Source organism: Abramis brama, assembly GCF_963993115.1.
Source record: "Abramis brama genome assembly, chromosome: 23".
Lineage (NCBI taxonomy): Eukaryota > Metazoa > Chordata > Actinopteri > Cypriniformes > Leuciscidae > Abramis > Abramis brama.
In genome coordinates this window covers 30,257,427-30,400,790 of record NC_139985.1, presented here as the reverse complement: position 1 = coordinate 30,400,790, position 143,364 = coordinate 30,257,427, and the positions used below count along the sequence as shown (strand labels likewise).

Here is a 143,364-nt window from a genome sequence, read left to right as displayed (position 1 = left end):
ATCAGCCTTTTTGGCCATGATGGGTTTAAATTTTTATGGTGGGGGCTTTCCATAGCCATAATGATTTTTGTACTGTAACTGCATATGCTATCCCGTACACCTAAACACGACCATCACAGAAAACATCTCAGGTTACGACTGTAACCCTAGTTCCCTGAGAAGGGACCGAGATGATGCGTCGATGACGCTTTGGGAAAGCTCCTGCGTGATTGCGTCTGAAGCACTTGTGTCAACTAGTCCAATGGCGAGAGTGGGCGTCACAGATGAAGCACATCCGGAATAGAACCGCGCTAGCTTCGAAAATGGCCGAAGCAAGCCGATCACAAGGATGTAGGAAGTATGGCAAAGTGACACATCGTCTCGTTCCCTTCTCAGGGAACTAGGGTTACAGTCGTAACCTAAGATGTTCCCTTTCGAGGGAACTCGCGATGCGTCGATGACGCTTTGGGAACGAGAATACCAAAACGCCATATGAACCAGAGCCTGTCTGTGTGAATACTGCACAACTAAGACAAGAGCACCGGAGAACCTGGGGAGCGCCCAGGTCGAAGTTGTAAAACCTTACGAATGTGAGCAGAGAGGACCAGCCTGCCGCATACCACATCCTACAGGGATATCTACATAATAAGTCTTCTAAGCCGCCATATTCCTGTCCTGGTCTAAAAGCACCAAGAGGAAACGACCAAAGGTTCCCCCTCCCCCCAGGGAAATACCACCAAAAGGGACAAACGAACCCGCAGTAACTCCAGCACTGTACAAATCAGGCAGTAAACTGGGCCCCACTGTCCGAGATCCGCAATATGAAGTGAAAACCCATCACTTAATACATACAGTTTCCTCATGGAGGGAGCTCTGGAGTGAAGTATGGTCTCCACAACCTCAGTTGAGAGACCAAAGTCAATGAGTTGGGCCCTCTCAGAGGCCAAACACACAGGTTTCAAATCTCTGGGCTGGGGTGAAGGGTCACCCCTTCCACTTGAGACCGAAGGTCCCTCCTGACTGGAATCTCCAAGGGAGAGCCATCGAGGAGAGACACCAGGTCCGAGAACCAGTCAACTCCATCGGGGAAAGACGTACAGACGTAGCCTCGGCCATGTCAATACCACAACGTCCAGCCCCAAGAAAGCTGGGTGTGTGAGGGAGAACCAAAGTGGACCGTGCGTCTTATCCTGAGACGTGAAGAAATCCACTTGTGCCTGGCCATAAACCCCCCAGATGTGCTCCACCACCTCGGTGTGGAGCCTCCAATCCCCGGGCCTCAGCCCCTGCCTCAACAGGATGTCTGTCCTTCCATTACTGCTCCCCAGCCGGTGAGGGAAGCATCTGTCGAGATAGCAACTCGATGGCAAAGAGCTCCCAACACCGGACCCTGGGATAGGAACCAGTATTTCCTCCATATAACCAAAGCGTGGAGACACCGCCGCGTGATCTTGATCGTACGAAGTGGGTTTCCCCTCGGGGAGAACCCTCTGGTTCTGAGCCACCACTGCAAGGGTCTCATGTACAGTAGGCCAAAGGGTATCACATTGGACGCTGCTGCCATGAGGCCCAACAGTTTCTCGAACTGTTTCACAGTGTGTGACTGGCCTAGCTTCAACTCTTTTGTGGCTGTGAGGATAGCAGCTACACGAACGGGCGATAGTGTGGTTTACATCGTGACTGAATCCCATACCACACCAAGGAAACTGGTTCTCTGTAGTGGAGAAAGCACACTCTTCTTGGCATTGAGTCCCAACTCCAATTTATTATGTGAGCGAGGACGACATCTCGATGCCGGGCCGCTAACTGTCCGCTGGAATCAGCCAGTCATCGATGTAGTTCAGAATGCGTATGCACTGCAGCCTGAGCTAGGCCAGATCTGCATCTACGCACTTCGTGAACGTGCGGGGTGATAGAGCTAGACCAAATGGAAGCACCCGATAATGGTATTCTTTACCCCAAAAGGAAACCTCAGGAACTTCCTGTGTTGAGGGAGGATGGAGACATGGAAGTAAGCGTCTTTTAAATCTATCGTGACAAACCAGTCCTCAGATCTGATTTGGGTCACGATCTGTTTGAGTGTGAGCATCTAGAACTTGAGTTTCATGACTGCACAATTCAACGGACGAAGATCTAAAATGGGACGCAACCCCCCCATCCTTTTTTCGGAACAATAAAGTAGCGGCTGTAAAACCCTGATACTCTATAGCTCCCTTCGCTAATAGAGACTCTACTTCTTGCTCCATCACCAGAGCCTGCTCGGGATGTACTAACGCGAGTAGCACCCCGTTGTAACGAGGTGGAGGAGAATGAAACTGGATTCTGTAGCCTCTCTCTATTATCTGCAGGACCCATGGAGATATATTCGGCAGATTCTTCACTCTGTCAGAAATCTACTAAGGGTACCAGTCTCTCGAGACTGGCCTCTGGTGTTATTGTAACAGCCACTTCGGTGACCTGAAGCATACTGGCAGGAAACAACCGAACTGACTGTTTTTGAACCCCCCTCAGAGGGTGCGAGTTTGACACTGAGCCATGTGCTCGCTGGAGACCGCTGTGCCCCGAGGCACCAAGGGTGGCGGGGTTGGCAGAATGGCCTCCTGAGGGCACCGAGGTGGGGCGGGCACCGTATACTGAGGTGTACACCCCTCCACCCCGGTCGGGGTTGCCCTCAGAGGTCTGACACCAGTGGCGTCAGGACCTTGGCCGAAGCCTTTTTCGCAGAAACAACGGTCCTCAGATCCATCTTCTGCTTCAAAGGCTTCTGTGGAGAATGCCATTCCGGTCCCCAATCTTTCTGAGGGGGAGCACAGAAAACGACACTCTGTCCTGAGTGCCATTTACGCCTTACCCACCAGCGCCAATAGTTTCTAACTGGCCTGGAGAGTAATGCTGAGCCTTAAGGGGAGCCTAAGCCGTGACAGGACTGATAGCTCGCAAGCGTCTGTTCTGCCCTTGGCATCGGCCATGCCCAAGCTCTTTCAACCCAATTTATTAAACATACATTTTTAGAATTGAAAATCCAGGATGAAAGGGTTGATCCGGGATCTCATTTTTTATTAGTGGAGATCGGGAAAAACTGGAAGGCCCTGACAAGGAAGTTATAAACTCATTGTACACAGGGGATTGAGATGGAGAATCTTCAATTCCCTTAACTCGATGCTCAGCACATCCATCTCCTCGGAGGTGGACAGCTGCAGCACCGAATATTACCATTTATTCCTCAAAATTAAATATAGTAAAAGAGCAACCAGACAAGTTAACACGGTCTGGATGAAAGGCTGAATATATATTTATACATATAGGCTTATATATAAAAAATAGTTTCAACATACAATAAAAGAATCACAAATTCATAGCTTGCAATACACTATGCATCTCTTTAATCTATGCATTGCATTTGCATAACCACTCGATTCTTACTGCAGTCTTTTTTATAAACAGTAGCATGGGGAAACTCCCGATAGTGCACACACGTCGGTAATGTTTATGAATGAACATAGCCTGTCCACTATTTTCATTTTTATTTAGAGCTACATGATTCTTCGAACATGCTCTTAATAGATGAGGGTGGTGAGTTTTTATTCCCCTGCATCGATGCTCAGCACCTCTACCTCCTCAGAGATAGACTGCTGAAACACCGGGCTCTCTAACCAGGGCGGAAGAAGCCGCGGCGTGGGCTTCCGATCCCAGAGAGAGAGCGCTGGATCCCCCGGGTAAAGGCAGAGAAAAGGCGGAGCCCGTCTCTAACCCCTCCGCGAGATCCATTTGCGAACCCCACAATGCCATCTTCCATGCTGCCTCGGCAACAACGGGGCCGGTACTGCGAGGAACGTGAGCCTGAACACCCTCCTCAAAGAGTGACAAGCGGGAACGGAGCGAGTAAAGCGATAGTAACCCAGGTGAAAAAGACGTACTATTAAATATATAAAAAATGTACTTGAGTATGTTTTTAGTACAATACAAATATACTTTAATGCATTTTTAATACATTTAACAGTACGTCTTTTTCACCTGGGAACTCACGATGCTCGTAGTCTGTGCCCTCGAGCGCTGGCAGATCATGCTCCGTTCCAAACAAACAACACATACATCGTGAGTATCCCCACCCGTGAAGAAAGAGGGCAGGGAGGAACACACGAGTTACAGGCCAGATGAGCCTCTGGGACACAATGTCACAGCATGTAAAGTTAGTCTGCGTTTCCAGAGTTTTATTCATACTAAATTCATTTAAAAGCATAATCTTAAAAGTTTAAATTAGATCTTTTAAAATTAAAAGACTGTTTAAATCAAATCTTTAAAGTTTTATTAAAATCGTATCGTCTGTTTATCTTCTTAGAAGACTTCTCTATGATATAAATGATTTTGCTTAAATTTAACCTAAAGTATTATTTTTTTCTAAACAGCGTCTGTTCAAAAAAAAAATTTAAAAATAAATTTTACAGCAAAAACTGTGTTTAGGCGTCTTAGATCTTATTTATACAAACATATTTCAAACAGTATTTTTGTCCATGCAACATGAAACGTTGTCAAAATTTGTCACAATGTTTCGTTGTTGTGGTTGTTTTGTTTTTAAGAAATCCGAGGGCTCAACATTGCTCTTATTTAGATTAAGTTTATCATTTAGAAAATCAGCACACATTTTCAGAGACGCGATGTGCCTCTGTGGTCCAGCATGAGTAAAGTTTGTCTTGAGCGAATATTTCATTTTACTCGTCTTAATTCAAAGCATGATCTTACTTTTTCTACGGTAGCTATGATCTATTGCACGTATACGGTGTGTATCATTTTTACATTTCTTGTATCTCCCGAACTATCCTTAATTAGTGTGGAAACACACAGGGTGAAACCCTTTACTGAGGATATACTATCGGTTATCTACTCAAAATATATGTCGAAGTTTAAAATGTTAGCATTTGTTGATGGACAGGCTGTGTGTCTGTTGAACAGCCTGCATGAACAGACTTTGGGGAGAGCTGATGATACTATAGCAGGAGGCATGACCTCTGACCTCCTCGATTTTGAAGGCTTTTTTGGTTAACCCTTGTGTGGTTAACCCCATGATCTGTCAGTTACTGTCCACCTCTGAATATTACAAGCACACAAACACACTTTTTATTTTATTACACATATACAAACCACACTTAGACATCCATACCAACAAACCCACACAATTATCGTGGCATAATTTATCCAATTGGCTCTATAATATGCTGAAGCAGAAAACAGGAATAAAGTGAGTACTTGCTTTATAGGCCTAACCTGAAAAAATGGCACCATCTGATAAAAAATTGTAAAAATGTCAATTTTGAAGCCTTGCCAACAGAATGAAAGCCTATTAAAAAAGATTGCATCATTTTATAGTTAAACGGCACAGGGATTAAAAAATGCAGTTTTAATGGGTTTCAATGGGGCCATTTTTGTCCAAAAGGTCCTGAGAGGAAGTTTTTTGTGTAACTAGTGCAAAATAGATTTTTTAAAGGAAATGGTGATGAAATAGTAAAATTCCAATAAAAATACACACCCGTGCCAAATTTTATGCAGTTAGCATTAACACAGGCAAAGTGATCAAAAAAACAAAACTGAAAATGACAAAAATGTCCTTAAGGATGCACAAGGGTTAAAGACTCTACAAGTTAGTTCTTAATTTCAGTTGTGTAAATTACAAAACAGCATTTTTCAACCGAGTGATTCTACACATGAGAGGTCTTCAGAAGCGCCTCTTCCGGGGTCAATGGATCTCCTGAGAATATTTAATTTCCCTTAAAAACCAAAAGATGAAGCTAAATGACACTATTCCAGCATTCCCCACCGAAATCAAATACTGTATTATATACGCTTTGTATTACACTTTTTCAAAGGATAATCTTGCTTTAAAGTTTGAACACAAATTTAAAAGCATTTCTTCATATTGGCTGTGTTCTGACACAGTCATTAATTGGTACTTTTACTTTTATAAAATGTACTTTTATTATTTCTACAAAGGTTCAATACCAATTAATTTCCTAGAAAGTATAAAGTAAAAAGATATGATGTCTGATAGTGTTTTTAAGAAATAGGTGTTGCAAAACTCCAAACAGTTCCTCACACAATGACAGCATTAACGATGGTCAACGGTTCATATCAACATGTTTAGCCATTTATTGTCATTACAAAAAGTACTTTTCAATGAGCCGTTGACCATCTTTAATGCTGTCATTGTGTGAGGAACTGTTTGGAGTTTTGCAACACCTATTTCTTAAAACATTGCATCAGACATATCATATATCATATCTTTGTACTTTATACTTTCTAGGAAATAAAAGTACATTTTATAATTAATGACATTGTGTCAGAACACAGCCAATATGAAGAAATGCTTTTAAATTTGTGTTCAAACTTTACTCATGCTGGACCACAGAGGCACATCGCGTCTCTGAAAATGTGTGCTGATTTTCTAAATGATAAACTTAATCTAAATAAGAGCAATGTCGAGCCCTCGGATTTCTTAAAAACAAAACAACCACAACAACAAAACATTGTGACAAACTTTGACAACGTTTCATGTTGCATGAACAAAAATACTGTTTGAAATATGTTTGTATAAATAAGATCTAAGACGCCTAAACACAGTTTTTGCTTTAAAATTTATTTTTCACATTTTTTTTTTTGAACAGACGCTGTTTAGAAAAAAATAATACTTTAGGTTAAATTTAAGCAAAATCATTTATATCATAGAGAAGTCTTTTAAGAAGATAAACAGACGATACGATTTTAATAAAACTTTAAAGATTTGATTTAAACAGTCTTTTAATTTTAAAAGATCTAATTTAAACTTTTAAGATTATGCTTTTAAATGAATTTAGTATGAATAAAACTCTGGAAACGCAGACTAACTTTACATGCTGTGACATTGTGTCCCAGAGGCTCATCTGGCCTGTAACTCCTCTCGTCTCTGTGAGCGTCTGAAGCGTCATTTCACACTGTAGTTTATCCCTGAAGGATCTGGGGGTGTTTTGTTTATGACAACTTAAACTGTTTGCTTTTTTGATTGTTTTTTATCTTTGCATAAACAACTACTACGTCGATGGTATGTGGAAAAACTTGACTTGAACTTAAAGTATATTTAAGTAAGTAAGATATATGCCGTATATAAATAAGTAAGATATATATATAATAAAATATGTTTTAAATTAAATTCAATTAATTATTAAAAGTCTTAATAAAAACAAATATTCTACATCAATGGTCTGTGGAAAAACATGACTCGAACTTAAAGTATATTTTTTATTTATCGGGGGTATGTAAAATAATTCGAAATTTGAAGTGTCACAAGTCATCTCACACATGTGAAATGTTCAATAATCTCAAAATATCTGTGAGAAAATGACCACATAGGCCTATCTTCAGAGAGAGAGAGAGAGAGAGAGCAACAATGAAAACATTTAGAAACTGTGAAGCCTCAGGCTGTCCCCATTGATAGGCTGCTTATAAGGTCCATCCGATCAGCGCAGCGTCTTCAGAGAAATAAGTTCCTTGACAATCATTAATGCTAGCTTCAGGATATAGGGTGACAGACCAGATGAGCCTCTGTGCATCATGTCACAGTGTATGTAATGTTAGTCTGCTAACACCTTTCCAGAGCCAAAGTTTTGTTCGTACTAAATGTATTTAAAAGCATAATCATAACAGTTTAAATATGATATTTTAAAATGAAAGATTGTATAAATTAAATCTTTAAAGTTTGAATACATTCGTATCTTCTATTTATCTTTTAGAAGTTTACTGTAATGATTTTGTTTAACGGTGACCTAAAGTATAATTGCTATTTAACAATGTCTGTTCACTTTAGATTGTTGAAAGTTTTTAAGAAAACCTGTACTTAGTCATCTTAAATCTCATTTATATGAAAAGATTCAATCAGCCTTTTTGGCCATGATGGGTTTAAATTTTTATGGTGGGGGCTTTCCATAGCCATAATGATTTTTGTACTGTAACTGCATATGCTATCCCGTACACCTAAACACGACCATCACAGAAAACATCTCAGGTTACGACTGTAACCCTAGTTCCCTGAGAAGGGACCGAGATGATGCGTCGATGACGCTTTGGGAAAGCTCCTGCGTGATTGCGTCTGAAGCACTTGTGTCAACTAGTCCAATGGCGAGAGTGGGCGTCACAGATGAAGCACATCCGGAATAGAACCGCGCTAGCTTCGAAAATGGCCGAAGCAAGCCGATCACAAGGATGTAGGAAGTATGGCAAAGTGACACATCGTCTCGTTCCCTTCTCAGGGAACTAGGGTTACAGTCGTAACCTAAGATGTTCCCTTTCGAGGGAACTCGCGATGCGTCGATGACGCTTTGGGAACGAGAATACCAAAACGCCATATGAACCAGAGCCTGTCTGTGTGAATACTGCACAACTAAGACAAGAGCACCGGAGAACCTGGGGAGCGCCCAGGTCGAAGTTGTAAAACCTTACGAATGTGAGCAGAGAGGACCAGCCTGCCGCATACCACATCCTACAGGGATATCTACATAATAAGTCTTCTAAGCCGCCATATTCCTGTCCTGGTCTAAAAGCACCAAGAGGAAACGACCAAAGGTTCCCCCTCCCCCCAGGGAAATACCACCAAAAGGGACAAACGAACCCGCAGTAACTCCAGCACTGTACAAATCAGGCAGTAAACTGGGCCCCACTGTCCGAGATCCGCAATATGAAGTGAAAACCCATCACTTAATACATACAGTTTCCTCATGGAGGGAGCTCTGGAGTGAAGTATGGTCTCCACAACCTCAGTTGAGAGACCAAAGTCAATGAGTTGGGCCCTCTCAGAGGCCAAACACACAGGTTTCAAATCTCTGGGCTGGGGTGAAGGGTCACCCCTTCCACTTGAGACCGAAGGTCCCTCCTGACTGGAATCTCCAAGGGAGAGCCATCGAGGAGAGACACCAGGTCCGAGAACCAGTCAACTCCATCGGGGAAAGACGTACAGACGTAGCCTCGGCCATGTCAATACCACAACGTCCAGCCCCAAGAAAGCTGGGTGTGTGAGGGAGAACCAAAGTGGACCGTGCGTCTTATCCTGAGACGTGAAGAAATCCACTTGTGCCTGGCCATAAACCCCCCAGATGTGCTCCACCACCTCGGTGTGGAGCCTCCAATCCCCGGGCCTCAGCCCCTGCCTCAACAGGATGTCTGTCCTTCCATTACTGCTCCCCAGCCGGTGAGGGAAGCATCTGTCGAGATAGCAACTCGATGGCAAAGAGCTCCCAACACCGGACCCTGGGATAGGAACCAGTATTTCCTCCATATAACCAAAGCGTGGAGACACCGCCGCGTGATCTTGATCGTACGAAGTGGGTTTCCCCTCGGGGAGAACCCTCTGGTTCTGAGCCACCACTGCAAGGGTCTCATGTACAGTAGGCCAAAGGGTATCACATTGGACGCTGCTGCCATGAGGCCCAACAGTTTCTCGAACTGTTTCACAGTGTGTGACTGGCCTAGCTTCAACTCTTTTGTGGCTGTGAGGATAGCAGCTACACGAACGGGCGATAGTGTGGTTTACATCGTGACTGAATCCCATACCACACCAAGGAAACTGGTTCTCTGTAGTGGAGAAAGCACACTCTTCTTGGCATTGAGTCCCAACTCCAATTTATTATGTGAGCGAGGACGACATCTCGATGCCGGGCCGCTAACTGTCCGCTGGAATCAGCCAGTCATCGATGTAGTTCAGAATGCGTATGCACTGCAGCCTGAGCTAGGCCAGATCTGCATCTACGCACTTCGTGAACGTGCGGGGTGATAGAGCTAGACCAAATGGAAGCACCCGATAATGGTATTCTTTACCCCAAAAGGAAACCTCAGGAACTTCCTGTGTTGAGGGAGGATGGAGACATGGAAGTAAGCGTCTTTTAAATCTATCGTGACAAACCAGTCCTCAGATCTGATTTGGGTCACGATCTGTTTGAGTGTGAGCATCTAGAACTTGAGTTTCATGACTGCACAATTCAACGGACGAAGATCTAAAATGGGACGCAACCCCCCCATCCTTTTTTCGGAACAATAAAGTAGCGGCTGTAAAACCCTGATACTCTATAGCTCCCTTCGCTAATAGAGACTCTACTTCTTGCTCCATCACCAGAGCCTGCTCGGGATGTACTAACGCGAGTAGCACCCCGTTGTAACGAGGTGGAGGAGAATGAAACTGGATTCTGTAGCCTCTCTCTATTATCTGCAGGACCCATGGAGATATATTCGGCAGATTCTTCACTCTGTCAGAAATCTACTAAGGGTACCAGTCTCTCGAGACTGGCCTCTGGTGTTATTGTAACAGCCACTTCGGTGACCTGAAGCATACTGGCAGGAAACAACCGAACTGACTGTTTTTGAACCCCCCTCAGAGGGTGCGAGTTTGACACTGAGCCATGTGCTCGCTGGAGACCGCTGTGCCCCGAGGCACCAAGGGTGGCGGGGTTGGCAGAATGGCCTCCTGAGGGCACCGAGGTGGGGCGGGCACCGTATACTGAGGTGTACACCCCTCCACCCCGGTCGGGGTTGCCCTCAGAGGTCTGACACCAGTGGCGTCAGGACCTTGGCCGAAGCCTTTTTCGCAGAAACAACGGTCCTCAGATCCATCTTCTGCTTCAAAGGCTTCTGTGGAGAATGCCATTCCGGTCCCCAATCTTTCTGAGGGGGAGCACAGAAAACGACACTCTGTCCTGAGTGCCATTTACGCCTTACCCACCAGCGCCAATAGTTTCTAACTGGCCTGGAGAGTAATGCTGAGCCTTAAGGGGAGCCTAAGCCGTGACAGGACTGATAGCTCGCAAGCGTCTGTTCTGCCCTTGGCATCGGCCATGCCCAAGCTCTTTCAACCCAATTTATTAAACATACATTTTTAGAATTGAAAATCCAGGATGAAAGGGTTGATCCGGGATCTCATTTTTTATTAGTGGAGATCGGGAAAAACTGGAAGGCCCTGACAAGGAAGTTATAAACTCATTGTACACAGGGGATTGAGATGGAGAATCTTCAATTCCCTTAACTCGATGCTCAGCACATCCATCTCCTCGGAGGTGGACAGCTGCAGCACCGAATATTACCATTTATTCCTCAAAATTAAATATAGTAAAAGAGCAACCAGACAAGTTAACACGGTCTGGATGAAAGGCTGAATATATATTTATACATATAGGCTTATATATAAAAAATAGTTTCAACATACAATAAAAGAATCACAAATTCATAGCTTGCAATACACTATGCATCTCTTTAATCTATGCATTGCATTTGCATAACCACTCGATTCTTACTGCAGTCTTTTTTATAAACAGTAGCATGGGGAAACTCCCGATAGTGCACACACGTCGGTAATGTTTATGAATGAACATAGCCTGTCCACTATTTTCATTTTTATTTAGAGCTACATGATTCTTCGAACATGCTCTTAATAGATGAGGGTGGTGAGTTTTTATTCCCCTGCATCGATGCTCAGCACCTCTACCTCCTCAGAGATAGACTGCTGAAACACCGGGCTCTCTAACCAGGGCGGAAGAAGCCGCGGCGTGGGCTTCCGATCCCAGAGAGAGAGCGCTGGATCCCCCGGGTAAAGGCAGAGAAAAGGCGGAGCCCGTCTCTAACCCCTCCGCGAGATCCATTTGCGAACCCCACAATGCCATCTTCCATGCTGCCTCGGCAACAACGGGGCCGGTACTGCGAGGAACGTGAGCCTGAACACCCTCCTCAAAGAGTGACAAGCGGGAACGGAGCGAGTAAAGCGATAGTAACCCAGGTGAAAAAGACGTACTATTAAATATATAAAAAATGTACTTGAGTATGTTTTTAGTACAATACAAATATACTTTAATGCATTTTTAATACATTTAACAGTACGTCTTTTTCACCTGGGAACTCACGATGCTCGTAGTCTGTGCCCTCGAGCGCTGGCAGATCATGCTCCGTTCCAAACAAACAACACATACATCGTGAGTATCCCCACCCGTGAAGAAAGAGGGCAGGGAGGAACACACGAGTTACAGGCCAGATGAGCCTCTGGGACACAATGTCACAGCATGTAAAGTTAGTCTGCGTTTCCAGAGTTTTATTCATACTAAATTCATTTAAAAGCATAATCTTAAAAGTTTAAATTAGATCTTTTAAAATTAAAAGACTGTTTAAATCAAATCTTTAAAGTTTTATTAAAATCGTATCGTCTGTTTATCTTCTTAGAAGACTTCTCTATGATATAAATGATTTTGCTTAAATTTAACCTAAAGTATTATTTTTTTCTAAACAGCGTCTGTTCAAAAAAAAAATTTAAAAATAAATTTTACAGCAAAAACTGTGTTTAGGCGTCTTAGATCTTATTTATACAAACATATTTCAAACAGTATTTTTGTCCATGCAACATGAAACGTTGTCAAAATTTGTCACAATGTTTCGTTGTTGTGGTTGTTTTGTTTTTAAGAAATCCGAGGGCTCGACATTGCTCTTATTTAGATTAAGTTTATCATTTAGAAAATCAGCACACATTTTCAGAGACGCGATGTGCCTCTGTGGTCCAGCATGAGTAAAGTTTGTCTTGAGCGAATATTTCATTTTACTCGTCTTAATTCAAAGCATGATCTTACTTTTTCTACGGTAGCTATGATCTATTGCACGTATACGGTGTGTATCATTTTTACATTTCTTGTATCTCCCGAACTATCCTTAATTAGTGTGGAAACACACAGGGTGAAACCCTTTACTGAGGATATACTATCGGTTATCTACTCAAAATATATGTCGAAGTTTAAAATGTTAGCATTTGTTGATGGACAGGCTGTGTGTCTGTTGAACAGCCTGCATGAACAGACTTTGGGGAGAGCTGATGATACTATAGCAGGAGGCATGACCTCTGACCTCCTCGATTTTGAAGGCTTTTTTGGTTAACCCTTGTGTGGTTAACCCCATGATCTGTCAGTTACTGTCCACCTCTGAATATTACAAGCACACAAACACACTTTTTATTTTATTACACATATACAAACCACACTTAGACATCCATACCAACAAACCCACACAATTATCGTGGCATAATTTATCCAATTGGCTCTATAATATGCTGAAGCAGAAAACAGGAATAAAGTGAGTACTTGCTTTATAGGCCTAACCTGAAAAAATGGCACCATCTGATAAAAAATTGTAAAAATGTCAATTTTGAAGCCTTGCCAACAGAATGAAAGCCTATTAAAAAAGATTGCATCATTTTATAGTTAAACGGCACAGGGATTAAAAAATGCAGTTTTAATGGGTTTCAATGGGGCCATTTTTGTCCAAAAGGTCCTGAGAGGAAGTTTTTTGTGTAACTAGTGCAAAATAGATTTTTTAAAGGAAATGGTGATGAAATAGTAAAATTCCAATAAAAATACACACCCGTGCCAAATTTTATGCAGTTAGCATTAACACAGGCAAAGTGATCAAAAAAACAAAACTGAAAATGACAAAAATGTCCTTAAGGATGCACAAGGGTTAAAGACTCTACAAGTTAGTTCTTAATTTCAGTTGTGTAAATTACAAAACAGCATTTTTCAACCGAGTGATTCTACACATGAGAGGTCTTCAGAAGCGCCTCTTCCGGGGTCAATGGATCTCCTGAGAATATTTAATTTCCCTTAAAAACCAAAAGATGAAGCTAAATGACACTATTCCAGCATTCCCCACCGAAATCAAATACTGTATTATATACGCTTTGTATTACACTTTTTCAAAGGATAATCTTGCTTTAAAGTTTGAACACAAATTTAAAAGCATTTCTTCATATTGGCTGTGTTCTGACACAGTCATTAATTGGTACTTTTACTTTTATAAAATGTACTTTTATTATTTCTACAAAGGTTCAATACCAATTAATTTCCTAGAAAGTATAAAGTAAAAAGATATGATGTCTGATAGTGTTTTTAAGAAATAGGTGTTGCAAAACTCCAAACAGTTCCTCACACAATGACAGCATTAACGATGGTCAACGGTTCATATCAACATGTTTAGCCATTTATTGTCATTACAAAAAGTACTTTTCAATGAGCCGTTGACCATCTTTAATGCTGTCATTGTGTGAGGAACTGTTTGGAGTTTTGCAACACCTATTTCTTAAAACATTGCATCAGACATATCATATATCATATCTTTGTACTTTATACTTTCTAGGAAATAAAAGTACATTTTATAATTAATGACATTGTGTCAGAACACAGCCAATATGAAGAAATGCTTTTAAATTTGTGTTCAAACTTTACTCATGCTGGACCACAGAGGCACATCGCGTCTCTGAAAATGTGTGCTGATTTTCTAAATGATAAACTTAATCTAAATAAGAGCAATGTCGAGCCCTCGGATTTCTTAAAAACAAAACAACCACAACAACAAAACATTGTGACAAACTTTGACAACGTTTCATGTTGCATGAACAAAAATACTGTTTGAAATATGTTTGTATAAATAAGATCTAAGACGCCTAAACACAGTTTTTGCTTTAAAATTTATTTTTCACATTTTTTTTTTTGAACAGACGCTGTTTAGAAAAAAATAATACTTTAGGTTAAATTTAAGCAAAATCATTTATATCATAGAGAAGTCTTTTAAGAAGATAAACAGACGATACGATTTTAATAAAACTTTAAAGATTTGATTTAAACAGTCTTTTAATTTTAAAAGATCTAATTTAAACTTTTAAGATTATGCTTTTAAATGAATTTAGTATGAATAAAACTCTGGAAACGCAGACTAACTTTACATGCTGTGACATTGTGTCCCAGAGGCTCATCTGGCCTGTAACTCCTCTCGTCTCTGTGAGCGTCTGAAGCGTCATTTCACACTGTAGTTTATCCCTGAAGGATCTGGGGGTGTTTTGTTTATGACAACTTAAACTGTTTGCTTTTTTGATTGTTTTTTATCTTTGCATAAACAACTACTACGTCGATGGTATGTGGAAAAACTTGACTTGAACTTAAAGTATATTTAAGTAAGTAAGATATATGCCGTATATAAATAAGTAAGATATATATATAATAAAATATGTTTTAAATTAAATTCAATTAATTATTAAAAGTCTTAATAAAAACAAATATTCTACATCAATGGTCTGTGGAAAAACATGACTCGAACTTAAAGTATATTTTTTATTTATCGGGGGTATGTAAAATAATTCGAAATTTGAAGTGTCACAAGTCATCTCACACATGTGAAATGTTCAATAATCTCAAAATATCTGTGAGAAAATGACCACATAGGCCTATCTTCAGAGAGAGAGAGAGAGAGAGAGCAACAATGAAAACATTTAGAAACTGTGAAGCCTCAGGCTGTCCCCATTGATAGGCTGCTTATAAGGTCCATCCGATCAGCGCAGCGTCTTCAGAGAAATAAGTTCCTTGACAATCATTAATGCTAGCTTCAGGATATAGGGTGACAGACCAGATGAGCCTCTGTGCATCATGTCACAGTGTATGTAATGTTAGTCTGCTAACACCTTTCCAGAGCCAAAGTTTTGTTCGTACTAAATGTATTTAAAAGCATAATCATAACAGTTTAAATATGATATTTTAAAATGAAAGATTGTATAAATTAAATCTTTAAAGTTTGAATACATTCGTATCTTCTATTTATCTTTTAGAAGTTTACTGTAATGATTTTGTTTAACGGTGACCTAAAGTATAATTGCTATTTAACAATGTCTGTTCACTTTAGATTGTTGAAAGTTTTTAAGAAAACCTGTACTTAGTCATCTTAAATCTCATTTATATGAAAAGATTCAATCAGCCTTTTTGGCCATGATGGGTTTAAATTTTTATGGTGGGGGCTTTCCATAGCCATAATGATTTTTGTACTGTAACTGCATATGCTATCCCGTACACCTAAACACGACCATCACAGAAAACATCTCAGGTTACGACTGTAACCCTAGTTCCCTGAGAAGGGACCGAGATGATGCGTCGATGACGCTTTGGGAAAGCTCCTGCGTGATTGCGTCTGAAGCACTTGTGTCAACTAGTCCAATGGCGAGAGTGGGCGTCACAGATGAAGCACATCCGGAATAGAACCGCGCTAGCTTCGAAAATGGCCGAAGCAAGCCGATCACAAGGATGTAGGAAGTATGGCAAAGTGACACATCGTCTCGTTCCCTTCTCAGGGAACTAGGGTTACAGTCGTAACCTAAGATGTTCCCTTTCGAGGGAACTCGCGATGCGTCGATGACGCTTTGGGAACGAGAATACCAAAACGCCATAATGAACCAGAGCCTGTCTGTGTGAATACTGCACAACTAAGACAAGAGCACCGGAGAACCTGGGGAGCGCCCAGGTCGAAGTTGTAAAACCTTACGAATGTGAGCAGAGAGGACCAGCCTGCCGCATACCACATCCTACAGGGATATCTACATAATAAGTCTTCTAAGCCGCCATATTCCTGTCCTGGTCTAAAAGCACCAAGAGGAAACGACCAAAGGTTCCCCCTCCCCCCAGGGAAATACCACCAAAAGGGACAAACGAACCCGCAGTAACTCCAGCACTGTACAAATCAGGCAGTAAACTGGGCCCCACTGTCCGAGATCCGCAATATGAAGTGAAAACCCATCACTTAATACATACAGTTTCCTCATGGAGGGAGCTCTGGAGTGAAGTATGGTCTCCACAACCTCAGTTGAGAGACCAAAGTCAATGAGTTGGGCCCTCTCAGAGGCCAAACACACAGGTTTCAAATCTCTGGGCTGGGGTGAAGGGTCACCCCTTCCACTTGAGACCGAAGGTCCCTCCTGACTGGAATCTCCAAGGGAGAGCCATCGAGGAGAGACACCAGGTCCGAGAACCAGTCAACTCCATCGGGGAAAGACGTACAGACGTAGCCTCGGCCATGTCAATACCACAACGTCCAGCCCCAAGAAAGCTGGGTGTGTGAGGGAGAACCAAAGTGGACCGTGCGTCTTATCCTGAGACGTGAAGAAATCCACTTGTGCCTGGCCATAAACCCCCCAGATGTGCTCCTACACCTCGGTGTGGAGCCTCCAATCCCCGGGCCTCAGCCCCTGCCTCAACAGGATGTCTGTCCTTCCATTACTGCTCCCCAGCCGGTGAGGGAAGCATCTGTCGAGATAGCAACTCGATGGCAAAGAGCTCCCAACACCGGACCCTGGGATAGGAACCAGTATTTCCTCCATATAACCAAAGCGTGGAGACACCGCCGCATGATCTTGATCGTACGAAGTGGGTTTCCCCTCGGGGAGAACCCTCTGGTTCTGAGCCACCACTGCAAGGGTCTCATGTACAGTAGGCCAAAGGGTATCACATTGGACGCTGCTGCCATGAGGCCCAACAGTTTCTCGAACTGTTTCACAGTGTGTGACTGGCCTAGCTTCAACTCTTTTGTGGCTGTGAGGATAGCAGCTACACGAACGGGCGATAGTGTGGTTTACATCGTGACTGAATCCCATACCACACCAAGGAAACTGGTTCTCTGTAGTGGAGAAAGCACACTCTTCTTGGCATTGAGTCCCAACTCCAATTTATTATGTGAGCGAGGACGACATCTCGATGCCGGGCCGCTAACTGTCCGCTGGAATCAGCCAGTCATCGATGTAGTTCAGAATGCGTATGCACTGCAGCCTGAGCGAGGCCAGAGCTGCATCTACGCACTTCGTGAACGTGCGGGGTGATAGAGCTAGACCAAATGGAAGCACCCGATAATGGTATTCTTTACCCCAAAAGGAAACCTCAGGAACTTCCTGTGTTGAGGGAGGATGGAGACATGGAAGTAAGCGACTTTTAAATCTATCGTGACAAACCAGTCCTCAGATCTGATTTGGGTCACGATCTGTTTGAGTGTGAGCATCTAGAACTTGAGTTTCATGACTGCACAATTCAACAGACGAAGATCTAAAATGGGACGCAACCCCCCCATCCTTTTTTCGGAACAATAAAGTAGCGGCTGTAAAACCCTGATACTCTATAGCTCCCTTCGCTAATAGAGACTCTACTTCTTGCTCCATCACCAGAGCCTGCTCGGGATGTACTAACGTGAGTAGCACCCCGTTGTAACGAGGTGGAGGAGAATGAAACTGGATTCTGTAGCCTCTCTCTATTATCTGCAGGACCCATGGAGATATATTCGGCAGATTCTTCACTCTGTCAGAAATCTACTAAGGGTACCAGTCTCTCGAGACTGGCCTCTGGTGTTATTGTAACAGCCACTTCGGTGACCTGAAGCATACTGGCAGGAAACAACCGAACTGACTGTTTTTGAACCCCCCTCAGAGGGTGCGAGTTTGACACTGAGCCATGTGCTCGCTGGAGACCGCTGTGCCCCGAGGCACCAAGGGTGGCGGGGTTGGCAGAATGGCCTCCTGAGGGCACCGAGGTGGGGCGGGCACCGTATACTGAGGTGTACACCCCTCCACCCCGGTCGGGGTTGCCCTCAGAGGTCTGACAACAGTGGCGTCAGGACCTTGGCCGAAGCCTTTTTCGCAGAAACAACGGTCCTCAGATCCATCTTCTGCTTCAAAGGCTTCTGTGGAGAATGCCATTCCGGTCCCCAATCTTTCTGAGGGGGAGCACAGAAAACGACACTCTGTCCTGAGTGCCATTTACGCCTTACCCACCAGCGCCAAGAGTTTCTAACTGGCCTGGAGAGTAATGCTGAGCCTTAAGGGGAGCCTAAGCCGTGACAGGACTGATAGCTCGCAAGCGTCTGTTCTGCCTTTGGCATCGGCCATGCCCAAGCTCTTTCAACCCAATTTATTAAACATACATTTTTAGAATTGAAAATCCAGGATGAAAGGGTTGATCCGGGATCTCATTTTTTATTAGTGGAGATCGGGAAAAACTGGAAGGCCCTGACAAGGAAGTTATAAACTCATTGTACACAGGGGATTGAGATGGAGAATCTTCAATTCCCTTAACTCGATGCTCAGCACATCCATCTCCTCGGAGGTGGACAGCTGCAGCACCGAATATTACCATTTATTCCTCAAAATTAAATATAGTAAAAGAGCAACCAGACAAGTTAACACGGTCTGGATGAAAGGCTGAATATATATTTATACATATAGGCTTATATATAAAAAATAGTTTCAACATACAATAAAAGAATCACAAATTCATAGCTTGCAATACACTATGCATCTCTTTAATCTATGCATTGCATTTGCATAACCACTCGATTCTTACTGCAGTCTTTTTTATAAACAGTAGCATGGGGAAACTCCCGATAGTGCACACACGTCGGTAATGTTTATGAATGAACATAGCCTGTCCACTATTTTAATTTTTATTTAGAGCTACATGATTCTTCGAACATGCTCTTAATAGATGAGGGTGGTGAGTTTTTATTCCCCTGCATCGATGCTCAGCACCTCTACCTCCTCAGAGATAGACTGCTGAAACACCGGGCTCTCTAACCAGGGCGGAAGAAGCCGCGGCGTGGGCTTCCGATCCCAGAGAGAGAGCGCTGGATCCCCCGGGTAAAGGCAGAGAAAAGGCGGAGCCCGTCTCTAACCCCTCCGCGAGATCCATTTGCGAACCCCACAATGCCATCTTCCATGCTGCCTCGGCAACAACGGGGCCGGTACTGCGAGGAACGTGAGCCTGAACACCCTCCTCAAAGAGTGACAAGCGGGAACGGAGCGAGTAAAGCGATAGTAACCCAGGTGAAAAAGACGTACTATTAAATATATAAAAAATGTACTTGAGTATGTTTTTAGTACAATACAAATATACTTTAATGCATTTTTAATACATTTAACAGTACGTCTTTTTCACCTGGGAACTCACGATGCTCGTAGTCTGTGCCCTCGAGCGCTGGCAGATCATGCTCCGTTCCAAACAAACAACACATACATCGTGAGTATCCCCACCCGTGAAGAAAGAGGGCAGGGAGGAACACACGAGTTACAGGCCAGATGAGCCTCTGGGACACAATGTCACAGCATGTAAAGTTAGTCTGCGTTTCCAGAGTTTTATTCATACTAAATTCATTTAAAAGCATAATCTTAAAAGTTTAAATTAGATCTTTTAAAATTAAAAGACTGTTTAAATCAAATCTTTAAAGTTTTATTAAAATCGTATCGTCTGTTTATCTTCTTAGAAGACTTCTCTATGATATAAATGATTTTGCTTAAATTTAACCTAAAGTATTATTTTTTTCTAAACAGCGTCTGTTCAAAAAAAAAATTTAAAAATAAATTTTACAGCAAAAACTGTGTTTAGGCGTCTTAGATCTTATTTATACAAACATATTTCAAACAGTATTTTTGTCCATGCAACATGAAACGTTGTCAAAATTTGTCACAATGTTTCGTTGTTGTGGTTGTTTTGTTTTTAAGAAATCCGAGGGCTCGACATTGCTCTTATTTAGATTAAGTTTATCATTTAGAAAATCAGCACACATTTTCAGAGACGCGATGTGCCTCTGTGGTCCAGCATGAGTAAAGTTTGTCTTGAGCGAATATTTCATTTTACTCGTCTTAATTCAAAGCATGATCTTACTTTTTCTACGGTAGCTATGATCTATTGCACGTATACGGTGTGTATCATTTTTACATTTCTTGTATCTCCCGAACTATCCTTAATTAGTGTGGAAACACACAGGGTGAAACCCTTTACTGAGGATATACTATCGGTTATCTACTCAAAATATATGTCGAAGTTTAAAATGTTAGCATTTGTTGATGGACAGGCTGTGTGTCTGTTGAACAGCCTGCATGAACAGACTTTGGGGAGAGCTGATGATACTATAGCAGGAGGCATGACCTCTGACCTCCTCGATTTTGAAGGCTTTTTTGGTTAACCCCATGATCTGTCAGTTACTGTCCACCTCTGAATATTACAAGCACACAAACACACTTTTTATTTTATTACACATATACAAACCACACTTAGACATCCATACCAACAAACCCACACAATTATCGTGGCATAATTTATCCAATTGGCTCTATAATATGCTGAAGCAGAAAACAGGAATAAAGTGAGTACTTGCTTTATAGGCCTAACCTGAAAAAATGGCACCATCTGATAAAAAATTGTAAAAATGTCAATTTTGAAGCCTTGCCAACAGAATGAAAGCCTATTAAAAAAGATTGCATCATTTTATAGTTAAACGGCACAGGGATTAAAAAATGCAGTTTTAATGGGTTTCAATGGGGCCATTTTTGTCCAAAAGGTCCTGAGAGGAAGTTTTTTGTGTAACTAGTGCAAAATAGATTTTTTAAAGGAAATGGTGATGAAATAGTAAAATTCCAATAAAAATACACACCCGTGCCAAATTTTATGCAGTTAGCATTAACACAGGCAAAGTGATCAAAAAAACAAAACTGAAAATGACAAAAATGTCCTTAAGGATGCACAAGGGTTAAAGACTCTACAAGTTAGTTCTTAATTTCAGTTGTGTAAATTACAAAACAGCATTTTTCAACCGAGTGATTCTACACATGAGAGGTCTTCAGAAGCGCCTCTTCCGGGGTCAATGGATCTCCTGAGAATATTTAATTTCCCTTAAAAACCAAAAGATGAAGCTAAATGACACTATTCCAGCATTCCCCACCGAAATCAAATACTGTATTATATACGCTTTGTATTACACTTTTTCAAAGGATAATCTTGCTTTAAAGTTTGAACACAAATTTAAAAGCATTTCTTCATATTGGCTGTGTTCTGACACAGTCATTAATTGGTACTTTTACTTTTATAAAATGTACTTTTATTATTTCTACAAAGGTTCAATACCAATTAATTTCCTAGAAAGTATAAAGTAAAAAGATATGATGTCTGATAGTGTTTTTAAGAAATAGGTGTTGCAAAACTCCAAACAGTTCCTCACACAATGACAGCATTAACGATGGTCAACGGTTCATATCAACATGTTTAGCCATTTATTGTCATTACAAAAAGTACTTTTCAATGAGCCGTTGACCATCTTTAATGCTGTCATTGTGTGAGGAACTGTTTGGAGTTTTGCAACACCTATTTCTTAAAACATTGCATCAGACATATCATATATCATATCTTTTTACTTTATACTTTCTAGGAAATAAAAGTACATTTTATAAAAGTAAAAGTACCAATTAATGACATTGTGTCAGAACACAGCCAATATGAAGAAATGCTTTTAAATTTGTGTTCAAACTTTACTCATGCTGGACCACAGAGGCACATCGCGTCTCTGAAAATGTGTGCTGATTTTCTAAATGATAAACTTAATCTAAATAAGAGCAATGTCGAGCCCTCGGATTTCTTAAAAACAAAACAACCACAACAACGAAACGTGACAAATTTTGACAACGTTTCATGTTGCATGGACAAAAATACTGTTTGAAATATGTTTGTATAAATAAGATCTAAGACGCCTAAACACAGTTTTTGCTGTAAAATTTATTTTTAAATTTATTTTTTGAACAGACGCTGTTTAGAAAAAAATAATACTTTAGGTTAAATTTAAGCAAAATCATTTATATCATAGAGAAGTCTTCTAAGAAGATAAACAGACGATACGATTTTAATAAAACTTTAAAGATTTGATTTAAACAGTCTTTTAATTTTAAAAGATCTAATTTAAACTTTTAAGATTATGCTTTTAAATGAATTTAGTATGAATAAAACTCTGGAAACGCAGACTAACTTTACATGCTGTGACATTGTGTCCCAGAGGCTCATCTGGCCTGTAACTCGTGTGTTCCTCCCTGCCCTCTTTCTTCACGGGTGGGGATACACACGATGTATGTGTTGTTTGTTTGGAACGGAGCATGATCTGTCAGCGCTCGAGGGCACAGACTACGAGCATCGTGAGTTCCCAGGTGAAAAAGACGTACTGTTAAATGTATTAAAAATGCATTATTATGTATTGTACTAAAAACATACTCAAGTACATTTTTTATATATTTAATAGTACGTTTTTTTCACCTGGGTTACTATCGCTTTACTCGCTCCGTTCCCGCTTGTCACTCTTTGAGGAGGGTGTTCAGGCTCACGTTCCTCGCAGTACCGGCCCCGTTGTTGCCGAGGCAGCATGGAAGATGGCATTGTGGGGTTCGCAAATGGATCTCGCGGAGGGGTTAGAGACGGGCTCCGCCTTTTCTCTGCCTTTACCCGGGGGATCCAGCGCTCTCTCTCTGGGATCGGAAGCCCACGCCGCGGCTTCTTCCGCCCTGGTTAGAGAGCCCGGTGTTTCAGCAGTCTATCTCTGAGGAGGTAGAGGTGCTGAGCATCGATGCAGGGGAATAAAAACTCACCACCCTCTTGCCCCCATGCGTCATGTCTTTAAACAAGATGTGGCAGAAGTGCTGCGATAAAGATTGAACACAATAAACCCAGTCTGACTTCAAGCAAGCGCTCAGCGGTGATCTACAGCTGTCCTGAGATCAGTGTAATCCACGATAAGACCAACACACAGCGACAGTAACGCTGATTCTATGAGCTCACAGCTGTGTGTTTATACAGTGTTTTACAACAGCTTCAAATGCAGCTCAGCCAATCACAATCTACAACCACATATGAATCAACATATTTAGTTTCAGAGATCATGATTCTCCCACGCTTCTGAACACACAACTAAACAAAAGACCAGGGCTGAACGATACGCCCATCTCCCGATCCGATACCATCACGATACTTGGGTGCCGATACGATATGTATTGCGATTGGATATTGCACTAGAGTGAGACCATGGGGAAAGTTAAAGCGTACACTTATACAGACTGTACATGATGTATAAGATGAGTCATATTTACAAAAACAATTCATCACATCTTTCTGAGTTTTACTTCAGAAGCGTCACACAACAGTACATTCTCTTTAATAAATTATTCAATATCAAATACATTTTTAACAGTCACTTGTCGCCATCTAGTGGCGAAACAATGTAATTGATAAATGCATTATTTTAAGCATCAAGTTTCTATCAAAAGCTGCTATCGTAGACATCAGTGTTCATTTTTGAACTACTTATTCAAGTACTTTTATGATAATTTGAACTATTGCTTCACAGTAATAATGACACTATGAGGGTGAAAAGACTGTTAGTGAAGCGGTTTCATGACGACTCTCTCCGGGTCAGCGCCAACACAGATCTGAATGTTGTGATATGATTTTGTCCAAGTTTAAAAGACAGACGGACTGAAAGATCGCAAGTGTGTTTGAATGGAGATCACAGTATTTTAAAGCTGAATCGTGCAGCTCTACTGTCTTCTCTCTCAGCGTATGAGCAGCGCGAGGGCTTTCAGTGCTTCAGTCTCACGTCTCCTCCACACGAACACTCGGGATATTACCTCACTCAACACTCATAGATACCGACACACTTCATCCTCTGTTGGAACGAAAGTGGCTAACTTCTGTCAACCTCGTCTACAAGCAAGGACAAAAATAAAGCAATTTAATTTGAATTAATATTCTGGAATAAAAAAATCTATTTTAGAATTGTAAAAAAATTAAATAATAAATCGCGATAGTTAGGTGAATCGATTTCTTCTCCCAGCCCTATTAATAACATGTACTAGAGGTTCTGACAAATGATAATTGTTGCAGTCTATTGAAAAATGTTTAATAAATCTGAATGACTTTTTTTTTTAAATCAGTTTGAGTGAATGATTCAATGACTCACTCATGAACACTTCACTTGTTTCATTACCGGATGAATCCGCGTTTTTGAACGAATCTCTTGAGTGAATGATTCAATGACAAACACATTTTTATCAGACACTTGTCGCCACCTACTGGTGTAACGATGTAACTTACTCTATTTTGATCTCTACCGTAGACATCAGTGTTTACATCCGAACAATAAACTTTTATCTCAGTACTTCTGTGATAATCTGAATGATTGTAAGACAGAATTAATGATACTGTGTGTTAAAGACTGTTTGTGAAGCTGTTTCACATCTTTACATGACAACGGCTCTCTCTGGATCAGAACTCTGATCTGAATGTTCACTGTGATCCGACTTATCAAAGCTTTAATAGACATAGAGCCGAATCATTTAAGAATAAGATCGTGTGGGTGATTGAATCCAGATCACGATCTTTTAATGATTAATCGAGCAGCTCTGTGCACATGTAAACTAATATTTGATATTAACTGAAAGTTTACATTTATGCATTTGGCAGGCGCGTTTATCCAAAGCGACTTGCATTGCATTTCAAGGTACACATTTACATTCTTAACATTCTTGCTTTCCCTGGAAATCGAACCCATGACCTTGGCGTTGCAAGCGCCAGCGCCAGTCTAACCCTGACTGTTTACTTGTCTTCAATATTGCTTGAAAGGTCAATTTGCTTGTTGAGGTCAGTTAGTAGAGAAAGACACATATATATTCAAACGCGCATCCCTATAGGGATCTCCCAGTCACGTGACCCCTAGCCGCGTGTCAGCCATTTTGACGGAATACTTCAGCGCACCTACATACATGAGAATGCGGATTATCACATGTTTTATGGCTGCAAATTGATTAAAATAATGAATAATGGTCACTGTATTAATTATCTTGAGCCTGCTGAAATGTTCCTATAAATATATTTTCTTTCGAACTGTGCAATCTGAATAAAAATAGGCTAAATATATTTATCCACTAAGCTGCAGCTCGTCTTCCCATTAACAGTCCACTACTTTGAATAGTATAGCATTTTGGGCATAAACATGTAAATGGTGAAAAGATTGACATTGAAAAATGACACAGAATGATTAAAATTTAATATTTAAATATTTAATCCAAATAAATAAATGTTTGTGGTTAGCACTGATGTTATTCATTTGTTCTCACACACTTCAGCGTCGCGGTCATTGGTTTAGACGAACACTGCCACTATCTATTATTAGCGCACCGTCAGCTAACTCTTCACGTCATGTCATCACAAAAAGAAATATACAAGAGGAAGATAAATGATTTAGGAATCATAGATCCATATGAAGCACCACAAGTTCTTTTTACAGGCATTTAATGTGTAGAAAAACTTCCTGACATTGAGTTCGGTGACATTTACAGCTACCTTATTCACTTCTCATCACGTTACACCGGAGCTTCATTAAAAGCATACAAAAGCTTAGCAGGCTATCGGTATCACAGCATCGCTCGGGCATGATAGAGATGAATATTTCGCGACGAGCTGTATTATCACCAGCGGTTTAGCATTTTCTATTCCGTCAAGATGGCTGCTCCAAATGGCGTGACGTCACGCGGGACGTCCCTATAGGCTAAACACGTAATACGCACGTGCACGCCATCAGCGCTCTCACAGATATGCGTTTTTGAAGTTTGCGTGGAGATGATCACGTTTTATTATTTTTATTATTCAACGCTTGCACCTAGGAACCTGTTTCAAGGTTTGCGTTCTCGAGCACCAAACACTGTTTTCGTGCTCTTTAAAAAACACTTTATCACTGTAAAGCTGCTTTGAAACCATCTATATTGTAAAAAGCACTTTATAAAAGAAGGAGACTTGACTTGACTTAGGGATGAGCGAGTGAATCTGCCTGATATCAGAGGAATAATGATGCGTTCAAGTCATGTCGTAAATATCATATTTACGAGTTAAGCTCACATGAACACCGCCACAATATCGTAAATATGAGTGGGAAGCTCAGGCTTTTCTCTAAGCCCCGATCTTTATAAGTTGGGGCGTGTCAGTGAGAAACATGGAGGAATACCGCAATACTGAAAGGTATTTAGCTGTGATATTGTCAGGCTTTTCTTTTTACAGTACAGCGCAGTAAGCTAATCACCTGCACAGAATATGATAGCATTATAATATAACAGTATAATATGTAATGATAAAGTTTACAGTGGCTTCATAAATTAATTAAAAACATAAAACAGCAAAACACACCGTGATGCACATCTTTGTTCTTCCTTTTCTTTTCAAGTTTAAGAACCTTGCTGTATTTGTGTAATTAATAAAGAGAAAGTACACCGCCATCTTACTCTGACAAACGTGACTTGAACGCTGCCGTCGTAATCACGACTTCCCACCTCGTACGTAAGCAGAGGAGTGTGTCTCACCTCGAGCCGGCCCTGCTGAGGCTTGTACACCACCTGAGGACACTCCTGCAGGATCCTGCTGTTTAACCTGCGGAAGTCATGCATGTTGTCCTTCACGATGTTGGAGACCTTGGCTTTATCCTCGCCGATCACCATCCTCCAATCCCCTACAGCCACACAATCAAACACACACTTACAGACATCAACATGCTTCCACATTTGATTACATTAAGAATCGCAAAAGATTTGTTGTATTACAAGTTTTCTGAAAAGCTATGTTAAAAAATATTCAAATTAGGTATTGTTTAATTAAATATGCTTTGATCTGCATCCATTTTCAAAACAGAAATCGCCTCGGTTACGACTGTAACCTCGGTTCCCTGAAGAGGGAACGAGCGTTGCGTCGAGAATGACGCTATGGGGAACGCTTTGCGTGATGACGTCTTGAAGCACATGTAAAATCAGTCCAATGGTGTGGCGGAACGTCAGAGGCGGGTGACGTCACGTACCAGGAAGCTATAAAAGCCGGCCCGAAACAGAAAACGAAAGCTTCGTAAAAGTCTGAAGTCGAGCTGACAGGCATGAAGGAGATATGGCAAGGCGACGCAACGCTCGTTCCCTCTTCAGGGAACCGAGGTTACAGTCGTAACCGAGGCGTTCCCTTTCAAGGGAACTCCCGTTGCGTCGAGAATGACGCTATGGGGAACGTCTATACCAACGCCTCCATAGCTACGAATGTCTGACCTGTGTGTAATCTAGAGAGCAGCACTAGGAAGATAAAACATGAGACCCTGGAGCAGAGTCTAGATCCAGAGAGTAAAACCTGACGAAAGTGTGCGGTGAGGACCAGCCTGCCGCATCACAGACGTCCTGTAAAGAAACTCCTGAAATAAGGGCCTTAGAGGCCGCCATACTCCTCGTCGAGTGCGACCGGACAGCCAAAGGAGAAGGCTGCCCAGCCGCCTCATAGGCAAGTGAGATAGCCTCGACCACCCACTTACTCATCCTTTGCTTAGACACCGGGCCTCCTTTGTTAGGGGACCCAAAGCACACAAATAATTGATCACTTTTTCGCCACAGGGCAGCTCTGTGGACATATGCGTCTAACGCCCGCACAGGGCAAAGCAAATTATTAGCCTCCTGGTCCGCATTCTGAAAGGGAGGAGGACAGAAGGCCTGCAGAACAATAGGTCTGGCCACATTAGTGGGGACCTTGGGGATATAGCCCGGTCTCGGATGAAGAAATGCTTTGATCATACCCGGAGCAAACTCCAAGCATGACGGAGCAACCGACAACGCTTGGAGATCCCCTATTCTCTTGAGAGAGGAAATGGCAAGAAGGAAAAGAGCTTTCAGCGTTAAAAACTTCTCAGGAACCTCCTCAATAGGCTCAAAGGGGGCCAGGGACAAGCCTTGTAGCGCAATGGACAAGTCCCAAGGTGGCACCCTAGAGCGAACTGCAGGCCTCAGCCTCCAAGTGCCACGAAGGAAACGAGATACCAAAGGGTCTTTCCCCACAGACATTCCACCCAAAGGAATGTGGTAAGCACCTATGGCCGCCACATAAACCTTTAAAGTGGACGGGGTTAGACCTGCTGTGAACCGGTCCTGCAGGAACTCCAGCACTGTACCAATTGGGCAGTTAACTGGGTCCAACCGACGGTCACTACACCAAGAAGTGAAGACTCTCCACTTCAGGGCATAAAGTTTCCTCGTGGAGGGAGCTCTGGATTGTAGAATGGTCTCAACAACCTCAGTTGAGAGACCTGACTCTATGAGCTGGGCCCCCTCAGAGGCCAAGCCCACAGGTTCCACAGTTCTGGGCGGGGGTGAAATATTGAGCCCCCTGCCTGGGACAGAAGGTCTCTCCTGACGGGTAACTCCAGAGGATGCCCGTCGAGGAGGGAGACCAGATCGGGAAACCATACTCGGCCCGGCCAACGCGGGGCTATAAGAAGCAGGCAAACCCGGTCCCTGCGAACTCTCTCCAGAACTCCCGGGAGCAGAGCAACTGGGGGAAAGGCGTACAGACGTAGCCTCGGCCACGTCTGAACCATAGCATCCAGTCCCAGAGGAGCTGGATGCGTGAGGGAGAACCAAAGTGGACAGTGAGACGTCTCTCGAGACGCAAACAGATCCACTTGTGCTTGGCCGAACTCCCTCCATATCAGCTCCACCACCTCGGGGTGGAGCCTCCATTCCCCGGGCCTCGGCCCCTGCCTCGACAGAGTGTCTGCTCCTATATTCTGGACCCCGGGGATGTAAGCTGCCCTGAGTGACAGTAACTTCCCCTGGGACCACAAGAGGATATGGCGTGCCAAGTTGGATAACGGGCGCGAGCGCAAACCCCCTTGGTGGTTGATATAGGCGACTACCGACGTGTTGTCCGTGTGTACTAACACATGGTGTCCCCTGAGATCTGTGATAAAGCTCCTCAGAGCCCGGAAGACAGCTAACATCTCTAGGCGATTGATATGCCAGGAACGATGATGGTCTTCCCACAGACCTTGAGATGAGCGACCCTCCAGGATCGCTCCCCAACCCGTGAGGGAAGCATCCGTCGTTAGCAGTTTGCGACGACAAGGAGCTCCCAACACTGGGCCCTGGGACAGGAACCAAGGTTTCTTCCACATAACCAGGGCACGTAAGCATCGCCGCGTGACCCTGATTGTGCGAAATGGGTTGCCCCTCGGGGAAAACCCCCTGGTCCTGAGCCACCACTGCAGGGGCCTCATGTGCAGCAGTCCAAAAGGTATCACGTTGGAAGCTGCTGCCATGAGACCCAACAGTCTCTGGAACTGTTTGACAGTGAGTAGCTGGCCTAGCTTTACACTTTTCACAGCTGCAAGGATGGACTCTATACGTGGCGGTGACAGGCGCGCCTGCATCGACACTGAGTCCCAAACCACGCCTAAAAAAGTGGTCCTCTGGAGAGGAGAAAGCACACTCTTCTTGGCGTTCAGCCGTAACCCCAGCTCTTTCATGTGGGCGAGAACAACATCTCGATGTTGAACCGCCAACTGATGCGACTGAGCTAAAATCAACCAATCGTCGATGTAGTTCATGATGCGAATACCCTGGAGGCGCAGCGGCGCCAGAGCTGCATCCATGCATTTGGTGAAAGTGCGGGGTGATAAAGCTAGGCCGAATGGAAGAACACGATATTGGTATGCTTTGCCCCCGAAAGCAAACCTCAGGAACTTCCAATGACACGGACGGCTGCCATAGACCGCCCGATTGATTTAGCGGTCTCCTTGGTGGCCCTGAGAGACAGATCCGTGGCTCTGCGTAGTTCAGCCACTGTGTCTGGACCAATACCCCCGCCCTCCTCTAAATCCCCCAATAATTCAGCCTGATAGGCCTGCATGATAGACATCGTATGCAGACACGCTGCAGCTTGACCAGCGGCTGCATATGATTTATGAACCAGCGATGAAGTAAATTTTACTGGTTTAGAGGGAAGAGAGGGAGCCTTCAAGGAAGATGCCGTCGCTGGAGAGAGATAGCTCGCGAGCGTCTCTTCCACCTTCGGCATCTCCCCATAACCATGCTCTTTATAATTGTGAATGGAAGAGTAGTGAGAGGTTTGTGTTGTGTAAACTCTGTAAGACATAGGTTTCCCCCACGATCTCGACACCTCGGTGTGGAGATCGGGGAAAAACGGAAGGCTTTTTCTCTGAGGCTGTGCACGAGATGGCAGGAAGCGTTCGTCGAGTTTACTTTTCGAGCGAACGTCCTGCCTATCCTCTGGCCACTCAATAGATAATCTGTGAACTGCTCTCGTGACAACATCGAGCAATTCCTCAAAAGCATGAGACTGAGGTGGCGAATCCTCAGACTCAGCTTCAACACTAACAACGTCCAACTCCTCAGAGCTGGACAATTGCAGTATTGGTGCCTCCATCGGGGGGGAAGAAACCGCAGCGCGTGCTTCCACACCCTGATGAGAGGCACTGGATCTATCAGAAGGTTGCTGAGATAAGGCAGAGCCCGTCTCAACATCCACTGATAGATCCATTTGCGAACCCCAGGTCTGAGATCGACGCTGTGCCTCGGCAGCAGCGGGACCAGAGCCCTGGGGAACGTGATCGGGATTGAACCGTGCCAACCGGGATCGGAGCGTACGCAATGGAAGCGCACAGCAATGCACACAGTCACCACCCTCGAGTGCTGACTGGGCATGCTCCTCTCCCAAACAAACAACACAAAGAGTGTGTGTGTCACCTCCCGTTAAATAACGCGGGCAGGGATGGACACACACTCTAAACTGCTGCTTGCTCGCCATACTGAATATATATATATATAGACAGACAACACCAAATAACAAGGACAGATTCAACACAGAGCGCGACTGAAGACTCAGAAAGCTTTCGTTTTCTGTTTCGGGCCGGCTTTTATAGCTTCCTGGTACGTGACGTCACCCGCCTCTGACGTTCCGCCACACCATTGGACTGATTTTACATGTGCTTCAAGACGTCATCACGCAAAGCGTTCCCCATAGCGTCATTCTCGACGCAACGGGAGTTCCCTTGAAAGGGAACTGAGCATTGGATAAAGCCAGGATCAAAATTCTTGTTTTATTTTAATGACGTATTAATCCTCTGGAGCTGCTCGTGTTTCTTTGCTGTTGTTGTTTATCAATTAAATGAATGTATTATATTTTAGTTTGACAATGTTTCTTTGTTTACTTAATATTTTGTATTTTAGGGGATTTTATGGTAGTAAATTATATTTATTCAGTACTTATAATGCATTTATTCAATTTTTGAGCATAGACTTAAAGGTAGTGTAGGTAGGATTGTTATAAAAAACTTTTTTCCAAATTTGTTTAAACTTTTTATATATATCAATGCATAATTAAAATGTAAGTACTCTGATAAAAAGAGTATAAAAATCGAGTGACTCTAGACCGTTTAATCTGTATTAAACACAGCTCATTATTTCCATTCGGGACGAAACAAAGGATTGGCTTAGGCGACTGTCACTCTCTCGCAACCATGGCAACCACCCTTTTGCCACACAGGATCTGCCCATATGCGCGCGCACCCGTTTGATTTGAGGAATTCAAGAGGCACGGAACCTAGGAATAGCAAAACAATGGCAGAGAAAAGCAATCAAAAATTTACATTACCGGCATATGCAGTTAGCGAAGGCAAACAAGGCAAAAAAGGAAGACAGTACTAGAAAAGGTAATGAACAAAAAGTCTTTGAATAAAACGCGTGTCATATCCTCGGACCCTAGTTGCACGGCCTCTTGCACGACCTCCTCTGCTTCGCCCTCGACCCCGGACCTGTCCTCGAGCTGACGATGCGGTACTTGTCTCTGGAGTGTAGTCCTCATCAGAGTCAACAATGCTTTCATCATGGAAACTCTTACATGCAGAACACCATATATGTTATGAATCTTACACGAAATTCATCTTCATCACAGTGTAACTGATGGTAATGGAAAAACGTGTATCATGCAACCTGTTTTTAGCTTTGCCTTATAGATATAACTAGCTCGTTAGCGAATCAAAAAATATATATTTTAAACTTTACCAATATCAATATGCTAGCTTGATAGTGAGTACTAAAATACATCTTATTTGTTTATTTTCATAATGATAAAGTTAGATTTTTTTTTATTACATGTGTTTCTGACATGATGTCACTACATGCACTGCGCTCCTTCCTCTCCGCTCGTCTCAGGTAAATAATGCGTCTTCAGCTCAGCGGTCGAAGTCGCGCGTTCATGTGTTTTGGGGGCGTGGCTTTGGAAGGAGCCCAGAAGGGAGGGGGTGGAGTGAATGGAAATAATGAGCTGTCTTTAAAACAGTCGTGAGAGGTCTACAGACACTCGATTTTTATACTTTCTTTTTCAGAGTACTTACATTTTAATTATGTTTTGATATATAAATAAAGTTGAAACAAATTTGGAAAAGAAGTTTTTTATAAAAATCCTACCTACAATACCTTTAAACGGTCATAAATCTTGAATGCTTTGTAGTTTCAAAGTTCTTCTTTTTAAAGATGACACTTGGCAGATTATTGCTGAAGTGAAGAAACGTTTAACCTTCTGGTGCAGTTCAGTAATTTTTTACCAAAATATTTTACACTTTGGCACTTGCTGTGTGAACACACACACAAAAAAATAAAATCATGGACATGTAGCCGAACACACGCTTACTGAAAGATAATTTTTTAAGATATCAAACTTAAATTTGGAACACATCTTGTTTATTATTTATTTATTTATTTTCTCACAGTTTGAGAGTAAAACTTGGTATGAAACTTTTTGATTAGGAGACTTTAGCATCTGCCATGTGAGGGCGCATAAGTCGGGAGCTCCGCAAACCATCTTTTAAATTTCGTTTTATAGTTTGATACAGCGTTATATTATACTTTTTTTTTTTTTTTTACATCTCGTGTATTTGACGTTTACTTTACTTCTAACAATACTGTTGTAATCTTAGTCGTATGAGTTCCAACGATGTCTTCTAAAACGCAACGACAAAAGAAGGCCGATTCGGCTGGTGCCGGCGGCTCGCCTTTGGAAACGGCTGAACTTTCCACCCCTGAGGGTGTTGCGATTATGGGTGCCATTAACAGGCTTGAAAGTGGAATTCACGCCAAATTTGACGCGCACGCCGCTGAAATTCGAGGCGAAATTTCCCTGATACGAGAAGAAATGCATAACACATTTTCATCTTTCAAAGAAGACCTCAAAACCCAGAGTGAGCGCTTAACAAGCCTGGAGACCGAAACCTACGAAGTTCGTGGCAGATGCCTTGGTGGAGATATTTGATCTTTCTGAACCTCCACTCCTTGCTCGCGCGCATCGTACACTTGCACCAAAACCTGCGGAGGGTAGCCGTCCGCGAGCCTTCGTTATTTGCTTCCATCGATACGACATCAAGGAAGATATTTGGCGAAAAGCGAGCCGTGGTGGGCAGCTTAAGTTCAGAGACAAAACTGTGTTCATCTTCCCGGACTTTCCGCCTGAGATTGCCAAGAAGCGGGCCGCATACTATGAGGTTAAACGTCTACTGAGGTCCATGCCAGATGTTAAGTACGGTCTAAAGCAGGGGTCGGCAACCTAAGGCACGCGTGCCAACACTGGCACGCTGAGGGTTAATCGCTGGCACGCAAGCAAATGCGAGAGAAGTGTATTTCATTCAAAATAGTCTGCACACAGATCTACATTTTGATGTAATAATTCCTCATAGTAAAAAAAGCTTATTTTATTAAGTTAGGTGCACCGATTGATTCGCTGGTGACCGGAATTGGCCGATTTTCACGTGATCGGCCATGACCGGCGACCGGCCGGTCAGTCTGACATATGCCGATTTTATGCCAGTCAAATGCACTCGGGCTCCCCATGATTAACATCGCGCAATATCAGCATCACACGTGCACACGGAACGCACATGTAGGAAACCTCGTGAATTATGGCCGTTTCACGCATATTTTCTTCGGCGTGCATGTTAATCAATGAGTGCATTCACATACAGGAGCGTCGCGTGAGCAGCAGTGAAGCGCGGGTTTTGCCGCCGAGTCTATTTTGTCTGCGCTGCTCACGCTCAATTAAAGTGAATTCACACTTTTGATGGACAAAATAAATATGATTTCAAACAAAAGTGCCCAAAATGCACAGAATGCACATGTCTAGTGTGTTTTAACAAGAACTGGATTAGGTTATGTCAGAAAAGAAAATGAAGACTCAAAAATATTTATATAAAATTTACCCATTTAAACTTGTTTTTATTATTTAGTTTGGGTAAAAGGATATGGTATTTTATAAAAATATATATATATAGAAAATAAATATTTGTGTGTGCTAAAGTGGTTAGAAAAAATTAAATCGGAATGGCTAAAATCGGTATCGCAGGTCAAACTCAATGAAAAATCGGAAATCGGAATCGGCCTAGAAAATTGTAATTGGTGCATCTTTGGTTAGGAGTTATAAATACTATTAAATTGTCTATCTAAATCTAAAACAAATTTCAAGATAAATATTTAAATTTCTGTAGGCCTACTATTTCTTATGAAAATGTAAAATGTTTGTGTATTTATTTGAGTGTGTGTGTATATATATATATATATATATGCTATGTGTGTGTTGTGGCACAGTGATGAACTCGGAAACTTAAAAATGGCACTTTATGACAAAAAGGTTCCCGACCCCTGGTCTAAAGGGTCTTACCGGCTTCAGAATCACAAAAAACGGCACTGAACATATGTTTGATACTCCAGCCGCGGCACTGGCTTTTGTGAAGCAACACCTATTACCTGCTTGAACATCTATGAACGTGCTGAAGCTTATAATGTCTCATTTTCTCTGGGTCAGAGACTATTGAAAGCACTTTATTTAGATGTGTGGTCTAATATGTTAGGATTTATTCTTTGATCATAATTATCATTTATATAATTATATAGGATTATAATTTTTTATTTTATTTGTATCAGAATACATTCGCTGTATTTGTTATTTGTTTGCGGAGATGCGTCCGAGGTAAGAATCACAATATCTCGCACGCACATTGGGGTTTTTCCTCAGGGTAGCGTACGCTCCAGTTGGGGGAGTGTTAGCTTAGGTCAAGGGCGCGGGGTGGGGGGTGGAAGTGAGGGCGAGGGCGAGGGGCGGGTCTTTGCGCTAGGGTTCTTGAAGTGTGTTAATATGTTCTCGTTTCTTTGTTCATCTCATAACCACAAGACTGGGCCATTGCTCTTTTGTATTGTTTCATACTTTTCTGTACTTGCTGATCCTTGTATAATTATTTGGGTTTTACAAGTATCTTTTTGGTCTCCTATTTTTTCTTTTTTTCTTTTTTAAATGATGGGTGGTAGAGCTAATGAAGATGGTTCGGTGAGATGGGTTAGCTGGAACTGTAAAGGTTTGAATAATCCAGTCACACGCAATAAGGTTCTGATTCATCTTAGGAAACTGAAAGCCAATTTTGTGTTTCTTCAAGAAACTCACCTCTGTTCTTCTGATCATTTTAGTTTGAAAAAGGACTGGGTGGGTCAAGTCTATCATTCACATTTTCAGTTCAAGTCCAGGGGCTGTGGCATTCTAGTACATAAATCCACTCCGTTTGCCGTATCACAAGTAATTGCAGATCATAAGGGCAGATATGTCATTGTAACAGGAACATTGTTTTCAACCCCCCTAATTCTTGCTAATGTCTATGCCCCAAATTATGATGATGTTTCCTTTATTATCTCTTTTTTATCATGTATACCTGACCTTCACTCTCATTCATTAGTCTTGGGTGGAGATTTTAACTGTGTGATGTGTCCACGACTTGATAGGTCCTCGAAAAAAGTTATATCTCTTTCAAAATGTGCAGCAATTATTCAATCTTTTCTGCATAGCTATGGTATTCGTGATCCATTTCGCTTTTTAAATCCTTCCGCAAAGAAATATTCATTTTTTTCGCAAGTACATCATTCCTATTCACGAATTGATTATTTTTTTCTAGATAACAAACTTCTTCCATATCTGCAGAATTGTTCATATGAAAGCATAGTAATATCTGATCATGCACCAGCTGTTCTGGAACTTAGCTTTCCAAAAGCACCCCCAAAGCATCATCAATGGTCCTTTAACCCTGGTCTATTAAGGGATAAAGAATTTGTAAAATTTATCTCTTCAAATATATATTCTTTTCTTGAACTCAATAGTACTCAGGGTATGGCTTATTCTACTATTTGGGAGACCTTAAAATGTTATCTGCGTGGTTGCATAATTTCATATTCTTCTTATAAAAATAGAGAGCGAAAAAGGCAACTAGACGAATTATCTAGTTCTATAACAGCTATTGATGTTCAGTACTCACTGAACCCATCTCCCAACCTTTATAAAGAGCGTCAGATTTTGCAGACAAAATACGATCTTTTATCAACGGAAGAGGCTGAGAATTTGTTTTTATGAGCTCAACATAGGGTCTATGAGTTTGGTGATAAGACGGGTAAACTGTTAGCTTACCAAATTCGTAAATCGCAAACGTCACGCTTGATACCCCAACTTAAGTTATCTTCAGGAATTACTACCACTGACTATAAAGAAATAAACTCTCAATTTAAACAATACTATGGAAAATTGTACACCTCGGAATCTCCTCAAGATATATCTTTAATGAAAACTTTCTTAGAAAAATTAGATTTCCCCACTGTAGAAAAGACTTTGTGTGATTTTTTGGATGAAGATATTCAAATTGAAGAAATAGCTGATGCGATTGCTTCCTTGAAAACAGGCAAGGCCCCGGGTCCTGACGGTTTCCCGTCTGATTTTTATAAAGTATTTTCTAAATTACTATGCCCTGTGTTGCTTTTGGTTTTTTTAGAGTCTTCAAAATTCTAAGCTGCCCCCAACCTTCTATCAAGCGACTATTTCATTAATTCTTAAGAAAGATAAACCCCCCCTAGACTGTGGTTCTTATCGCCCCATATCGCTTTTAAATTGTGATTACAAGATACTAGCTAAAGTATTATCCTTACGGCTTGAAAAAACTTTACATGGGGTCATTTCACCTGATCAAACTGGTTTTGTTCGGGACAGACATTCTTTTTTTTAATATTAGACGTCTTTTTAATGTTTTGTATTCACCTCATTCCAACAATGCTGAAGTTGTGGTCTCACTAGATGCTGAAAAAGCATTTGACCGCATTGAGTGGGGCTATCTCATAAATGTTTTGGAGAGGTTTGGATTTGGTTTAAAATTCATTTCTTGGATAAAGCTCCTTTATGCTACCCCTAAAGCATCTGTACGCTCAAACAATATTATTTCGGATCCTTTTCCACTGTGTCGGGGCACAAGGCAGGGTTGTCCCCTTTCCCCTCTTCTATTTGCTTTTGCTATTGAGCCCTTGGCAATTGCATTACGCGCTGACTCAGAGGTGCAAGGCATTTTTCGTGCTGGTCTAGAACAGAAGGTTTCTTTATATGCTGACGATCTTATTTTATTTTTATCCAATCCCCTAGTCTCAATTCCTCGAGTTCTTTTAATATTGGACTCGTTTAGTACTTTTTCAGGTTATAAATTAAATTTTTCCAAGAGTGAATTATTCCCAGTAAATTCTGCTGCATTAAGTCTCTCATATTCAAATTTCCAATTCAGAGTTGTTAATAATCAATTTAAATACTTGGGTGTCCAAGTGACTCGTAAACATAAAACATGTAGATCAGGAGCGCTTCCCGGATTCACTTATCTTGGTAGAGGTGCTCTTTGGAAGAGGTAGAGTAGATTTTAAACAAAAGAAAAACTCCAAGGCACTCTCCTGGAATATTAAAAATGCCTTTATTTTATGGCATAGTCAAAAAAGACTTTTAAAATGACTCCAACGCGTTTCAGCACACTGGCCTTCGTCAGGGAATCAAACAGCTGTAAAGGGTTACAAGTGTCTTTATAGTGGAAAAACCCCAATGATCAACTCCTCCCACTAGAAACAAAACTACAAAAACTACAAACATGGATGTCTGATACAACATGTCACCATAATAGCATTTAGAAAAAAAACAAAAAAAACACAATACACATTGGTGAAAGTAAATAATGTCAAATCTACAAAAGGCTTTACAGAAAAAACGTTAAATCTAGCTCATCATTTAAACCCGGATATTTAGTGGCCTGTAATTTAAAAATCCAGAAAGCCTCCCTTTGATTGAGTTGGCGCTGTCTATCACCTTTTCTTATCGAAATGGGGATATGATCAATTCCATAGGCTTGTAAAGTTGATGGGTTACTATTATGCTGCAGAAAATGCTTGGCCATAGGATAGTTGAGATTACTCATACGAATAGCATATTTGTGTTCTGCCAATCTATCCTGAAAGCGTCTTTTTGTTCTACCAATGTAAAAGACTTTACATTCTGTGCATTCCAACTTGTAAATAACAAATGTGGTTTTGCAGTTTATAAAATGATTGATAGTGTACTCTTTCTGAGAGATACAGTCTTTAAAGGTTTTGGTCTGGACAACATTAGTACAGTGATTACAGTGATGACATTTATAGGACCCCTTTGGTTTAGTTTTCAACCAAGTTTGTTGGTCATTTGGTTGAAGATGACTATGGACTAATTTGTCTTGTAAAGTTGGACATCTCCTGAAACTGATTAAAGGTGGTTCCTTGAAAATCTCCCTTAGTGTTGTATCACTCTGAATGATACTCCAATTGTTCTTAACTATCTGTTTAATTCTTTCTGCCTCTGTGCTATATGCTGTCGCAAAAACCACTCTGTCATTTTTCAGTGTGGGACCACTTCTTTTTTGTAATAGAGTTGGTCTGTCCCGACTTCTAGCTTTTGTATAAGCTGTCTGAATGATATCGTTTTTGTATCCCCTTGCCTGGAAACGTGCCGCCATGTCCTCTGATCTAGTTTTAAAGTCATTTTCCTGGTCACAAATCCGTCGCACTCGTTGGAACTGTCCTAATGGAATATTCTCTTTTAGCCTCTTAGGGTGGAAACTTTTTGCATGGAGGATTGTATTTCTGTCTGTTGGTTTTCTATATAAAGATGTATGTAAGGTACCTTGATTGTCTTTATAAATAAAAAGATCTAAGAAGTTTATGCTTTCTTTACTGTAGCAAAGATCCAGTTTAATATTTGAATTCGTATTGTTCAGAAATCTGTGAAAAGCTTGTAGTTCAATTTCAGATCCCGACCAAACTAGACAGATATCATCAATATATCTTCCCCACCAAACAATGTGGCTTAAGAAATGGTTCCTATCATTACTGAACACAAAATCTTCTTCCCATTTACCTAGATAAAGGCCAGCATACGAGGGGCTATAACAAGCCCCCATAGCACAACCTTTAATCTGTTTGAACAGTTTATCTTGAAATAAGAAAATATTATTGGTTAAAGACCATCGCGTCAAGACAAGTAGAAAATCATTAGGAGGCATTTCAGACTCCGGTCGAGCATTCATAAAAAATCTTAGTGCTGACAAACCCTGTTCATGATCAATGGTTGTATATAGTGACTCAACATCCATAGTGGCTAGAATTATATCTCTATCAATATTTTTCAGTTCCTCAATCTTATTCAAAACATCTGTAGTATCCTGTAAATATGCAGGTAGTGAGGACAAAAGAGGTTTGATAAAATAATCCACATATTTAGATATTGGCTCAATAAGACTCTCATTGCCTGATATAACAGGTCTACCTGGAGGGTTCTCCACAGATTTATGTATTTTAGGAAGCATATAGAATGACGCCATACGTGGATTATCATTAAATAGAAACTCACTTTCATTGTTTGTAATCCAACCCTTTTCCTTGGCCTCCCTAAGTATCTCTTTTAAATCTTCTTTAAGAGACTCAGTTGGATTATGTGTTAGAGGTTGGTAAAATTCAATATTACAGAGCTGACGATGAGCTTCTTTGATATACATATCTTTGCTCCAAACCACAATAGCGCCACCCTTATCTGCTTTTTTAATGACAATAGCATCATCTTTTAACAGTGTTTCTAAAGCAGTCTTTTCTTTGTGAGACAGGTTACTGTGAGCTGGTGTTCTTTTATTTTTATTTTTAAACAAATTCTCAATATCAAAATTCACCTTCTTCTCAAATGTATTTAAAGCTGCATTTTGAAACAATGGACAAAAAGTAGATCTGGGTTTGAAAAGAGTTTTAGAAGCAAGAGAATCAGTCTGACCTGTGTCCGAGGAACTTGCCAAGGAAGTAGGACTTCTATTATACCATGCCTTCAGATGTAGATTTCTGTAGAATCTGAACAAGTCAATTTTAGTCTTAAATTCATTCGCTGAGCAGGTAGGGGCAAAGGATAATCCTTTGATGCTGTCTTCTAGTAAGGGTTTCCCCGAGATGTTGATCACAGCACTTGTCTCGTTCGACTCCTTGTGTATCTGGGCTCTTGATTTCTTTCGGCCCCTTCGTGTCTTCCGCTTTCTATTCTTTGTCTTGATCCATGTCCCCTTTCCTTCCCTCTTTTGGTGTGGTAGGGTGATCTTCCTTGTTGTCCTAAAAAATCCCGCTCATCTTGTATGGCATTCCGTTCAGCAAAATCCTCCTCTTCACTACTTGTAAAACTGAAAGAAACAGACTTAGGTCTTCTTGAAGATGAATGATTTCCCTTGGTTGTTCTAGATTTATCCACATTCCAGTAATATACTTTGCCTTCTTTGTAGTCAGCTTCATCTCTTTGGAACTTTCTAATCTTGGTTTGCTTCAAACTTTGTGTGAATGTTTTAAGGTCAGTACTCAGTTTCTCTTCATATCTTGTTTTACTTGCTTGGTCTGGGAGTTCATCAATTGTTTTTCTCACCTCCAAGATATCTTTCTGTATTTCCTGCTTATCTTTATTAGCTTCTTCTATCAGTAGAAGCATCAGGTCAGAAGAGCATTTATTCAAAATGGCTTCCCATTTCCCTCTGAATTCCTTTTTCTCTTCTCCTCCGAAGGCTGGAAATTTCTTGATTCTTAAGCCTCTTGGGATCAGACCTTTTCTCCAATAATCTGATAAAGTTACTGAATTCAGATGGAGCCGGGTATCTTTTTCAAGCAAATGTCTGAGTTCTCGTAAACATGCTGACTTGTTTAAAACCAATTTTAGTCCGTTATTTGATCTCACAAAATCTATGTTTTTATCATGGAAACCCCTTCCTCTCTCACTGATAGGAAGGGTAAATGCAGTTAAAATGAACATTCTTCCCAAGTTTTTATATCTATTTCAATGTTTGCCCATATTTATTCCTAAGTCATTTTGTCACGGTTGTTGAATGCATTGTTTCCTTCTTGCCTCGTGTCGTTGTTGTTTATGTGTGAGTGGGCGTTGTCCCGCTCACGTGTCTGTCAGCGCTCCAGCTGATCATCATCATCATCACAATCACTGTTCACAGCTGCGATTCATTTCCATTCCCTATATATACTCACACCATTCTCTGTTCCAGTGTCGGATTGTTTGTTGAGGTCCTGTGATTGCCGTGTCTGTGTTTCCCGTGGAGTTGCCGTGTCTGTGTTCGCCTGCCTTGTCTTCCTGCCGTTCTTGTTCTTCGTCTTTGGGTTCACCGCACTCCAGCACCGGGATCGGGATTCATCACCGTCACAGCACCAGCGCACCACAGACCATCAAGTCCCTGCACGAGCCTGAGTCGCCGCCCTCCGTTGTTCTGAACTGTTTGTCTGACCCTTTTTGAGCTTAATAAACACTTTTGAGAACCTGCAACTGTTTCCAGTTTTGTCCGCCCATGACAGAACAATCCGACCAATCCATGGAAGCAGCAGGTGGCGCCGCCGCAACGATGGATGACTTTGTTCGTGCAAGTATTCAAAGGATGGACGCTCAGGACCGCCATCAAGAGGATGCGGCGCGCGCGATTCAGGCTCTCGTCACGCAGGTGTCCGAGCTGACCCAGCGTTTTCAACAGCTGCAACCTCCCGCTGCGCCAGCCGCACCGCCCGTCCCTCCCACACCACCGATGCCCGCCTCCCAGTCGGAACCTCGCCTTCCGACTCCTGAGCCATACTCTGGTGAGCCTAACTTTTGCCGGCCGTTTTTGACTCGATGCGGCATGCATTTTGCACTCCAGCCCCGGACATTTGAGAGAGAGGAGACGAAGGTGGCATTCGTACTCACTCTACTGACTGGGAGAGCGGCACTATGGGGGACGGCGGTGTGGGAGAACCAAGAACCATGCTGTTCCTCGTTCCAGGAGCTCTCCTCGGAGATGAAAAGAGTTTTCGACCGCGCGGTCGCAGGGAGAGAGGCTGCCAGGGTCTTGTCTGATCTACGCCAGCGAGAACGATCTGTTTCAGATTATGCCATTGAGTTCAAGACCCTGGCGGCCGAGTGTCGCTGGAACGAGGAAGCGCAGTGGGATAGGTTCCTGCATGGGCTGGCCGACCGCGTCCAGAGGGAGATCTACGCCCTGGACCTACCCCCCTCACTGAACGGACTCATCGATCTGGCTCTGAGGGTGGACGCCCGACTAGCCCGGGTCGGACCACGCGCTCCACCCAGCCTGCCTCGTGGGGGGGTGGAACATCAGTGGTCCAGCGGCATGGACGCGGCCGGTCCCTCCGATCCCGAGCCCATGCAGGTGGGTCGAGCTCGACTTTCCCGGGAGGAAAGGGAGAGGCGGAGATCCCTTGGCCTTTGCCTGTACTGCGGGGGAGCGGGACACTTTGCTAACAACTGCCCGGTAAAAGGTCAAGCCCGATAGTAAGCATGAGGCTACTATCGGGTGGGATCTCCGCCGAAAAGTCCTCATCTACATCCACCATCCTCCCGGGAAGACTTAGATGGTCTGTCCACGATCATCACTGCACCGCACTGGTGGACTCCGGGGCCGAAGGTAATTTCATGGATCGCACCTTTGCACTACAGTTTCAAGTCCCACTCAGAACACTTCCCCAGAGAATCACCGTACATGCACTCAATGGACAGTCACTACCAACCATCTCCCAGGCCACCGAGAACATTACACTCATCACCTCAGGGAACCATGCAGAGACAATATCATTCTACATCACGGACTCCCATCACACCCCCATTGTCTTGGGTCACCCCTGGCTCCATCAACACAACCCCCGCATTGACTGGAAACAGAGAACCATATCAGCCTGGAGCACTGAATGTCATAGTTCTTGTCTTGTGTCTGCCTGTTCTGTTGTCTCTGTTCCTGTGTTGCAGGAGGAAGCAGTGGATTTATCAAACGTGCCCACGGAGTACCGTGACCTGAGGGAAGTGTTCAGTAAGTCAAGGGCTGCTTCTCTCCCTCCGCACCGTCCCTACGACTGTGCTATAGATTTACTGTCAGGTAAGTCTCCGCCTAAGGGCAAGATTTATTCACTCTCGGTTCCGGAGAGGGAGGCTATGGAGAAATATATTTCTGATTCTCTAGCATCCGGGTTCATCCAACCTTCCTCATCTCCAGCGGGGGCGGGGTTCTTTTTTGTGGGGAAGAAGGATGGATCGCTGCGACCTTGTATTGATTACCGGGGGCTGAACAACATCACGGTAAAGAATACTTATCCTTTGCCGCTGATGTCTTCAGCCTTCGAGAGGTTGCAGGGAGCATCCATCTTCACAAAGCTGGACTTACGTAATGCTTATCATTTGGTCCGTATCAGGAAGGGGGATGAATGGAAGACTGCCTTCAACACCCCTAGGGGGCACTTTGAATACTTGGTCATGCCCTTCGGTTTGTCCAACAGTCCCGCAGTCTTCCAAGCACTCGTCAATGACGTGCTGCGAGACATGATCGATCAGTTTATTTATGTTTACCTGGATGACATTCTGATTTTTTCCTCGTCTCTCCAGGAACACGTGCAGCACGTCTGACGAGTACTCCAAAGGTTGCTAGAGAATGGGCTTTTTGTCAAGGCGGAGAAATGCGCTTTTCATGCACAGTCGGTTCCTTTCTTAGGACACATCGTGTCGGCTGAGGGTATGCGTATGGATCCTGACAAAGTTAAGGCTGTGGTAGAGTGGCCAAACCCAGATTCCCGTAAGGCCCTACAGAGGTTTCTGGGGTTCGCCAATTTCTACCGGCGTTTTATTCGCAACTTTAGCCAACTAGCCGCACCTCTGACTGCCTTGACCTCCCCCAGAACTGCGTTCAGGTGGTCGGAAGCAGCCGAAACTGCTTTTTCCAACCTCAAGAGCCGCTTTGTTTCGGCTCCCATCTTAATCGCCCCTGATTCCTCACGTCAGTTTGTGGTGGAGGTCGACGCGTCAGAGGTGGGGGTAGGCGCAGTTCTTTCACAACGCTCACCCTCAGACAACAAGATGCATCCATGCGCGTTTTTATCCCATCGCTTATCACCAGCTGAACGAAATTACGACATTGGCAACAGGGAGTTGTTGGCGGTCAAGTTAGCCTTGGAAGAATGGCGTCATTGGTTAGAGGGGTCCGGGGTACCCTTTATCGTCTGGACGGATCATAAGAATCTGGAGTACATTAGATCCGCCAAAAGGTTGAACTCCAGGCAGGCGCGGTGGGCACTTTTTTTCGGCCGTTTTGATTTTACCCTCTCGTATCGTCCGGGTTCCAAAAACATCAAACCCGATTCTTTGTCGCGTATTTTTGATCGATCCGAACATGCACCTACTCCCGAGCGTATTTTTCCTGAGACCCTAATTATCTCTACGCTCACTCGGGAGGTCGAGTCGAGAGTCAAGAAGGCTCTAGAAGGGGTAACGCCTCCGATCCGGTGCCCACCGTACTGCTTATTTGTGCCGGAGGAACTACGTCCAGATGTTATTCGGTGGGGCCATTGTTCTAGTCTAGCCTGTCATCCAGGAGTTAGTCGCACCCTCTATTTGGTCAAACAACGATTCTGGTGGCCGCTTATGGCTCGCGACGTTCACAATTTGTTTTGGCTTGCTCAGTTTGTGCTATTGGTAAGTTGTCTAATCGACCCCCAGATGGGTTACTCCAACCGCTGTCGGTGCCTTCGAGACCCTGGTCCCATATCGCTCTAGATTTTGTTACCGCCCTCCCACCCTCCCAGGGTAACACGGTAGTTTTAACCGTGGTGGACCGATTCTCGAAGGCAGCCCACTTTGTTCCCTTGCCCAAATTACCCTCAGCCAAGGAGACAGCGGTTGCAGTCGTTAATCACGTCTTTCGGTTACATGGCCTCCCGACAGACGTGGTTTCCGACAGGGGTCCCCAATTTGTGTCCAAATTTTGGCGAGAGTTTTGTAAGTTACTGGGGGCGACGGTCAGTCTGTCTTCCGGGTTTCACCCTCAGAGCAATGGTCAAACTGAGAGAGCCAACCAAGACCTGGAGAGAACCTTGCGATGTACGGCTGCCAGGAATCCTTCCTCCTGGAGTCAGCAACTGCCTATGGTGGAGTACGCCCACAATTCGTTGCCAGTGTCAGCTACGGGCCTATCTCCTTTTGAGTGTAGTATAGGATACCAGCCACCGGTCTTTCCCAGTCTGGAATCCGAAGTCGTGGTCCCCTCCGCTCACGCCTTTGTCCAGAGGTGTCACCGCACATGGACAAGAGCCCGTGAGACTCTCCTCCGTGTGCGGGCGCGCACCAAGGCCAAAGCCGATCGCCACCGGTCTAGGCCTCCCGTATACGTCGTCGGTTCCAAAGTGTGGCTTTCTACTAAGAACATTCCGCTCCGCTCCGTATCCAATAAACTGGCTCCTAAATTCATTGGCCCGTTTTCTGTCACCAAAATTGTTAGTCCGGTGGCAGTCCGCCTCAACCTCCCTCCAGTGTACAGGAGAATTCATCCGGTATTCCACGTGTCCAAAATTAAACCCGTTTTTTTTTCCCGCATTAATCCGCCTGCCCCGGTTCCCCCACCGCCGCGACTCGTAGATGGGGAACCATCCTATTCGGTCCGTCGCATTATGGACTCTAGGCGGAGGGGACGCGGATTCCAGTACCTGGTGGACTGGGAAGGTTACGGTCCGGAGGAGAGAAGTTGGGTTCCGGCTCGTGACATCCTGGATCACTCTCTTATCGATGATTACAATCGACAGGTAAGGGAGTCTGGGAACGCCGTGAGGCGTTCCTAGAGGAGGGGGTACTGTCACAGTTGTTGAATGCATTGTTTCCTTCTTGCCTCGTGTCGTTGTTGTTTATGTGTGAGTGGGCGTTGTCCCGCTCACGTGTCTGTCAGCGCTCCAGCTGATCATCATCATCATCACAATCACTGTTCACAGCTGCGATTCATTTCCATTCCCTATATATACTCACACCATTCTCTGTTCCAGTGTCGGATTGTTTGTTGAGGTCCTGTGATTGCCGTGTCTGTGTTTCCCGTGGAGTTGCCGTGTCTGTGTTCGCCTGCCTTGTCTTCCTGCCGTTCTTGTTCTTCGTCTTTGGGTTCACCGCACTCCAGCACCGGGATCGGGATTCATCACCGTCACAGCACCAGCGCACCACAGACCATCAAGTCCCTGCACGAGCCTGAGTCGCCGCCCTCCGTTGTTCTGAACTGTTTGTCTGACCCTTTTTGAGCTTAATAAACACTTTTGAGAACCTGCAACTGTTTCCAGTTTTGTCCGCCCATGACACATTTTTCTTATGTTTGGAAAAGACTATCTCGTCATTTATTTGGAATAACAAGCCAAGGCGAATAAGTCTAAAACATCTTGTTAAGCCAAAAGAGGTGGGAGGTTTGGCTTTGCCTAATTTCCAAACGTATTACTGGGCAGCCAACTTTAGAAACTTGCTGTACTGGTGCCGGCATGATTTACAACTGTGTAAACCTCTCTGGGTGCAAATAGAGGCTGTTTGCTGTTCTCCAGCCACGTTGACATCTTTGCTCTGTTCTTCTATCCCTCCTACTCATAGTATCTCAATTAAGAATCCAATTGTTAAACACTCTCTGAGGATTTGGACTCAGTTCTGCAGAGCTCTAGAGCTTAAGGGTCTTTCTTCAGCTGCACCCATTGCCAGTAACGCTTCCTTCCCACCCTCTCTTTTTGATGGGGCTTTCAATATTTGGAAGTCACAGGGTCTAGTTACAATTGATCAGCTATTTATTGATAGTAATTTTGCTTCATTTGACCAACTTAAAAATAAATTTTCTTTGTCCAATTCACATTTATTCCGGTATTTTCGGAGCTTTGCCCGTAAACATTTTCCGGAGTTCCCCTCTGCCCCTTCTAGTGGTGTCTTGGAGTGTATTTTAGACCAGCATAATATAAAGGGTGCCATTTCAAAGATTTACAGTATAATAAATGACAATCAAACCCCATCTAGTGGGTCATTAAAATCTCTTTGGGAGCAGGACTTAAGTATTTTGTTAGAAGATGAAACCTGGCACACTATCTTAAAAAGGATACATTCTTCTTCAGCTAGCTCTAGGCATAGGCTTATTCAATTAAAGGTAGTGCATCGTATTCATTGGTCAAGGGTGCAACTTGGCAAGATATTTCCTGATTTAGACCCCACTTGCCCACGCTGTGTTGCGGAGCCAGCCTCTCTGTTTCATTCTTTCTGGTCCTGTCCTGAGTTATTACGTTTTTGGGGGGGAATTTTCAGTTGTATCTCAGAAATTCTTACCACAGTAATAGATCCCAACCCATTGACAGCTTTATTTGGGGTCCTCCCAGAAAATGTTAAACTTACAGCTTTAGAGAGGGATAATATTGCACTTTGCACACTGTTGGCTAGACGACTTATACTAATTAATTGGAAGCTGCCATCTCCTCCAACCTACCGTCAGTGGGTTTTTGACCTACTTTTTGCCCTCAAACTTGAAAAGATTAAATTTGGAGTTAGAATGAAACCCGAACTTTTCTTGATATCTTGGAGCCCTTTTTTGGATTATTTTAAGGAGACAAACTCTGGATAAAATGTTTTTTTTTTTTGTTTTTTTTTGTTCTTTTTCCTTTTTTTTTCTCTGGTCTATTTAGTTGTTTATATGTACATGCATATGTTACTGTGGTTATATGTTTAATCGTATGTGAGTATTTGTTATGCTTGTTTAATTTTTGCTCTTTTCCCTCCATTTAATTATGTAACAATCTGATACTTGTACTGTGCTTGAGATGCTTTTAATAAAAAAAAAAATAATAATAAAAAAAGAAACTTTTTGATAAAAAAAAAAGGTATTATAGTGCATTTTTTTATAACAATAAATGTAAACATTTTTTGAAGTTCACTTTTTTAAAGGGGTGGTGTAATGCCCTTTTCACAAGATGTAAAATAAGTCTCTGATGTCCCCAGAGTGTGTATGTGAAGTTTTAGCTCAAAATACCCCATAGATAATTTTATATAGCATGTTAAAATTGTCACTTTTTGAGGGTGCAAAAACTACCATGGTCAAAAACTGAATAAATGGATTATAACCAGGGTTTGAAATTAACGGGTAACGCTGTTAAATCACTAGCCAATTTGGCGGGTTAGTTATTATCTTTACTCACTTCGCTGGGGAAGTTTGTGTAAACCAAATCTGCACAGATTTAGCTCAAATACTCGTGAGTCATCATGATATATTAAATACAGCGTATTGCACATAATCTGCTCATATCTGGCTTACTTGAACACACACGTCACTAAACAACAAATAACAGTGCGCTTTGAAATCTAAATTTTATAACAACTTCTACTAGCCAAAAAAAAAGAAAGAAATGAACCAGATGAGCTGCGTCACAGTTTTTATGAGTGTATATATATATATATATATATATATATATATATATATATATATATATATACACACTGTATATACATACGTGTGTGTGTGTGTGTGTGTGTCTGTGTGTGTGGGGGGGGGGGCTGTGACATGGTTGGACTGGTTTATTTCTTCTTCTTTAAAAAAAAAAAACTTAATTTAGTTAATAAATATAATTTAGTACCATAAAATCCCCATACAATCCCCTACAAAATATTAAACAAAAAAAAACACTCAAACTAAACTATAGTAGTCATTTCGTTGAAATAAAAATAATGGTCATTTTTGACTGACACACGACCAGTACCAGAGGGGTAAAAAAAAGTGAACTTTTTTTTATTATTATTATTTTATGTTTATTGTTATGAAAAATGCACAAAAAAAATCTTCTAGTTTTATAAGCAATATATATTTTCCAAAACACTCTAAAACTGTGAGAAAATCAATGCCATAAATCTAAACAAGTTCCAGATTTGATCTTTCAGTGAGATGTTGTTCGGCTGCAGTACCAAACACTTCCACTAGAGGAACTTCCTCTCATTCATTTCCAATGCGTCATTTTAGACCACAAACAATACAAGAGTGACTGGGTTTTTTTTTCCAGGACCGTTAAACCTTTTCAAATAATGTCCATGATTTTCTTTTGTGTTCACACAGCAAGTGCCAAAACCTTTACCAAATTTCGTACCACTACGACGAAGTAAACATTTCTAAAAACAAAACAAAAAACAGTCAAAATGACCACAGAGGACCAGAGGGACTACATGAACAACTCATCAGAATAGAAGAGTTTGGTGTGTGTGAAGATGCTGAAGTGGAGATTTCTGACTGAACGGCCTCAAAAAAACAAATACAGATTAGAGTACAAATGTAAAATGCATGTGAGAAAGACTCACCAGAGTAGGACAGTCCTGCTATCTGGAGGAAGAGCTCTTCTTCTGAGAAACTCTCGGGCAACATGAGGAAAGAAGCGATCACGGCACTCTTCAAGTTCCCTACGAGAGCGGATCGCAGTTTCCCACTCTCATTCTGCAGCAGAACTCGAACCTGTGGGGGAAAACACCACTAACTTACACACACTTGAGGAAAACACCACCAGAGAATGTCTAATAAGGGGAGAACTTCCACTCTCAGTAAACTTCCGGCTTCTGAACTGGTTGCAGTTCCACTCTGGCTCCACATGAGGGCGCTCACAGGACGAGTGCAGTTCCACTCTGGCTCCACATGAGGGCGCTCACAGGACGAGTTTAAAAAGTCTTTTAAAATGTCAATGACGTCACACACATCGTACGACCAGAGATACTGCTTTACGGCAATCCTTCAGTCACTCTGGTGCTTTCACGCTCTGCACTTTCTTTTCTCTCGAGGCATCGACAACACAGCTGACACAGGTAAACGCACAACACAGCTGACACAGGCAAACACACAACACAGCCGACAGACACAGGCAAACACACAACACAGCCGACACAGGGAAACACACAACACAGCCGACACAGGCAAACACACAACACAGGCAAACACACAACACAGCTGACACAGGCAAACACACAACACAGGCAAACACACAACACAGCTGACACAGGCAAACACACAACACAGGCAAACACACAATACAGCCGACACAGGGAAACACACAACACAGCCGACACAGGGAAACACACAACACAGGCAAACACACAACACAGCTGACACAGGGAAACACACAACACAGCCGACACAGGCAAACACACAACACAGGCAAACACACAACACTGCCGACACAGGGAAACACACAACACAGCCGACACAGGCAAACACACAACACAGGCAAACACACAACACAGCTGACACAGGCAAACACACAACACAGCTGACACAGGTAAACACACGTGCTAGAAGAGTTTTTGTTTTGTTGTTTTAAAAGACCACGCCGAAAATACACACACACACGATGCCATCAAGCGGTATCTCTGGTCGTAATCAGTCCTTCACTGACCAATCAGCGTTCATTAGCAGAATGCTAGCGTGTTATGGGCAACAACAACTCAACCTGTAAGAAATCGAAAGGACATAAGTACTCGTTCATTCAACTTTCGACCTATAACCCATGATGAACTTGCAAAACCTACAATCAAATCTGAGATTTCTCAACGGCAATCGGGTGAAAGAGACACATTTAGCCGTCTAGCTCCATAGACTCCCATTCATTCTGCACTCATGGGCGATCGCCCCCAGTGGAGCTCTGGTGGAACTACAGCCAACATTCGGTACAATAGGACTTAATCAGGAGTGGGCAGGCTCTCCGTAGACGGGCTCTGACACCACTAACTCACTCACACTTGAGGAAAACACCACTAACTTACACACACTCACACTTGAGGAAAACACCACTAACTCACTCACACTTGAGGAAAACACCACTAACTTACACACACTCACACTTGAGGAAAACACCACTAACTCACTCACACTTGAGGAAAACACCACTAACTCACTCACACTCACACTTGAGGAAAACACCACTAACTCACTCACACTTGAGGAAAACACCACTAACTCACTCACACTTGAGGAAAACACCACTAACTCACTCACACTCACACTTGAGGAAAACACCACTAACTCACTCACACTTGAGGAAAACACCACTAACTCACTCACACTCACACTTGAGGAAAACACCACTAACTCACTCACACTTGAGGAAAACACCACTAACTTACACACACTCACACTTGAGGAAAACACCACTAACTTACACACACTCACACTTGAGGAAAACACGAAGAATCTGACACTGAAACAACACCATGCACACAGTCAAACCAACATCTATTCAGACTCCTTCAACATTTCTCACATTATCACAGTTTATTCGCTATAGTTTAGAAAATGGTAATAAATATGAGCAGAACTCAGTTGATATTTGACTGGTTTTGTCCGTCCTTCTGTTAGACTGTCTCACACATGAATTATGTTGAATATCTGTCAGCTGTTAAATTTAACTACACAATTAGATAATACCAGTTTAGCTCAACCAATCACCAAGCAATGCTTCATTGTGTTCAGTCTGTGTGTAAAAAGAGCATTAGCAATTAAAGACAAAACACTTCAGCAAAACATGATCAGCTCAAAGTGTCCGAATCATTTTTGGTCCCAAATGTCTATACATTTTACTGGTAGTCACTGGATGAAGAATATTTGGGTATAATATGTCACAGTTTACTTTATATGGCTCTCCTCACTTGCATAAATGAACTATAGTGTCCTGATCACACTAGTGAAGAAACATCAAAAATAATATCTGGTGTCTGAATCATTTTTGGTTTGACTGTAAATGCCCAAAATTAACCATTTTTCTCAGTTATTTTGCTTTATTTCCAGATTCAGTCATAGGCTCGTTCTTACACTAGAGCTCGTTCACACATGCGCACTCTTCAACAATGCCGCTTTAAATCTCTTGACAAACTAAAAGACGTAAATGACATTTGCATGTGTTCTAAATTAAAGATATAGATTGCACTGACTGTCAGCTTGATTATTTTGCTCAAGATCAGGATTTATTGAGTCCACATGTCATGAAAACTAGAAACTCTTCTTCTAACCACAGGCCGAGGTCTAGATCTGTCGTTCTGAACACACAACTCTGCGATGCTGTTTGCGAATGTTCGTTAAAACGATGGTTTTGTGAAACACCGACTCGTTGAACTGCTGATTACACTCACGGGTTTGTGTAATCGTCCGGCGACGTACAGCGTCTTCCAGTGGAGTAAATCATCGATCAGAGCTTCAGTGCTGATGACGCCGTACTTGATCAACTGCAAACACAACACACGTCAAACACACTGCATTCTGGGGTTTCTCCTCTCCAATGCTGCATTCATCTGATCAGAAATACAGTAAAGCAGTGACATTTTTACTCCAGTGTAAATCAGCTGTTCTCTATGTGGATATATAGTAAATTACTCCAGTGTGTCACATGATCCTTCAGAAATCATTCTAATATGATGATTTGATGATCAAGAAACATTTATGATTATTATCAGTGTTATTTTTCAGGATTCTTCAAAGAATAGAAAGTTCACAAGAACAGCATTTATTTGAAATGTCTACATTATAAATGTCTTAAAGGAACACGCCGACTTTTTGGGACTTTAGCTTATTCGCCGTATCCCCCAGAGTTAGATAAGTCCACACACACCCTTCTCATCTCCGTGTGTGCCGTAACTCTGTCTGACGCACCCACCGCTAGCCTAGCTTAGCACAACAGGGTTTTTCCTGGCTCAAAATGAGGCGGAGGTGGTAAAATCCTAATAATGTATTTTAATAATAAGGTAATTAAATTAGTATTTTTCATAGATCATCATATAGCCTAATGTGTTTCCCACATCATTTTTGTGGGTGGAGCTCGGCACCTCTAGGGGGGTCCGGGGTCATGCCCCCCCGTAAGAAAATTTTGTACATTTTAAAGATAAATTCATTAATCTGGTGCACTTTGAGTCCCCCGAATCCACTGTTAAAAATAAATAATCCACCCACAAACCACCTATATTCTTTGATTTAGATATCTGCATCTGATCATCACATTACAATTATTCAGATTCTCAGTGTTAAGAGTAGTTGATACCCTGGTACACCTGTCAAAAAATGATTGATTGACAGGTGCCACGCCCCTTCCGGTGACAGGTACCCGCCCCTTTTGGCATAGGATCAAAGGGATCAAAGAAGATGAGATCAAAGAGATCAAAGGGGTTTTGAAGTCTTTTTGACAGCTAGTATTGACCTATTGACCCTCCTAACCCTTGATCATGTAGTTATTGACAGCTAGTTTTGGGTTTTGAAGTCTTTTGATGCCTTTTGATATTGACAGAAAGTGTTTTAATAATTACATCATGGCTATGACAGCTAGTTTGAAGCCTTTTGATATTTACAGAAGGTTTTGAAGACACTGTGATTAAATAATTATGTCATGGTATCTGACAGAAAGTCTGATTGTTTGAAGCCTTTTGAACATGACAGTTAGTGTGTGTGTTTTTGAAGACACTGTTATAATAATTATGTCATGACAGCTAGTTTTGGGTTTTGATGCCTTTTGAAGCCTTTTGAATATGACAGATAGTGTCTGTGTGTGTGTGTTTTGGAAGTTGGTATCACAGGATTCTCCTCCCTAAGTAAGTAAAATTTATTTATACAGCGCCTTTCACAGACACAATGGGTCACTTTACAATAGACAATAAAACATAATAAAACACTTTGAAATCAATTGAAACAGATAAAATTAACAACATCTACAACATAGATCACCCAAAAGCTAACTTAAACAAGTGAGTCTTCACTTGTCTCTTAAAATTGTCCACATTCTCAGCATACCTAATACTGATCGGTAAAGCATTCCATAGACGAGGTGCGAAAGCAGCAAAAGCTCTATCCCCACCTGTCTTTAGGCGAGTTCGTGGCGTAGCTAGCAGATTTTGATTATTAGATCTGAGGGACCGGAGAGGTGTATGAAAATGAATTAAATCCGCAAGATAAGAAGGGGCCTGGCCATATAAGGCTCGATATGTTATGGTGAGAATTTTGAATTGGATCCTGTAAGTTACAGGAAGCCAATGAAGGGAACAGAGTATTGGGGTGATATGGGTGCGCCTATTTGATCGGGTAAGTAACCTAGCAGCTGAATTTTGAATGGATTGTAGTCGATGAAGAACAGATTTGTTGAGTGAAGAAAAAAGTGAGTTACAATAATCAATACGGGATGAAATAAAAGCATGAATGAGCATCTCCAGTTCCGACTGAGAGACCACAGACCTCAATTTACTAATATTACGTAAATGAAAAAAACAAGATTTGGTCAAAGATTTAATGTGGGTTTCAAAAGATAAGGATTTATCAAATATAATCCCAAGGTTCCTTAAACTAGGCCGCACAGCAGATGCCAAAGGTCCAATGTCCGGTATAATTAGAGGTATAGCGTTGTCTGGTGCTACAATTAAAACCTCAGTCTTATCTGGATTCAGCTGCAAAAAACTCTCGGCCATCCAGCTGTTTATGACATCTATACAATCTAAAAGCCTCGAAAGTTTGGATGACTCATTTCGCCGGAAGGTAAAGTGAAGCTGAATGTCATCTGCGTAAAAATGATAGGAAATATTAAAATCTCGTATGATCTGACCCAGAGGCAACAAGTATAAAATAAACAATATTGGGCCCAACACAGAACCCTGTGGAACACCACAAAGCAGGGGTGACGAGGCAGATTTAAAATCACCAATAGATACGTCAAAACGCCTCGGTTACAACTGTAACCTCGGTTCCCTGAAGAGGGAACGAGCGTTGCGTCGAGAATGACGCTATGGGGAACGCTTTGCGTGATGACGTCTTGAAGCACATGTAAAATCAGTCCAATGGTGTGGCGGAACGTCAGAGGCGGGTGACGTCACGTACCAGGAAGCTATAAAAGCCGGCCTGAAACAGAAAACGAAAGCTTCGTATAGTCTGAAGTCGGGCTGACAGGCATGAAGGAGATATGGCAGGGCGACGCAACGCTCGTTCCCTCTTCAGGGAACCGAGGTTACAGTCGTAACCGAGGCGTTCCCTTTCAAGGGAACTCGCGTTGCGTCGAGAATGACGCTATGGGGAACGTCTATACCAACGCCTCCATAGCTACAAGTGTCTGTCCCGTGTGAAATCTGGTGAGCAGCACTAGGAAGACAAAACATGAGACCCTGGAGCAGAGTCTAGATCCAGAGAGTAGAACCTGACGAAAGTGTGCGGTGAGGACCAGCCTGCCGCATCACAGACGTCCTGTAACGATACTCCTGATATAAGGGCCTTAGAGGCCGCCATACTCCTTGTAGAATGGGACCAGACAGCCATAGGAGAAGGCTGCCCAGCCGCCTCATAAGCCAGTGAGATAGCCTCGACCACCCACTTGCTCATCCTCTGCTTAGACACTGGACCTCCCTTGTTAGGAGACCCAAAGCACACAAATAATTGATCACTTTTACGCCACAGGGCAGCTCTGTGGACATAAGCGTCTAACGCCCGAACTGGGCAAAGCAAATTATTAGCCTCCTGGTCCGCATTCTGAAAAGGAGGAGGACAAAAGGCCTGCAGAACAATAGGTCTGACCACATTAGTGGGGACCTTGGGGATATAACCCGGTCTCGGATGTAGAAAAGCTTTCACCATACCCGGAGCAAACTCTAAGCATGACGGAGCAACCGACAATGCTTGAAGATCCCCAATTCTCTTGAGAGAAGAAATAGCAAGAAGGAAAAGAGCTTTCAGAGTTAGAAACTTCTCAGGAACCTCCTCAATGGGCTCAAAGGGGGCCAGGGACAAGCCTTGTAATGCAATGGACAAGTCCCATGGTGGCACCCTAGAGCGAACTGCAGGCCTCAGCCTCCAAGTGCCACGAAGGAAACGAAATACCAAAGGGTCTTTCCCCACAGACATTCCACCCAAAGGAATGTGGTAAGCACCTATGGCCGCCACATAAACCTTTAAGGTGGACGGGGTCAGACCTGCAGTGAACCGGTCCTGCAGGAACTCCAGAACTGTACCAATTGGGCAGTTGACTGGATCCAACCGACGGTCACTACACCAAGAAGTGAAGACTCTCCACTTCAGGGCATAAAGTTTCCTCGTGGAGGGAGCTCTGGACTGTAGAATGGTCTCAACAACCTCAGTTGAGAGACCTGACTCTATGAGCTGGGCCCCCTCAGAGGCCAAGCCCACAGGTTCCACAGTTCTGGGCGGGGGTGAAATATTGAGCCCCCTGCTTGGGACAGAAGGTCCCTCCTGACAGGAAGCTCCAGAGGATGCCCGTCGAGGAGGGACACAAGATCGGGAAACCATACTCTGCCCGGCCAGCGCGGGGCTATAAGAAGCAGGCAAACCCGGTCCCTGCGAACTCTCTCCAGAACTCCCGGGAGCAGAGCAACTGGGGGAAAGGCGTACAGACGTAGCCTCGGCCACGCCTGTACCATAGCATCCAGTCCCAGAGGAGCTGGATGCGTGAGGGAGAACCAAAGTGGACAGTGAGACGTCTCTCGAGACGCAAACAGATCCACTTGAGCTTGGCCAAACTCCCTCCATATCAGCTCCACCACCTCGGGGTGGAGCCTCCATTCCCCGGGCCTCGGCCCCTGTCTCGACAGAGTGTCTGCTCCTATATTCTGGACCCCGGGGATGTAAGCTGCCCTGAGTGACAGTAACTTCCCCTGGGACCACAAGAGGATATGGCGTGCCAAGTTGGATAACGGGCGCGAGCGCAAACCCCCTTGGTGGTTGATATAGGCGACTACCGACGTGTTGTCCGTGTGTACTAACACATGGTGTCCCCTGAGATCTGTGATAAAGCTCCTCAGAGCCCGGAAGACAGCTAACATCTCTAGGCGATTGATATGCCAGGAACGATGATGGTCTTCCCACAGACCTTGAGATGAGCGACCCTCCAGGATCGCTCCCCAACCCGTGAGGGAAGCATCCGTCGTTAGCAGTTTGCGACGACAAGGAGCTCCCAACACTGGGCCCTGGGACAGGAACCAAGGTTTCTTCCACATAACCAGGGCACGTAAGCATCGCCGCGTGACCTTGATTGTGCGAAATGGGTTGCCCCTCGGGGAAAACCCCCTGGTCCTGAGCCACCACTGCAGGGGCCTCATGTGCAGTAGTCCAAAAGGTATCACGTTGGAAGCTGCTGCCATGAGACCCAACAGTCTCTGAAACTGTTTGACAGTGAGTAGCTGGCCTAGCTTTACACTTTTCACAGCTGCAAGGATGGACTCTATACGTGGCGGTGACAGGCGCGCCTGCATCGACACTGAATCCCAAACTACGCCTAGAAAAGTGGTCCTCTGGAGTGGAGAAAGCACACTCTTCTTGGCGTTCAGCCGTAACCCCAACTCTTTCATGTGGGCGAGAACAACATCTCGATGTTGAACCGCCAACTGATGCGACTGAGCTAAAATCAACCAATCGTCGATGTAGTTCATGATGCGAATACCCTGGAGGCGCAGCGGCGCCAGAGCTGCATCCATGCATTTGGTGAAAGTGCGGGGTGATAAAGCTAGGCCGAATGGAAGAACACGATATTGGTATGCTTTGCCCCCGAAAGCAAACCTCAGGAACTTCCAATGACACGGACGGATGGAAATATGGAAATATGCGTCCTTGAGGTCTATCGTGACAAACCAGTCCTCGGACCTGATCTGTATGTGATACCCTTTTTCCACGGTCTGCAGGACCCAACGAGAAACATTTGACAGTAGCTTCCACGCTGTCAAAGATTCTACTAGAGGTACCAGCCTCTCGAGACTGGTTTCTGGATTTTGTTGCTGTTGAGTAGTCAATTCGTCGCCCTGTAACGGCGCACCGGCAGGGAACAACCGAACAGACTGCTCTAACACCCTCCTCGGAGGGGGCGGGCATCCCGAGGCCACTACGTTTCCGGGTGGTCCTTGAGATATGTGCTCGCCGGAGACCGCTGCGCCCTGTAACACCGGAGGCGGCAGGGTTGGCAGAACGGTCCCCTGAGGGTACCGAAGAGAGACGGGCACCGTAAAAAGAGGTGTTAACCGCTCTGCTTCGGGGGGGACTACCCTCATTTGTCCTGAGCCCTCGGACATCAGGACTTTTTCCCAGCAGCCTTCTTGGCGGTAATGACGGTCCGCAGATCCGTCTTACCCCTCGAAGACTGCTGGGTTTGAGAGCGTCCTCCGTGTCCCCGTGATTTTTGTGGGGGAGCACGGGAGGACACACTCTGTTTTTGAGTGGCACGGTGCTCAGCACTCTTTTTAGAGGAGTGAGGCTGCTCCCGCTCAGCAGCCTCAAAGAAAGAACGGCGGGGGAGAAGCTTTTGAAGTGCAGCTGCCTGTTTAGAAGCTTCTTGAGATTTAGCTACCGCACTGTTAACTGCATCACCAAACAAACCAACGGTGGAGACCGGAGCATCTAAGAGAACGTGTTTTTCTTTATCTTTTATATCGCTCAGATTGAGCCACAGATGCCTCTCAGTGGCCACCAGGGCTGCCATAGACCGCCCGATAGATTTAGCGGTCTCCTTGGTGGCCCTGAGAGACAGATCTGTGGCTCTGCGTAGTTCGGCCACCGTGTCAGGACCAATTCCCCCGCCCTCCTCTAAATCACCCAATAATTCAGCCTGATAAGCCTGCATAAGGGACATCGTATGCAGACACGCTGCAGCTTGACCAGCGGCTGCATACGATTTATGAACCAGTGATGATGTAAATTTAACTGGCTTAGAGGGAAGTGAAGGAGCCTTCAAGGAAGATGCCGTTGCTGGAGAGAGATAGCTCGCAAGCGTCTCCTCCACCTTCGGCATCTCCCCATAACCATACTCTTTATATTTATAAATGGAGGAGTAGTGTGATGTCTGTGGTGTGTACACTCTATATGACATGGGTTTCCCCCACGATCTCGACACCTCGGTGTGGAGATCGGGGAAAAACGGAAGGCTCCTGCGCTGAGGCTGTGCACGAGATGGCAGGAAGCGTTCGTCGAGCTTGCTTTTCGAACGAACGTCCTGCCTATCCTCTGGCCACTCAATTGAAAGTCTGTCAACAGCTCTAGTTACCACATCGAGCAATTCTTCAAACGCATGAGACTGAGGTGGCGAATCCTCAGAATCAGCGTCAATACTCACAACATCCAACTCCTCAGAGCTGGATAGTTGCAGTACTGGTACCTCCATCGGGGGGGAAGAAACCGCAGCGCGTGCTTCCACACCCTGATGAGAGGCACTGGATCTGTCAGAAGGAGGCTGAGATAAGGCAGAGCTCGTCTCAACATCTACTGACAGATCCATTTGCGAACCCCAGGTCTGAGATCGCCGCCGAGCCTCAGCCGCGGCGGGACCCGAGCCCTGGGGAACGTGGTCGGGATTGAACCGAGCCAAGCGGGATCGGAGCGTACGCAATGGAAGCGCACAGCAATGCACACAGTCACCACCCTCGAGTGCTGACTGGGCATGCTCCTCTCCCAAACAAACAACACAAAGAGTGTGAGTATCACCTCCCGTTATATAACGCGGGCAAGGATGAACACACACTCTAAACTGCTGCTTGCTCGCCATACTGAATATATATATATATAGACAGACAACACCAAATAACAAGGACAGATTTCAACACAGAGCGCGACTGAAGACTCAGAAAGCTTTCGTTTTCTGTTTCAGGCCGGCTTTTATAGCTTCCTGGTACGTGACGTCACCCGCCTCTGACGTTCCGCCACACCATTGGACTGATTTTACATGTGCTTCAAGACGTCATCACGCAAAGCGTTCCCCATAGCGTCATTCTCGACGCAACGCGAGTTCCCTTGAAAGGGAACTTCTATCTGTAAGATATGAGCTAAACCAATCTAGGGCCACTCCTGACACGCCGACCCACTCGCGCAATCTCATAATCATGATATTGTGATCCACAGTATCAAAGGCAGAACTCAGATCCAAAAGTACCAATACTGAACATAGGCCTGCATCCGATGCCACTTGAAGGTCGTTATTAACTCTCACTAAAGCGGTCTCAGTCGAGTGCCTCTTCCTAAATCCTGACTGAAATTTATCATACAATTCCAAGTTCTCTAATACAGCAGTAAGTTGATTAGCAACAACTTTCTCTAGAATTTTAGACAGCACTGGCAACTTTGAAATTGGCCGATAATTCTTCAAAACTGCTGGATCTAAATTAGGCTTTTTTATTATAGGATGAATAGTGGCATGTTTAAAATAAGACGGAACACAGCCTGAGGCCAGTGAACAATTGATAATATCTACTATATTAGTACCAATTGCAGGGAGTGCTTTTAAGAATAATGAAGATGGTATAATATCTTGTGGACAGGAGGATATATTCATTTTATTAATCAAATTTAGCAAATCTGGAAGAGTGATTGGTTTAAAAGACTCAATGGTAATCGGCCTAGCTGAACGAATATCATCGACAATAAATGATACATAGCATACAATGATTCAGGCATACTCCCTACATATGCCTGAGCGCATCCGTGCTGTACTGTGAAACTGATAAGGATAAACTGTGGAAGTTTATCTCACACGCAAATGTTAAAAAGCCATTCAGTTCTTTTAAAAGAATATAAATGATTATACAATAAATAATATAAAATAAAGATCTTACTAAAACCTCACACCAAAAAAGTTTAAATAAAATGGAGTCACAAAAAATTGCAATGAGTCTCTCAAAGCGTGTGTGTGTATGTGCGTGGAGATCAGACATTAGAGGAGATGTGACCATCTGTGTGTGTGTGTGTCACGGGATTCCCCTCTGACATCTGAAACGTGCTGTTCAGACACTGTGATTAAACAATGTCACAAAATTACAATCAGTTAAATGTTTAGGGGTATTAAACAAGTTTATGAATGGGTTCACAAAAATGCGTTAAATTTAAAATCACATACTGGTTCTCCATCCCCCTCCGTCTGCTCCTCCACATTCCAGAGCACAGTGATAGTGAGAAACAGAGATTTTATAAAATAATGTATATTTCACACAAATAATATAATATACAATAATATAAAATAACATCTTACTGAAATCAATTCTTTCAGTTTTAGATAAACAAAAGAATAAAAAATCATCTTACATAAACATTCTGTTCTTTAAAAGAATATAAATGATTATAAATAAATAATATAAAATAAAGATCTTACTAAAACCTCACACAAAAAGTTGAAATAAATGTAGAACTATCCAGTTTAAATAAAATGGATTCACACAAAAAAATGCAATGAGTTAAATGTTTAGAGAGTTGAAGAAAAAACATACAGCTCATGAAACAACGCAATGTATGAATGGGTTCACAAAAATAAAAATCATTTTACATGTTTAGAAATCAGGGCCCTCTGGCCTCTCTTTACACCAGCGTTTGACCTGCGGAGCTTTCAAAAAGCACCAGCCAAAGGGTGTGTGTGTGTGGAGATCAGACAACAGAGGAGATGTGACCATCTGTGTGTGTGTGTGTGTGTGTGTGTGTGTGTGTGTGTGTGTGTGTGTGTGTCAGAGAGTCACACAAATTCAGCGATCAGGATATCAGGTGCAGAGTTTATTTATAAGAAGTATAATCTTAAAAGTTTAAATTATATATTTTAAAAACAAAAGACTGTTTAAATAAAATCTTTAAAGTTTGAATACATACGCATCTTCTGTTTACCTTTTAGAAGATTACTGTAATGATTTTGTTTAAATTGAACCTAAGGCTTAATTGTTATTAAACAATGTCTGTTCAAAAACTTTAGATGGATGAAAAACTGCACTTAGTCGTCTTAAATCTCATTTATATGAAAAGATTCAATCAGCATTGTTTTTGTCCATGCGGGGTTTCAATTTTGATGGCTTTTCATAGCCATAATGATTTTTGTACCCTAACTGCATATTCTATCCCGTACACCTAAACACGACCATCACAGAAACCTACATTTTCAAAAATGAAATAAATAAATAAATAATTAAATAAAATGTAAACAAAGTTTTAGCTAAATAAATATATATAAATAAAAACACCATACATTTTTAGAGAGTCACAAAAGTCATCTCACACCTGTGAAATGTTCAATAATTCCTTAAGTTGTATCTGTGAGAAAATGACCACATAGGCCTATCTTCAGAGAGAGCAACAATGAAAACATTTAGAAACTGTGTAACTGTAATGTTAGTCTGCTAATGCCAAAGTTTTGTTCATACTAAATTTATTTCAAAGCATAATCGTAAATGTGATCTTTTAAAATGAAAGATTGTTTTAGTCTGAAGTGTAAAGTTCTTAACTTTCTTTCTTTAAAAAATCTTTAAAGTTTGAATACATTCATATCTTTTAGAAGATTACGGTGACCTGAAGTATAATTGTTATAATGTGAGACAATGTCTGTTCAAAAACTTTAGATGGTTGAAAAACTGTACTTAGTCGTCTTAAATCAGCATTTTCTTTTTTGTCCATGCTGGAGTTTCAATTTGTATGGCTTTCCATAGCCATGATGATTTTTGTACCGTAACTGCATATTCTATCCCGTACACCTAAACACGACCATCACAGAAAACTACATTTGTACATTTTCAAAAATGAAATAAATAAATAAATAATTTAATAAAATGTAAACAAAGTTTTAGCTAAATAAATATATAAATAAAAACACCTTACATTTCCAGAGAGGTGAAGTAGTTCTTTATGCAACAATAAAAACAATCCAAAAAGAAAATAGTTTAAGTTGTCATAATCAAAACAGCTCCAGATCCTTCAGAGATACACTACAGTGTGAAATAAATGTTCCAGACCCTCACAGAGACGAGAAGACGACAGACCAGATGAGTCTCGGGGGGACAATGTCACAGTAAATCTAGTCTGCGTTCCAGAGCATACTACATCCAGAGTTTATACTAAATTCATTTAAAAGCATAACCTTAAAAGTTTAAAATTAAAAGACTGTTTAAATCAAATCTTTAAAGTTTGAATACATTCATATCTTCTATTTATCTTTTAGAAGACTTATGTATGATATAAATTATAATTGTTACTAAATAATGTCTGTTCAAAAACTTTAGATGGTTGAAAAACTGTACTTAGATCTTTTGTCCATACAACATGGTGTCACAATGTTTTGTTGTTGTTGTGTTGTTTTTAAGAAATCCAAGGACTCTACGTTGCTCTTATTTAGACTAAGTTGTATAATATGGAAAATCACCACACAATTATATTTTCATCTGTGGGTGGCTGAAGGATTTCCTTCAGGATTTTATGAGTCTCTGAGATGATGTGTTTAAATTATGTGTCGTCTTGATCTGCCAGGTCTCATGTTCTCTATTGATCGGGTCAGTCTCATCATTGATGATAAACAGTTCAGTGTAGATCTTGTTTAGAGAGACCGTCTGTGGTGCACTTCCCTCCAAAGTCCTCTCAGCGTCACGCAGCATTCTTGATTTCATCTCATTCCTTACATTCGGAAGAATTTCTAAATCAGGACAAAGTTGGATAGTCATATTATTAAGAGGAGCATCACACTTGAGAATGCACAGTGTTCTACAACAAGAGATCTTACCATGTTCGTTTACCAAGGTAGAGTGAGACACCTGAAAAACAAAACAAAAAATACTCATAAATATATATATATAACATACATAAATCATTTCTTAACTACGCAACTGTTTCTTAAATGATCAGACCGCACTGATGCTAACATTACCATATATTGTCTTTTCTACCATGATTGGAGCAAATATTGACCCACCATTCTTCTGGTCAATTGTGAAGTTAAGCTGATTAGGGATCTGAATTAATGGCTGTCCGAACAATGTAGTATTATTATGCTGTTGATTTGTCATGTTTCCAGAATGTGCACCATCTGTTAAAAAAATTAACAATTAAATACACAACCAAAACCATGTAAACATTATAGTAAAGTTTATTGAAGATTGAGAAACATATTGAACTACTAACAAAGTAAATTATAAATCTTTTCCTACGTTTGATATTCTTTTTTCTGATTTTTTTCACTATGGACTTGATCCTTTTTAATGCTGTTTTCTCTCCATATTTATTCTGTAGTTCCTCTACTGTGTCTTCCAACCTCCCTGTTGTTCTTCTCCAGCTGTGTTAACCAAAGACAAACAGTTAGAAGAATAAAATGTATGTACAATAGCAAAAAATAAAGTTGGTCATTAGTTGTTAGGGTTAGATACACCTGCAGACGCATTCATACACCTGTTCACCTGTTTTCATTTAGCATACACCAGAGTTCAAACATTCACTTTTTCAAAGGCCGAATGATTACGTGGTCAAAAGTTCTCTTTTTAACATAAGAGTTAAAACATGTACACGAGTCATGACGCATTGCATTATGCACCTGACCTGCTGGCTGATGAAGTATTTATTACATCAAGAAAACATGAATACAACACACTGCACTTGGATGAATACATTTATTTATAATATTACCAGTTCCATATGATCTTTATTAAAAAATAAGACAATAAATGATTTTATTTTTTAAATTTGACTGCATTCTTGTCCATTTCTAAATGTTTACTTTTTGATTTATGAATTAAAACAGACTGATGGGAAAAAAACATTATTTTGCTGTTACTTTTTTAAAATTTGTTTTATTATTATTATTCAACAATCTCTTTCTTTTTGTTATTTTTTATTAGTTGTAATTTTATATAAACATTTAACTTTTAAAATAAAGGTTTTACAACAACATCACCATCTTCTGTTATATTTGGGCCTCCATGCTCATCTATTTACAGTATATGATATTTTTCAGGGGACCCCGAATTCTCTAGCTACGGCCCTGTTCACAGGAGCCGCTGAGAGCGAGTTCCAGCTGATAATGGTCATAAAGTGTCAGCTGTTTTGAGAAATGTTAAACAACAACAAAAATAATCAGGCAAACTAATCAACTTTTTTCTAATTTCACCATTTTGAACTTAAAATAGGCCTATATAATACATGTGATTTAATGTGAGAGGAGAAGAAACAAATAACAGTCATTTTCATCATATTAGGCATAAGATTAATAATGAATGTGTACATATTGTGAATTAATTTAATAAACATTTACCTAACATCCATAGCCTTCAGTAAATTAAGGCTAGACAAGAACAACAAAGTTCCTTTTTAACTCTGCCCCCTGCTCTAGTTAGAACTTTGGAGCGCTTAAAAGTGTGGGGCTCAAAAATAAGTGTCATTTGGAACTCTTTTATCAAAAAATATGTTGATAATGATTAGTTATGCCAAATGATAGTTTGGCATGCATGGGATTGTGTGTCCATATGCTAGTGAGAGAGAAATACATTCTACAATGATATAAAATATATCTTCATTAAATGCCGATTTTGTCTATTCTTTAATCCACACATAAAATAGGTTTTTATACCTGCTCAAGTACTTCTTGATGAGTTTCTTCTGTATTAAACATCGAATCTTCCCAGTCAGATCGTCGCAAGATCTCAGGAATCCTCTCACACTGCTCGTGTTCACACGCTCCATCGCTGCACTTGTGTGTGTGTGTGTGTGTGACTCGAACGATTCAAACTTCCATAAAGCCAGGGTTGCCAGGTCCCAGAAATATTTCCAGCCCAATGACAACTCAAAACCCGCCCAAATGGAATGAAAACTAGCCCAATTTTCCCATGTCCAATCAGATTAGACAACGGCTGGATTATTAACTTACGTCTTCAGCATCTGATGATTATAGATATTATCTGATATTGTAGTTAATTTATTCCTTTATGGTTCAGCATTTAATATCAAATTAGAGGTTATGGTTTTATTGTTTTACACTTCTCAAGCGATTTCTGTTTGCTTTAAACAAGCGACTTTTTATTTTAATTTTTAGACTTGATAGAGTATTTTATATTTTGGAGGCTTTTTTGTTAAAGACCCTATCCTTAAAGGTATGTTGTGTAGGAATTTCTCCCATCTAGCGGTGAAATTCTATTTTGCATTTAAACGAATAGTGCTCTCTAGCGCCTCGCTTTTTCAAATGCGTGTTGCAACTGCGGTAGCCGTTATGTGTCAAGAATCTATGACAACATGTCTTTCAATAGCACTTCATCGAGTTTAACTGTACATGTTCTACTGTTATGCTGCCTAAAAAATATTTTACACAACCAAGCAATGAAAAAAGCTTGCCATTTAGACCGTCATTTTGACTTACCTGTCGAGAAGAAAGCAGGCACCTTCAGCGTCCTTTTCAAAGTCTTTCTCCTTCATTAGCTCTTTCCACCTGGGAAAAGCTATCCCGATATTTATTTACATCCCGATAAATAAAATTTGTGCATTTTGGCCACGAGGATTCCTTCTCCTGCATTAGTATGATCCAGCATTATATTGTCCGGTGCAGTGCAGCCTTTTCAAATTTGCCCGGGGCAGTATCAACGCTTCCCATATGGTCTAGCGGTTAGGATTCCTGGTTTTCACCCAGGCTGCCCGGGTTCGACTCCCGGTATGGGAAGACAATTTATTTTATTTTTATATTGCCAACAAAATTCAAGTTATTCAAGTTCATCAATAATCATTTTTAGTTATTCATAGTCTTAGAGGCCTACACGAACTGCAGAAAATATGTAAAAACTCATAAATGCTGATTCAGTACTGAATCATTTTCACAAATACAATTATATTGAATTCAGAAAATTTCACTATGGAATATTTACTTTATCTATCATAATTTCAATTTAGTATGTCATCATTTACACTTTTCATCTCATAATTATGACGCATAGTCATCATTTTAACTTTATGACTTTTTGTCATAATTATTACAATTTTTGTCAATTACGCCTTTTTAATGTAATACTTAAAACGATTTTAAGTCATAATTTGGTAACACTATTTTGATGGTTCTTTTGAACGAGCTGTTGACTATAGTGTTGCACCTGCATCTCCACTTACTCGCTTGTGAGAGTCAGAGTCTGTAAAGTAAACTCTCATTAGTGTTAGTAGAGTATTAATGGACTGGTAGGGTTATGGTTAGAATAAGTTGAGATATAGTTGAGTTACTTATAATCAGGAGAATACCTGTTGGGGAGCATCACAATAAAGAGTTAGCAGATATTAAGCATAGTCTATTTTTCAGTTGTTTAAATGACAAAATACCATTTCTTCAACCGAGTGAATCTAGGCCTTCAGAAGTCATAACTTCAGGGGTCAACGGTTTAGGTCAGTTGGCGAAAACCCTACATGTGTAAGGTAGTTTTCCAGATTTTCCCCCATAATCAAATACTGTATTACACTTTTCAAAGGATAATCTAGCTTTAAAGTTAGAATAAAAAGTTAAACAAACATATCTTCATACCTGTTGTGTTCTGACACAAGGTTATTTTTGTTTTATAAATGTATTTGCTTATTTCTACAAATATCAACCTGATAAATATGGACTACCCAATACGTCTGACACAACATTTTTAAGAAAAAACAGTGCTTTAAAATACAACTAAACCATGATAACAGATGATTTTTTTGACAGTCCTACATAAATGCATGTTGATTGCTGAGTTTCAGGCATAGTGCATTGTTTGCGAAATCTAATATCGGTGTAATCTTTGCGAGGTCTCACTCACAACGCACAACTTTGTGTTGGGTGATATATGTCTATGAAACATCGATGTGAAAGATGAGTATTGCTGTTTTTTCTGTTACGTATTACACTTCAAACTCGTCTAACTATTACACTTATTTTGTTATTATTACACAGTTATTTTGTTTGTGTGTTTGTGTGCGTTTGTGTGTCGCTAAACAACAGTTAAGCTAATGAATTACAGTTGATACGTGGTATTTTTACGTGAAAGGAGGGTTGATTCATTTTTTATTCTGTCCACACCAATACTTTGAGTTTTAGGCATCTGTCTTTTAGGCTCGATCCAGAAAACAGACGTTGTGTTTTATGTCTCAATAATTGTTCTTCTTTCTATGATCTTCTTTTTATTCGGCATAATGCCGAATGTTTTAACATATCGTAAATTTCAATGGTTAGATAAATCACCTAACTATTATATCTAACAATCAAAAGTTATATGTGAAACAAGCTCAGTCGTGTTTATATTCAACATTGTTATTGAAGCGCATGTTTAACAGCGCTATTGTTCTCGGCCTCATCAAAGTTTTCACCGGAGCATACCGACCTTGAAACAAGACCAAATATTAGCACGTAACATTTGTTTGCATTTCTTCTGAAACACCCTGTTTTGAAATTGTTTAACAATTTTTAACATCACTAGCGTAACACTTATCGTATTGCCGGGTGTGATTGTAATGTTTTGTATGGCGTTTTCTTTACACCTTCCCCCGGATATCTGTTTCCTACAGTTACTGTAGCTGTAATGTTAGTGAACTCTAGGTCTTCTCTTTGTTGTCTCTTTGTTCATCTCTTTGACAGTATTCACATGAATTGGCTTGATTTGATAAAATGATGGTTTAAACCATCATCTTCACGTGAGACATTTACATTATATTATTATTATACCGTCCTAGTTTTTAAATAGCGCTAAAATGTATATTTTATATTTTAACCCTTTATGCGGATATAGAATACCACACAAGGTTCTCTGTTCTCTGGTTCTATGTTTTTAAAAATACCGCGAAACAAAGACAAGGACCCTCAAAATCTGTGCATACAACAAAACACATGTAGGTGTACGATGATTTATCAGAAAATTACTTTTGTTTGAAGAAAAACTTCAATCAGCTGGTGCTTGATAACTATTGAAGTTATTAAACACGGTAATGATGTGTTTAATGCGATATTGATTTTAATTTTAACTCAATGCGCTAAAGGTCTATGAACTTTAACATCATAGTTAACTTAAAGCATGCGCAAAATGAAATAGATGCTAACTACTTTCTAAATGTTTGTTACAGAACTTATGGCGAACAATTCACCCATGCATATGTTTAATCAGATTTTGTAACTGGATTGAGTAAAAATAATAAACTTCTCTCTGGTGGCATAACTGCTCCATGACGCTACTTCTGTTGCATCGTGACTATAATTTACATAGTTATTTATGGCTTTCCTGATGACGACACCCCTATACAACCCCTCCAGTAGGGCGAGGGGCGGACCCCAATCGCCATCCTGATAAATATTTCAGGACATCGCACGCTCTAGCTCTACTTCTAGCTCTACTTCTAGCTCTACTAGCCTCAGACTGCTGTCCTACTGCATCATCTTATTGATCAAAAGTTGAAGGACTGTCAAAGCCCGCTTCAACATTTGCCTGATGAAAACTACGCTCCTGACCCAAAAACACAAACTTCCGAGCATTAACGCACAAACCCTGGACGACTGTGCTGCAAGGACTCACTCAGGAGATTCCAGGAACGAAAAGCATCTTTCATCATCGAATAGTGGACTATTCGAAAAGTTGAAAAAATGGCGACGCAAAACCTGATGGAGAACAAGAATCATCCGGCATGTGAGTGTGCCACGGGCAAAGAGTGTCCTTTAAGAGCTACGCTAGACTCTATGTTTAAAGATCATTTTAGAGGCCAGGTGGTTGGCTTGATGCACAGGATCATCGATGCTGCGTGTGGTATGAAAAACGATTGTGCACAGGATACCAAACGTGTGACAAATCTCAAAAATGAAATGGATGTCATAAGAGGCCTGACAAAGTCATGGACTGATGTAACGCCCATGTTTTTTAACGGCAAAGAGCCGAACGGCGTAATCCTCAGAAAAGTTCTGGATGTGTTGAGTGCATGTTCTGACGAATTCGAAATCACAGAGATACTCGCTATTTGTACTTTTGTAACGGATCTCTGTGTGTCACTGGTGTCAAAAAATGCAAAAACTGACATTGGTGAATTAGTTGAAGGTCTGGTCAACTACATCCTAGAGCAAGACATGATAGCCTGCAGAGATTTTCTATTCTGGTTAGACCATCTGTAAATGTCATTATTGTTTTACTTTATGTACTGCCGATCTATCATTTTCTTCACTACTTCAATGTATACTCGAAAGTATAATGTTGAAATAAAAATTTCTGAATGAAAAAATGTCTGAGCTCATAATAATAGTATTATAATAGTATACATACATAATAATATTTAGAATAATAATATTTAGAATAATTAAAAATACTACATGATTTAAAAGATTAAATATTTAAATATTTGTTTTCTGCATTTTAATGACTGTATTCCCGAGCTGGCAACCATTTCCAAGATGTGAATACCTGAAATTGTGTGGTGATTTTTCAATTTTTGAAATTGTGGTGTTGAACAAAATTTGATTTTGTTCTTAGCATCGGTTCCTGCATCATAGAGGGTATTTAATAAGATTAATAAGATTATGTGTTCTGTCATGGACGACTAGACACTAGTCATGGGATGTCCAGCAGAGAGAAGGGCTTGAGTGGACACGCCCTGTGGTCACATTTTTACCCGCCACCGCAAACCTCTCACTCTGCCTTTTCCCCCGCTTCGCAACGTAGCCATCCTACAGCTTTGCGCCTGTGCGACAACCATAACATCGACCACCACGGCATCCATTTCAGGCCAAATGGAGGAGCAGGTGGGTTACTTAAACACGGCATTCAGCAACCTGGCCCTCTCCAGTCCTATGTCTCACCAGCGACCTCCGACTTGTCACAATCCTGGCATGCGTCGGGAACTGGAACGCCTTGACACCTTTCAGAATTGGACTCTTGCTACATGAACTCCAGCCGAGCTTGCCAAAAGCGGTTTCTACTACCTTGGCCAGGGCGACAGAGTGGCTTGCTTCAGTTGTGGAGGCCAGCTTAGCAACTGGGAACCGGGAGATCGGGCAGTATCAGAGCACCAGAGGCATTACCCCAACTGCCGCTTCGTTCGAGGTGACCGTGCAGATAATGTACCTTTATCTGGTGGCAGCCTTTTCAATGGATCTAACTCGGCAATGCAACAGTGTGAAGAAAGGTTGCTCACATTTGTCAAATGGCCCTCAAGAATAACTGTTCGACCAGACCAATTGGCTAAGGCTGGTTTTTACTATGTTGGTCGTAATGATGACGTGAAGTGCTTTTGTTGTGATGGTGGACTCAGATGTTGGGAGTCTGGTGATGATCCATGGAGAGAACATGCTAAGTGGTTTCCAAGATGTGAATACCTGTTGCAAGAAAAGGGCCAAGAATTTGTTCATCAGATTCAAGCAAGATTTCCAAGACTATTTGAACAGCTATTGACTAATGGAGACAGCGACTCAAGAGAATTTGTTGATCCACCTGTTGTACACCTGGGTCCTGGAGAAGACCATTCAGAAGATGCAGTGATGATGAACAATCCTGTGGTGAAGCAAACCGTTCAAAGCAAAATCCTCGCAAGTGGAGAAAATTACGAAACCGTTCAAGAGTTGGTGTCTGATTTACTAAGTGCAGAAGATGAGAAGAGAGAGGAGGAGCGAGAAAGTAAGTTTCTTACTTTTCTTAAGAAACATCATCTTGCCATGTCACAGCAACTAAAAAGTGTGCAGAGCTTAATGGACCATCTTCTAGAGGAGAACGTCATCTCGCAGAAAGAGTATGGCATTATTCGTAACTGCACTACAGTCAAGCAGCAGACAGGGCAGCTCATTGAGTTAGTCCTGTCGAAAGGAAATGCAGCAGCAGAAGTCTTCTGCAACTGGATCAAGAAGAATGATGTCTGCCTGCTGAGAGAACTGATGGCCCAGACCAATGAAGCTGCATCACCGAGTCAAGATCTTTCAGACTTGCCTATGGAGGAACAGTTAAGATGACTTCAAGAGGAGCGCACATGCAAAGTTTGCATGGATAAGGAAGTGAACATTGTCTTCATCCCCTGTGGTCACCTAGTTGTGTGCAAAGAATGTGCATCTTCTCTGCGCAAGTGCCCCATATGTAGAGGCTTGGTCAAAGGCGCTGTCCGTACTTTCCTATCATAAAGTTTTCCTATCATTTGGATTTGCAAATTTACATTTAACTTGATGAATAAAAATAAAATAAAAATAAAAATAAAAAAAGATACAACTTAGTCTAAATAAGAGCAACATAGAGTCCTCGGATTTCTTAAAAACATTGTGACACCATGTTGTATGGACAAAAGATCTTATCTTTACTCTTTACTCTGATCTTACTGTATGGATTAAACAGTCTTTTAATTTTAAACTTTTAAGGTTATGCTTTTAAATGAATGTAGTATAAAACTATGGATGTACTCTGGAACGCGGACAGTGTTGGGGGTAACTCATTACAAGTAACTTGAGTTACGTAATCAGATTACTTTTTCAAGTAACTAGTAAAGTAATGCATTACTTTTTCAATTTGCAATAAAATATCTAAGTTACTTTTCCAAATAAGTAACGCTAGTTACTTTTTCACATTTATTGACTGACAGCTCTCCTGTCCCCATGTTGAGAGAAACAAAGTGAGGTGGTGGTGTGTGCGCTGTGTAAACATGATGGTTATTGTAGTTCTAGAGTAAATGTGAACTTACTCATCTCACTGCTTAAAATAAATAAAAACAGTAAAATGCAATCTCAGAACTTTACTCAACTTTTATAATTAACTATTAAATTACACAAATATACTTTGTGAATTTAATCTCACTTTATTAATGTCTTTGCTGCTGACCTTCAATGATCTAATTCAACCATACTAATAAGCAAAAATTACTTTATAAGATTTAGAAATAAGAGTGTTGAACTTCCTTCTGTTACGAGGTGCGGTTGAGGCAGAGATGAGGCAGGATCCAAATGCAGCACACACTTTATTTAACAGACCACAAACTATACAAATTAGACTGGATACAGGACTCGGGACTCAGGAACAGGATACAAGAACAGGAACAACCAACATCAACGTTAACGTGCTACAGCAAACTGTAAGACATACAAGAACTCACCAAGACAAGGCTGAAACACAGGGTTTAAATAATCAGGGACAAACGAGCTAGACAAGATAACAAGGGGGCGTGGTAAATAGGAAACACCTGGGATGACTAATAGACAGACAGGGAACCACTAAACATGACAGGACACAAAACCACATCGTGACACCTTCTCCTGTATATTATTGTTCTTTCAAAGGTTAGTTTGAGCGGCACCCTTTACTGTACAAGCGTAAATATACATTTCCTTCAGCCTGAGGGTTATTCAGTTCACTTTTGGTGTGAAAGGGCCTTAACATTTGCCAAAAATATAACTTTTTTGTTGGTCTTGTTATTAAAAAAACAAAAAAGCAAGCCCAGCCCAGGTGAGAAGAAAAAGTAACGTAAAAGTAATGTAACACATTACTTTTCATAAAAAGTAACTAAGTAATGCAATTAGTTACTTTTTGGGGGAGTAACGCAATATTGTAATGCATTACTTTTAAAAGTAACTTTCCCCAACACTGAACGCGGACTAGATTTACTGTGACATTATCTTCCGAGGCTTATCTGGTCTGTCGTCCTCTCGTCTCTGTGAGGGTCTGGAACATTTATTTCACACTGTAGTGTATCTCTGAAGGATCTGGAGCTGTTTTGATTATGACAACTTAAACTATTTTCTTTTTGGATTGTTTTTATTGTTGCATAAAGAACTACTTCACCTCTCTGGAAATGTAAGGTGTTTTTATTTATATATTTATTTAGCTAAAACTTTGTTTACATTTTATTAAATTATTTATTTATTTATTTCATTTTTGAAAATGTACAAATGTAGTTCCCTTTCGAAAGGGAACTCTACACTACGTCAGAATGACGCTATGGGGAACGCCTCAGGCGTGACAGGTGTCTGAAATCAAATATCAACTCACGTCAATCATGTTGACCGGCGACAGCCCGTGAATCATCAGCTTGATTGATTAACGCGCGACCTGGATGTATAAAGGGGAGCCTTGTACACATGACAACATCTTTTCGTCTTCAGGGACTGTTTGTCTGTTTGAGAATATCGCTGAAGCGCGCGGGAGGCTCTCTCGAGAGCCTCTTGTGCAAACTGTGAGCGTTTTTTCATTTAAAGATGCTCCGCTCTCGTCGGACCCTTTTCTCGAGGGAGGAGGGTTCAGCATCTGAGCCGTGGTGCGTGCGATCTGTGAAACAATACTGTTTGGGTACGAGGCGTTCACAGTCAGTTCCTGAGGGTGCTGGCAGTGTTCATTAAGAAATATCTCGGCGCGCGTGAGAAAGAAAAAATCCGTGCGCTGTCGGATGTTTCAACCTCGCACCTGTTGACTTTCTTCTCGAGGGATGAAAGCCATATATATTTTTTAACGGCTCGTTTCTCGCGCTTGCCGAGGCAGTGTGTAGATTATGAGAACGTATAAATGTTAAAACAGTATTGTCTGGTGATTATGGCTGCATTTAATTCTATGAATTAAAATGGTGGAATATTATCTGACTTTTAAGAAGTTAGATATTTAGTAATTCAGCCTATCATCCAGATCGCGTTATCCAGTGTTTTTGGCTGCATTTTAATTGAGGAATTAAAATGATGAGCGGTGAACAAAAAGAGCAGGTGTAATTCTGGTCTTTTTGTAAAATGTGAAATTAACATATTTCTGTTTCTTTTCAGACCACGTCTCCTGTTTTAGAGTCTGGGGCAAAATGTTATGGGTAAGAAAGTAAATCTAAAGATTTTTTCGATGGTCAGGTAGTAGGTCTTAACAGGCCTCCTTGACCAGACAGTCCCCATTTTGCAACCGGACAGTGCTTGGGCCTCCCTGAGGTGAACTCCCAGGAATTGACTGTCAAGGAGTAATGTGGTTATCAGGTTATAGGCCTCACTAGGCCTTCCTGAATATGAGCTTCCACATACTATGGTTGAATGAGCTCCCACATATTATGGTTATCAGGTCATAGGCCTCACTAGGCCTTCCTGAATATGAGCTCCCACATACTGTGGTTATCAAGTTATAGGCCTCTCCAGGCCTTCTTGAATATAGCTCCCATATAATGTGGTTATCAGGTCATAGGCCTCACTAGGCCTTCCTGAAAATGAGCTCCCACATACTGTGGTTGAATAAGAGCTCCCACATTCTGTGGTTATCAAGTTATAGGCCTCACCAGGCCTTCTTGAATATGAGCTCCCACATACTGTGGTTATCAGGTCATAGGCCTCACTAGGCCTTCCTGAAAATGAGCTCCCACATACTGTGGTTGAATATGAGCTCCCACATTCTGTGGTTATCAAGTTATAGGCTTCACCAGGCCTTCTTGAATATGAGCTCCCACATACTGTGGTTATCAGGTCATAGGCCTCACCAGGCCTTCCTGAGTATGAGCTCCCACATACTGTGGTTGAATATGAGCTCCCACATACTGTGGTTATCAGGTCAGAGGCCTCACCAGGCCTTCCTGAATATGAGCTCCCACATACTGTGGTTGAATATGAGCTCCCACATTCTGTGGTTATCAGGTCAGAGGCCTCACCAGGCCTTCCTGTATATGAGCTCCCACATACTGTGGTTAGCAGGTCAGAGGCCTCACTAGGCCTTCCTGAGTATGAGCTCCCACTTACTGTGGTTGAATTTGAGCTCCCACATACTGTGGTTATCAAGTTATAGGCCTCACCAGGCCTTCTTGAATATGAGCTCCCACATACTGTGGTTATCAGGTCATAGGCCTCACTAGGCCTTCCTGAGTATGAGCTCCCACATACTGTAGTTGCCAGGTTATAGGCCTCACCAGGCCTTCCTGGTTATGAGCTTCCACATGTCAGGTTACAGGCCTCACCGGCCTTCCTGAATGTGAGCTCCCACATACTGTGGTCATCAGGTTACAGGCCTCATCAGGCCTTCCTGGTTATGAGCTCCCACATACTGTGGTCGCCAGGTTACAGGCCTCATCCGGCCTTCCTGGTTATGAGCTCCCACATACTGGGATATCAGGTTACAGGCCTTACTAGGCCTTCCTGAATATGAGCTCCCATACACGGTGGTCGCCAGGTTACAGGCCTCGCCAGGCCTTCCTGGTTATGAGCTCCCACATACTGTGGCGCCAGGTTACAGGCCTCACCGGCCTTCCTGGTGATGGGCTTCTACATGTCAGGTTGCAGGCCTCACCCGGCCTTCCTGAATGTGAGCTCCCACATACTGTGATCATCAGGTTACAGGCCTCATCCGGCCTTCCTGGTTATGAGCTCCCACATACTGTGGTCGTCAGGTTACGGCCTTACTAGGCCTTCCTGAATATGAGCTCCCACACATGGTGGTCGCCAGGTTACAGGCCTCATCCGGCCTTCCTGGTGATGGTCTTCTACATGTCAGGTTACAGGCCTCACCTGGCCTTCCTGAATGTGAGCTTCCACATACTGTGGCCGCCAGGTTACAGGCCTCACCCGGCCTTCCTGAGTATGAGCTCCCACACACCGTGGTCGCAGGCCTTTCTGAGTGTTAAGCTCCCACATTCAGTGGTCACCAGGCTTCAGGCTTCCTAAAGGCCTTCCTGGTTATGAGTTTTCACATGTCAGGTTACAGGCCTCTCCAGGCCTTCCTGAATGTGAACTCCCACTCGCTGTGGTCGCTAGGGTTTAGGCCTCACTAGTTGTGAGCTTCCACATGTCAGGTTGCAGGCCTCATCAGGCCTTCCTGAATGTGAGCTCCCACGCATTGTGTCCATCAGGTTATAGGCCTCATCTGGCCTTCCTGATCATGGGTTCCCACATGCTGTGGTTGCCAGGTTACAGGCCTCACCGGCCTTCCTGGATACGAGCTCCCACAGTCTGTGGTCGTCAGGTCACAGGCCTCAGGGGCCTTCCTGAGAATGAGCTCCCACTTACTGTGGTCGTCAGGTTATAGGCCTCACTAGGCCTTCCTGAATATAGAGTGATGAAGTACATGCACCTTTACTTCATCTATTTTTCTTAAACCCATGCTTATGGTAAGTCACACGACTAACGTCCTGTGTACTTTCTAAAATCCATTTTTGTGGTAAGGGTCATGCGCTGTATGCTTCGGTCCCTTCCTATGTGGCTCAGACCCTGGTCTTTCACCTCGGGTCCCACTCTAGATGCGTCCTGTCGTCACGTATATTACGACAGACGCCTTTCTCTAGCTAACTTCCACATTCTGATGAGCTCCCACACACTGTGGTCACCGCGTTACAGGCCTCACCGGCCTTCCCGAGTATGAGCTCCCACATGCTATGGTTGCCAGGTTACAGGCCTCATCAGGCCTTCTTGGATTCAGAATGGCTAAGTACATGCACTTTCTTTCATGTACTTTCTATAATCCATATTTATGGTAAGGGTTGTGCGCTGTACGCTTAATTCCCTTTCTTACGTGGCCCAGACTTCGGTTCTAGGGCCTTTCTGAAAGTAAGCTCCCACAGTTTGTGGTCCCCAGGTTACAGGCCTCACCGGCCTTCCTGATATGAGCTCCCACATGCTGTGGTCGCCAGGTTAGAGGCCTCACCGGCCTTCCTGATAGGAGCTCCCACATGCTGTGGTCGCCAGGTTAGAGGCCTCACCGGCCTTCCTGATATGAGCTCCCACATGCTGTGGTCACCAGGTTAGAGGCCTCACCAGGCCTTCCTGGATTCGGAATGGCTAAGTACATGCACTTTTGTTTCATGTACTTTCTAAAATCCATATTTATGATATAGGGTTATGCACTGTCCGCTTCATTCCCTTTTTTACGTGGCTCAGACTCCGGTTCTTCACCTTGGGTCCCACTCTAGATGCGTCTTCTGTCGCAATGTTTTACGACAGGCACTTCCCTTTCAAGCTATCTCCCACATTCTGTGGTTACAGGCCTCATTAGGCCTTTCTGGAGGTAGCCCCACATTGTGTGGCTGTCAGGTTACAGGCCTCTCCGGCCTTCCTGAATACGAGCTCCCACTTACTGTGGTCACCAGGTTTCAGGCCTCACAGGCCTTCCTGAGTATGAGCTCCCACATACTGTGGTCACCAGGTTACAGGCCTCATCAGGCCTTCTTGGGTTCAGAATGGCTAAGTACATGCACTTTCTTTCATGTACTTTCTATTTCCATATTTATGGTAAGGGTTGTGCGCTGTACGCTTTATTCCCTTTCTGAGAGTGAGCTCCCACAGGTTGTGGTCCCCAGGTTATAGGCCTCACCGGCCTTCCTGATAGGAGTTCCCACATGCTGTGGTCGCCAGGTTAGAGGCCTCATCGGCCTTCCTGGTTTGAGCTCCCACATGCTGTGGTCGCCAGGTTAGAGGCCTCACCGGCCTTCCTGATAGGAGTTTCCACATGCTGTGGTCGCCAGGTCAGAGGCCTCACCGGCCTTCCTGAAGGTAAGCTCCCACATATTGTGGTTGAATACAAGCTCCCGCATGTTGTGGTCACCAGGTTAGAGGTCCTACCAGGCCTTCCTGGAGGTAGCTCCCTTTAGGCCCTCACAGGCCTCCTCAGTGTTTTGAAACACAAACACTGGGTAGATCCATGGATCGAGTAGAGAAACTCCCCTCGCTGGCAAGGGTTGTAAAGCACTATGCTGAGTCATACTCTCCAGGATGTCCCGTCTCTGAGATCCGGGCTGAGTGGTTCACTGCCTGCTTCGCAGTCCCTCGGGTTGGATGCCTTCCTAAGGCAAGTGTCCAGAGGCTCTGTCTTCGGACAGACAGGAAGTGGCCAGACTGTAGTGTCTTATGTAGTGACACCAGGTCAGGCCTGCCTGGTGGCATTTCAGGTGGCACGCTCCCCTGAATAGTGACTGGCTGGGAGTCCCTTGGGTCCCCTAGCCACACTCCCTAGAAGGGACCCCTTCTATTGGAAGCTGATGTCCTAAGCCTTTGAGCTGGCCCAGATATCCCCCCCATTAACTATGTTCTGGCGGTTTCTTGGTTCATTAGCTTGGGCTATGACCGGTAGGGAGTGCTGTCACTGACAGCCCGATGTGACCTAAGGGTGAGTGGTTCCAGTGTTTCTGAATTACTGGTTCGGACAGTTGTCACTGCCTTTGGGCATGCACTCCCCTCAGCATGGTGGCGTTGGTATATCGTTCCCCATAGCGTCATTCTGACGTAGTGTAGAGTTCCCTTTCGAAAGGGAACGTCTCAGGTTACGACTGTAACCTATGTTCCCTGAGAACAGGGAACGAGACACTACGTCTTCCTGCCATGCCTCGGGGCCTGCCTGCAACAGTCCCTTCAGACGATAGGATGTTGTCATGTGTACAAGGCTCCCCTTTATACATCCAGGTCGCGCGTTAATCAATCAAGCTGATGATTCACGGGCTGTCGCCGGTCAACATGATTGACGTGAGTTGATATTTGATTTCAGACACCTGTCACGCCTGAGGCGTTCCCCATAGCGTCATTCTGACGTAGTGTCTCGTTCCCTGTTCTCAGGGAACATAGGTTACAGTCGTAACCTGAGACGTTTTCTGTGATGGTCGTGTTTAGGTGTACGGGATAGAATATGCAGTTACGGTACAAAAATCATCATGGCTATGGAAAGCCATAAAAATTGAAACTCCAGCATGGATGAAAAAAAAAAAAAATGCTGATTGAATCTTTTCATATAAATGAGATTTAAGACGACTAAATACAGTTTTTCAACCATCTAAAGTTTTTGAACAGACGCTGTTTAGTAGCAATTATAATTTAGGTCACTGTTAGACAAAATCATTTATATCATACATAAGTCTTCTAAGAAGATAAATAGAAGATATGAATGTATTCAAACTTTAAAGATTTTTTAAAGAAAGAAAGTTAAGAACTTTACACTTCAGACTAAAACAATCTTTCATTTTAAAAGATCACATTTACGATTATGCTTTGAAATAAATTTAGTACGAACAAAACTTTGGCTCTGGAAAGGTGTTAGCAGCCTATCAATAAGACAGCCTGAGGGTTCACAGTTTCTAAATGTTTTCATTGTTGCTCTCTCTGAAGATAGGCCTATGTGGTCATTTTCTCACAGATACAAATTAAGGAATTATTGAACATTTCACAGGTGTGAGATGACTTTTGTGACTCTCTAAAAATGTATGGTGTTTTTATTTATATATATTTATTTAGCTAAAACTTTGTTTACATTTTATTTAATTATTTATTTATTTATTTCATTTTTGAAAATGTAGGTTTCTGTGATGGTCGTGTTTAGGTGTACGGGATAGAATATGCAGTTAGGGTACAAAAATCATTATGGCTATGAAAAGCCATCAAAATTGAAACCCCAGCATGGACAAAAACAATGCTGATTGAATCTTTTCACATAAATGAGATTTAAGACGGCTAAGTACAGTTTTTCAACCATCTAAAGTTTTTGAACAGACATTGTTTAATAACAATTAAACAAAATCATTACAGTAATCTTCTAAAAGGTGAATAGAAGATGCGTATGTATTCAAACTTTAAAGATTTTATTTAAACAGTCTTTTGTTTTTAAAATATATCATTTAAACTTTTAAGATTATACTTCTTATAAATAAACTCAGCACCTGATATCCTGATCGCTGAATTTGTGTGACTCTCTGACACACACACACACACACACACACACCCTTTGGCTGGTGCTTTTTGAAAGCTCCGCAGGTCAAACAGGTGGTGTAAAGAGAGGCCAGAGGGCCCTGATTTCTAAACATGTAAGATGATTTTTTATTTTCGTGAACCCGTTTCATACATTGCGTTGTTTCATGAGCTGTATGTTTTTTCTTCAACTCTATAAACATTTAACTCATTGCAATTTTTTTTTGTGACTATTTTATTTAAACTGGATAGTTCTACATTTATTTCAACTTTTGGTGTGAGGTTTTAGTAAGATCTTTATTTTATATTATTTATTTATAATCATTTATATTCTTTTAAAGAACAGAATGTTTTATGTAAGATGATTTTTATTCTTTTGTTTATCTAAAACTGAAAGAATTGATTTCAGTAAGATGTTATTTTATATTATTGTATTATATTATTTGTGTGAAATATACATTATTTTATAAAATCTCTGTTTCTCACTATCACTGTGCTCTGGAATGTGGAGGAGCAGACGGAGGGGGATGGAGAACCAGTATGTGATTTTAAATTTAACGCATTTTTGTGAACCCATTCATAAACTTGTTTAATACCCCTAAACATTTAACTGATTGTAATTTTGTGACATTGTTTAATCACAGTGTCTGAACAGCACGTTTCAGATGTCAGAGGGGAATCCCGTGACACACACACAGATGGTCACATCTCCTCTAATGTCTGATCTCCACGCACATACACACACACGCTTTGAGAGACTCATTGCAATTTTTTGTGACTCCATTTTATTTAAACTTTTTTGGTGTGAGGTTTTTTATAAACATTTCATTTATATTATTTTAAAAGAACTGAATGGCTTTTCAACATTTGTGTGAGATAAACTTCCACAGTTTTTCCCTTATCAGTTTTCACAGTACAGCCCGGATAAGCTCAGGAATATGTAGGGAGGAGAATCCTGTGTGATACCAACTTCAAAACACACACACACACAGACATGTTCAAAAGGCTTCAAAAGGCATCAAAACCCAAAACTAGCTGTCATGACATAATTATTATAACTGTGTCTTCAAAAACACACACACTAACTGTAATGTTCAAAAGGCTTCAAACAATTAAAACTAGATGACATAATTATTTAATCACAGCGTCTTCAAAACCTTCTGTCAATATCAAAAGGTTTCAAACTAGCTGTCATAGCCATGATGTAATTATTAAAACACTTTCTGTCAATATCAAAAGGCATCAAAAGACTTCAAAACCCCAAACTAGCTCTCAATAACTACATGATCAAGGGTTAGGAGGGTCAATAGGTCAATACTAGCTGTCAAAAAGACTTCAAAACCCCTTTGATCTCTTTGATCTCATCTCATCTTCTTTGATCCCTTTGATCCTATGCCAAAAGGGGCGGGTACCTGTCACCGGAAGGGGCGTGGCACCTGTCAATCAATCATTTTTTGACAGGTGTACCAGGGTATCAACTACTGTTAAGCATGATAATATGGTAACATATCACACTGAAGTAGGCTGATTTAAAATGAACATTTATTTAAAATAAAAGATCTTCTTTTGGCAAAATTACATTTCCTTAATAGCCTAAACAGAGACTTTACTCCCTTCAAACTTAAATTGTCAATGTTTCATTACATCACTGTTTGAAAACACTCGGAATAATTTTTTGTACCTTTATAAAAGGCTTTTTTTTCCCTAAATGTGTGCTCCATCTTTCATTTCAAAGTCTTAAATTTGATCAATATATTCAATTAAAATAATAAGACACTAGGCTGTTACCAATCAAATTAAATAATTTACATTGAAAAATTATAACTATTAAATGAGATTATTTTAAATATTTTTGAATATACAAGTAAGGAATGTTGAAAAGAATGATACTTTGAGACTAAACCGCCAGTAGGAGGCGGCAGGCGACCGTCTTAATAAGCGAGTCATTGAGTCATTCATTCAAATGATTCGTTCAAACGGCTGATTTATTCAGAATGAAGCAGTTTATGAATAGTTAATTGAATCTTTGACTCAACCGATTCGTTCAAAACGCTGAATCATTCAGGAATGCGCGCGATGGTTCTGCTGTGATCTTTGTTTGGAACTATTTTCGCTGCTGAAACAGAACAAAAACAGTCATTGCGTCTAAAATGTAAGTGACTTCATTTTAACTATTTGTTTATTGAACTGTTATGAAATCAGTCTCGGTTTCAATCTTGATGGCATTCAGGAAAACATCTCTCTGGTCGTGTGTAGCCTAGGCTATATATTGTTTCTTAACTATAATATGTTATAAATAACTGTGCGAGCCTCAACAGCGCAACATTGTTACCGTCAGTACATTAGGTAGACCTATATTATTATCAACTATAGGCTATCAATCGCCACTTACATTAAATTAAATAAAACACAATCATCCTCACGTTTTCGGTGATTCCCTAGTTATTTTTTATTTTATATTAAAATTGTTTTAATCAGGGCATTTGTCCGGATTGGCTACAATTCTCTCTCACTTTTCCCTTCAAAAAAAGAAAAAAAACACACGTGTCCCGGACACAGTCTATGGTCCCGGACAAGCGTTATTGTCGAGCCCTGATATGTTTTCCTTGATTGGTTTTCCCTGAAGAGAATTACGTTGTTGAAAACGAAAGTAAAAGAGTCACGCACGTTCATTGCGTTTTACCGTGATGAGAGTTCCGTGTCTTTATTAAACTCAACACATTATAATGATTTATATCTGTCATCCACCCTCGATTAATTGGAATGGAATGTTTTTATTACTCGGCCCGCCCGACCCGTGGATTATCCGCGTAGCACTATATGTTTTGAGAATGGACACAAGCAGTAACCGCAACAGATCCGTCACGCTGGGAAAAGTGTATCTGACCATGACTGTCTGTCCGAGTTTTGTCGAGAGGCGGCACGAAATTTAACAGAGCCTCATAATTCTCTATGCAGGAAAAACCCTGCACAAAGACTGGAGGTAAACGGCTCCAGCTAGCATACTGCTCCCAATAAGAGACAAAATAACGCCAACATTTTCCTATTTACATGTTGTGATTTGTGGGTGTGTCAGACAGAGTTACGGCACGCACGGAGATGAGAAGGGTGTGTGTGGACTTATCTAACTCTGGGGGATACGGCGAATAAGCTAAAGTCCCAAAAAGTTGGCGTGTTCCTTTAACTCTCTGTTTTGATCAATTTAAAGCATCTTTTCTAAACAAAATAATTAATTTCTTTAAAGTCCCCCTGTGGTGTAAATCCAGCTTTTAATGTTGTTTATGTGTCTATGTGGTGTTTTTAATATGCTTTAAGACAAACCATGTGTAAATTCATAAGTCGACTCCATTGCTGAGTATTTCCTCCTTAAAACTGCAGTGAACCAAAGACAGTCTCAAAAACACGCTTTGAAATCGCTGGTGTTTCTGACGTCACAAACTACCTTGTAACCAATCAGATCAACGTGCGATCGTCAACCAGTGGATCTCTGAGCTGAGTGAGTGAGTGGAGGCGGGGCTCATTTGCATATTCATAGAACCACGTGTACTAAATGAGGCAAGGGTGTCGAGTTACATTCACGATATTTTAAGGCAAAAAAACGTTTAAATATGTACTTTTGGTGATCAAAGATGAGTTTTAAGGGATAAAATGATTGACTACAGGGGGACTTTAAAAACATGTGTCAGTCTGATACCCGGTCATCCGCAGGAATCAGTGTGTTGAAGTAAACTCCGGCTCCACAATCGCTCTGGATCCTGCTGATGTGTTTCGGCCCCAGGAATCTGAGGAACGAGTAATGCTTCCGGTTCTCCATCAGGTTCATGGTGTGCCATGTGACCGGATCGTCCACGGCAAACACGAAATCCAGCATGTTCCTCTGAAACACACGAAACACAAGCACTTCTTCAGAATAAACACACACTACCAGTCAAAGGTTTTTAATGTTTTTGAAAGAGTCTCTTATGCTCACCAAGGCTGTGTTTATTTGAGTAATATTGTGAAATATTATTGTAATGTAGATTTTCTATGTGAATATATAGTAAAGAATATATCATCAAATCCTCATATTAGAGTGATTTCTGAAGGATCATGTGACACTGAAGACTGGAGTAATGATGCTAAACATCAGCTTTGATCACAGGAATACATTACATTTCAAAACATATTAAAATAGACAACAGTTATTTTAAATTGTCATAATATTGAACAATACAACTGTTTTTAATCAAATAAATGCGGTCTTGGTAAAATGTGTTCTTTACAGTCCAAAAACAATAACAAATCTATTCGTTCGCTATTTTTAAAGGAGGTTGTCACCAAATCTTGCTCTTCTGCTTATTGGACTAAATGTGTTAATGACCTTGATTGGGAAAGTGTTTGGTTATTACCTCATCAGTTTTTTGTTACAAACAAGGTGAAAGAAATATATTTAATGATAATGCACAAATTCTACCGTCAAACATTTCCTTAGTAAGTTTAAGAAAGACATTGATGCTCTTTTTGCTCTTGTAAACACTAGAGCTAGCTCACATCTTCTGGTGTTCATGTGAAACACTTATGGCATGAGGTGTCTATGTTTATTAATTAAGGGAAAAGTGCTCTTTAATTTTGAAAATGTAATTTTTGGATACCTATGACAAGAGTGTGAATAAGTCAGATTTTACATTCATAAGTGTAAGTTTTCTAACAAAATCCCCTTTTCTAAGGAGCCCTTAAAGGATTTTTAATATTACTGTTCTACTATTCAATCTAGTACTAATGAAAAAGCTATTAAGACTGTGTTCATTTGTGCACCTTCTTCAAAATCTCTGAATGATACAAAGGTCTTGTATTTTTGTGATATATATATATATATATATATATATATATATATATATATATATATATATATATATATATATATAAAGGTCTAAATAAACATGTGTAATAGGCTTAACATATAGTAAATCAAGGCAAAAACATGTTTTGGAAAAAGAATTGATGATGTATTTGACTTATTTTATTGATTATATAAATCTTGACCAAAAAACAAAGTTACATAGTGTACATTTAAAGCAGGATGGATTCTGATTGGATGTCAGAAGTTTTTATCGTTCATCAAATGGAATAAAATGTTTCTGAAAGTGATTCCATTCCAACACTGTTGTTCCTCTGTATCGTGATCATGATAGTTGTGGAATCTGCTATTCTTTTACATTTACAACTAAATCTTTATAATTATAGTCCTTGGTGTGAACTCAATTAATCAATAAACAAACAGCATTTCGGAGTTCCATAAAATGCCCTGTGTGTTTTTATACACTACAAAAGCGAGGTAATGAGGTAAAGTGAAGGAAAGTAGCAGGAATCCTCTGGGAATGCTGTGTGTTCATGAACAGCCACTAGAGAGCGCTGAAGGATCGAGCGTTGACTATTATTATTCATTTATATTTTTAAATAAGCATAAATCTACTATAGAGCGATGACGTGCCTGATGACAGCAAAGACAACACCAGGATTCATTCACGTGACGACGATGATGATGAGGATGATGACGTTGACGATGATGATGATGATGATGATGACGTAGCTCTGTTGAAATTATTATGCAGATTCAACAATTTTGGTCTGACGTTGGTTCTTACATATTTGACTCTACCAATGTTACACATTCGTTCAGTTTAAAAGACATTATTTTTTATTATAAAGACGATAAAAAAATAAACCCCTAGAGTACATTGTTAATTTCTTTATTTTATATGGCAAATTCTTCATTCATAAACAAAAGTTTCTGTCCTAGCCTTATTTTGACACTGAATTAATCTCACTTCTTAAATCTCTTCATTATATAAATAATTTTTAAAAAATCCCTAAGATTTAATACAAATTATGAAGAAATATTTAAAGAAAATACATGTAGGCGACTTAAAGCTTTCCTTGTATATTAATGTATGTTATTGTAGTGTCACACTTGTCATATCTCTGTCATGTCATCTTTTTTTTGTATAATCATTGTTTCTTTCTTTCTTTCTTTTAGTATATTATATGTATTTGTATGTAATTCCTTGACAATGTTCTTATGTTATTGAGCATTAAAAAAAATATGCAGATACTGATACAAGGGCTGATTCTGTGATGAGAAAATAGGGTTACACTTTATTTTAAGGTGTCTTTGTTACAGTGTAATTATATATTTAAGTACTGAGTAATATTTATTAACAACATGTACTTACTATAGGGTTAGGGTAGCATTAGGATTTGGTTGCATGTAATTATGCATAATTTACTGATATTACTATGGTAAGTACATTTAACAACAAGGACACTGACACTGTAAAATAAAGTATTACCGAAAATAGTTTCAATTTAATAAACAGAGTTCAAAACCATTTTCACGCGTGTCATCTTTACAGATAGTGCACATTATAATGTCAAGTGAGAGAGAAGCTCGTCATCATCGAATGGCCCAAAAACACACTGAATGAATCCCACTCTAGTGTTTCTGTGTGTGTGTGTGGTGTGTGTGTGAGAGCGAAGGCTAATTTGAGGGGGATATTCGGTTCCAGGCGGTGATAATGGAGGGACTGATGATAATTATATGTGCATCTGGACCTCAGCTCTTTTCTCAAGCACACACAATACACAACAACACAATCTCACACTTTACTGCAGTTGCCATGGAGACGCACTCACTTCTCTGTTTAAAGCCCAGCATCTGAGGACCGTCGCATCTCGCTTAAAAAGCACACACTGCTTCCCTGAAGTCATTTCTGATCAGCACAACGCACTTACACACAGAGACCTCAGAAATATGACATTCAGATTAATAATTAATGCAGCACTTATCGTTGGAGGGAAACACAGGCACAGAACATGAGAGGTTTATTCAGACTGTAAGCAATAGTACAACAAACAGCATCTTAATCATATTCCATTGTTTAACACACCCATATGTTTACAGTGCTAGTTAAATATAGCCAATGCGTTTTCTTCCTTCTCATATTAAAGATGCACAAAATCTAAGCATTTTTAAATCCAACCTAAAAACAAATTTTCTTGATGGTTTTAATTATTTTGTATTCCAGTGTGTTCTTTTGGGGTTTTTTTACGTTTTGTATTTCTATCTGTGTATTTCTCTCTCTCTCTCTCTCTCTCTCTCTTTGTATTTTTATTGTGTAAAGTCCCTTGAGAAGCTGGTTTAAAGGCGCTATTAATTTGTATTTTTACTATTATTATTATTATTATGCCGTCCAATATAATCTCCTTTTAAAGCTGCATAAATTCATTTTCATCTGGTATTTCAAACCGAATGTCTTTGCTTCCTTGGCAAATTTGTAAACTAATAATTTCACAAGGTTTGCACATTCAAATTCAAAATTCTATAATGTCGCTAAAGATATTTGTATGGAAGATGGTATGAGATCCTATTAAATGCAAATAGAAATAGGAAAACGAATAGAATACTATAAATCAGAATGCATTTAGGGAGAAATGCAAAATCTACTTTACTACATTTTAAATTTAATAGAGGGTTATAAAGATAATCACACATTTCTATGTAATGTATAGCAATATTTCCAGGTTTGTAATACCACACACACACATACACACACACACACAAAATGTTGGATATGCATAATGAAAAAAAAAAAAAAAAAACTTGACAAGCACAAAATATAGTTTAAATGATGTTTTATTAACAAAGTTCGGGAGGAGCACGTTCAGATAATTAACCTAAATTAACTCGAGGAGCGCACAGTTAATCAACCAAATTCCAAAACAAGAGGTGTATATACAGCAGACTTACCTCTGTTTGTCCTCAGTTTAACAGCATATTCAATGCTATCTCACGACCAATTCGTAAGAATTCGTACGAGTGAGTAAAATGTGTCTAATTACGACCTCACTCACTCGCTCGCTCACTCGACACTTTTCTGGAAACACTTCGGGAATTTCGAAGTCGCGATCTGATTGGTTGAATTCTGCAGGATGTCCGAGAGACGTGTGTGTCGCGTTCTTTATCGATCCGCCTGGAAACAAATGCCGTGACACCAAAACCCCTCGTGGAAGAAGAAAGCCGTTGAGTTTACAACTGTGACAATGAGCGCTTACAGGGATCAACTAAATGCTGGATTTTCAAAAGTATGTGAAGTTCGCGGCGCCATTGTTTTTGAGTCACTTATAATGTGCATTTGAAAAAACAACACGCATCAAACATCTTTCCAAAACATAAGCAGCATTTATGAACCTCGTCCAACAACAGACAACATTTAATAACATGCATTTACTCCAAACTCACTTCATAAGGACAGCTGAGCTCCTCCTCCTGTGAGATGATGTGTTTCTTACACAGAATCAGGTCGTGTATTTATAAGTCATGTTTAATCAAAGCGTTTCAATCTTCTGTTTACTCAGCTACAGCGATAGGGATTTCCTGGAATGATGCACCGTTATTGTACTTCAGCGGCGGGGCATATTTATCGTGTTTGCATGAGAGCGCCCTCTGGTGTTCAGATGGTGCAGCGTTTACTACCAATCAGCCGCACTCCTCCGACATCAGCACTTTGCCAAATCGCGTGCGGTTTTATTGTGATTAATCATTCATCCCCATCGCTAAACGACATCAACGCTCGCCTAGACCCTCGCCTCCACCGGCGAGACATCAAAATTCCTCCCCGGCGACTTCCTATCGCTCGGCAGTCCCAACAATTCCACCTATTGGGAAGTGGACAGTAGTAGGATTGAGGCAAGCGTTGATAATTTCGGACGTTCAGTTCTCGCGGAGGATGAATAAAGTGGAACTCTACCGTATTTTGTATCCTTGCAAAAACGAGTACATCAGGATTTTTGGGAAGTGTTCCCGGTTCCGGCTGACCTAATCCATGCAGCCTAACATTGAATTATAGAAATTGATAATGTTCTATGTGTATGCTAGGTCAAAGAGATGTGTTTTTAGTCTAGATTTAAACTGACAGAGTGTGTCTGCTTCCCGGACAATGTTAGGAAGCCCTCAGGAATCAGGATTCGCCTTGCTCGACAACACCATCTTCTCGCCGCACCAAATCCAGCTCGCTTCGAGCATCAGCCCTTCAGCGCCCGTTGCAGACGCTAGCTAGCGTGAGGCTGTGTCCGCTAGCAATGGAGGCCCAATCATTTCAGCCTTTTTTCACAACACCGTTCTAACAGGAAAATCCTTAACGCGCTCCGGCCGCCCATCCGCACAAAACACTGCCTGATGTCTCGAGAGATCTGGATCCGGCGGACTGCGGTAAACCTTGGATAAACAGAGAGACTAATATTAGCGTAGACGCCATCCTTCTTATGATGTAAAAAGTACATCAGGATTTATGGGGAGTAAAATAGATCAGGCGGTCGATATGATAAAAATCGTGGGTCAGGGAGCTTGGCTTGCCAAAATCGACATCACTTCTGTCTTCAAAGTGTTGCCCATCCATCCGGATTCATGGCACTTATTCGGGGTACGCTGGCACGGAATGTTTTTTTCTGTATGCTTAACTTTTGAAACGTTTTATATTTTCGACATGTTATCAGAAGCCGTTTGGTGGATTTTGTTGAACAATTATGCAATTCCTCACCTCATTCACTTGCTAGACGATTTGCTAATCATTTCCATCGAGTTCCTCAGCATTAACTTAGATTCAGTAAAATTCCAGGCTTCCCTGGCAAAGGAAAAAATACATAGGATAATATAGGATAATACTTGTCTCATCAGCGGACGCAGCGAGAACTCTCCCGGTCGAGCTTCCACTCCGCCGTCGGCTGGTAGGGCCGTGAGCTGCTCCCGTCGGAGGCTACATGGGCCCTCTCGGTCGGCCGTCCTTGATCTCCCATCGGTCGGCAGAGCTCACCTGTCCGACGCCGTGAGCTGCTCCCATCAAGAAACGGCGCGAGCCCTCCCGATCAGCCATTTCCTAATCTTGCTGCTCCTCATTCGTCAGCTAGCCAGCTTTTTTACGAGTACGAGTACATGAGCTCAGTATCGGGCCGATACCGGTGCATCCCGAATTTATATTGTTGCAGCACCTGTTGCTCACCCTCTGTCTGAACGCTCTGGTTTCTTTAAACCCCGCCTTCTGAAAAGCCCAGCCTGTTCTGATTGGTCAGCCGGTCCCAGACTGTTGTGATTGGTCTACAGCGATATGATGTGTGTTCAGCATCTAATCTGCATTACAAACCCAACGATGAGCTAATAAGAAATCTGTGCGGCTCAGTGTGGTTGAAACACTGTCGGTTCTTGTTTCAGTTGAGCACAAATTGAGCTGAACAGCTGAAAACCTGCAACATCTCATTTGGATTCATCTCTCTAATTACACAAGACACAATGTAATTATGTTCATATTGGTTGTCATTTTTCCTGTTTGCCATCAGCATGTAGTTGTTCCCGCTGGGCTTCACACAGAAATGAAGATCGTCATCTAATTTAACTTGAGAACTCATGCTATTTGATGAGCAAACATCTACTTAACCCTTTCCCTCTCTGATAGTTCCTCTTTCAGTGTGTGTGTTTGTGGGATTTTTTCACACACACACTCACAAGTCAAGTCACCTTTATTTATATAGCGCTTTTTACAATACAGATTGATTCATAAAACAATTTCTTTAATTGTATTCTCTATATAAATGCATTTATAGTCTCATATGTGCTGCTTCGGTGGTGTTTGAACACAGAAGAACAGAATCAGCATTGAACCCTTGAGCAAATCTCATAACCTCATGTTACATTTCTGTTGCTTTCAAATGCCTCTCTTGATCATGATCACCATTCCTCATCGTGCATTGTGTTTGTATTTCAGTGGAATACATGGGCTTGCCATATGTGAACTGAATGATGGCACAGGATCAGTGTTTATAAGATGCTCTTAGAGCCGTGTCTCCACCATCTGCACACCTATTCCTCCATCCCATCATCCTCGCAGGGTCTGCCGGTCATCTCGATCCTGAGGAGGGGGGGAGGGGGGGAGGGGGGGGGGGGGGTTGCTGTGGGAGCCTCCCGTCCTTCCATGTATATTCACTGGAAACCCCGTTCAGTAGCTGCGGTTCAGCGTAAGCGTAATACACTCACGTAAGCAGTGATGCAGCAGATCGTGAGGGACAGGGGGAGGGAGAGAGAGAGAGCGAGAGAGAGAGAGAGAGAGAGCGAGAGAGAGAGAGAGAGAGAGAGAGAGAGTGAGAGAGAGCGAGGGAGGGAGAGAGCGAGAGAGAGAGAGAGAGGGAGAGCGAGGGAGCGCGTGTGAGAGGAGGAGAGAGAGAGAGAGAGAGAGAGAGAGCGAGAGAGAGCGAGGGAGGGAGAGAGAGCGAGAGAGAGCGAGAGAGAGCGAGGGAGGGAGAGAGAGCGAGAGCGAGAGAGTGAGAGAGAGCGAGGGAGGGAGAGAGAGAGAGAGAGAGAGAGAGAGTGAGAGAGTGAGAGAGAGCGAGGGAGGGAGAGAGAGAGAGAGAGAGAGCGAGGGAGGCAGAGTGTGAACACAAACAGATCCTATGGGAGGCTGTTTGAGGCGAAACTCATAGAGATCACACACTTATGCACACACACACACACACTCATTCTCGTACACACACGCACACGCAAACACACTCATACTTGTACACTCACTCACTCACACAAGTCAAGTCACCTTTACTGACACACTTGTACACACACACACACACTTACACATACTCGCACACACACACACACACTTACACATACTCGCACACATCCACACTTACACGCACTCGCACACACACACACACACACAGACTCTCAGTGTAGGAGCTCGTGAGGGACAGGGAGGGGGAGTACCGGTGACGGAGGGAGAGCGTGTGAGAGGAGGATAACGAGAGAGAGAGAGAGAGAGAGAGAGGGAGAGTGAGGGAGAGCATGTGAGAGGAGGAGAGAGAGAGAGAGAGAGAGAGAGAGAGGGAGAGCGAGGGAGCGCGTGTGAGAGGAGGAGAGAGAGAGAGAGAGAGAGGGAGGGAGAGCGTGTGAGAGGAGGAGAACGAGGGAGAGCGAGAGACACAGGCACCGTGTGAGCATCTCTTCCTGGCATTCGAGCTGTCAGTGTAGGAAGAGCAACATCAACACACACACACACACACATCTGATCTGAGCGTTTAACCACCACCAGCCATGAACTTCCTCCGCCGTCGTCTCTCCGACAGCAGCTTCATCGCGAACCTTCCCAACGGATACATGTCGGATCTCCAGCGTCCCGATCCTCCTCCTCCTCCTCCTCCCAGCGGCCCGACCCCGACTCCATCAGCCCAGTCCCCCCCCGCGCCTCCAGCGGGCCAGTCCACCGGTTCCACCGGCTCCAGCGCCTCCACCGGCTCCACCGGCTCCACCGGCTCCGGGTTCTTCAGCTCCATCACCAACGCCGTCAAGCAGACCGCGGCGTCAGCGGGACTGGTGGAGCAGAGCCCGTCAGCAGCGGCGCGCAGGTTCCGGATCCTCCTGGTCATCGACGAGCCGCAGCACGACTGGTGAGTCCTCATGCAGGAACCACACTTGTTGACTGTGCATGAATCCGTGCGCACGTCACTCACCCATGCTTGTTTCAGAGGCACGTTTCGATCTCAGTGTCGGGTTTTCTTCACCAAACGGGCCTGATTCCAGTCAGAAGTTCTTTATTTAAACAGTGCTTGATTAACAACACTGTTCGTCACGACGCAGACTGAGCACATCTCTCTACATCACGATCTCCTTTTATCCAGATCATCCTGGGTTGTGCTTGAGATCTCTGATGACGGAAGGTTAGGCTGGAACTGGACGTGTGGATGATCATGTTTTTTCAGTCCTAAACGCTGGTCATGAACCCCCCCGCTGTACAGTCACGGCTACTATAGTCTCCAGTGCTGCGACTGATTGGCTGTGCAACACTGCATGCATGAATCAGTGCTCACGTTACTCGTCCATGCTTGTTTTAGAGCTTCACGGCACCTTTTAATCTCAGTTTAGGGTTTTCTTCACAAAAGATTGGCACCTTGAACGCCCGATACGCCTCTTAAGCAAACAGGCTTGATTCACAACACCGTCGGTCACGATGCAGATTGAGCACTAGAGCTACTCTCTACATCACAATCTCAAGCTTTTATTCAGATTCTCCTGCATCAATGACGCTATTTTCTTCTAGACACAAACTTTGTTGCATTATTTTCCTGTTATCTCTGTAAAGCTGCTTTGATGCATTCTAAGTAAAGGAGACTTGACTTGACACTGATGATGAAGGGTTAATCTGCTGGAAGTGTGGATGAACTGCAGTTTTTGCAATCTTTAGTTCCTCTGAGTCGTTATCATTATAGTTGTGGTGTGGAATCTGCTACTCTCTTCCAGTCTCGGCTCCAGTGCTGCGATCGACCGGCTTGGAAAGTCCCCGTCCGGCTGCACCTGATGAATGTTCGGGGTGCATTACATTAATGAGCTTAGCGCTTCAAGCGTGCCACAGAAGACATTTATGCACAGGATTTGCATAGTATAAAACCCAGAGTAGAGGAATCCCAACTTACTTCCCCTCATTACAGACATGAATATTTCAGTGGCGTTTCTCCTGGAGTCAGCATGCGTTCTCTCTAAGAAAGGAAAGCCAACTGTGTGTTATGTGGATGCTATTGATTTCTCCAGCGCTGGGCGAGCCCGTGAGGCTCAATGCGACTGACTTAGGAAGCCAGAGCTTTTACTGTAATATAAGCGAGCCTAATTAGAGCCTTGCAAATGTTTTGCATTCAGTTTGCATTTTACACACTCAAAGATGTTCATGCTAACTCAAGTTTTTAGACTGCTCACTCTCAGAAAACAATGGTACAAAAGCTGTCACTGGGACGGTACCCTTTAAAAAGGTTCTAATATGTATCTTTTGGTACTAATATGTGCCTTTGAGGGACTAATATGCACTCTTTAGGTACACATGTGTGCCTTTTGAAAGGCTTCTGTACCTTTTTTCTGAGCTTGCGTATTCAGTGCGAGCAGAAAACAGCAGGAGTGATGAGCAGAGAATGATGACACAGACATCATGTTTTCCTCTTATAATAACATCTCATCCCTGAGCATTTCACATAATCGCCCGCATTTAAGTCCCAGCATTAAGTGAGAAAGCTTCATTATTGAGAGTGATCTGGAAAGCGTCTTGTGCGGCGCTGAAGAGTGAGGATGACACAAACATGAAGCTTACATAACCGTCGGCTTCCATCTTCGGTGTGTGTGATCTGCCACGTCCAGTCCTCTGAGAGAGACGCTTTATTTCCCTCGGGACTGTGTGCTTTTCTCTTGCTGGAGGATTCTGTGGCACTTGTGCTGTTGATTTTGCTCAAGAATTGTGAGAAATCTGTGGTTTTGTAAATGTTAGTTTACCCCCCCGAGCTGAATCCCGGTGGATGTGGGAATACGGAGCGGTTCTGCCCTTGAGTCTCCTCTGTGTGGATCGGGAGAGAGTGTGTGAGGGCAGTCATGTGTTGAAGGAAAGAGAAGAGACATGGTGAATCAGCACAGAGAGCCTGAGGCTTGCGTCTGAGCGCTGTGTGTGTGAGTGTGAGTGTGTGTGAGTGTGTGAGGATGATGTTGTTGCTGGGAAAGCAAAATGTCGACATGCAGGACAGATATTTCCTGCAATTATGTTTATGTGTATACATGTGTGTGTTAACTGCCTCCCCACCAGCGTTTCATTGTTGAGTTGCCAGCCAGCGTCAGCATCACTGATCATATTCACACAAATGTCATGGCCCCATAATATTTTGTTGTATGAATATGTAAACAGTCAATATATCATCAAAAAGAAAAAAGAAAAGAGAATAGCCTCTGGTTGTATTCTAGCTTTATTCATTCTCTTTTATCTGCACTTGAATGTGAGTGTGTTTCACCAGAAAACAACAGAGAATGGTGTTTTTGTCAAAGTCTTCGTCTGATGAGATTCAGAACGATGATCAAAACATAGATCAAGTCCATCAACTCCTCAAAGCTTCACAGTCAGTTCCTCTTCATGCGTTCAACATTTCATTCAGTAACATTTGGCAGTTTTGATTTACAGTTTATGCTGTTTAATGTTTAATGATCACGTTATGTGTTTTCTGGCTTATGCAGATCCAATAACATACGGAAAACTGCTGGAAAAATGTATATTTTTAATATTATCTCATAATTTCACCGCAGGTATTTTAGGCTGCTGTCACTTTAAGACCTAATGCACTGATCCATTATACGGTCACACATGCGTTTTCTTTCTCAGCGGTTTACGTTCACTTATAATGCAACTGCCCGTGTTTATGTCAGTACTCGCCATGACCCGCATTTTGACATTATGTTGTGTGTGTTTGACTGTTTAAGCGCAATAAGCAGTGAAAATGAACTCAGTTTAGCACTGAGAGGAGGCTCTATGTGCCGCACTTTGGCTGTCAACACTCATCCAGAATTTCAGAAATCACCAGTAGAGGAAGAGGTTGTAACTTTTAGACGTTTCTGAATGTTAGTGGAGACACTGATGTAGTTGTTGTGGAGTTACACTGATCATCTCATCATCATGTTTAACGTTTACACAAGTTGACTTTTCACGTTTTCTGGGCTGGTAGAAGCGCCGGGGACCCGATTATAGCACTTAAACACGGACAAAGTCTGTTCGTAAAATATTATGAACTTTAAGGCACTTGTTTTTGTGCATATTTCAACTCTACATCGATGGGACGAGCCGTTTATAATAATGTGCCATGATGCTTAAATATCACACTCATAATCATGCTGTTGTTCTGAATATGGACTGTGATCACCTGAGGATCGTGTCTATCGGACAGATGTGAGTCATTGCAGCTGATCGTTCAGACAGAAACTGATGTGTTTGTAAAGGGCTCGTGGCGTCCAGTCTCTGCTCAGGTGCGCTTGAGTCCGAGTGTCTCTGACAACCCAATCTCACGGGAAAACGTACAAATTTTTGCAAAATCGTACATATTTTACGAACTGCCCAATTCGTAGGAATTCATACGAATGACCTACCCCTGACCCCGCCCCTAAACCTACCCATCACGTGGGTTTAGACAAATAATTAGCCAACTTTTTATCATTCATACGAATTGGTCGTGAGATAGTGTTGTCTCTGAACACGTGGAGTATTAACCCTAGTGTAATGTAATCATGTCTTCTGACCTTATCTAACAGCATCTAACTCAATCAGCCCGGCTCTGCTGAACATCCACACACACACACACACACACACAGAGCTCATTTCATGCCTAGAGTTAGTTCTTCAGCTTCAGGTGTGGGTTAGCAGCTCCTGTTAGTTAGGAGTGACATGGGTTAGCAAACTGATTCTGTGGTACTTTGCAGTGAAAATATTAATTATCAAATAACAGTGAAAGGAGTTATACTTATTCTGGCAACACTTTCATCTGTTAACATTACATTTAATCTTAGTCCATGTTCATTTCAACATTTACTGATATACTATTAAAAACAAAACTTGTATCTGTTAATATATGAGAGTTCAACTAAGTGACACATTAAAGATAAATTACATTATAATTATAATATACATTATAATAATAACATTATAATAACTGCACACTAATAATCATTAGTTAAGCATTAGTAAACAGTTAATTCGTCATTTATAAAGCATTAATAGACATTAATAAGCAGTTTATAAATATAGTTATAAATGCTGTATTCTTGATTTAAAAGCATATCTATAATGTGTTTAATAATTGTATTTTCATACTTGATCAATGATCAATAAATGCTTTATTAACATGTATTTCTACTGTAATTCAGGCTTAAAAAAGGAGATTTAAAGGCTGTTAATATTTCTATGTTCTGTATCACTGTTTAGAGGATAAATGAGCCTTTAAATCTCCTTTATAAATGTTTTACAAGGCATAACTAGTCCTCACTTCAGATGAGCTCACACACATAGTGAACTGACCACTACTAAACGCTTTATAACTCCTGAATCTACTACATTTACTTACACTTTCTAAGTGATCTTATTAATCAATGACAACACTTAAATAACTGGTTTGTAAATAATGCAATACTTCATTTAAAAATGATAAATTGATCATTAATAAATTGTGAAAATACAATTATTAAACACATTATAGATATGCTTATAAATCAAGAATAAAGCATTTATAGCTGTATTTATAAACTGCTTATTAATGTCTATTAATGCTTTATAAATGATGAATTAACTGTTTACTAATGCTTAACTAATGATTAATAGCGTGCAGTTATTATAAAGTGTTGCCTATATTTGAAATGCTGGAATGTTACATTACTTCACTGATCAATCTCACGGATCGATTCTGATACACAGCCAGGGAACATTTGGGACATTTGATGATGGATAATCAAGCTATTTTAATTTAATTTATTATACACATAACCCACTGCCTGTAATTACACTGAAATTAACTAATTAATTTCATTAGAACAGTCCTAAACTGGAACTACATGATCACCTGAAACTGCAGTAATACAGATTAATATTAAATATAATAAGTGGCCAGTCCTCCAGCCTCAGGGGAAACTCCTGCGCGTTTGCTAATAAAACAAAGATGTCGTCTATAATTTGTCCTGTGCTCGTTTGCTTTAATGAGCCTGTTGATGCTCATTGATGAAGCAGATTAATGACTGAAGGCTCAAGAGCTTTTATTTCTCTCGACTCTAATGAGCTTTTACTGAACATTTTCCTCACAGCTTTGACAGATGAAAAACTGCTGCAATTACCAGAAACTCTGGACTTTTTAAGAGTCTTATAGTGATTTAGTTCTCAGCATTACCTTGCACCAAAATGACTTTGCATTATTTCATTAAAAATAGAAACATTGCCCAGATTTTTTTTTAACAAAAAATATTAATATTAAAAATTTTAATGATTCCTGTTTGGGAGGATATTAACTGATTACAGTAAATGAAACGACTTATTGCCGGGAAACTTAATAGATATAGTAATATTAGACTGTCAGTGAGCTTGTCATAAGTTGTTGTCAGTGCTGAACAGATCATTCAGTTGACGTGTTCATTTCTGTAATAACACATAAATACTGTGTCATCAAACTGACAAATAAACACCTGCTGTTTCGCTCTCAACAACTGTTTCCATTCGAGGCTTTTTATCTTTTAGTATGAATATGTTAGCCTTAAGGTTGTGAATAAGCTGGTCTGTTCCAAAACAATGACAAAATTCACATTTAGCAGATATAAGCATTCAAAACTCACAGTCTCTCACTTCTGCTAAAATGGATCAGGGATTTTTATGACATCACCTCTTCTCATCACATCTTCTGTCCAATCAAATGCTCTCTAGAATCTGAAGCTCCGCCCCCTCTGCTATAAACACCACCTGGCCAAAGCGGCCGTCGACACACAGAGCAATATGGGTTAAAGTCAAGATGTATGTTCGGTTGCTTAAGAATGAAATGGCTAGAGTTTATTCACATCTGCAGCGTATCATCAGCGCTCGGATTCGCTTCCATGGTGCTGTCAGTCTGTGAGGGAAACTAAACGCTATTGGCTATTTGAAAAGGGGGAGGAGCCATTCAATATGTCCCGCCTTAGCTTCCTGTTTCAGTGGAAATTAAAGCTGTGCGTTCCAAAGCACTTCAGTGGGCCTTTAACTTGTGCATACAACTGGAATATTGCAAAAAACATTTGAATAAAGCAGCGTTTCCATCCCATGTTTTCAAGAGGACAAATTGGGAAATTAGTGCAAAAGTTTCTGCAATCAGACTCTTGTCCCTCCATCATAAACGAGTGTGTCTCGAGCATCTCTGGCGTTCGGATGCTGGCGTTCGGGAACACACTCGTGTGTGTGAGATGCTTCTGGAGGGAGTTACACCAGATCATTCTGATCACACACTCTTTCAGAAACACCAAACCAACATTAGAGATGCTGCGACGCCATTGGTCCACTGGTTACTCCAGTTATCCAATCACAGCCGACGCTGAGGCAAAGTCACATGAGGTTTTTGTTTTATTCAGTAAATGTGTTTCCATCATAGTTTATGTGCACGTCTTATAAGAATGATCCGCCTCAACTGATCGCATATGTTTTTTATCCACATTTTTTGAATGTATGTGCATCTTGGTGTCTGTGTCTCTGCTGTTCTAATCTACTGAAACGCTGTATGTGCTCTTGTCTATATTTCATATTCTATTGGTTGAGTTTCTGGAATAAAAAATAACATTACAAGAATACTTTCGGATGCTTTCACAGTAACACATATGGGATTATTCATAGTGTATGTGCAACTCTGTACGCACTTGCAGGCTAGTGTATGAATGTACAGTATGTTGTTGTGTGTGTGCAAACTGTGTTTTATATGCATGTGCATGTACTGTAACTGATTTTGCAAAGTTTATTTTACTATTTCAGTCTTTCTACTTACAAAAGTTCATGCTTACTTACTCTTTTTTGCATTGTTTTACTAGCAGTTTCTGAGTGAGAACTGGAGAGAGAGTATAGTAAGTTTACTGTAAGTGTTTTCAGCTTTATAATGTGTGTCAGTGATGAATGAGAGAAGCTGAACTGATGATCACAGACTGAATCGCTGGGTTTGTTCTCTTTATGACTGAATCTGGCAATATCTCACTGTATCGGCACATGAATCGGACCAATATAAGCTAATATTTTTACATTCCAGCAAAGAGAAACATCCTTTTGTCAAGTGTCCATTTTAAATTCCCACATTTATTATTTGTGTCTTAAAAATGTATTAGCTCAAAAATCTTTTTAAAATGTTACTCTGCAAACTGATGTTCTTCCTCAGTGTTTCTGTCTCGTTTTCCAGCACAAATTAAAACAATTCTTAAATCAAAATTCATTTACTGGAGAAGCAAAATGTCTGAAGATATACAAGTCTTGCTTTCTGAAAAACAATCATCAAAATAAAGTGAGTTTATCACTAGGGTCTGAAAAATAAACTTAATTCAAAGGGAAAACACGATTATTTTTCTGACCTCGCTGACAGATTTCTTCCAGTTTTAAGCACAAACTCACTTCATTTAAACAATTTTTTTCAGAAAGTAAAACTTAATATCGTCAGTCATTTTGCTTTTCCAGTAAATGTATCTTGATTTAAGAATGTTTTATATTTGTACAGAAAAAGAAAATCATTTTTTGCAGTGTATCATAGAAATCATGCATTTAGTAAATGTCTACATTTGAGTTCAAATAAGTCAAACTTTCTTTATTTGAACAGTAAATGATGTTATCATCTATACAGCCTCATGTCACTCGCAAGAACAAAAAAAAATACAAAACCAGACTTCTACGTAAGAATGCATTTCTTCAAGAATGCGTTAAAAAAAAATGCATGTTTGACGTCTTCATTCATTCATAAATCATGTATAATAAACACTGCAATATTCCATTTAAAAAAATAATAATAATTGAACAAACAAAAACAGTTTTTCCAATCCAGCGCTAAACTAAACGTCTGTCTAATATGAAATCTATACTCTGGTATACTGTATTATTCCAGCTGATTAATAATCTTCATGTCTGATGGATCAGGGCCTGTGTGTGTTCTCATGTATCACGCTGTGTGTTGTGCTCTCGCCCTCGAGACATCGGACCAAATAATACCCATAATGCTTCAGTTAGCTTGCATGGTCAGTCATTCGTCGGATGTGGAAGGAACTCACAGGAACGCACTTTAGTACACAAACAACCTGAAGTCTTTCCGGTCCGGACACACGTGCACACACACACACACACACACACACACAAGCCTCGGTGTGCTTCGTGGATCTGTACGCTTTCATGTGGCTAAAAATAAAGCACCAGCTCAGTGTGGAAAGAGGAATGTGCTTTATTCTTTACAACCATACAATCCATTATGAATCAAGAATCAAGATTCTGCATTGAAATTATTTGCACAGACAAATTCATCTAATTTTAGCAGTTCTGTATATCTCACAGCATGTCAACTCAACTCAACTCAACTCAACTTTATTTATAAAGCACTTTCAACACCACAAGTGGAACCAAAGTGCTGTACAGAAGATATAAAAAGAGAAAATAAAAACAAAAACATAAAAACAATGCAAACAAATGACACACAACTTACAAAGCATTATCAAATGCTAAAGAAAACAAATAAGTTTTAAGCGCACTCTGAAAAACACCCAATGAAGGACACGTTTTTACAGACAGAGGAAGGTCATTCCAGAGCCTAGGAGCTGCAACAGAGAATGCCCGATCACCTTTACATTTTAAACGGGATCGCGGAACCATGAGAAGCAATTGATCATTTGAGCGCAGAAATCTACTGGATTGACAGCGGCTGATTAAATCAGTAACATACTCAGGCGCTATACCATGCAGAGACTTAAAAACATACAACAACGCTTTGTATTGAATTCTGTAGCGTATAGGTAACCAATGTAATTTAATTAACACTGGAGTAATGTGCTCTCTCTTATTAGTACCGGTTAAAAGTCTAGCAGCTGAGTTCTGAACGAGTTGCAAACGGGAGAGAGAAGCCTGACTCACACCCAAATACAACACATTGCAATAATCCAAACGGGATGACACAAAGGCATGAACAACCTTCTCCATATCGTCAAAAGAAAGGATAGATTTCAATTTAGATATTGATCTAAGATGGAAGAAACTATTCTTAACGACAGCATTGATTTGCCGGTCAAATTTAAGCTCCGAGTCAAAAATGACACCAAGGTTCCTCACACTAGACATTTTTTTCCCAGGAAACAACCCCAGGCAGTCATCATCCACACACCCCTTATTTCCAAATAAAATCATCTCGGTCTTATCCTCATTTAATTGGAGAAAGTTATTAAGTTATTCGCAAGCCAACACTTAACTTCGGCCAGACATGCCTGAAGAGACTGAATGGCAAATTTATGCCCATGTTTAAGTGGTAAATAAATTTGAGAATCATCCGCATACAGATGATACTGAATCCCAAATTTCTCAAAAATCAAACCTAGAGGGAGCATATAAAGGGAAAATAAAATTGGTCCCAGTATAGAGCCCTGTGGAACCCCACACACAAGAGGTGCAACGGAAGAAAAATAATCCCCTAAATTGACTGAAAAAGTCCTATTCTTCAAATAGGAAGAGAACCATTTCAGGGCTAAGCCCTGAATACCAACCTGATCCCTAAGACGATCAATGAGAATGTTATGATCAACTGTATCGAATGCCGCTGTAAGATCTAACAAGAGCAAAACAATACGGTTTCCAGAGTCCAGATACGGTTTCCGAGGATAACCTCCTTCCAGAGGTTATCCTCGCAGGATATCATTAGAGACCCTCAAAAGAGCAGATTCTGTACTATGGCCAGCTCTAAAACCTGACTGGAATCTATCGGAAATGTTATTTCTCGTTAAAAAATCATTAAGCTGTGCATTCACAATTTTTTCTAATATCTTCATATGAGCAGTAATATCATTAAGCTGCTGCAAAGAAACAGGCATAAAACTGGTTAATTGGTTCGGAAGGTCAACAGAAGCAATAAAATTATTGCCAACAGATGAAATCTGAGATCTAATTCCATTAACCTTACCAATAAAAAAGTTTAAGAGCTCTTCACACATGTCAGCAGAAGGAGTGAGTGAAGGAGTAACAGTAGGGTGAAGAACAGCATTTACAGTAGAGAAAAGTACTCTAGAATTATTACAGTTTCTGGAAATGATGACAGAGAAATAATTTGATCTAGCCAATTTAACAGCTCTTTGATACTCGTTCAAATGGTTCTTCAAAATCTCATAAGAGACTTGTAATTTATCTTTAACCCATTTGCGTTCAGCTCTCCTACACTCCTGCCTAAGAGCACGGGTAGCACTGTTTAACCAGGGCTGCGATTTGACTTTTTTCCCCCTGACTTTGACAGGAGCCACAACATCTAAAATCTCTAAACAAGAAGAGTTAAACTGATCGACCAACTCTTCTAAACCCATACAGAGAGAGTGTGAATCGATCAATGAAAAAAAAGGAGAGACATTAAAAACAGCTGAAAAACTACTAGCTGTGCATGGATCGAGTATGCGAGATGAAACCGAGGCAGAAACAATATTATCCGGCACACCACAAGGAAAGTTAGAATTTAAGATAACAGTCTTATGGTCAGAAAAAACAGTATCAACAATCTTTATGCTATCAACAGAAAAACCCCGAGATAATACAAGGTCAAGCGTATGACCACGTTCATGAGTTGGACCCGAAACGCATTGTAAAAAATCAAATGACTCTAATAAATTTAAAAATTCTTTGACCAGGGGCTTTGAAGGGCAGCACACATGGATATTAAAATCCCCCAAAATTAGAATATTGTCAAAAGAAGGGACAATACCAGATAAAAATTCTGAGAACTCCTGAATAAAATCCCCATGAAAGTTTGGGGGTCTATAAATCAAAACACATAACACAGATTTAAAAGAATTCAGCGTAATTAACTGAGATTCAAAAGTGCAAAAAGACGCAGAAGGTGAAAGTCTACACTTAAATTTGTCTTTAAAAACAACTGCAAGACCCCCGCCACGACCAACAGACCTAGGGGTACTAAAAAAACTACAACCAGGAGGAGAAAGTTCAGAGAGAGAAGACATTTCACCAGCATTAAGCCAAGTCTCAGTAATAAATAAAAAATCAATTTCATAAGAAAGAAAAAGATCGTTTAAAATAAAGGTCTTATTTGCCAGAGATCTCGCGTTAATCAACGCCATTGTTACTGGAGTGGGAGTGGTATCGGAGGAGGATTGCAGAGAGGAATCACAGAATGTTACCGGACTCCCGTCACGTAAAGAGCGAAGATTCCGATTATTAACTCCTCGATCTGCAGACTGTCGCCTTACGTGAACCATCCGTGAGGACTGAGGCATCAACGCCGAAGACGGAAAGACAGGCACAATGTATGAACATCTCAGGTTCACGACCACGGCCTCCGCCATCGAAGAAGCTGGTCCGATGACTGGAAACTTCCCGATCTTCTTCGATCTCACAAGGACTCCAGCACGCTTCCCACGCTTCCTTTGCCGTTTCCTCCACATGCACAGACATCCCGGCAGGTAACACATTTTCCTCAATGCGACTGGCACATAATGCGAGTGCAGATGCCAATCATCTCTGGGATCGCGAAATAAACAATCGGACACAGCCGATCGAATATTAAATAGCGTCATGCGATCATATACCAGAGGGGAGCAAACAGAGCGCGTGATAAAACAAACAAGAAACATTACAAATAAAAGAGACAAGGACAGACTGTGGCAAGCCGGCAAACATCCTGGCGCCATCTTGAAAGTCATCTTTTAGTTTTCGACAATTGACGACTGAAATATAAATGTCAATCATTTTGCAATTGAGAGGTGAAGAAATCCTATATTTGCATTACCGTGAATAGATGTTTGATTCACAATAATGTAATATATATTTAGTAACTCAGTAGCAGCTCCATCACTCCACAACAACACACTTACAATGAGCAACAGTAATATTATGCATTATCAAACGTATGATTTCGTCCAATCTGGTGAAATAAATGGGCAGAAAAAGAAGAACGTCCTGAGAAAGAAGAGGTCAGAAAACGAGCACCATTCAGAATCTGTTCTAATATCTTTCATTACTGTCAGTCAGGACACATGCTATCTAATGTTGGACATTTGATTTTCATTCCTTCTTCTCAGAAGCTGCCAGAAATTAAATGGTTATCAAATAATCCTGAAATATAAATGTGTGTTTGATGAATGTTCAGAGAATGAGGAACTGCACGACGGCTCTTCGTAAAGTCTCAGTCAGAATCAACGGCTGGAGATGAGTTGAAGTAAAAAATGTGGCATAATTATCCTATACTATAAAAACATACAGGTTCCTAAAGCCATAAAGAACCATTTCTGGTTCCCAAAGAACCTTTGATCGGTTCTTAAAAGAACCATTTTTCTTAGTGATGATAAGAGCATTTTCAAAATCTAAAAGATCCTTTTCCACTATAAAGAACCTTTTGTGGAATGAAACGGTTCCATGGATGTTAAAGGATCTTCATGGAATCATAAATGCCAAAAAATTACCTTTTTTTAAGAGTGTATGTGTGCAATGAAAAAAGTAACTAATTCCTAAAAAAAAAATAATAATACAGTACTGCCGCTGGTTCAGATGTTAAGTTATAAAACCCATAGAAAACATTGTAGCATGATAAAGATTATGTTTTATTAATTATGTCATATTAAAGTGCCCTATTATGATATATTTAATTTTCCTAATGTTGTTTTGGCGTCTCCTACAACAGGTTCACATTCATCCAAGATCAAAAACACTGTAATTCTCTCATAATCTGCACGGCAGCATCAGCTCTTTTCTCTCAGTGTCTGAAACGCTTCCATCAAAGATTCAGGTTCTCTAAACTCCGCCTCTCTGAGAGCTGCTCTGCTCTGATTGGTCAGAAAGCAAACGCTCATTATCATATCTTCCTCAGCTCTTGATCACAGTGATACGAACAGTAACGATGGCGAGGGTTTTACCGTATCAATCTCAGAAAACAGCGTCTTCTCGACACGAACCAAACTCTTCTAGTCTCAGATATACTACAGTGTTTAAGGGCGGAGCTAAGAGACGTTCAGCCAATCAAGACCACAGGCGGGGATTATGCAAATTAGTTACAAACCTGAGACTGAATTACTGACGACTTGTTTCAGTTCAGATTCAGAATCACTTTCTTTTAGGAGACAAAAATATGATATTACTTTTTACATGAGAAATTACAGAGTCTTTAATTTTTTTTTGAGAGAATGTGTTTCAAAATTCTATGAATTTCAAAAGCTTTCTCTGTTTTATCATCTGGTACAGCCTCATTTGTCCCGGACTCGTGGGACTCGTGGTCCGGCAGAGATCCGGCTCTCCGGAACGGGAATGAGTGACAGTAACCTTTCTCAACATGTGGTGTAAGTCCTGTAAAGAGCGTCAGCGTCAGATTTCACCAGCGTTACTCTGATTACAAACACTCTCAGATAAACTGCTGAGGAGTGAAAAACCACACTATTATTAAAGATCTGAATGCGTATGACGAATATTGTTGGAATTCCTTTTGTTCCTATAGTTGTCAGACAGCTGAGCTGAGGATATGAAATGCATGTTCACTATGGATTCATTCTGAGATGAAACCGGAGAGAGAGAGAGAGAGAGAGAGAGAGAGAGAGAGAGAGAGAGAGAGAATAAATGAAGACATTGGCATTTCAAAACAAGCTATTAGTAAAGCGATCTCACACATCACTGATGCGGCGCTCGGGGAAATCCTGCCGGTCTCACTCTTCATGCAAGTCAACTGGAAAGAAATGGAAGAAAAGTATTGATCCTCGCAAAATAATAATAATAAAAAAGATAAGTCTCTGTGACAAAATTCAATATTTGAATGTGACGGGTCTAATAAACTGTTCACAAAAGACTATCAGTGAGAAATATCTGCTGATTGTCACAGGTTTTGCTCATATTTCTCAGGTAGGCCTATCATTTTTTTTTATAAAACTATAAAACTACTTTCCCACAACTCAACTTCTCATCCAAGAACAAGGTTCAACTCTTGTCTTAAATAATGTCAGTGTGTTTTTGCTGTATTCACAAGTTACCCAACAGATATTACTTTATAATGTCAGATTGGAGGACAGACACAGATATTATACATTTAAGATTTTCATTTCAAATAAATCCTGTTCTTCTGAACTTTCTATTCATCAAAGAATCCTGAAAAATAAAATGCATCACAGTTTACATAAAAATATGAACTGTTTTCAAAACTGATAATAATGAATGTTTCTTGATCATCAAATCCTCAGAGTGATTTGTGAAGGATCATGTGACACTGAAGACTGGAGTAATGATGCTGAACATTCAGCTTTGATCACAGGAATAAATTACACTTTACTATATATTCACATAGAGAACAGCTGATTTACACTGGAATAATATTCAAGTGACCAAAAGACTGCAACTGATAAATGATATGCAAATGAACACTGATATTTATTACACAGACTTTGTATGACTTACTTCTGTTGGCAACTAGAACTATCAGTGTGGAAGAGATTTTCATATAATCACATCATAAGTAAAATTGATCAGTTCATGAGAAGTCCTGCATTGAGAGTCATTATATCTCCAGAACACTCTCTCTCTGTGTGTGTGTGTGTGTGTGTGTGTGTGTGTCAACATCAGTGACTGACCCGAGCTACACTGCGAGTCTTTGTAATTCACTCCAACCTACACCATCAGCAATGTCCATCCTTAGATATCCTATGTGTACAGACACACATAATATATATTTTTACACAGTTAACCGGACCGGTTTCCTCGAATCTGATTGGTCGATCAGCATTCCAAGAGTGATGATGTTGTATTACTCCACTTTGCGCCTGTTGCAGACACTTGTCAGTGTGTGTGTTTTCGGTGGGGATGTTATAGTGCCTCAGTCGGTCACATTGTTATGCCTGTAGGTCTTTAGACTCTTCGTGAATGAGTCGTTGAATGATTCACTCAACCAATTTGGTGAAAAATGCTGCAGGCTGAAACACTTATACTGTGTGGTTCTTCAAGACTAGACGCATGAGACTCTCCAACAACGGTTACGTGAACACAGCTAGACAAAGGAACAATGAAATATGCCGGCTATTTATACACAGACTAATGACTAACAAGGAACACCTGTGAACAATCAAATAATGAACCAATGAGAAAACAGGACACATAAGCAGGACAACCAATCAGAACATGACACAAAGACATGCAGGGGAAGCACATGGCAAGAGCACATGAGGGCAAGAGAAACACATGACAGGAAACAGATGACAGGAAACAGGAAACAGGAACCAAACTACAGAATAAAAGACATGAAAGCATGAACACGAAACAAAACCACAACCAGTTGTGACACACGCTGCCTCCTTTTTACTCCTAACCAAGCCGTTTGAAGTTCTAAGAGGACATTGGTGAAGTAAGGCTTTTAGTAAGGCATCTTTTGATCTACTTTGAACTGAGTTCCACACACAAGAGAGTCTTTGGGACTTTTCCCTTCATTATTTGCTGGTTGAACTGCTTTGATTACGTGTGGTTCCCTGCTAATATACAGCCATTCATATTTTATGTAAAGTTTGCTTTTTTTTTTTTAAGTAAATTTCTGTGTAGATACATACAGTATTGTACCTTAAGGATTTGACTGACATTAAATATTGAACATTTCCACCATTACGAACCATATTAGAAGATCGGTTTACAGAACACACACTCTAGTAAATAACAACCTGTTATTATAGGCTTTGCATCTACATTTAAACAGTAAAACAATTACTGAAATATACACTTTACTATATACATATGTCACTATAATGATGATACAAGACTTGATGATAATGTCAAAACAGTTTGTTCAACTGTTTTGTCGTCAATCGAAGCTAATAATTGTCTCTAACTGCTGGTGAAGTGCGGAGTCATTCTGCCGTACAGATGGAGGGATTTTGCTCTATATTAGACTGGAGTTATGAAGGCAGCTAATAGCAGCTCATGCTGTCACGCTCGATAACGGCTCCGCAGGGCCAGTATTTAATAGATTGTGTCTTTGTATAATGTCCATAACTCTTGCCCTCCAGAGGACTGCAAAGTCACTGGGAAGCTGCTTGCTTTCTGGTAATATTCCAGTCAACAGACTTTTGATTCAAGGGCTTTTGCAACCCTTTCTTTCCATCCCAACGAAACGTGTTTCCTGCCAAAAATGCCTTCACAGAGTCAAACAGAAAACAATAGACACTGACCACTAAATACGACTCAATATAAAGCAATTAATTGATCTTAATTGTGCATACATCAGTCTGAATTGTAAGGGTAACAGGTCAATTTAGCTCAAAGGGAATTATTCATTAATCATAGGGAATTTTAAAGAATCATTTATTTTCCGGCCGAGCAAATGACTCGTCCAGCGTTCACTTGAACGGACTATCAGCTCTGCAGCAGATACAAATATCCAGACTATAGTGAACACACTTTTTATTAGCAAGGTAACTGAGATCAGCAGTTTAAGACATTACATTTGTAACATAACACAAGAACACTTCTCTTTAAAATACAAACAAGACTTTATTGATTATTCTAACACATAAAACTAATATTTAACACAGACACACGCACACACACATTCATACGAGTTCCAGAAAGAATTAAAGTGAGAAAAGAATGAATTTTAAGGGTGAGATGATGAAATCCAAAGTTTCTGGGTTACTAGGCGGGTGCTCCGGATGTTCTAGGCTGTTGCTAAGGTGTTCTGCCTGGTTTCTAGGGTGTTGCTAGGGTGTTCTGCCTGGTTTCTAGGATGTTGCTAAGGTGTTCTGTCTGGTTTCTAGGATGTTGCTAGGGTGTTCTGCCTGGTTTCCAGGATGTTCCTATGGTGTTCTGCCTGGTTTCTATGATGTTGCTAGGGTGTTCTGCCTGGTTTCCAGGATGTTCCTATGGTGTTCTGCCTGGTTTCTAGGATGTTGCTAAGGTGTTCTGTATGGTTTCTAGGATGTTGCTAGGGTGTTCTGCCTGGTTTCCAGGATGTTCCTATGGTGTTCTGCCTGGTTTCTATGATGTTGCTAGGGTGTTCTGCCTGGTTTCTAGGATGTTGCTAGGGTGTTCTGCCTGGTTTCCAGGATGTTCCTATGGTGTTCTGCCTGGTTTCTAGGATGTTGCTAAGGTGTTCTGTATGGTTTCTAGGATGTTGCTAGGGTGTTCTGCCTGGTTTCCAGGATGTTGCTAGGGTGTTCTGCCTGGTTTCTAGGATGTTGCTAGGGTGTTCTGCCTGGTTTCCAGGATGTTCCTATGGTGTTCTGCCTGGTTTCTAGGATGTTGCTAGGGTGTTCTGCCTGGTTTCTAGGATGTTGCTAGGGTGTTCTGGATGGCTGTTAAGGTCTTGATGCATTATGGATAGATGGATAATGGGATGCACTGGGATTTAATTTGATTATCCACTACAAAAAACTACATCAAGGCCAAATATTGGACTGAACCAAGCTTGAAGGCTCTAGAACTGAATCTTGAAAGAGTTTAGTGTGAAAATAAAAATAATAAAAAGCTTTGTCAAGTCAACATAATGACTGTTTTCAAATTGTCTGCCAATTGGTCGGTTAAACTGGTACACTATTTGTGTGAAGTCTACTGATGAATGGCTTACTCACAGCTGTCTGCACACTGAACTCTTAGGATAGCAGAAAGTCTGGTCTCAGTTACGTCATAAATCCTGAAAGAGATCCTGATCGATGCAGACAGAAGCTCCAACAACTAAAAGTAGCCACATATCACTGCTGATCATTGAATCAGTGAATGTTTAACCATTCCAGGCAAACCAAATCAATGTTTATAGACTGCAACAAGCTGACTGTCATGTCAAAGTGTATTTTAGCATTAAAGCTGCCAGTCTGAGCCTCTCGAAACTCAGGATTGGTGGAGCGTTGATCTAATTCACATTTCTGTTACAGACATGGGATGGATATGCTTACGTATGCCACAATCGGATTGTCTGTAGGATTTCAATATGCTGTGATTTGATTAGAGTGTGCCTGAGCTTTCTTTCTGTCATGATAATTCTATAGTCTTCGTAGCACAATTACATTTTACCTATAACAGTCTCTGAGGGCTCATGGCATTCATGCCAGAAATAAAAAAGACAGAACACTGTCTTCAAATAACACAGGCCTTGACTGGTTCAACTGTCACTGAAATTTCCCCATGAAAAATAAACATATCACATTACAGAGTATTTGGATTATGGACCAGTACTAACTAAAAAATACTTTTTTTATGTGTTTTGGCCGTTCATTTACACAACAACAGCGTTTTGGGGGGCTGACAACGCAAACTTTTGAAAACGGTTTTAAAGTGCAAGTTTTTGAAACAATACTGTTATTGTCTCTGTGTACACTACAAAAACACAAATCTGTGAAAACGGTGACATGTGTATTACGTGTTCAGTCTACAGGTTTGTAGTGTTTCTTTACACTCTTACATCGCCATCTACTGGCCTGGCAATACAACGTGTTTAGTCGTTTTTCATGGATCCATGTGAACGGGGAACGCTTTGAAAATGAAGGAAATGAAGGAAAAACTCTTACGTTTTTAGTACATCGTTATTGTGTAAACATACCCTAAATTCAAAGAACCAACTAAACAGACCCAGCGTGATAGATAAATATGGATTAATCAAAAGAGCAACATTTTAACTGCTTATAATAATTTAATCATGATAACTCTTATATCTCTTATGAAATATTTTTAGCATGCTATTGAATATGGCAATGCTAATGTGTTTGGTCTTAGAGGACTAGATCTGCTACGCTGCTGCTGCAGAGCAAGAATGGACTCACTACTTCTCATAGATACAAAGACACACTTCTGTGAGCATGTAAGATCTGGGCAGGTGGAGCTGGGGAGGTGGAGGGGTTCAGAGGACAGATCTGGGCAGGTGGAGCTGGGGAGGTGGAGGGGGTCAGGGGACAGATCTGGGCAGGTGGAGCTGGGGAGGTGGAGGGTTCAGAGGACAGATCTGGGCAGGTGGAGCTGGGGAGGTGGAGGGGTTCAGAGGACAGATCTGGGCAGGTGGAGCTGGGGAGGTGGAGGGGTTCATAGGACAGATCTGGGCAGGTGGAGCTGGGGAGGTGGAGGGGTTCAGAGGACAGATCTGGGCAGGTGGAGCTGGGGAGGTGGAAGGGTTCAGAGGACAGATCTGGGCAGGTGGAGCTAGGGAGGTGGAGTGTTCAGAGGACAGATCTGGGCAGGTGGAGCTGGGGAGGTGGAGGGGATCAGAGGACAGATCTGGGCAGGTGGAGCTGGGGAGGTGGAGGGGTTCAGAGGACAGATCTGGGCAGGTGGAGCTGGGGAGGTGGAAGGGTTCAGAGGACAGATCTGGGCAGGTGGAGCTAGGGAGGTGGAGTGTTCAGAGGATAGATCTGGGCAGGTGGAGCTGGGGAGGTGGAGGGTTCAGAGGACAGATCTGGGCAGGTGGAGCTGGGGAGGTGGAGGGGTTCAGAGGACAGATCTGGGCAGGTGGAGCTGGGGAGGTGGAGGGGTTCAGAGGACAGATCTGGGCAGGTGGAGCTGGGGAGGTGGAGGGGTTCATAGGACAGATCTGGGCAGGTGGAGCTGGGGAGGTGGAGGGGTTCAGAGGACAGATCTGGGCAGGTGGAGCTAGGGAGGTGGAGTGTTCAGAGGATAGATCTGGGCAGGTGGAGCTGGGGAGGTGGAGGGGATCAGAGGACAGATCTGGGCAGGTGGAGCTAGGGAGGTGGAGTGTTCAGAGGATAGATCTGGGCAGGTGGAGCTGGGGAGGTGGAGGGTTCAGAGGACAGATGGAGCTGGGGAGGTGGAGTGTTCAGAGGACAGATCTGGGGAGGTGGAGGGTTCAGAGGACAGATGGAGCTGGGGAGGTGGAGTGTTCAGAGGACAGATCTGGGGAGGTGGAGGGTTCAGAGGACAGATGGAGCTGGGGAGGTGGAGGGGTTCAGAGGAACTCTGATAGTCCTGTAGGACCAGCTTACAGCAAACACTGACCCAGACTGTTTACATGTTGAGCAAGCAATCTCATTGGCTGCAGGATCAGCAGAGGCCAATCAGCTTGTGCCATGCAGTGATAATGTGATTGCTTGGTAGTGCATGCATAGAAACTACTGAGTAAAACATTTATAGCTACATTAATGTCCATTAAGCATCAGTTCCACTGCCAGCAGTTTTCCATCGTGATGCCTCTCTCGTGACCAAACCACGCTGGTGAGCTTTTCTCTGGTCTGCGAAACAATGATTTAAGAGGTGTTTAAACTGACAGTCATTTCATCACTGGAGGTTAACAAGTCACTGTTCTGCTGATCGAAGCCGTTTTTATTTGTCTGTGTTGCTGTAATTCAAACAACACTGTATCACACAACTTAAACACTACACCTTCGCGCTGTCTCCTCCCTCCAGACCTTTAAAACTGATCTCAAGACTCATTTATTTACACTACGCTATGTTAACTAATTGTATACTTCAAATTTCTGATCCATGCATGCCTTACTTTTGTTTTCCTTATGATCACTGTCTGTCTGCCTGAATGTTGTTATCCTGATTTTATATTTGTAACTGTTAATATTATGTAAAGTGTCCTTGAGTTCTTGAAAGAGGCCATATAAATAAACATATTATTATTTTTATTATTAAAAGACAGCAGGTTTGAATCTCACTGAATGTTCTTGTTTCACAACTGAGGAGAAAAGCTGCTGCTGGCTGTTTTTCAGCTAGATATCTGGAACAGATTCTCAAAATATGAACAAATGATATGCAGTCCTATTGCTCCATTTTATCTTATACATATTGCCTGAAGCAAACAAGCAGAGATAGGATCACAGTCTGCCAAAATAGCAGCCTTGTTTTTTCAATAGACTTGAACAAAAACATCAGTTTCTGAGAGGAATTACATTACAAACTTTGATTTGAAGTGTTCAAAAACGACTTTAGACTGTGGCAACACTAATCAAACAAACATGAACATGAATTGATAAAAAGTGCCAAAAAAAATCATATTTACACAAATATATAAATATGCATAAAAATTTGCGGTGCTTCATTGGAATGGCTGAGCTCTTCCATTCCCTCATTGGCCGATCTCTCTTCAGGATTATAGTGTGTAATACTATTGAACACAACTATTGCTCTACATCAGGAAACTAACCCTGAACGCATTCACTGATTGTTTATGGCAGAAAAGCGCAGTTTGAATGGTCTCTGTGATTTCAGAGGATAATGTGGCAGCAAATGTTAAGAGCACCATATGAAGTCACTGCATGATGACCTGAGCTCACAGTAAGGCGCACATATGACCTCCGCATTCGATGGGTGGCCATCACATAGAGCAGCCATTGAGGAATCGCCATGGAGACCGTAGCCACGGGAACCGAGAGACGAGAGAAACCTGCCATCAGGACCGTCTGACTGATCTCCTGCATCGACTGTAGTCATGACTGAAATCCCACAGCTCTCAGATCAGATGCTCATAGGTGTGATTAGTATTCTGAAGTTCTGCAGAAACGCGTTTACATGAGCAGCTGAAGGAAGATGAATCGTCTAATATCTGCCAGGGGTTTCTCTGAGGAGGAACAAAAACTAAACAAAACATATAAAACTAAAACATGAGACTGAATAATGTATAAACCACTTGTTTTTCTCAAATAACACTGTCTAACAGCGGCCCCGGCGGGTCAGAGGTTACCGGGCATTTGCTGTGATTGGCCGGATTAAATATGCACATATATTATTGGCTGCTTGTTGCTTTAATTGTGTAAATGTCAAACGGAATGCATTTACACTGAAGCACCCCATGCTACTGTATTATACCATCAAATGAACATAGATGAATGAGAAATAACGTGCCTAACATGCAGATTTAGAGCTATAAAGTTTTACTAAAGCTCCTGTAGCCAGGCTTGTGTTGAGGCTGGAGATCCCAGTGATTTAATGTTCCAGAACAGACGTCACAATCAGTCACACAAATGCACAACGGCAGTGTGTAAGAAACATGCTTATGAACATCAAACTGACGTGAATTAACCATCGTGTGTCAAACTCTGAGATACAGCACATTTCAAGCCCAGTCAGTCAGTGTGTGTCCTGCCCATCTGAGAGAGAGCTCGTCCAGTCATCTTCAGGAGGAAATCAGTGCTTCAGATAATCACACACACACACATGCACGCGCACACACACTCACACACACACACTAACCCGACACTATTGTAGAGATGCTGCCGAGAAGCGTGGTAGAGACACAGATGATTACATGCTCTCTCTATCACTCTCTCTCTCTCTCTGCAGTGACTGTGTAGAAACATTTTTTACTATAGATCTAATATGACATCAGTGTGACATCATTAATGGTTAGGCTTGGCTTGGACCGTTTCAGAGCATGATGCTGAATCTGTGTGTGAGAAAGCAGCTCTACGCACTGGAAAATTGTTTAACGTCACATCAGGATTTTACCATGAAATAAAGTCAAGAGTCAATGAATTACATTATAATTTATGGTGAAGTCCCTGTGCAGCGTCATATACGATTATATTTTAAGTAAATGTTTTTTGTTTGTCCTTATTCTTGATAATGTCTATTTTCTGTTATTTATTTAATGTTTGCTGCATTATTGTAGAATCATGTGTGTTGCACTGATGGTGTTTTGACCGTCTATATGTGAGTGTGTTTATTAGCTTACGGTGTTTCATCATATGGCTTTATACTGTACTGTATTATCATGGTGATTATCAGTTCATTTTAATATAAAAAGCAGATTTTGGCAGTTCAAGTGGATAGGTATATTAACATATATCTACTTATAAACTATTGAATTATTGAAAATTAAGAGTTGAGATGTAATGCAATCCCACCTTGGGTTATGTAGGCTATTAATGTTCAATAATTCAATGGTTTGTTGTTTATTATTTATTACGTAACACGTTTCAAGTGCCAGTTTGTTCATATATTGTGTTGTGAGAAGGAAAAACATTTCAAATGAAGCCAAAGCAACAAAGCTTTATGTGGCATTGAGGAAGAAACGGACTGACAGTCGGTCTGAATCCGCATGTGTGAGTGAAGTTACAATGAGCCCCTATTAGAACTATTCTATTCGATTCTATTCGATTCTATTCTATTCTATTCTACTCTACTCTACTCTACTCTACTCGATTCGATACTATTCTATTCTATTCTATTCTATTCTATTCTACTCTACTCTACTCGATTCGATACTATTCGATTCTATTCTATTCTATTCTATTCTATTCTATTCGATTCGATTCTATTTTATTCTATTCTATTCTATTCTATTCTATTCTATTCTATTCTACTCTACTCTACTCTACTCGATTCGATACTATTCGATTCTATTCTATTCTATTCTATTCTATTCTACTCTACTCTACTCTACTCTACTCTACTCGATTCGATTCGATTCGATTCTATACTATACTATACTATACTATACTATACGATTCGATTCGATTCGATTCTATTCTATTCTATTCTATTCTATTCTATTCTATTCTTTTATGAATTCTATTGAGAAACCATTAGAAAAAGGTGAATAAAGACTGAGAGTCAATGTTCAGAAATTACTAATTATAATTTTAATTTATGCTGTATAGCTGTATTTTGCGGTGTGTTTATTTTCAAACTCAAAAAATTGTTTTAATTATTAAAAAATGCCATTATTTTATATGAAAAAGTTAATAATTTTATTGACAAAATATTTAGTTGGTCTTGTATATTTTTTGATTAGATCAGATAACATTTTAATCTCTCATATGGTCATGTTACAATGTATGTATGGTGCAACTTTTCACATTTCACTTCCATTCTTTCGGGGTCAATCAAGAAAAAAGTAAACACTGTATTAATGAAACAAAACCACATAACTGTACTAGACATGTGTGAAAATAATGTGGGAAAAAATAAATACTCTGAACCCTAAATAGGTTTACTCAAACTGAGAAAGTCAAGAACGGTTAGGTTGTTCCCCGCTCTCCCCTACACTATTTCACACACACACACACACACACACACACACCGTGTCTTTACTGTTCAATGTTTCACCTTTATAGCACTGTCCTAAAGCCTTCATTATAGATTGTGCAGTGGTTCGAGACAGAAGTGCTCGTTGTTCTCTTGTTCTGAGCTGTGGATCTCTCAGTGTGAGCTCTGAATGCCTGTTGGCTGGAGAACTGTAGACACACTGGCGGTCGACAGCATTGACTGGCTTCCCGTTACTGGATGTGCTTTCTGAAGGCTCTGATTCGACTGCACTTAAGCTGCTCGGAGCAATTATATACTCTACACTGATCGAACTGAGTAAAACATTAAAACACAGAACTAATGGAGTAGCTTTAACAGAATCAATGGCTTTGCATTGGTGTGTTGTTTCAGAACAATGCTCAATTAAAAAATGTCTCATTGATGCATTATTAGTACTATTGCACATGCAGTTGTGCAATCCACCGCTCTCATTATATTCAAGCTTGTAACAATGTTGTTTGTATTATGGACGTGAATGTTCTGGAACGGCTTGTTGAGGAGAAGTGTGCTGTTGTTTTATTAAACTGTATACATTTTCCGCCTAATGGAATAAAACAGACGAAAAAGTCCCATATCCATTTTGTTTAACGCTCTCTTGCAGTGTCGACATGTCTTATTATAAGTTATTAAAATGGCAGGTGCGGGTAATGATATCTTGGTCTTAATTTCAATATAAAGTGATTTATTTTAGTTTATTATGGGCTTGTTCTTGTTCGCTGTTTTTTATAACAAGAACTGACAACTGGCTCGTTCCTCTTTCCCTGTGATGTCTCGCACCGCACACATACAGAAGCGTATGGAAGTCCATCTCCACCACATAAGCAAAAATCATGCTTTTGTAAATCACAATTATGACATAAATAGATGAAATTATGGCATTCTAAGGGCCAGATTTGCTAACAGCTTGCGCAAACCCTCTTTTGGCATTAAAAAACTACTGTCAGGATTTACTAAAGACACGCAGTGAAATATCTGAGCGAAAAGCGTCGGCATGGGTTGTTTTAGTGGCAGATCTTATTGCTTATGGATTTGTAGGAGTTTCCTTTTCAGATGCAAAATTTATGGGAGGAGAGTTTTAAATTATTCATGCAAGGTAATTTACTAAGGTTTGCAATAATCAATTTACTGGTATTTGCACCATTATTTACCGCTCAAAATAAGCATGTCTTAAAACAGATGCTAGTTTGTGTTGCAATAAGTTTGTGTTGGTCATTATGGAAATGATCCGAATGCAACTGTGTTCATTAATGTGTGCGTCATCAGTAGATCACGCTTTTTTCACATACTTTTTTGGAATTGCGTTCTCACACTAATTTGCCCTGTTTAGTAAATCTGGCCCTAAGTCGTATTTATGAGGTTAAAATTTGTTAAGGCAAAGTTTCGTCTTTTTCATCTCATAATTATGACTTAGTATGTAGAAAATGTAGAAATTGAAGTGCAGCTGTTAGAAAACAAAACTAGAGGTATTTCGCATCTCGTGGAAAGACAGTGTTACTGCATACAGAAGGCCTTAAAAACTGCTGGATCTGCTTACTTTTCAGAGTGCTTACTCTTAGAAGAGAACAAACACAAACCTAGGTATTTATTTTATACAGTGGCTAAATTAACGAGAAATAAAGCTTCAACTTCAAACATTTCCAAATAGCACAGCAGTAATCTCTTTATGAATTTCTTTATTTACAATTGATACTATTAGAGAAAATGATAATCATGCAAGCGTCTACTCCAGTATTGCATCAGACGTCGTGCTATAGACCCCCCCCCCCCCTTCTTTGCTATAGGAGAGGAAGATTTGTCTAAACTTGTTAAATTATCAAAATCAATGTTAGATCATATACCGCCTAAGCCACTGAACGAGACGCTTCCAGAAATGAACCCGAATGAATAATTCCGAAATGAACTCTGTTTGCATCATTGAATCCTTTTCATGTTATCTCTGTAAAGCTGCTTTAAATTTAGCTGCAGTGTGTATGTGGCCTATGTGTTATAATACGTCACTGAGATTGTGTTGTTTTTTCCAAATCAAAGCCTCATGACAGACTCCTCCATATAGAGTTAATAGCCATAATGATGGCTCATAATCAGAGATATTGACGCTTCACCCAGAGCACAGAGGAGATTCACGGCTCACTAGGACACTTCCCTCCTCTCACTCATACACACAGATGACGGCAGGATCAAAGGAGTCGCCGCTGATTAGTTTCCCTCTTGTATCTGCGGTTGGTAAGCTGCAGTGACGCAGAGGAGGGCATGAAATCACTTTCCCGATTCAGAGGGTGGAAAATGGGAGGGGAAATGTGCCCTTTTTGCTGAGGGACGTCCTGGAGCTCGAAACAAGCTTGACACTGTCTTTATTCCTGCAGGGTTTCTAAGTCAAATCACTAGATTTTCTATACATTTCATACACGTTTAATCATAAAACCTCCTCAATACATTGGCTTGGCTGTGCTAAAATACGCTGTATAGTAACAGCTAGACACTTTTACAGGTTTAATGTTGTTTGATGCTCTACTAGAGCAGGATTTCCTGCTTGAATGTTGATTATTTCCTCATATTCTCCATTGTTGCGGCTCCTCTCTTCCCAGTCTGTCAGTAACGCTCTGTTTAGTTCTTGTCTCTATGAAGCCCCTCCTTCTGAAAAGCACACTGTGCTCTGATTGGTCAGCTGGAGCAGTGTGTTGTGATTGGTCGAGCACTTTGAGCGTATCGCCCCCATACGATTTGGAGGGACTTTGAAACTTTGCAGAGCTTTTTCATTTCTGACCCTGGACCAAAAACTGCATCATCATCTTCACAACACTATATAACCAGAGGAGTGATTCAGCTTGTGACCTACAAGTTCCTCTTACTATCAATCAGTTAAAAGATAAATCATGTGTATTCATATCACGCTTGTTCTGCTCGACTGCGCTCTTTAATCACTGGCACTCTGGAAAGAATAATCCAAATATATTTCAGTACGGCAATGAGCTGAGATCTTGCAAATCTGCTGAACTGGCAATGGACCAAAACAAAAATGTGACAACCTTTCTGTAGTGATAAATTGTAAGTCCTGAAACTAACCACTAGGTGTCAGTAGTTTAACTCTTACCTGTAGAGTGTGGAGATTGGAAGCCAGTGTAATAGATGTTCAGTTGCTGTTCCTGATGTGGACCTGAAGGGACAATAAAAACAAGTTTGTTACAAAACTGTTTCTTCACTGGATTACGAAACATTACATGGTACCAGGAGAGGGGTTGATCACCAACTCTGATAGTCGTCATGGAAAGTGTTAAGCCGCCTGATGCTGTGAACTGGAAATATTGATCACGAATGGCGTACGTTTAAACAGAGATTTGCGCTGTACTTGCAAGCAGTGAGCCTTGATGAAGCGTCGGATGCACGTAAGATTGCATTGCTTCTCACCGTCGCGGGACCTCAGTCGATAGAGGTGTTTAACACACTCGAGGACAAAGGCAAATACGACGTGGTAATGGAGAAGTTTGATTCACAGTGCACACTGAAAAAAAAAAGAAAGGTATGTTTTTTGTTCTCATCTACAACTACAGGGAGAGACTTTTGACAGTTTCTTAATTGATGTAAAGTTGAAAGCAAGGACATGCAATTTCGGACTGTGGCAAAATTCGATGATCCGAGACCAAATTGTGTTCGGCATCACTGATATAAAAAGTGAGGGAGAGGCTCTTGAGAGAGACAGAGCTGACCTTGAATGAAGCAGTGAGGACATGTCATGCCAGCTCTTCTGCACGCTAAAACCATTGGTGGCAACTCAAAGATGAGCGGAAGTGACAATACAGCTGTGGCTGCAGTAACAGAGAAGATGCAGAATGAATAAACAGAAACCGCAAAAAGAGAAAGAATAGTTTACCTGTCAGAGATGTGGCAAAAGACGCCTGTGCCCAGCCTATGGCAAAGTCTGTGCCAAATGTACAGTGCAGAATCATTTTGCCAGGCAATGCTTTTCAAAGGGTGGACCGTCTCGAAGTGAGCGTGTGCATGCGGAGGAAGAAACAGCCCTCAGATTCCAGTCAAGGAAGAACAGGACAGGCTGATGTGAATAGTGTTGCACGGGATAAGTGGATGACTACTCTGGAAATAAATGGAGAAACAGTGTCACTCAAGCTAGACACAGGAGCAAAAGTCAATCTGATTTCGGAGCATGATGTCAGAGCAATGAAAATCAAGCCACGTATATAAGTCAGAAAACGGTGCGACTCAAAGCCTATAATGGACAGAACGTTCCAATGAAAGGAACATGCAGACTGAAAGTAAAGTGAAAAACAGAAAACATCACCTCGTGTTCGTGGTTGTACTAGATGGCCATGATTGTGTGTTGGGAGACAAGGCATGTGAAGACCTAGGCCTAGTAAGAAGAATATATACCATAAATAATGGAGTAACACAGAACAGTGTGGAAAATATAGTGAAACAGATTCCAGACATCTTTGAAGGGTTTGGAGTATTACCATTCAACTACAAAATACAGTTGAGAAAAGATGCACAGCCGACAGTCATGCACCGAGACGGGTTCCAGCACCACTTCGTGATAAGCCGAGGCAAGAGCTGGAAACAATGACATCAGTGGGAGTCATAGAAAAAGTGGAAGAGCCTACAGAGTGGGTTAACTCAGTGGTGTGTGTGTGAAGACAGCCAGTGCTGATCTACGTGTGTGTATGGATCCAGAGGACTTAAACGCAAACATTCAGAGAGAACATTATCAAATTCCGACAATCATAAGCGAGATGGCAGGTGCAAAGCTGGATGCATCTCAGGGCTTTTGGCAGCTGAAACTACATGAGGACAGCACGAAGTATTGCACATCCAACACACCCTTCGGCCGATACTCCTTCTGTTCGGGACTTCCTCAGATCCTGAAGGATTCCACAGGGCTATGGAACACATAATTGAAAGCATTGAGGGTGTGTGTGTGTGTGTATGTGGATGATACTCACTTAAAAATGTTGGGTTAAAAATAACCCAACGAGTAACCCAACTATGGGGTGGTTTAGCACCTTCCCAACTGTGGGTTATTTTGACCCAGTGCATTGAGTTATTACTGGAAATTACCCAACGATTTGAAAAAATTACCCAACATTTTTGGAAAATAACCCAACACAATGACCCAATATGTGTAACCCAACGGTTGGGTTGAAAAATAACCAAACGTTTTTTACTGTGTATTGTGTTGTGGGGATCCACAATAGAACAGCACAACAAGAGGCTCATGGAAGTCCTACAGCGAGTAAGGAAGTATGGGCTGAAGTTGAATAAAGACAGATGTCCGTTTGGAGTGAAGGAATCACATTCTCAGGAGACAAGCTGTCGGAAGGGGGAGTGGAACCAGACAAGAGGAAAGTACAAGCAATACTCAAGATGCCCAAACCCACAGACAGAAAGTGATGGGGATGATCAATTTCGTCGGAAAGTTCATACCAAACTTGTCTTCTAAAACAGTGTACTTGAGAGAACTGTTCATGATAAAGGCGAGTTCAAATGGACAGCTGACCATGAACAAGAATGGGGACGACTGAAGACTCTCCTCACTACAGAGCCTGTGCTGACTGTCTTTGACCCATCAAAAAGGACAAAGATCTCAACAAATGCATCCAAAGATAGTTCTCCTGCAGGCGGAGGGACAGAACTGGAGGCCAGTCGCATACGCCTCGAGGACGATGACTCGCTGTGCACAGACAGAAAAAGAGACAGATGTGATGGATTTTCAATAGATAAGATAGTAAACTATCTTTTAAACTAACCATGATTCTAACATCTAAACCTTACTTCCCCTTTTAGGCCTAACACGTTCTTTGAATATTGTGTCCATGGAAAAGTCTGAAGCGCTGACCATGACAATATCATCTTACATCTTAAATCCTGAGGAGAAATCCGAGAAGCCTGTTGAAAACAAAAGCGACAGTATTAGTGGAGACACAGACTGTGCACCTGAAAGACTTCCAGTGCTGGATGACATGAACCAGCTGAAGAAACGCCTTCAGATGTGCTTTCACATGCTGAGAAGATCAAAACGCCCTCCTGATAGACTTCACCCGTGAATAGTGCTTAAGCATTACATAAGCATTCAAGTTTTCATTTAAAAAAGGAAAAGAAAATGTAATCTGCTGATTATTACAGTAATTGCAATGTAAATAATTTGTGAGATTGTAATTTGAGGTATTACATCTTCATCTTGTATAATTTGTACAGTGCTTGCTAATGGTTAGCTAATCTATAAGTTTAAATAATTAGTTGTAATAACTTGTTCTTTACTTCTAAAGGAAAGGGGATGTAGTGATAAATCATAAGTACTGAAAACATTGTGAAAATGTTCGGTTGCTGTTCCTGATGTGGAACTGAAAGGACAATAAAAACAAGTTTGTTACACAACTGTTTCTTCACTGGATTATGAAGCATTACACTTTCCTTTCCATTTTTCTTTCAGTTCTCCTCTGCTAGCCTGCAGAAAAATGATGACTTAATTACAAAATGTTCAGCAGGACTCAGTGTGAACTTTACCTGAGTGATTCATACCGGCTGTCGGAGCCTTTCATGCTCACGCTTCATTCTTATACGACTCAAGAACATCTCTCTGTGGAAACATCATCCATTACAGATGTAGTTTTTAGTAGTTAATCTGGGTGGACCGAAGAACCTAGTTATGAGGATTTAGATATGAATATCTAAATGAGATCAAATAGTAACAAGATTTTTATCATTTCTAAAGATCATTTACTCATGTAAAAATCATCAGCTAATCTAGTACCAGCACACCTGTCCTCAACAAGACATGATCTGAGGAATCTTTCAGATCTGTAGCACAAATGCACCAGTTTAATAGTGTTCCTGAGCAATAGCCTCGTTTAAATAAACATTAAATAGTAATATCTGATCAAATAATCCCAGCTTTTTTTGAGCTTATTTGAGTTTTTGGCTAATGTTCTCTCAAAGTTATGAACAAACGCTCTTCCAGTAACCTTCATAGAATATTTGTTCACAGTAATCTGGTCTTTAATGATGTTCTCAAAACACTAGTCGATATTGTTTATAAAACTTTTTTTTTCTGAAATGTTCTAGTTGGATGTTCGTCTAACATTTTTTTAAATGTTACTTGTTTCAGAATGTTCAGAGAACATTCAAAAGTAACATTCCAATTTTGCAGAATGATACAATGGAATGTTCCCTTAACATTCAGTTCTGTCAGGACCACTGGGCGAGAACTCCCTGCAGCCTAGCATGGATAAGAGCAGGAGAGCAGCAATAACCCCCCTCAGGGTAAACAGAACAGAACCAACATGAAAGTTTGCAAATATTTATTTCAAGATTTTAAAGTACAACATAATTCGAGAATTTATTCTGATTCAAGGGGAATCAGAATGCCAAATCCTGACAGAGACAGGAGGAGCTGGGGATGGAGGAGGGTAATCAGATCCTGAGAAACGCGAGAGCTGCTGATGATACTGAAGGAGCTTTTATAAGTATACGGTGATAGGCGTCGTATTCCTATAGGTAGACGTGGATCAGCTGAGGGTCACTGACGAGAGCTTGACTAACGTGACCTGCCAGAACTGACGCTGCGCTTGATATAACCAATCAAAAAAAAAATTAACATTTAAAAAACTGGATGCTTTGAACGTTCAGCGAACATTCAGAAATGTTTTACAACTTAATGGGAACATTGGTAGAACGATCTTAGATGTCATGATTTCTGTCTTGTGTGGACTTTTGTCATTTCCTGTTCTGTGCCATGTTTTGTAGTCCTTTGTAGTTTTTCTTGTTTATTAGTCTTCCCAGGTGTCTCTGATTAGCCACGCCCCCTCGTTATGTTGATTAGCTTGTTTGCCTGTGTAAGCCCTGTGTCTAGTTTCAGTCTTTGTGAGTTCTTTACTTTGCAAGTGTAGGTTGTTCTTGTTCTGAGTTTATTTTGTTTAGTTTGAGACGGTTTATTACTATTTATTACCAAAATTGTAACATTAGAACACATTTCTGTTTGGGACAGTCAGTATTTTAGTGAAACCTATAGATCATATGTTGCTCTAAGTATACTTTTGGTGTGTTGATTTGAAAGACTTGTAAAGCTCCGAATGCAGAGCCGTTTGCCTGACACCGCTGTGAATGTTGCCACTCACTTTATAATGCTGGGTTAAAAATAACCCAACGAGTAACCCAACTATGGGCTGGTATAGCAGCACCTTCCCAACTGTGGGTTATTTTAACCCAATGCATTGAGTTAAAATTAACCCAACAGTTGGTTAACTTTTTTTTTTTTTTTTTATGACATTATTTTAATAAATAAAATACACTTTGTTTTCAAATACAGATTGTTTATTTGTATAATGTAAATATGTCTCAACAAATATATATTTAAATTACAAATAAAATTTTGGGGAGTCTAGAATTTAATTTAAATATACATAATTGAGTACATGAATTAAAAATACACAAGTGTACATTCAACATACGTATTTAACCCAACAGCCGGGTTATTACTAGAAATGACCCAACAGTTTTTACTGTGCAGACTCCATGCTGTAGTGTATGGAGACGGACAGAGGACGAGTCACGGCTCATGAACACCATCACACATATATATGAGCTCCTGATGTCCAGATCCTGCCGCTTGTGTCAGTGTGTCGTGATTTTACACTCAACATGAGAACGGCCGTCGTCCTTCACGATCACTGCAGTTCTCTAGAGATGCTTGTGCTCGTTTTATTTGGCAGAGCTCTTGTTCATTACATTATCCTGTCCATTCCACCTTCATTTTAATGCTGCCATTTGAAAATGTTATGTTTCTGGCTTCCGGTGTCATTCACTTCCAGTTATTTTAGCTGTACAAAATAGCTTCCATGTTGAAAAATAAGGTGCAGCTCCAGAAATTAATTTGCATTTCATGACACATTTTCTGAGTAGATCTAACTGACAGCTGTCACTTTATTTCTTTATTTACTCACAGATGCTTCCGCTGACACACATAAGCACATATATAACTCTAGGGTGGAGATGGCTTTGGTGCTTGTCTGTGGGTGGCTGTTGCTAAGTGTTTTTCTCTGCTGTTGCTAGGGTGTTATGAAGGTTACCACTGCTTTGTTGTTCAGGTGTTGTATTATTAACCAGGTGATAGAAACAGTGATGCCTTTGCACAAACCACTAATTGTCCTGTATTTTGAAATGTAGCAATGCTGGACTATATCACACGAAGAGAAACTGCATCACTCCCATTCCCCTTTTAATGCACGAAAATTAAAAAAAAATATATATATATACAGTATATATATATATTAACTCAGAAACTGTACGCTGTACACAGCTGTTTTTGCATGGGATTGTTTCCGATCTGCTTCAGTGTTGTGTTTGATAGATGTTTTGTCTTCAATACTGCCTGAATTAAAATCACCCACACAGCTTCACTGGTTTATTTCTCTTCTTTAGTTGTTTTGTGCACAAAAAAAAAAAACCTGTGCATTGGAGATGCTGCCATCTAAAGGAAATTTAATATTACATGACATAATAACGTCCTTCCTTTAGATGGCAGCATTGAATAATCCATCATAGTTTGGTCTGGTATAAAGGACTGCAAACGTTTCCTTATACGACCTTAAACGACCCGTGGTTTGGGAACATTCTGCAGTGAGATTTTGTTAACATGTTATTTCTTCACATTAAGCGTATGCAAAATTGCATTATGAGCTTGAAAGTTGCAAAAGCAAGGACACATGCTTGGAAAGAGATGTTGATGTTGAGATTCTGTATCACTTGTTCTGCATGTAAAGAGAGTAAAAGACACTGATTCAGCCAGATATCAGCCATCTTTCCTTCTTTATCTATCTTCTCTAGTGTGTTCTCGACCCTGCTGTGCAGTCAGATTGCTTTCTCTCTAACCGCTCATTCAGCAACCAAACACAAGAGATGTACAAACTTCTCAAGCCCATCCAGCGACTGGAACGCTTCAGAACAGCCTCTGCTTTTCCAGACGCCGCTCTGCAATTATGCAGTTTGTTTTTCAGTCGTTAAAGCTGCAGGGATGGAAATGATGTTGGATTGTTTATGCATGAACTGACTGAACAACACTACAAGCATGCATGAAATTATACCAATTATTTTTTATTTTTTGTATTTCAGGGCAAAGACTTTCCGTGGGAAGAAGGTCCAAGGAGATTATGACGTCAAAGTTGAACAGGTAAAGCATTTATTAAAGCTTAAGACCTGCTTGCTATTCTCAGTTTGATCACACAAACCATTTAACTTCCCTCGGGTCATTTGGAAATTGAGTGTTCATCAGTCCGAGACCCCAGGACCTTTGTCGCACTTCAACCACGAATACACACACAAAAAATGAATGGATTTTTGTGTTTGAAATTTAAAAAAAGTAACAAAATCCTTCAATCCCTCGCGGGTCAATCTGACTCCCTTAGGAATGAATGGAATGAGAGGAATGCTTCAGTACACATAGAAAAAGCGTAAAAAGCTCAAAATTCGAACTAAAACTTTACCAAAACATTATTTTATAATGTCTACATGTGTATCTGAATGCACACTGAAGATACAGACTTTAGGACCCCAGAGGAACAGCTCATTTACTCCATATAGAGATATAAGGCCATCTAGAGTCATGAAATATCATGATATATTATTTCTTTTCCACAACAGGTCGGCAAATACACCCAATGTAAGATATTTAGAGCTGAATTAAAAGGGTTATGCATGAAATTGTGAGTTATTTTGAACTTAAGTTGAAAGAATGTGAGGAATGTGATTAAATTACTATTTATTTATTATTTATTGATCAAATCTAGTAAATTAAACAAATAATATCAAAAAATCTCCACAAAAAATGCATACATTTTTTTTTTAAATCAAAATGACATGAAATAAGCTTTCAGGGAAAAAAAGAAAAGAAATAAAAGGTATAATTTTAGGGCTTCGGGTCATTTTGACCCGCGAGGGAAAGATGTGTCACAGTGTGAGGGAAGAATGAGGGTTAAATATTGATTTGGTTGTTTTGAACTAGTTTTTCGTTGATTTTATGTTACATGCACACAAACAAGTCTCTAACACTGCATCCTAAAATCCTACATTTCCACTGATTTATCTGTCCTCACTGGAAACACACACACTGTTACAGTGAAGTTGTTCATTATGTTTCAGTGATGACCCAGAACCCCAGCGCGTCGTTATGTGAAGTGAAGGCTGACTGGTCTATTGTCTTTATGTAGTCATTTTAAATTGCCTTTAGTCAGGAAATAAAAAGGTTTCCAGATAACATGCCGTCTCATTGATATTCCGGACCACAAGTTGCTGATCGGAAGCCAATAGTATTGATCTGAATTGTGCCAGTACAGTAACTGTCTGGATGACCTTTGACCCGAGCAGAAGCAAAGAGTCAAACAGGGATTGGTTATTGATCAGTAACATGTAAGTAATAGAGCTGAGGTTGATCTCTTTAACTTACAGTCTGTCAATCACAAACGGCCAATAAAGCAAACCGTTCTAATTAAGACACAGTGACTGAGAAAGCCTGCAACTATAAGTGGACGTTTTATTACCAATGAACTTTATGCATATAAAATATGAGATAGCTTGGCCAGTTTTATTGCGTCTGTGTTTAAACCTCAGATTTAAGCTTGCATTATAACATGAATGTTAAGAAAGACGAGGAACAGTTACGGGACACGATTCACACACACTTGCTGTTGGTAAAGATCACAAGCTTTAATTAAAGTGAGCACTGATCATCAGGGCATTATTCTGCCTCTTCACTTATATACATCATTAGACAAACATGTGTTGCATTCATTTCCTATATAGAAAATATAGAACAGCAAGGATATGTCACCCTTTTTTTGTTATTATTGTTTCATTTTTCTCTGAAGTCTAGTTTAGTTCGCAAAACCATAGGGACATTTTTCCAGAAATTCTGAATGAAATAAGATGTTCGCTAAGAAAAACTGTTGGAGGAGAAATATGTTTGCCTGTTTTCCCCATCGATGCTGTCAGATAAATATGAAAAGAAATGGAGCTGTTACATTTATGTGCACTTATTCAAATTTAAAAAGGGCCTTTTACAAAGTCCTGATGTAGTTTCAGGCTCTACTAGAACAGGTTTTCCTGCTTGAATGTTGATTATTCTCCTCATATTCTCCATTTTTGCGGCTCCTCTCTTCCCAGTCTGTCAGTAACGCTCTGTTTACTTCCTGTCTCTATGAAGCCCCTCCTCCTGAAAAGCACACTGTGCTCTGATTGGTCGGCTGGAGCAGTGTGTTGTGATTGGTCGAGCGCTTCACCCCTTACCATAACCGCCAGTTTAACAACACTACTAACTAACTCAACCAGGCCCCGCCCCTTTATTCTGCACATAAATTATTATAATGAGGAAGAAACTCAAGACTACACTGGAGGCGTTTCAGGAGTTCAGAAACACTGACTCTGATATAGAGAAGAACTGGAGCTTTTCATGATCACACAGCAACATTACACACTAAACACAGATGAAGATGGGAACAAACACAACAAGTGCTCTTTAAAGAAAAATGCTGAAAACTTTGATATTGTTCAGAAAGATCTTCACAGAAGCAGCACACAGGCATGAACTCCTGTTCTCCTTCATTTTTCAGGTGTTTTGTACATATAATAATCTTATAGTCCGGTGGTGTAGTGAAAATACCGTTACCGAGGTGATAAAAGCACCAAATTTTGCATGGTGTTTCCTTAGGGTCTATAGTGTAATTTTGGCCTAGGAGCCCTTGGAAATAAATGTTGTAACATGTTATATTAGAAGTATAACATTATCAATGAAATATGCTTAAAAACACAGAGATTTTCAAGTTCCTGCACAAGAAAAAGTATTTAAATGAATCCCAAAGTTAACATTTTGATATGTTTATTTATGTTTATGAACTTTTACATAACTAAAGCTTCAATACATGTTAAAGTATTAGCAATATGATCTTTATTGGCCCTGTAATTGATAATTACGAGTCGTTACAGTTGCATTTGCAAAGAGGTGAGCAGTCTAGAGTTGCTTTGACACATTTGCAGGTGGAACAATCCCCCTTACAGCAAAATTTGATAAGTTCTCTGCAGGCTGTGGGGACTTCTGGAAGTGTCATCCAAACTGGTTCCCAAGACCCTAATTCCTTGGTCCATCCATAGTCCCTTGGAGAAGGAATACCTTGCTGTGAGAGTGTGCTGGTCGCCCAGATTCCAGTCTGATAAACTGCCCATCTGATGTGCTGCAGTAGAGTATCTTGGGTGGGTGGCAGTTTCTCCATTGTCCTACTCCCATGACAGAAGAGTTCTTTCCTCTTCTGGACAATGGAGCTTGAAGGACTGGACTTGTCATAAAAGATGACAGTCAGTCTCTCAAGCTTTTGAAACTGCCATGAAGCAGCATCTAATTTTTGGAATGGATTTCTGGCAAGGGAAGCAAATACTTCAGTGGCTTTATCATAGGCTTGCCAGGCCCACCAAACTGACTTCTTACCCTTCCCAGTGAAAGCAGATGTTGTATCACACCCTGAATAAGCATGGAACATCAACAGTGCTTTAAACTTGTCCTTACCCAGACTTTTACATATGTAATTGACATGGTAAAATCTGTACTTTTTGCCCATGCCAAAAGCGCTTGCGCCAACTTCAAGCATAACAATTACAATGGCGGACTAAATCGTCTTTCTGCAAATGTTTCTCCTGGCATTGCGATCCTATATTGGGGTCAGAAGAAGACGTTTAGAACACATTTGTGCTGCTCGTCTGGATTACTATAGACGGAGGTTACGTTCGAGAAGAAGTTTGACACTAACCCTGCCCCCAGCCCCCGACATAACCATGATGTGGTAAAAGAACGGTTCTAGTCCAGCAAAGAGTTGGTGCCGCTTTGGAACCAATTTTCCTGGTCGAAAACCGGTTCTTTGGCTGTCGAAACATAAAGAACTGGTTCGCGAGTAGACACCGGCTCCGAACCGGCACCAACACTGCCTTGGTGGAAAAGGGGTATAAGATGAACTCTGTTTTAGCTACAGATTCATCTGCACAGTTACGGCTGTGAAGAGTGACTAGATCTTTAAAATCATCCAAGAAAGGGTTGCCCATTCTTTTAATAGTTTCAGACAGGTTGGCTACATGTCTTTGAAATGTTTTCTGTGTGGAAAGACACTGTTCATGATGCTGGAAGTTCTTAGGATTATCTATGTCATTTTCAGGAAGAAAGTCCTCTTCAAATTCTTTCAGCAATCTTCCCAACTCTGGTCCAGAGATCATCCATCGTCTGAAAGCATTTGGGTTTTCTGTGAGACCAACTGCACCACCGCAATCTTTCACAATCGTATTCTCTTGTTCTTGAGCTTGGTCGAAAGGTATTGCAGAGAACTTGTTGTATGTCTTTGAGAGAACCCAGTGTGAATGCTTTTCAAACTCATCCTTGATGGTGCTGGGCAAAGACTTCATGTCCCTGATGTGGACGGACATGCATAGTTCTTGTAGTTCTTGCATAGTTTCTATGGTCCAAGGCAAAAAATAGAGGGATGAGTTCTTCTAAAACTTCTACATATTGTAACAGTCACTGTCTGTCACATTATTTACTTGTCCTTATGGTCAATGCTATGTTCATCCCATCCACTAGGGGGCACCAGTAGCATCTATACCTTGTGTATAAAAGAGGAAGCAGAAGAGTAAGAGGTAGCTTCAGTATGAGTAACCACATGGTTAATGGCTGTTCTCTTCTTTAATCCTGGCTTGAGAAACGTTTTGTTTGCTGCTCAGCTGTGAGTTTGTAGTTCTTATTTCATCTTTTGTGTATGCTTTAAGAATTTGTAAAAATGTTAATGAGTTGTTTTGTTTTGTAGAGGATTTTGTATTACTTGGAACTTGCATTGCCTTGAATGTTGGATTGAGAGTTTGCTTGGGTGCTTAGGACAAAGCAACTGCCCAAGGATTGTATTCAAAGACTCCCGGACTACAACCAGAAGAACAAATACTTCCTTTCATCAATACCTACCATTTGCAGATAAGACTGTTCATTCTAAAGACTGCTCACTTGATCAACTCCATTATTCGTCAACATCTTTTTGGGACATTTCACACTCATCCACTCACACCATTACTTTTTATGTGATTTATTTAATGTTTGAGTTTGTTTGTTTGGTGTTTATGGTGCACTGTTCATGTAAAAAATTCAATATATGCTATGAAAAGATTTTCCTTTCTTGTCTTTTGTTGATACATGTATACCCTGAACACAGAATCCAGTAGGATAGAGTGCAAAATTGATTCCCCCTCATTCTTCTGTAATAGGCCTGGTTTAAATTAGCTGGGACCGTTATAATATAGAAGGAAGTTCTTCTCTCTGTGAGCACTGACAAAAATGAGAATGAGGGTTTCATATCTTAGTATTAGACCCCAATACATGAAAGTTGGACTCTTCTTCAGCATGTCATTTCTCCAAGTGATAAAGGTATCTTTATCTTTGTGGCCAGCAGAAAGCCTAAAAGCTTCCTGCTGTAGATTGTGAAGTGACAGTAGAGTGACTTGGTCTCCATGACTTGCACCATGCCTGGTGAGAGTTAGGTGTGCTGCTTTCAGAAATGAGTCAGCCTTTCCAGAAGATGCTACTTCTGCTTCAGTGAGTGCTGTCGTCCAACCAGAGCACTCTAATTTTATTTTTATTTTTTTAAACAGGAAAAGATTAAAGACAATCGGGCCTGACTCAGTATAAAACTGATTTTCAGCAGGTTCCTGCTCTGCAGAACATAAATACCACAAACAAAACTCCTAGACAAGACAGCAACAAACACACAAACCAAGAGAATGAGCATCAGGGGGAGGCCATGAAGCCATCTCAGTGGTCACAGATATACCTGTCCATTAGATGGCGAGCAAATGTTATTTTAAATAGTCTTATTGATGTTATAGTTCTGATGTGCTGTGGAATCTCTAATAGGTCGCCAAGTGTATTCCAAGTGTATTCCTTAGTTTGACATTAAGCATAAAAGAACGAACGAATTATGACCTGCAACATGTCTACAATAGGCAACCAAAATAACTGAAAGTACATCTAGCTATGTACTGTCACACACAAATAGGATTTAATGTGATGTGATGCAGCCTAACATAAAATAATGACCAAACTATGAACTCAGTAGATAGCTATATGAATGACCTAGTTGAATTGAAAAATAAAAGAGAAAACCAATATCTCTTAACATTTAAGCATTTTTGCTGCCTTTTTTAATAATTCCGCCTATATTATACAGGGCTTTTTGAGGGTTTTTTTAGGTATAAGGTGTCTTAGCACTCTGTTTTACACTTATAATTTGGAAGATCTACTGGCCTGAGCACAAATTAACAAAAGGAAGCTTATTCATTGGTCTTAAAAGGCAATTACCCTGAAAGTTTTACTTGAGAGGAAAAAAACTAAAAAACGTTTTTCATGAATATTGTTTTTTAAGTGATTTGACACTAAATTTCAATATTTCAGCTGGGCTCCTAGGCTGAAATCATTTAGGAGGTCCTAAAGAAGCTTCATGTAAAATTTGGTGCTTTTATCACTTCGGTAACGGTATTATTTAATATGTGCACTACCCAACTGGATTAATCCTACTTATGACCTCAGTTTGACTGGGCAGATTCTGAATGCTAAACATGCATATTGTATTTGAGACCCTTGTCATGATTCTAACTGCAGATTTATCATGTATTGTTTTATATTTCCAGGCCGAGTTCTCAGAGCTCAACCTCGTGGCTCATGCGAACGGCACATGCAGTGTGGACATGCAAGTCATCAGGAACGGGACCAGAGTGGTTCGGTAAGTTGTGCTTTGTAGTGGGATTCTGTTGGTTATCATGTGTTTGTGTTTAGTAAATTATATAACTTATTATGAAATATATACATTTACATATAGATCCACGCTCAACTCTCCTGTTCGACCAGTTTGCCTGAGACACACTAAGCTGAAAATTAGGTTTTAAAGATGTTAACTGTTAGTTTTAAGATTTATATCTTTCTCTTGCAAGTAAATAGACCAAAAATGTAATGCACTCACTCGTTCAAAAAATAATAAATTTTTGTCACAAAAGCTGGTAATGTAAAAGTCCAGAGTTGAAATCTCAGTGATGTTCAGTGTAAAAGCCGAGATTGAGACAGTAAGATCTGAACTGAAGTGATTTACTGTCACGACGACCACACGTGGTTCTGCTAACATACAGGAATCCGAAACACAACTTACCATAAACACAGACCGTGAGTGTGTGTGTGAGAAATACAGATTACTCACACTGGGGGCTTTACACTGTTGTAGATGTGTGTGTGTGTGTGTGTGTGTGTGTGTGTGTGTGTGTGTGTGTGTGTGTGCGTGTGTGTGTGTGCGTGTGTGCGTGTGAGGGTGAGTGTGAGGGTGAGTGTGAGAAATACAGATTACTCATGCTGGGGGCTTTACACTGTTGTAGATGTGTGTGTGTGTGTGTGTGTGTGTGTGTGTGCGTGTGTGTGTGCGTATGAGGGTGAGTGTGAGGGTGAGGGTGAGTGTGAGTGTGTGTGTGAGAAATACAGATTACTCACACTGGAGGCTTTACACTGCTGTAGATGAATGTGTGTGTGTGTGTGTGTGTGTGTGTGTGTGTGTGTGTGTGTGTGTGAGAAATACAGATTACTCACGCTGGAGGCTTTACACTGCCGTAGATCAGTGTGTGTGTGTGTGTGTGTGTGTGTGTGTGTGTGTGTGTGTGTGTGTGTGAGAAATACAGATTACTCACGCTGGAGGCTTTACACTGCCGTAGATCTGTGTGTGTGTGTGTGTGTGTGTGAGAAATACAGATTACTCACGCTGGAGGCTTTACACTGCTGTAGATGAGTGTGTGTGTGTGTGTGTGTGTGTGTGTGTTGCTGTATCTATGTTATTATTCTCACAGGTTTTGCTGTATCTGTTATTATTCTCCAGGTCCTTCAAGCCTGATTTCGTCCTGGTCCGACAGCACGCGTACAGCATGGCTCAGAACGAAGACTTCAGGAACATGATCATCGGATTGCAGTACGCCGGGATCCCGAGCGTCAACTCACTCGAGTCCATCTACAACCTCTGTGACAAACCGTGGGCCGTGAGTGTGCTTTTACTCAACTGTGTTTTTGCTTAAAAGGTAAAAGATAAAAGTTTATTATAGTTCGGATATAAACACTGATGTCTACAGTACAAAATACAGTAAATCACAATTACTACATCGTTACACCAGTAGGTGGCGACAAGTGAGTGATAAAAATGTGTTTGTTTTTTAATCATTCATTCAAGAGATTCGTTCAAAATCTGATTCATCAAGTAATGAACCAAGTGAAGTCTTTATGAGTGAGTCATTGAATCATTCACTCAAACCAATTTTTTAAATATTCATTCTAATTAATTAAACATTTTCAAATAGACCGCAGCAATTCATATTTTGTCAGAATCTGTTATTTTATTTAGTTGTCTGTTCAGATTCGTGGGAGAATCATGATCTCTATTTGAACCAAAAAAATTGTGATTCTCAGTTTATCCAGAATCGTGCAGCATAATAACTCTTCAACCTACGTTTTCCACTTTTGATCTTATTTCTGGTGATAAACCACTATTGAAGTAAATAAATACTTGCTCTGTTATATTGTAGATCATTAATCCGTAACGCTGCCTCGGAAGTTTCGTGAGGATTACTCGACGCATTTAATAAAAATCTCAAAAATGGTTTGCATGTTATTTGAATCAGATTGGGTTTGTCTATAATTGTTAGCTGACTCAAGTTCTACTTTTGCCATCATTTTCACCCAAACGGATTCTGTGTTTTGTTGCAGTTCGCTCAGCTGATCAGCATCTACAATAAACTGGGAGCGGATAAATTCCCTCTCGTTGATCAGACGTTCTACTCGAACTACAGGGACATGGTAAGATCAGAAGCACCTCGCTTTCATTCCCTTCAGCCCAGAGACCCGTCCACACGCAGGAATCACTCAGTGCTTCTCTACTGAATATAACAACAATACCCCCCCCCCCCCCCCCCCCTTCAAATATGGAACTTCAAATATTAAAAGTATGTTTAAAAAAAACTACCTAAAGATAATATTAATGAAATAAACATGCACACCTGGAAACACTAATACTAATACTAATAACACCAAAAAAAATTAATATTATTACATTAGCTTTGGTTATTTTGTATACTATATATAAATGTATTTGGGTTTTTTTAACTCTATACTGTATGGTATGGCAAAATATATGCATTATAAATTTAGATTAGCTATGTTATTATGTCCTGGTGACAGAAAATACACCATTCTGAAAAAGAAATGTGCTAAATAGTACTGAATGTGCACTTAAAAAATACTTACAGATAATATAATATTAATGATATTTAAGGCCACTTACCGTAAGTGTATTTAAAGAAAAAAGTACACTTTAATGACTGTTTCTTAAGTACACTTTTATAAAGTGCACTTTGTAATTGTGTCATAAGTTTTAGGTTGCATTTATTTTAAAGTGTCCTTAATTATACATTTAAGTACTGAGAAATATTAATGAACAACACGTACTAGGGTTTGGTTTATGGTTAGTTACATGTAATTACGCATAATTTATTGTCATTACTACATGTAACATATGCAACGGTCCCTGTCAAACATAAAGTGTTACCGAGTTTTACTTTAAAGTAAATTTTTAATCATTATGTTTTAATAATCTTTTGTCATGCTTTAAAGAAGTGCACTGATTTTGATGTGTTGACTAACATACTGAAGCACATGATTATAATTTTAACTGTAGTGTGTAATTTGACACTGCATTTAAAGTTATTAAAATTGCAACTTCGTCATTACAAATGTGTAGTTACGAATATCTTTAAATGCATGCCATACAAGTTTCAATAGAAATAACATTAAAGTATATTTTAGTTTACCATAAATGCTTGTTAGTACGTTCAGCAGGAACTTTAACCATATTTCACTAGAAGTAATTATGATATTATGATGTACTGAAGTCCGACTTGAGCACTGTGACAGAAATGAATCTAACTGCATTTAATATTATGTCAATTTAAACTACAATTCATTGCAATTAACATGTTAAACATTTGAAAACATTACAAGTTTACACTTTTAAAGTATTGTCACGGGTGGTTGTAGGAAGGCAAACGGAGACGAGGATATAATTCCAAAATAAAGGTTTATTGGTAATTTAACACGACTGCAGAACAGGTAGCAACACACTAAGTATAACTGAGATCGGACAATGACAGACTGAACAGACGGAACTTAAATACAAACACAGATGACACTGATTAACAGAACACAGGGATACAGATGATGATGATTAACTAAACACAGGTGATACAGCTGAACTAAATGACAGTAACCATAGAAACGAAGGAGTGGCGGGAAAAGAACAAAGGAAAACAGGAACCAATCAAAACACAAACTGAAAGTCCAAACAAGCACTGACACGTGACAGTACTCCCCCCCTCCCGGTAGGCGTCCTCACGCCGTAGATAGACCAACTGTGGAGGGAGGGAGGGAGGGAGGGAAGGGGCTCAGGAAGGCGAAGAGCCGGTGAAGGGCAGAGAGAAGGCAGGAGGGACCAGGGCGGAACAGATGGAGGGAGGAACCATGGTGGAGGCAGGGCTGGTGACTCCAGGGGGCCGACTGACGGAGGCGGAGCAGGTGGAAGAGGATACCCGGATGGAGCCGGAGAGCCGACGAGCCAAGGCGATGCTGAGGATCCTGAGGGACATGGCGATGCCGACGGCTCTGGAGACCGAGGCGCAGGCGGGGATCCAGAAGGCCGCGGTGGAGCCGGAGCAACAGAGGATCAAGGTGGAGCTGGAGGGAGTGAGGAGCCCAACGGAGCCAGAGGGACGAGGCAAAGCCAGAGGAGTGTAGTCCCAAGGCGAGGGTAGGCCAACAAACGACCCCGGGGGGACGAGGGAGCACGGCGGAGCTGGTGGACTGATGGGCCACGGTGGAGATGAGGGAGGTAGGAGCCAAGGTTGAGCTGATGGATCGACCGGCCGAGGTGGAGTCCTGGTCGCGGAGGTTGGAGGTGGAGATCGGGGATCCACCGACCATGCTGGAGCAGAACACTGGTAGACCCGCATAGAGCTCACCTCATTGAAGGTGGAATGTGGGTGAGCTGTGGGGCTAGCAGGGGGTGGTGACAGCGTGGTTGAGGAATGGATGATGGAAGGAGGTGGGAGAGGGAGGCTGGTTGGGAGTTCATGCTCAGGAACCATCTCAGGCTCTGGTTCTGGAACAGACTCAGGCTCGGACTCAGGCTCGGGAACAGACTCAGGCTCGGGAACAGACTCAGACTCAGGCTCAGGCTCGGGCTCGGGCTCGGGAACAGACTCAGGCTCAGGAACAGGAACAGTTCTGGCGGCAGGAACAGGCTCTGACATGGCGGCGGCCATCTTTGCCGAGGTCTCAGGTGGTGTGGCTGATGTGTGTGCTGCCCACACACACAAAATAGCTGTGGCCACTAAGATCAGCACGGCATCTTCCAGAGCTGACTCAGGCACGGCGGCCATCTTGTCCGAAGACACAGGCATGGCAGGCATGACGTGAAGAAGCTCTGGAAGGGCGGTCTCGGCGGCTGCTGGTGATGGTGGTTGTTTTCTGGATCGGGACGCGACGCTCACCAAACACCTGCCGATGGCTTCCTTCCAGTTCAGTCCATCGGTGTTTGGGAGGTTGGTGGCCTGGTGGAAATTGGCCCTGATCCAGAAAAGCAGCTTGAGGGTTTCATCGTCGAGGGGGCTAGTGACGGCTCGACGAACAAAGTTCTCCACAAAGGAGAAAAATTCCGAACACAAAACACAAACTGAAAGTCCAAACAAGCACTAACACGTGACAAGTATATTATTTCTGTAATTAAAAGTGTACTTTAAGTGTTTGCTGTCATAGCAAATGTTTCTCACTCTGGATGACACTTCTGATGAAAATCAAGATTATCTCAAACTAAAGCCAGACGTTACATGCTTTTGTTTGAATTCAGTGGCGCCTTCATAAACACACTGCGTTTCAATATAAATCATCACTGCAAAATCTTGAACAGATTTCTGCATTGTGAAAGCAAACTATGTTGTTTGTGTGGTTTCTGGTGGTTTCTATATGACATCATTTCCTGTTGTTGGATGTTTGCTGTTGACTCTCAGTGTAGGTCAGCTGTGCACAAGAATCCACAATGACTGTTCGACCAAAATGTCTTAAAATTATAGTATATGAGCATAGTTTTTAATCAGATTCAGAACACAAAAGTGAAAAAGCAATACTAGATAAATGCATTTAATTTAAGGCATTGCCATTAACAACATACAAATGTATCAACATGCTAACATACATTTCCCATAAAACACACACAGATGATTATTACACACAGAACTCTTTAGTAGTTAATTGCATATTTATCTCCATGGAAATTTGTATTTTGGATTAATTTGTTGACTGTCCTGCAGAGCGAATTTATTTCAAAATCAATGCCCTAGAAGCTGATGAACATAAAAGCAATCTAAGCATACCTTTGAAATGAAACAAGGTCTCAGCTTCCAAATCCTCTCAGTTTCATCACTAAATTAAGTCCATAAATGTGTGTTTGTGTGTGTTTTAATGTGTGTGACAGATGAAACGATCATCTCTTCCTGTTAACTACTAGTTACAGCAGCAAATAAACATCAATGGACATCAGAAGGAATGTTGAAAGATACAGAACAACTTCCTGAAATCAATCATGTCTCATAATCCATAAATCAGTGTTTCAACCGCAGAAAGACCTCAATAAAACTGTAGCACTACTCATCTGTCCTGTAGTCAGCTATTAATGATGGGATATTATTCTGAAGAGTTGAGGGTGATGACAGAATTTAAATGTTGAACTATCCCTTTAAAAAAGTGTAATGCTATTTTATCATTTATATCTGCAAAGCAATGCGTGAATGCAGTGATGCTTACTATAGATATGAAGGAAATCACACTGTTTTAGACCAAAACATTCACACCTGAAATCAGCGGATGCCCGAGAACTGAACTAAACTAAACTAAACTAAACTAAGCTAAGCTAAGCTAAGCTAAGCTAAAGCTGCTGCATCACATTCTTAAATGAACACAGTTTGGCAATCAGCAGGATTTATTGCGAACGACCACAACAACTATTGCAAAACATGAGCGTTGCTTCATAATAGAGAGATATAGACACAGTAGCTTCCTTAACTCCTGCACATTTTTATTAAATGTTTACGCTTTGAAAACGTTTTATTACTTGTTAAAAATACCTCATTAAACTACAGCAAGCCAAAATTATGCAGATAAATTGTAACATGCTAAAGATTAATTTAGAAGTGGAAAAGTGGAAAAGGCCCATGCTGCATCTTCCTGATTTCTTTAGGCATTAAAGATCAGTTGAAAATGGCATTTTTGCCCATAAACCCTTTTTTTTTCAATTCAAAATAAATCACTGAATTGCTTTTTTCTGGATAGAAAATCAAATGACCTAAAAGAAACAATGTGTCCTCATATGAAAGCATTACAGTAATATAACATGCTAATAATCCAATGCAATTATGCAAATTATTCTGGGTGGTTGCAGGAGGTTAAAGGCCTTGCTTGTGTTCAGATTTGATCAGCATCAAGCAGCTTCTTTCACACTCAGACTCAGTGGTGCTCTGGGACTTCAGACGTCAGACGTGTGTGTGGTTTGTAGACGTCAGGCGTGTGTGTGTGGTGGGGGGGGGGTTGTAGGCATCAGGCGTGTTTCTGTGTGGTTTTTGGCCGTTCCTGTGTACCAGTTGCAGGAGCCGTCGCTGTGTCTGATGCAGGCGAACTCATGAAGTGGCTCTGACCATGGGGGAGACCAGTTGTCCCACACACACTCTCTCTTAGAGCTGGGCTGACAGGGCTGGCCAGTGCAGCTGAAGATCTGCAGATGCGTTCACAGATTAATATATTACAATACAATATAATATATATTTTCAGTTATGTTTTTGTACACTCAAACCTTCATAAATCAAGTCTATGTCAGGGTATGTTTGGACATAATGAATTGAATTAAATTATCAAATGAATTAGTGAATGAGTTAGTATTCTAGAACTTGTTTATCTGCTCACTCACTTAAAAATGTTGGGTTAAAAATAACCCAACAAGTAACCCAACTCTGGGGTGGTATAGCACCCAAATAACTGGGGGTTATTTTAACCCAATGCATTGGGTTATTACTGGAAATGACCCAACGATTTGAAAAAATTACCCAACATTTTTTGAAAAATAACGTCTCGGTTACGTATGTAACCCTCATTCCCTGAAGGAAGAAACGGAGACGTATGGCGTTATTTTCCTGTCAAATGTCGAGAGCGCATTATTGTAGCGCGAAAGTACATTAATATAATGCGCGAGCGCGAATCTCTCTGCTCGCGCGCGGAATATAATGTGCCGAGTGCGAATCTCTCCGCTCGCGCGCGGGAACTGGGCGCGCGCTCTCAGATACACGCTGCTCTTGTAAGAATTTTCTCTGGGCTCGCTCAGAGAATATGCCTGCACTTAAAACGTGTTCAGTGCAATCGCGAATCTCTCCTCTTCACTTAAAGTAAGCGTGTATGTGCTTAGACTGTGTCCCGTGCGTTTGCGCATGCCTAAGTACTCTTCTCTTCAATTTCTTTTTTTTACATTTTTTTATTAATGCCAAGGTATTAAAAATATAACTTAGGCTACATAGCAAAAATGTACCAATTACATACAACGGAATAAAGAAAGCAAAGCAGCATATATATACATATAGCCTGTACATATGCTCATAAAAAAATAAAAATAAAAAAACAGAACTGAACAGAAAGTTTTAATGAAATAAATTAAAAAGTTGAAACAAGTTTATTATCTTAAGAGATTTAAGATTCTTAGGCTACGTTTACACGTGGATGGCTATTTTCATAAACGGACATTTCACCCCTCTTCGTTTTCAAAAATAACATCGTGCACACGAACCTGTGTATATGCTGTCAAGAGCATGCCAAACCTGTAGGTGGCAGTGTAACGAGAAGCTCAAGCCCACTTTAGCCATTCAGAATCCTGAAAATAGTCACATTCTGTGACGTCGCTGCCTAAAACTCCGTTTTTCTCAGTTTACATGCAAACGGGCAAACGAAGATTTTCAAAATCTCCACTCTGGCCGGAGTTTTTAGAAAGAATCAGTTTCATTGTCGAATCCTCCGTTTGCGTGTAAACGAAGGGCGCAAACGAAGAGAAATGTCTCCGTTTTTCAAAATAACCATGTACGTGTAAACGGGGCCTTAGATAACGAAATGCTTTGGATGTATTGTTGGACCTCTCTTCTAAAAACAATGAATAAGGGATTCTGCTGAGTGAATTTACTACGGTGAATGTGAAATGTGAATTGCAAGGAACAATAATAGATTAATAATAAAATACTCATTAAATGTAGCTTTTGAAAAGGTTTAAATCAGATATAAACACAAGTTGTTCTTTTTGTGGTGCCCCTGATGAAACTGCTCTTCATATCTTCTGGGATTGTCCTCACACAGTTATTTTGGGTTGAATTTTCTGCTTCCGGATTTCTCTTTGCTTTTTAAGGATGTACTGTTTGGTTTCTTTAATATACAAAAAGCTAAATTTAATGAGTATTTTATTATGAATCTATTATTGTTTCTTGCAAAATTTCACATTCACCGTAGTAAATTCACTCAGCAGAATCCCTTATTCATTGTTTTTAGAAGAGAGGTCCAATACATCCAAAGCATTTCGTTATCTAAGAATCTTAAATCTCTTAAGATAATAAACTTGTTTCAACTTTTTAATTTATTTCATTACAGCTTTCTGTTCTGTTCTGTTTTTTTATTTTATTTTTTATCAGCATATGTACAGGCTATATGTATATATATGCTGCTTTGCTTTCTTTATTCCATTGTATGTAATT

At 41.1% G+C, this 143,364-nt stretch overlaps 4 protein-coding genes and 1 long non-coding RNA gene across 5 annotated transcripts in view; 3 read left to right on the top strand and 2 right to left on the bottom strand.

Moving 5' to 3' along the window:
* Positions 1-26,751: 26,751 nt before the first annotated feature.
* On the bottom strand, positions 26,752-84,952 carry LOC311074336 (phosphatidate cytidylyltransferase, mitochondrial-like). Its single transcript, XM_084100862.1, has 4 exons — positions 84,624-84,952; positions 52,770-52,862; positions 49,959-50,109; positions 26,752-27,120 (listed from the first exon to the last, which is right to left on the bottom strand). The coding sequence occupies exons 1-4, from the start codon at positions 84,798-84,800 to the stop codon at positions 26,840-26,842; spliced, it is 702 nt and encodes a 233-aa protein (XP_083956988.1). The 5' UTR covers positions 84,801-84,952; the 3' UTR covers positions 26,752-26,839.
* LOC311074579 (putative inhibitor of apoptosis) lies at positions 69,950-72,504 on the top strand (the record flags this gene model as incomplete). Its single annotated transcript, XM_084101285.1, has 3 exons — positions 69,950-70,452; positions 71,013-71,092; positions 71,244-72,504. The coding sequence occupies 3 exons, from the start codon at positions 69,950-69,952 to the stop codon at positions 72,290-72,292; spliced, it is 1,632 nt and encodes a 543-aa protein (XP_083957411.1). The 3' UTR covers positions 72,293-72,504.
* Positions 84,953-92,319: 7,367 nt separating the features above from the next.
* syn2b (synapsin IIb) overlaps positions 92,320-143,364 on the top strand; it is a 140,334-nt gene continuing 89,289 nt past the window's right edge. Inside the window, exons 1-5 of the mRNA XM_084100842.1 lie at positions 92,320-93,388; positions 127,561-127,618; positions 134,149-134,240; positions 135,372-135,528; positions 136,250-136,339. Coding sequence (XP_083956968.1) covers positions 93,036-93,388; positions 127,561-127,618; positions 134,149-134,240; positions 135,372-135,528; positions 136,250-136,339 — 750 coding nt within the window. The 5' untranslated portion in view covers positions 92,320-93,035. The remainder of the gene's footprint in view (positions 93,389-127,560; positions 127,619-134,148; positions 134,241-135,371; positions 135,529-136,249; positions 136,340-143,364) is intronic.
* On the top strand, positions 131,994-132,631 carry LOC311074341. The gene is made up of 2 exons (XR_014604283.1): positions 131,994-132,200; positions 132,282-132,631. It is a non-coding gene; the product is annotated as an uncharacterized lncRNA (long non-coding RNA).
* The window catches only part of timp4.1 (TIMP metallopeptidase inhibitor 4, tandem duplicate 1), a 15,598-nt gene continuing 11,947 nt past the window's right edge, over positions 139,714-143,364 (bottom strand). The window contains exon 5 of the mRNA XM_084100856.1: positions 139,714-141,356. Coding sequence (XP_083956982.1) covers positions 141,144-141,356 — 213 coding nt within the window. The 3' untranslated portion in view covers positions 139,714-141,143. The remainder of the gene's footprint in view (positions 141,357-143,364) is intronic.

What these genes read in the sequence shown, in the direction of transcription:
- LOC311074336 (XM_084100862.1), bottom strand. Translation starts at nt 84,800, where the DNA reads ATGCTGGATTTCGTGTTTGCCGTGGACGATCCGGTCACATGGCACACC. An exon ending in TGATTCCTGCGGATGACCGG is followed by an intron (nt 52,863 to 84,623) that starts GTATCAGACTGA and finishes TTGTGTTTGCAG; the next exon opens with TTGATCAAGTACGGCGTCAT. An exon ending in CCGGACGATTACACAAACCC is followed by an intron (nt 50,110 to 52,769) that starts GTGAGTGTAATC and finishes TTTCCCCCACAG; the next exon opens with GTTCGAGTTCTGCTGCAGAA.